This window comes from Vicugna pacos, chromosome X (genome assembly GCF_048564905.1).
Source record: "Vicugna pacos chromosome X, VicPac4, whole genome shotgun sequence".
In the NCBI taxonomy this organism is placed as follows: domain Eukaryota; kingdom Metazoa; phylum Chordata; class Mammalia; order Artiodactyla; family Camelidae; genus Vicugna; species Vicugna pacos.
This window is the reverse complement of record NC_133023.1, coordinates 38,810,671-38,952,450: the sequence shown is the minus strand read 5'-3', so window position 1 is coordinate 38,952,450 and position 141,780 is coordinate 38,810,671. Positions and strand designations below refer to the sequence as shown.

Genomic DNA, 141,780 nt, shown 5'->3' with positions numbered 1-141,780 from the left:
CATAACCCTCCCAGACATCAGACTATACTACAAAGCTAGAGTAATCAAAACAGCATGGCACAGGAACAAGAAAAAACATGTAGATCAATGGAACAGAATAGAAACCCCGGAAATAAACCCATGCAGCTATGGTAAATTAATCTATGACAAAGAAGGCAAGAATATACAATGTAGAAAAGACAGTTTCTTCAACAAGTGGTGCTGGGAAAACTGGACAGCTACACATAAAACAATGAGATTAGAACATCCCCTCACATTATATACAAAAATAAGTTCAATGTGGCTTAAATACCTAAAGCTAAGACCTGAAACCATAAAATTCTTACAAGTGAACATAGGCATAACACTCTTTGACATCAATCTTAGCAATATTTTCTCAGATCAGTCTCTTAAGGCAAAAGTAACAAAGGCGAAAATTAGAAAATGGGATCGAATTAAACTTAAAAGCTTTTGCACAGTAAAAGGAACTATCAATAAAACAAAAATACAACCTATGAAAGAGGAGAAAATATTTGCAAATGATGCAACCAACAAGGGGTTAATATCCCAAATATACAAACATCTCATACAACTCAGTATCAGAAAAACAAACAATCCAGCCCAAAAAATGGGCACTGAGGGAGGGTATAAATAGCTCAGTGGTAGAGCCCATGTTCAGCATACACAAGGTCCTGGGTTCAATCCCCAGTATTCTCATTTTAAAAAATGGGCATAAGACTTGAATACACATTTTTCCAAAGAATATATACAGATGGCTAACAGGCACATGAAAAGATGCTCAAGTCACTAATTATTAGAGAAATGCAAATCCAAACCACAATGAGGAATCACTTCACACCTGTCAGAGTGGCTATCATCAAAAAGTCAAGTAACAAGCTTTGAAGAGGATGTGGAGAAAAGGAAACTTTTGTACACTGTTTGTAGGAAGGTAAATTGGTACAGTCACTATGGAAAACAGTATGGAGGTTCTTTTAAAAACTAAAAATAGAACTATGATATGATCCAGTAATTCCACTCTGGGTATGTACCTGGAAAAAATGAAAACAATAATTCAAAAAGATACATGCACCCCAATATTCATGGCAGCAATATTTAAAATAGCCAAGATATGGAAATAATGTAAATGTCCATCAACAGATGACTGGAAAAAGAAGATGTGTGTATGTGTGTGTGTGTGTATATATATGTATATTTTCTAGGCCACAAAACAGGTTTTTCTAATTACCATAAAGTCTAAGTTAACTCATGTAGAAGCCAGAAGGACTATCTCATACCTCAATATGTGAAAAATTCTTCCATCACTTGTATTCATAGACTTTCTCCCCAATATGTATTACCCTAAGCATTCAAACTGAAGTCTTTTCTACATTGATTATACCCATAAGAATTTTCTCCAGTGCAATCTTCATGTGACTCCTAAGGGATGTAGGACAATTAGAGGCATTTTCAGGCTAACTTTCATAGTTTCTCCCCATTTCATATTCTCTTCTGCTTTTTAAAGTAAGAGTTTGTGCTGGAGGCTTTTCCACACTGATTTCACTCATAACATTTTGCTTTACATTTGTGAAGCCTTAACATTCATGAATTCCCATGTATGCTTTAATGGATATGTTCACGCCAAAGGTCTTTCCATGTTGAATACAACCAGAGGACTTCTCTTCAGTGTGAGTTTTCACATGCTTCCTAAGAGAAGGGAGATCCTTAATGGCTTTCCGAAAGTCATTGCATTCATAGACCTTCACTCAGTATTCTGTTGTGCTGAGTAAGTTTAATCCTCATGTTGAAAATTTCAAAAGAAATATTATATTCATTCAGTTTCTCCTCAGAATTCACTGTCTATTGTTGATTAAGAGATGTGTTATGACTGAAGAAATTCATCTATTCATTATCTTCATTGGAATTCTCCTCTTCTGTTATGGATATGGTGGATACTATACTTTTAAATGATTTCCTGTGCATGTACATGGTTCCTGCCCTAAGGTTTTTTTTCCAAGTTGAAAGGATGACTCTTGTGCAATAGGACTCTGTCATGCTCATTATTTTCATATGGAGATTTTATGATAATTGTTTAAGGCTTAATTATTTTATAAACACTCAATATCTGAGTCAAATTAATGGAAATATGTATGTATGAATTCCCACTGGAAAAAAACATGTTTTGAGCTAAATGTATAATATTCATAGTATCTTTTCTGAGACACCGCTTTCTCCTGAGTGAATTCCACTTGCCTAAATGATTTCCCAGCTCTTAGATGGTATATTAGGTTCCTGTTGCCTCTTTAACAAGTTACTACAAACCTAGTGGCTTAAAACAACACAATGTTTTAATCTCACAGTTTTGGAGGTCAGAGTCTGAATTCAGTTGCCCTGGACCAATGTCAAGGTGTTGGCAGGGCTGGTTCTTTCTGGAAGCTCTGAAGGAAGAATCTTTCCTTACCTTTTTCAGCTTGTAGTGGCCGCTGGATTATGGGTCCTTTCTCCATCTTCAAAGCTGATTCTGTCATCACATTCCTTCTCTTCTGCAGTCAAATCTCCCTCAGCTTCCCTTGTATAAGGACACTTGTGATTACATTTAGGGCCCACCTGGATAACCCAGCATGGTCTCCTCATCTTAACATCCTTAACTTCATCACATCTACAAAGTCTATTTTGCCCATATAAGCTAACATTCACAGGCTCCAGGGATTAGGGTCTGGATAGTTTGGGGTCCGTTATTCAGCCTACTACACATGGCTTTTCTAATTCAGGGCACTTTCAATATTTTCTTAATGTGAAAAACAAAGAAATATCCCTTGTGACTCTTACCATGCTCAGGTCATTGCATGGCTGTTCCCCAGATATATCCTACTGAAAGGTTGACCCTGGGTGTTTAAGTAAACTCTCAATCTGAAACAAACTTGACAGATATTTAAAATATGAAGAAAGAAATGCCAGAATAAAGGTTTAAAAAGTCAATATGAGGGTCAAAAGGTACAAACTTCCAGTTATAAAACAAACAAATAATGCAGATGTAATGTACTAAAAAAAAAAGTCAGTACAGTCAATAATAGATTTCTTCCAAATTCAAAATACGGACCCTTAGTTGGAAAAGAATGCAGTCACAAGCAAAGACGGACTTTGAGAACGTTGGCTGTACAACCATGTTGGCAATTACAGAAATAATCTGTAGACGTTTTTAAGTCATTTACTAACAATGATTCTATGGCAATTGAGACTGCTGTTGACAAAAAGAAGTTATTATCAGAAATTAGAAATTAAGAGACCATATTAAAATGTTAAATTTAAAGAAGATAAATAGGTCTTTCTCTGGGATTTGTCTGCTGGGTTTGCATGGTTGATGGCCTATTCATGGGAAAGAGTACATGGTATAGGATGATTATGCAGAGAATAAGACCTTCCATGAAATAGCTGCCAACATTTTCACCCTCAGGGGTTCTAAAATAGGCAAGTGTGACTGTGAGAGCAGCAAATGAGCATATCAAAGTTCTCATCAACCAAATAAAATCTTTCAAAAGGATCCCAAACTCAAAAACCCATTCTGTGCCTCCAATATACTGAGGATCTCTGATGTGAAACTCATGCCCAAGTATAGATACACATTTAAGGAACCCAAGCCTTTTTACCATGGAGGATTCAAAAAGTCAGTGAAAAGTACAGGTTTTTATTTTCTTCGGGAAATCATTAGACAACAAGCTTCAAGATGGAAGGATCATTTTTGTCTTCTGTGCTGGTGTTCTTCCAGTCACCAGCCCGCATCCTGGAACAGAATAGATGTTTAAGAAATATTTGCCCTATAAATGACTAAGGGAAGGAATAATGCCATTTGTGCATATTGTCACCAGGTTGCTGTAGTTCTTCAGCACAACATCTCTGTATAGGATCCTCTGAGGTCTAACAGATCCCCTTTCTCCCCAGGGGAAGTCCATAGCCAAATACCTGAAGGCTGCTGCTTCCAATAAAACCTCACAGATTCTGTCTCAGTGAGATGCCATCTGCTTTACTGTTCATAGGAGGATGAATGAGATGACAGCCCTGTGGTATGGAGACCACATTCACAGGAAATTTAGATGGGTTTTCTACCCTCAAGCTCAGTATCCACACTCAATCCCAAGGCAGTCTACCACATCCTGGTCTCATAACTCTAATAGCATCTCTAACACATGTCTTAGCTTATATTTCCAATACTAGACTCTGAGTTCTTCCAGACTGATTCCTCTCTTTCTCCAGCATTGAGCATAGTCCCAAGAACAATGTAGGCATGAGCAAAACACTCAATAAATGAAAAATTATTTCCCCAGTGAGATTAAGAGATCTCTTGAGGCAAAGAAATCTTCTCTCCTTCTGTAGTGTCCACCACAGCGCTCAGCAGAATGTGATGTCCAAGGGAGGTCAGCAAGCCCGGGTTAGGAGTTGAATGGGAACATTTCTGTGTAGTCCCTCCTATCCACAAGCAGCCCTGAGACCTGACAATACATGATCAGGAATCCAGGCAGTGATTGCTGCAGTCTGTTTTAGGAAACTTCTAGCCAGGCAAAGGAGAAATGTCTACCTGGTGTCTACTTTTTGGAAAAGGGTGAAATTCCTACTCACTTGTGACAAATCTGTCATCGACCCAGAAGCCACTATTTCCTACCCTTGGCTGTGGAGCCAAGACAGTAAAAGCTTCTCACCTTTCACAGTCACAAGCCTGAATGCTTCTACATACACTAATTTTGAGCTCCTCCTCTCTCCCGCCATATTCACACACTATTGTCATAAGAATTCATGGTAGTCATGTCTTACCCAGCATCAGAAAAGAAGATTCTGGATGGGGAGTGGAGGGGAATGGATGAAGGGAGTCAAAAGATACAAACTTCCAGTTGTATGATAAATAAATACTAGGGATGTAATATATACATGATTAATATAACTAACAATGATGTATGTTATATTTGAACGTTGTTAAGAGAGTGAATCCTGAGTTCTTATTTTAAGGAAATTTTTTTCTTTTTTTCTTTTATTTTGTATCTATATGAGATGACAGATAATGCACTAAACTTATTGGGGTAATCAGTTCATGATGCATGTAAGTCAAATCATTATGCTCTACACCTTAAACCTGCATGGTGATGTATGTCAATTATATGTCAATAAAATTGTAAGAAAATAAAAGAGGACTCTCGGCTTTGCTGCCCATGAGGAAGAGATTAACAGTTCTAGCTTGAGAACATAGCTGGCCGGGTCAACTTCATTCCCCCCTAATCCAGTGGAATCTGGTGTCCTGTTTCATCACCAACCATCAACCAATAGTAATGCGACATAAATCATTAGCTTTCTCATGGCAGTAGACCAGTCCACACATGTGAAAGTCTTTGAAAATGTAACATGCTCTACATTTTCTAATATATTCACATTAACTTTAAGTGCCAGTTTTTGAGGACTCCCTATATGCTGGAGAGCATCCTGAGAACTTCACCTGCATTTGTCCATTTAACTCTAATTCTGCCAAGTACATATTATTCCTCCCACTTAATGGCTGAGGAAACTTAGGCACAGAGATGATGATGAACCTAAGACTGACAGAGTTATTAACATGCCCAGTGGGAAAAAGGCTGAGTTAGGATTTGAATACCAGTCTGTCTGTTTCCAAAGCCTAAACTCTCCTAACCACTACATTTCTATGGAAAGAAATGTAAAAGTTTTGAAATTTTTGGGGATATTGTGATTCTTTACCATACCCACCCAGGAGATGATCATGCAAGGTTACTAATTCATGTGTTGTGTGTAGACCAGTAGCATGATCTGGGAACGTGTTAGAAATTAAGAATCTTGAGCCCCAACTCAGACCTCCTGAATAAAAATGAGCATTATCCTGAACCAGGTCCTCAGGGGTTTCAGGTGCATGGCTGAATTGGAGAAACACTAGGCTAGAACTCTGGCAGGTGCCATTAAGCACTAGCAAATGAAATGGTCCATTCATTCAGATATCCTGGAGCTCCTCCTGCTGGCAAAACACCTGCATTCAGGCCCCTACCTCTGGCTCACTCATTTATTAAATCCATTCAACTATTTATTCAAACCTTGCTACATGGAGGCACTGAGGAGTCATCAGTGAATGATCACAAACCACAGCACATATTGGAGAACTTACAATCTACTGGTTAAAAGCAGAAATCAAACTACTAATAAATTACATATTGGGTGGTGTTAAGTTCGGTTGGAAAAACAAAGCAAGCTGATGGAGTATGAGGTGCCAAAAACACGCACACATCCAAGAGTATTTGTATTGAGAAGCAGGACTGATTTTGAGCAAGATAAGTAAATAGTTATCTTTATGAGCAGATAAGACAAATAACTATTTCACAGAGCACTATAAATTAAGACCTGGCTTGCTCAAAAAAATGTTATTGAAACCTCAAAGCATTAGAAAGAACTCGAAATGTCATCGTTCTGCAAAACCTCTGATGTTGGTTTACTTCAACTTACCCTAACCAGGAGGTGTTGAAGTCAAACAGTTCTTGGCCCTCTTCTTCTGCAGAGGGCGGAACTTGGGTCTCCTCCCATGCTGGAAAGAGGCATGACAAAGAGGGTCTAAAGAGTGCTCATGCCAAAAATATGGTCTACTGTCATCCCCTCCCAAATCCACACTTCAGTGTAATCAAGAGAAAAATACCAAACACACCCAGACTGGGGGACATTCTACAGGATACTTGGCCAGTACTCCTCAAGACTGTCAAGGTCATGAAAAAACAAGGGGGGAATAAGAAGCTGTCATAGACTTGAGGAGACTGGGGAGACATGACAACTAAATACAATGTGGTCCTTGGATTGGATTCTAGAACAGAAAAAAGGACATTAATGGAAAAGACCGGTGAAATCCAAAAAAGATTGAAGTTTTACTTAATAGCAATGTGTCCCTGTTGGTTTCTCCATTTTTGATAAATAAACCATGGAAATGTAAAATCTCAATGATGGGAAAAATTGGAGAGGGGTATACAGAAACTCTTTATAATATCTTTGCAACTTTTCTGTAAATCTAAAATTATTCCAAATTAAAAAGTTTTTTTGTAAAGAAAACAACCTCAGTTCAAAGATTGGCAAAAGGTTGATACTTGTTGCAGCTGGGTGGTAAGTACAAGGCAACTCATTATACTGTTTTCTCCACTTTAATGTCTGTTTGAAAATATCCATAATAAAAATATTTTAAAGAAAAAAGATTTCATTCTGATTATTCGAAATATTCCATAAGGTAAACATGTAGCAAAACTAAGAAAAATCGAGAGAAAAGTCATCCCAAAAATAGAATGAAAAGGGAGAAATAACTACAAAAGTAACAGTTACTTTAAAAGGCTTACAGAATATTGTAAGCAATTACACATTAATTCAAAACCTAGTTAATGCTACCTGAATCTGCATATCAATCTTAGCAGTATCACAAAAGGCAGGATGACAGACATTGTCAATCAACAGAAATATACAGCAATAGAAAGTACAAAATACCATCTACGAAGCATGGCCAAAAAAAAAAATTGAACCTAAATCTAATGCAGCACCTAGATCTAGCTCACGTTTACAAGAAACAGTACCAAGAATGGAAAAAAATCAAAAGACATCACGATGGAAAAAAATCACGTTGTGGAACGTTGTTCAGGGCAAATGACTAGAATTCTCCACAAAGTCAATTTCATTAAAAAAGTGAGAGGACTGTTATGACTTGAGACATTAACAGCCAAATACAAGGTACGAACGTTCTTCTATATTCCTGCCTTCTTCTCCCTGGATTATTTTGAAGCGAATCCCAGGCATCTTATTATTTCTTCTTAAATATTTTCAATGTTACTTTCCCAAATAAGAATACCTTTGAAAATAATTACTGTAATACCATTACCACAATTCCAGATTAACAGCAAGTATCCAGTGTTCAAATTACCCCAATTACCTCATACATTCTTAATGAATTGTTTGGATCAGGATGCAAATAAGGCTCACAAATTATAATTGGTTGATATAGTTCTTAAATTTCTCAATCTATGTGCTCCTCGTCCACCACGTACCCTCCTTGCACACATTTGTAGATGAAAAGAGATAGTCTTAAAGGAGTTCCAAATGAATGTACTTGGAATGAATTTCCAAATGCACCCCAGGGTGTTCCTCTGCTCCATATATTTCTGGCAAATTGGTGGTTAGATCTAAAGTCTTATCTTGAATATATTGTGGGCTAAGTTCCAGACCACCACAATAAAGCGAATATTGCAATAAAGTGAATCACATGAATTTTTTTTGGTTTCCCACTGCATACAAAAGTTAAGTTTACACTATATTGTTAAGTATTAAGTGTGCAGTAGCATTAAGTCTAAAAAATGTACATACCTTAATTTTAAAATATTTTGTTGCTAAAAAATGCTAACCATCATCTGAGCCTTCAGCAAGTTGTAGTAGTAACATCGAATATCACTGATCACAGATCACCATAACAAATATAATAATGAAAAAGTTTGAAATATTATGAGAATTACCAAAATGTGACATAGAGACATGAAATGAGCAAATACTGTTGGAAAAGTGGTGTTGATAGACTTGCTCAATGCAGGGTTGCCACAAACCTTCAATTTGTAAAAACCGCAATTATCTACAAAATGCAATAAAGCAAATGCAATAAAGTGAGGAACACCTGTATTGATAAGATTCTGATTCAATTTTTTTTTGTCAAAAATACTTCAGAGGCGGTGTGACCAATGCTTCCATCGGGTTATCTTCCATCTTCCATGTCAGATTGTCTTTTTTTGTGATTTTAGGAGTAATTGGTGCTTGTTGCCTATTTACACTAATTCCAAATGGTTTCCAAAAGAATGATATTCTATCTCTATTACTCCTTCACTTATTATTAGAGCACTTTTATAAATAAAAACTTTCTTTCATCAATTATTTGGTTATCTTGCGTCAAAGGCCATGTAAGAAGAGCAGGAGAAATGTTTTATTCTTTCTCTTTATTTAAGCAGATTTCAAATTAATGAAGTGGTTTACTAGCGCCTCCAAATGTGACCTACGAGTTGTTTCTGTATCAATATGAGTTCTCAGATTTGAATATATTTAATGTGTTTCAGTCAGTTGCAGTTATCCCTACTGCTACTCAAATTGTCCCATCTTTCACCAGTGGAAGCCTTTTTGACTGATTTCTGAGTTCTTTTGACATGAATATAGCAGCTTTTGAAAGCATCCTTGCTAGCTGGAATGACAAGACGTGCTGATATCATTTTATACTTGTCTTTCCTAAAAATCAGTAATTTTGCAAAGGAGCTCTGACTGCTTTTAATGGGTAACGGTATGTATAGACTCCCATCCAGGAGATGGGGTTGCCCATTGCTACTGTGTCAGCCACTGCTTCTAAGTCTTTTCGGTGGACAGAGCTACGAAATAAGTATCATGAATCACATTGATACTTCTGATTCAAATTTGGGTATACAGATGTTTATACCTCTTATCAGTCTTATATCTGTATAGTGGGTTGAATGGTGACCTCCAAGGTATATGTCCACCTGGAACCTCAGAATGTGACCTTATTTGGAATAGGGTCTGTGAAGATATAATTAAGGATGATCTTGAGATAGGGTCATCCTGGATTAGAGTGGGCCCTAAATCCAATGACGGGTGTACTTAAAGAGACAGAAAAGGAGAAGACATACAGAGACAGGAGGGAGATGCCATGTGAAGTCTGAGGCAGAGATTGAAGTGGTATTTCTACAGGCCAAGGATTGCTGACAGTCAACAGAAGCGAGGAGAGAGGCACAGAAGAAAAAGAACCAACCCTGCTAGCATCTACATTTTGGACTTCTGGCCCTCAAGAACTGTGAACTTCTGGCCTTTAAACTGTTGTTTTAAGTCACCAAGCTTGTGGTAATTTATTAGCTAATACAATATATATCTTCATTCTTCCACTAACAACAGCACAAGCCTTGCAGACTAGCCCACAACAGACACACAGTCTCTAAATAACAATACCACCACTACTACCATTATCATGTATATACACACACATCTTCCTCCACTTTTGAAAAATGGTAGCATACTATATGCTTTTTTCCACCTTACTTTTACAATTAACAATATCTATTAGAGATCTCTCATAGTGGTTTATCTTCCTCGTTCCTTTATACAGCTGCATAGTATTCCAAACTGTGACTACCATAGCTTACTAAACTGTCCCCTATTAATAAATATTTGAATTGTTTCTAGCCTTCTGTTGTTAAAAATAGTGCTTCAGTGAATTGCCTTTTTATACTTTTACCAGTGTAACTTTGAAATAAATTGTAAGGGGTGAGATTGTTGGATCAAAGGGTAAATGCATATGAAATTTCATAAGATATCACCAAGTTCTTGTCCCTTAGAAGCTGTACCTGAGATATAGGAAAATACCCATTTCCCCACAGGCTCACCAACTGAGTGTGCTACCAAACTTGGATTTTGGGTAGATGATATCTTAGTATAGCTTATTTTGTTTTCAGAATTAAATTTTATTTCACGTTGATAGAAGTTGAAAAAAAGTTTTATGTTTTCCCATGTTACAGTAGAATATTTCATTGTAATGAGAGATTTCTTATCACAAATAAAATCTTCCCACTTTAAATCAACTGAAAGTTTATGTTCTCCAAGGTAAAGGAAAATAATTCCATAAATCAGGAGTTAGCAAATTATGGCCCATTGGCCAAATCTGGCATGCCATCTTATTCTGTAAATAAAGTTTTATTGGAACACAGCCACATCCATCTATTTGCATATTGTCTATAGCTTCTTTCATGCTACAATACAGAGTTGACTAATTGTGACAGAGGCTTTACTATCAATTAGAACACAGTTATAAAGAAACATTTATAATTTTGTTTGATTAGTAGGAATTTAGCAGACTAATTAATAATAATAGATCAGAAAGCATACATTTCTACCATGTATTAAACCTTGTGGTCTTTGCACTACATTTCCAGAATTCGAAATAACCCTTTTTGTATTATCCATTAACAAATTTCCTTCCAAAGGTTGTTTGGCAGTACTCTGAAATATTTTAATTTATAAAGTCAAGCGATCACTATTTTTATGTTTGTACAAAAACTAATTTTTAAAAATCATTTGACAAAGTCAATTTTTCAAATGAGTCTATTGGCAGGCTTTTTTTTAAAGCAATTTTTGATGGACTGCTAATTTTTTCACAGTGCTTAGTTTCAAATATAACTAACAAAAACAGAAACAAAAATAACTCAAAGAAATATTTGTATATAACCATTACAGATGAGAAAATAACAAAAAAGAAACAAATTTCAATTCAGTTGCAAAACCATAAATTGAGATAGTATCTGCAATTATGTCTATCAAGCCATTTTGAGAACTTAAATGTGTTGAATATTATAGAATATTTAAGGAAAATGACTTAAGATTCTAAAATTAGTCTTCTCTAAATTAAAAATATTCTAAGATGGATAAGAAAAATCTGAACCAGATACCTGTAATAACAATAACATTTACCTTCTTACAGAACTTGTTTTCATTCTATGATACTAGGAGAATCATTTTAGGCAAAATCATCTTAGAAACCATAATTTTTAATTAAAGTCTTTAAAATTTCAAAACATATTAAAATGTAACACTAAATATTCTTCCAGTTGGTTACAGAAAAATAAAACCACAAAATTATTCCTAATCTAAGGTAACTGCTTAAGAAATTAGTATAGAGGCCTAAAGTGGTATCTAGTTTCTTTATGTAATAAATATATATTAAACTCTGTTAGAGCAGGCAGATAGCTAGATATGAGCAGAGCAAGGGGGACACAGACCAAATGGCAGGAATTGGGCAGAAAGGAGGGGCACGGGCCAAATGCAGGAAACCACACATCATGTAAGCACCAGGGGTCCCCGGGCAGACACAGAAAAGCAGGAAGCTTTGGGCTGATAAGTGGTCACACCTTTTGGGGTGGTGAGTGGCCTGGAGACCTACAAAGAAAGGTGAGAAAAGGCAGGAATTTCCAGTGTCCGAATGTAACCTTTTGCTCATTATGCCCTCATTTCAAAAAAATTAGCCTTGCAGATTAGAAGTACCCATCATGCACTGATGCCATGACACTTCTGATCCAGACTAAATAAGGACAAAAATCCCTCCTCCCTTTGGGAATGTGGAGTTAGGATGACAATCAGAGAAGGGGAATACGACCCCAAACCCTTCCCTCCCCAATGAATATTCTGCTCATTCATTTTTACACCCTATGTAACTCACTTGCCAAAGAAACACAGGGCAGCCACTCACCTGAGCCTGTCCACTCTCCCCTTGAGAGTGTACTATCTATCCTTTAATCAGTTCTCACTTTACTTTTTTTTAACCACTACTTTTTGTCTCTGAATTCTTTCTGGGACCGGACAAGAATCTGGAACACTGGTTGCATCCACCGGTAACAACTCCATCTGACTGAGTATGTCAATGTATGAATTGCAGATGTCCAAGGCAAGGAGGCAATATTTTATCTGCTATGAGGGGTATTAAAAGAGAAACACAATTTTTTCCCTAAAAGTGAGAAAAGAATGTTAAATAGAAGTAACATGTGAAAAAAAAGACACATTAGTATCTGAAATAAAGGCACCATTAATAAGGAGAGTAATAATATCACTCATTTATTGATGCTTCAAACTATTATCTTCCATTGTTGGGAATAATGCAATATCTCTTCATTCTTTTGTGTCACAATCATCACATATATATGAATAAACATACAAAAATACAGACACTGCCCGGTGACTAAGCATTTTTGGAACAAATCAAGAGTCTAAGTCACAGCATGCATACGTCATTTGTATCAGAACTGTTAATTTATACCGGTACAAATTTTCATGAAGCATACTAACATTTTTAAATGATGTAATCAAAAATCTCGTTTAAAGAAGGGAGAGACTTCTAGAATGGCTAAGTGAGGAGCTTGGCAAATCCTCTCCCCAAAAAGCAATTATAAAAGTAGACAAAATTGTCAAAAAGCAACCAGCTAAAGACTCTGGAAATTGACCGAAGTTATCCAACAAATTGAAAAGTGCTGATTCAAGAAAATCTGCTGAACCTCAGTGAGAACGGTGGGAGTCTGTTAACTGGAGCTGTTCCTTCCCCCTCCAGCTCTGAGACACAAAAGTTTCACTGGGAAAGAACAGTCCCCACGACTAGCAGCTCTGCTACAGGAGGGGGCTGACTTTATTTGGAGCAGAGTGAGGAAAATTCCATGCCCAGGGGCGTTAGCAAAACCATCAGTGACCTCAGTGGCTAACAATCAGGAAAGGTCAACAATGTAGCCTGCTATTAACCAGTCAGTCGTAAATTTAAGAGGGAGATCTAGGGAATGACACAGACAAGACAGGCCTTGATAAGATCCTAGTTATCAAGTGATCTAGAAGAACTGTGCACATGAGCAAATCTTCATGCATATTCAGGAGAAACTGGAATGAGCCCTAGCAAGCTACTCTGCCCTGGTTGAACATAAAATACTGTGAATGCAGAAAGTAAAAACCAAGAGATACTTGGAAAGTAGCTGCACTTTTAATGCATCCCCTCAAGCTACACCCAGATCCATCAGCAAAGGGTAGCTGCCTTACTGCCTGGAGGTGTGTAACTATAATCTCTGACCAATCACTGATGTCAAGTAAGCTGTGCTGACCCAAGGACTACCCTAACAAGGTATATTCTCTACATTTTCTTAAATATAGAAAAACAATGTTTGTAAACACTGAGCAGAAATAAAACTGGCCAGACACTGTGAGGAAAAACCCTCCTTAGAATGAGTCCGAGCAAGTCACAAAACAAAAACACCCCCCACAGGATAGGGTGATCAGAATCGAGAGTTGTTACAATATATTACCTAATATATCCTGTTTTTCACACTGCCCACTCCTCAAGCCAAAAATAGGCAGATCTAAACAAGCAATTCTCCAAAGAAGAAATACAAATGATCAATAGGCACATGAAAAACTGCTCAATATCACTAATTGTCAGAGAAATGCAAATCAAAACTACAATGAGGTATCACCTCACACCAGCCAGAATAGTCATCATTCAAAAGTCCACAAATGACAGATGCTGGAGAGGCTGTGGAGAAAGGGGAACCCTCCTACACTGCTGGTGGGAATGCAGTTTGGTGCAGCCACTGTGGAAAACAGTATGGAGGTTCCTCAAAAGACTAGAAATAGACTTACCATAGGACCCAGGAATCCCACTCCTGGGCATATACCCAGAAGGAACCCTACTTCAAAAAGACACCTGCACCCCAGTGTTCACAGCAGCACTATTTACAATAGCCAAGACATGGAAACAGCCTAAATGTCCATCGACAGATGACTGGATAAAGAAGAAATGGTACATTTATACAATGGAATACTATTCAGCCATAAAAAACCAACAACATAACGCCATTTGCAGCAACATGGATGTCCCTGGAGAATGTCATTCTAAGTGAAGTAAGCCAGAAAGAGAAAGAAAAATATCATATGAGATCGCTTATATGTGGAATCTAAAAAAAAAAAGAACATAAATACAAAACAGAAACAGACTCACAGACATAGAATACAAACTTGTGGTTGCCAAGGAGGTGGGGGTGGGAAGGGACAGACTGGGAGTTTGAAATTTGTAGATACTGACAGGCATATGCAGAATAGATAAACAAGATTATACTGTATAGCACAGGGAAATACATACAAGATCTTGTGGTAGCTCACAGCGAAAAAGAACGTGACAATGAATATACGTATGTTCATGTATAACTGAAAAGTTGTTCTCTACACTGGACATTGACACAACATTGTAAACTGACTATAACTCAATAAAAAATGCAAAAAAGAGTTGTTACAATGTATTATCTAATATATCCTGTTTTCACACTGCCCCCCCCAAAAAAAACAAAAGACAACAAAAAATTATAAGACATGCAAGAAAAAAAGTATGATCTATACACAGGGGGAAAAAACATTCAATAGAAGCTGTCTATGAAGGCGTCCATATGTTGCACTTAGCATACAAAGACTTCAAAACAGCTATTATGAATATAAATAAATAAGAGAAACCATGAGAGAGAAACAATACTTTATATATGTGAGACAATAATATGGATGAGAGTGAATCTCTCATCAGAAAACATGGAGGCCAGAAGGAACTGGCCGTAACATTTTTCAAGCGATAAAGTAAAAGAAATGTCAGCTAAGAAGTCCTAACCAGCAAAAAATATCCTTTAGGAATAAAAGCGCAATCAAGCATTCTCAGCTGAAAAAAAAATCTAAGAGAATCTGTCACCTGTATACCTACCTTGAAAGTATGGCTAAAGGAAATCCTTGTAACAGAAAAGTAATGATAAAAGAAGGAATCTTGGAACAACGGAAAGGAAGTCAGGACATCTGAAGGAGTAAAAACAGGGGTAAGTGAAATGGACTTGACTTCTCGAGTTTTCCAAATCATATTTGACAGTGGAAGCAAAAATTGTAAGTTGTTTGATGTGGTTTTCAAAGTATGTAGAGGAAATACTTAATATTATGAAAGGAGGAGGATAAAGGGACTTAAATGGAGGTAAGGACTTTACATTTTACTCTCCAGGCAAAATAGGGGGGAAATGTGGTATATACACATAATGAAATATTATTCAGCCACAAAAAGGAATAAAGTACTAATAAATGTTACAACATGGATGAATGAACTTTGAAAACATTATGCTAAGTGAAAAGCCAGATATAAGAGGTCACATATTGTATGATTCCATTTATACAAAATGTCTAGAATACACACATCTATTAGAGACAGAAAATAGATTTGTGGTTGCTTAGGGCTGGAGAGGACGCAAGAGTGGGCACAGGAGTTCAATTAGGGGTAATGAAAATGTTTTAAAATTAGATTGTGGTGATGTTGCACAACTCTGTGAATATACTAAAAATCACTGAATTGTACACTTCAAATGTATGGGTTTTACGGTATGTGAATTATATTCCAATAAAGCTGTTTTTAAAAACTATCATAAACTTCAGATACACATTACTATATTTAAGATGGACAAAGAACAAGAACAGCACAGGAAACTATACTCAATTTCTTCTAATGAGCCATAATGGAAAAGAAACTGAAAAAATATATATGTATGTATGTAGATGTATAACTGAAATGCTTCGCTGTAACCTGAAACTAACACTGTAAACTGACTATGCTTTGAAATAAGAATAAAAAACAAAAAAAATTATAAACTTAAGTGTAAAACATTACACTACAAAACTTCTAGAATAAAACATAGGATAAAATCTTTGCGAGCTAGGCTTGTGAAGACATAACACCAAAAGCATGATCCAAAAAGAAAAATAATCAATAAACTGGACTTCAAAAATTAAAACCTTTTGCTCTGCAAAAGACCCCATTAAGAGGACAAAAAGACAAACTGAAAGAAAACATTTGCAAACCATATGTATGACAATGACAAAGGGTTTGTATCTATAGTATATAAAGAACTCTGAAAACTCAAAAGTTAAAAAAAATTCAATTAGAAAATAAGAAAAGGATGTGAAAAGACACTTCACCAGAGAGGATTGTGAATGACAAAATAGCAGAGGACAAGGTGTTCCACATCATGAACTAAGGCCACAATGAGCTATCACTAAACACCTGATAGAATGGCTTAAAATGTTTTAAATAGTGACAACACCAAATGCTAGAGAAGATGCAAAAGAACCAGGTCACTCATCCATTGCTGGTGAGACTATAAAATAATACAGCCACTCTGGAAAACAGTTTGTCAGTTTCTTAAAGAAATTAAACATACACTACCATGCAACCCAACAATTGCATTCCTGGACATTTATCCTAGAGATATGAGAATTAAATCCACACAAAAACCTGTACATGATTGTTGATAGCAGCCTTACTGGTAATAGCCGAAAGCTGGAAACAACCTAAATGTCCCTGAATACATGAATGGTTAAACAAACTGTGATACATCCACACCATGGGATACTACTCACAACGAAAGGAAGGAACTACTGATACCTACAACAACTTGGATGGATTTCCAGGGCATTACACGGAATGGGAAAAAAAAAAACGAGTCTCAAAAGGACACATACGGTATAATTCCATTCATAAAACATTCTCAAAATGACAAAATATAGAAAGGGAAAACAGATTAGTGGTTGCCAGGAGTTACAGATAATGGAGAGAAGGGTGGGTGCAACTATGAAAGGGTAGCATGAAGCAGATCATTACAGTGAGAAAATATTTCTGTATCCTGATTGTGGCAGAAGTTACTGAATCTGCACATGTAAAAAGACAGCATAGAACTGTATACACACATCATACTGACATCAGTTTCCTTTGTTTGATATTGTACTATAGTTATGTAAGACTCAACCATTGCAGGAAACTGGGTGAAAGTACACAGGACCTCTCTGTGCTATTTTTGGAAATTCCAGTGAATCTATAATTATTTCAAAATAAAAAACTTAATGAAGACAAAATACATTCCTAGAGAAACAAAGACAAGGAGAATTCTTTGTTGGGTGACCCGGCTTAACAAGAAACCATAAAAGAAGTTTTAAATTTTTATTTTTAAACTTTATCTATTATAGATTATCTATTGATGATTTTCATGAACATAACTGACCGCATTTTTTGCTATGGCTATAGGAAGATTAGAGACAAATTCACAGCTAAGTGCAGATGTAAATTTCGTACCTGCCTCCCAACCTTCTCTGATGCTAATCTTTTACTTCATATTTTCTGTGATTCTACCTTTAGTTTTCAATTTTGTGGAATGTGTTCTTATCAGGTTCCAAATATCCAGTGGAAAATAAAATAGGCAATGAATGAACAAATAAGCCATAACTCATCTGGGCCTCATTCGTTTCTTGCTCTTCTTAGGTAAAGGCAAAGACAGAGATCTCTGGTCATAGCTGGGGGAGGTTAGATGGTAGGAGGTTGGACGGGAGGAAGAGAAAATATACGTGGAGATATGAGAGCCTCATATCTCCCAGAAGCACCAGCCTGAAAATGTCTACCTGTAAGCTGGGTAAGAGGTCACCAGGGGAAGCCAGAGAGGGCCACGTGCTTCTAGCCCCAACCTATGAAGTAGTGACTGACGTGATGGTGTAGGGCTGGCAAACTTTCTATAAAGAGTAAGATAGTGAACACCTTAGGAATTTCAGGCCATGTGGTCTCTTTAGCAACTACTCAACTCTGCTGTTGTAGAGATGACAAATTGACATTATAATGGAGTAATCATAGTTCAGGCATACAAAAATGGAGTCGGGCAGCTTTTGAGGATCTGGTCTCAGGCGTATCCTGGCACTACTGAGAACATGAATTTTCTCCGAACTGTATAGAATTCAAGAACACCAGCAGCCGTTTTCAAAATGATTATCTGCTAGCAGCTGCTAGCTGCAACCTTGCAGTTTCAAAGTCCCCACCACCACCCCGAACCCTTGGCACGTATGTAAGCATTTTGAATCCCAATCAATGCTTGCTTAACAAACACCCTTACTTCTTGCCAGCTCCAATCCTAATTTTGACAATTTATGTAAACTCACTGGATTTTTTTCTTTTGCCTTTATAAAGCTCTTCCGTTTTGTAGTCCTGCAGAACACAATTCAAGTGCTTCTTGAGTCTGTGTCTCCCAGATTAGTCCTAACAAACTCAAAATGAATGCCTCTTTATTTCAACCAAGCCTCCATTCTTGGAATTCTTGGTTAACGTAGCATGAAACCAGTCACAGACGTTAAATTGTTGACAGAAGTAACCAATAAACAATCTATGATAGGAATAGGAATAGAAAAGAGCTTTACTTGAGACAAACTGAGGACTACAGCCCAGAAGACAGCCTCTCAGATCACTCTGAGGAACTGCTCCAGAGAAACATGGTTTTCAGCACAGTTTTCTATCTTGTCAGAACACAGAACATCAAACAAGTCAGGGATACTTTCCTTCAAAGTTTAAAAAAAAAAGATCAGCATGTACACAGAGAATCAGTATAGCCTTGGCACCTGGGAAGGGAGTCTTATCAAAGAGGACCAGCATTGATGGCCCAGGAAGGCAGGCATTTAATCTTTAACGTGGACATTCTTTACTTCTGGTCAATCTGCCCTTTTCTTTAATAATTAAAGCAGATGTACAGTGTATATTTGATTGGCCACAAACAGGCTGTTTTAGTTAGCATAAAATTCAAGTTGACTCATGTATAAGCCAGAATGACTTCCTTATACCTCAATATGTGAAAATTTTTCATCAAAGTAAACAAATGAGTGTGGCTGTTTAAACCTTTATTATTGAACACTGAAATTTGAATTTCACATAATTTCCCATATCACAAAATACTCTTCTTTTCACCTTTTTTGAAGTCTTTAAAAATGTAAACAGTATTCTTAACCTGCAGACAGTAGGAAAACATTAAGGGTCAGCAAACTGGGGGTGGGGAGTTCATAGTGTGCTGACCCCTGATGTAAAATTTAGATGTGGAAGTTTGCTATTGGGAGTAGGTGGTGTACAACTGTCACTTAATACTTGCTTTACAATGCAGTGACCTCTGTTAGATCAATAAATTCCACTTCTAGAAACTTGTCACAAGGAAACAATCATAATATAATAATCATGGTTGCATACAAAAAATTGAAAGCAAAGACTGTTATCCCTTCCTAGACATGTCAACAATTACTGTGTGGTGTGAAAAGAGAAAAAAGCAAATACAGTGAAATATTAACATTTGGTGAATCTAAGTGAAGACTGTATGGGTGTTCAGTTACTTTAAAAGACTTACTGAATATTCTAAACAATTACACCTTAATTCAAAACCTGGGTGATCGGTGCCAACTTTTCCGTAGGTTTGAAATGTAAAAATAAAGTTGGAAACTTTTTTTTTAACATTTTTTATTGATTTATAATCATTTTACAGTGTTGTGTCAAATTCCAGTGTTCAGCACAATTTTTCAGTCATTCATGGACATATACACACTCATTGTCACATTTTTTTCTCTGTGATTTATCATAACATTTTGTGTATATTTCCCTGTGCTATACAGTGTAATCTTGTTTATCTATTCTACAATTTTGAAATCCCAGTCTATCCCTTCCCACCCTCTACCCCCCCGCCCCCGGTAACCACAAGTCTGTATTCTCTGTCCATGAGTCTATTTCTGTCCTGTATTTTTGCTTTGTTTTTGGAAAACGTTTTTTAAAGTAAAAAATGTGGGGGTTTTGGTGAAATGTAAGTTAATAGACTTGCACAGACCCATATCCAGCTCATCAGAACTCTGTGTTCTCCATGTATAAAGGTAATAAATGTAACATCCCTTTTCACAGGAAAATGGTATAGATTAACTCGGTAATATGTGTCTAACCACCTAGTGTGTGTTTCAATTACACTAAACGTCATTTTAACTATATGTAACTTGAGAAAATTTACTTTTAAAATTCTTAATATTTCCTTTGCAATCATCTTGTTCTAAGGGCAAAGAAAAGCCTGGCTTGCTTAGGTATTAAGCATTTGAAACCAAACTTGCTTTTAGACAGTAAGCCCACAAATTATCTGGGAAGACTTCCCTGATAGGGATGGGTGCTCTAGGCCCTGCAGGCAGGAATAGCATTTGGGGAATCAAGCATTAGGGTTCTCCTTCAGGATCAAGCCCGGACTTGCTGGGTTAGATGCTGTCATTTGAAAACCTAACACGGGAAATAAATCCATTCAATAATTTGAGCACATAAAAATAAAGTAGTAAAAAGTTCACACATTTAAACAAAAACATAGGACCTATTTTCAACTACAAGATAACCTATCTTGGGCAGAGGACTTCAGCGACACTCCATTTGACGTCCCCATTTAATGAAGTGATTAGACATAGTGCGTTGTCCATCTCTGCTTGAACTCCAGTTATGGGTTTGGGGCCACAGAGCGGGAGTCATCAAAGGTGTATTTCAGAAAATTGGTCTCCGTTTAAAAACTTTTTTTAAATGTTCACATTCATTCCAATTTTCGGGAGTCAAACCGAAACCTCCCTGTGAAAAATTAAAATCCAGGGCGGTAGCTCGCAGGGATATACTTTCCTTTTTACAGACCAAACCCATAATCGATTTTTTTGCACATCTGCTTCCGAAGCTCTGACTTTTCAATGCTAAAAGCTTTACTCTCTGTCTACCTCCACCTGTGCGTCCCGCCTACCCCAGAACCCGCCAAATCCCATCAAACCCCACCCCCACCAGCCACGCACGGTCCCCATAGGCTCCTCGCGCGCTCCCGGTTCCCACCGACTGCAGCCTCCGGTAATTTCATCGGATTCGGTAAAACCCCGCCCTTCTCTTCTCTCCGGCGTTTTCTTCCGTTCAGGCCCGCCCCTCCCCACCTGGTTATTTGGTTGGCCAGCGCCCTCGTCGTACGTCATTTACCCGCGCCACCCGGAAGCCGCGGTTCTTACCAACCGTTCTTTTTGCCGGCGGCTCTCAGGTAACGGCCGCATTTGGGCGTCCCTGGGTGACGGAGTTCCAGAGTTGGGAGGGGCAGAAGGCGGAACCCCCAGCCTGAGCCGGATGATCCCACTCACAACGTTGAGAGGGTGCAGATGTACTGTGCTTGAGACCATACTGAGTGGTCAACGTGGTCTTTCCCTTCCCCATTCCTCAGGAGCCCATCATGGCGACGCCCCCTAAACGGCGGGCGGTGGAGGCCACGGGGGAGAAAGTGCTGCGCTACGAGGCTTTCATCTGCGACGTGCTGCAGCGGGACCTGAAGTGAGTGACAGAACAGGGGGCGGGGCGCGTGGAGCGGTCCACGTGGTGAGCGGGGCTTTCGAAGTCAGGGCGTAGCCTTCTGATTGGCGGGCGAGGCTTTCGAAGGCCAGCCCCGTGCGCCATTCGAGTAGGAAGGAGGGGCGATATCCGGGACGGGGGAGGGAGAAACATGGCGGTCTTAGTCCAGAATGTGTCCGCGCATGCGCGGCCTCGGATGGCGCTTAAAGGTTAAGATCTAGAGTGCCAAAGCCGGAGTTCTCAGGTTCGAATCCCGGCTTGGCTATTTCGCTTTCCGTGTGAACATGTACCCCGTTTCCACTTTCTGTGCCTCAGTTTCCTCATGTGTGAAATGGGGAAGTTAATTGAACCTTCATGCGCTGGCTTTGAGTTTTCAATGGGTTCAGTCCTTGTAAATGATTTAACTTGGATGCTAGAGGCTCAACGAGTATGAAAAATTATTATTACTATCATTATTAATCTGAGCATGAAGTACAGTGTTGAGGACTAGGATTATGAGCATCCTAAAAAGGATGGAGGATTTTTCTACGGTAAGAACGGGATATTCCGGCTGAAGGGAGGCATTGGGAATAGAGTGTAATAAGAAGACTAATAAATAATAGCTATAACATATATAGAGCTTCCTATTTGGCAGGCCCTATTCTAAGTACTTTATAGTTAACTCTCATTTAATCCTTCTCATGACTCTATGAGGTAATACTTGTCATCCCTATTTTATAGATGGGGAAATTGAGTTCCAAAGAGGTCACTCACTTGCCAAAGTCACACAGCTAGTAAAAAGGAAAGCCTGGATTCAAACCGAAGCAGTCTGACCCAGAGTCCAAATCTTGACTTCTGCACAAAAACACCTCTTAGGGCATGGTGACATGAGAGTCTCAGAGGGTCACGATATGAGGTATTCCAAGAGGGCCAGGGCTTCCTCTTGGTCACCATTTTACTCTTGTCCCATCATGTCCCATCAGAAAGGTGCTGGACCATCGTGACAAGGTATATGAGCAGCTGGCCAAATACCTTCAACTGAGAAATGTCATTGAGCGACTCCAGGTAAAGATGCCAGGGTTAGGTACCTTCTTTTTGTGGGCAAAGGGCGGGGGGAGAGGGAAATACCCCAGCCCCAAACCTGTCACCTGATTAAAAGTTGACCACTGACCCCTACCTCTTTTTCCCTGGCCCCACAGGAAACTAATCACTCGGAGTTATATATGCAGGTGGATTTGGGCTGTAACTTCTTCGTTGACACAGTGGTGTGAGTGTCTGCCTGCCCCTCTGAGCCCACAGGGTTCAGCTTCCTCCTTCATTCAACAAATATTTTTTGAGTATTTGCTACATACCAGACACTGCTAGGGGCTGGAGATGTGACAGTAAATACAAAATAGGACAAAATCCCTGCCCTCCCAGGGCTTTAATTTGGGGAAGGCGGGGGGGGGGGTGTGTGTAAAAAAAAGCCTTAAATAAACTGTGTGTGGTATGCTAAACAGTGATGAGGACTCCCCCACTTCCTCTAACCACTGTTTCCTCAGCCCAGACACTTCACGAATCTACGTGGCCCTTGGATATGGTTTTTTCCTGGAGTTGACACTGGCAGAAGCGCTCAAGTTCATTGATCGTAAGAGCAGTCTCCTCACAGAGTAAGTCCTTTCCATGAGGATAGTATCTAAAAACACCGCCATTTGCAACACCTTTCTTCCCCCCCCTGGCTGCCTGCCATGATACATACTTAGGGACCCACCTCCCCTCCCCCTCAGAGCTCGGACTGAGGAAAGTGGGGATGCAAAGCTCAGCCTCAGGTGTAGCACCTAACAAGCACTCAATAAATCGTCTCTGTATTGGTCACTCACACAAAACTTTATCGGGCATCTGCTGTAGGCTCTGTGCTTGGTGGTGAGGAAGCAGCAGTGAACAGGACAGAAGGGTTTCTTGAAGGGTTGCATTCTAGAAGGACTGTAACTGTTACACATCAGCACAATTTTGACCAGATCCTGGAGGTCTGTCTCAGAATCATTAACAATAAAACCAGTTACCTCTGACTTTACCTCCTGCTAATTTTCCTGCTCGTTCACTGTGCTCTGACCACGCTGACCTTCACAGGCTTCTTTAAACACCCTCAGGATGCTCCCACCTCAGGGCAATTGCGGTGGCTGTTCTCTTTGCCTACAGCACTCTTTCCCCAGGTACCTGCATGGCTTCCTTTCTCCTTATTCAAATTTAAGTCTTGATTAAATGTTACTTCCTCAACAAGGCTCTCGGTGACAACTTTAAAATTGCAACCCCTGACACCCCTGACTCCCCTCCCTTGTTCTGTTTTTTTATTTTTTTAACTCCGAGCACTTATGACCTCCTAATACTTACTGGGTAATTTCCTTACTGTGTAATGTTCATTGCCTCCTCCCACTAGGATATAAGCTTTGCAGAAGGAGGGATTTTGTCTATATCCCAAGTCACTAGAATAGCACGTAGCACATATTAGGCACTCTGCTGAGTGAATTGAAAACTGTTTGCTGGAAATCGATTAAAGTGGGGATTGAAGCAGATCTCTGGTAGTGGTGGTGAGGGAGGTACCATGGGGAGAAAAGATAGGCTCCGGTTGAGTTGAAGTTTCCATGTAGAGAGGGGGAATTGGGAGTGCCAGTGAGAGGTCGGAACTGTGGCTCAGGATGGCCTCCCAGAGGAACTGACACTTGGGTCACTTGGTTGAGCGAACAAGCTGTGGGGCTATCTGGGGAAGAGCATTCCTGACTAGGGGACCAGTGGGCCTGCCACATTAGAGGAACTGCCCTAGAATGGTGAGCATTCACTCAACCCAGATGGAGTGAATGAGGTGATGCCAAGTAGTGTACTTAGATTAACAACATTTCACGTGCGACTACCACTGATCTAAAGTTCCTTTGAGGTAATGTTTCTCTATTCCTACATTCATTTCTTCCAGAGTTGCCTCTCTTAGATTTCAATAATCCTCCCCTTTTCAAACCTTTTCAGGCTTTCAGTGTTCATAGACCCAAATGAGTCTCAGACCGGCCGAGATTTCTAAATCTCAGTGATTAGACCAGTTGGTGAACAGTTTGGTCAAGGGGCCTGCTCTCCTGGGCCAACGCAGTTCTGAACTGGTGGCTATTTAGACTGTCCATTTTTTTAGAACAAAGCTTTCCTTCTTATGTCACAGGATTCCTGTGCCTTTCAGATAGATTTTAATTGTTTGGGACTTGATGTCTGAACCCAAAATGAGGTATTTAAATTGTCACTGCCTGCCCCTTGTCTGGTCTTTTTGATTGATGAACCTTGTCTATTAGTGTGATGAAAAATGTGAATCTCTTATTCTTTTATTATAATTAGTAGGACTCCCTGGAAATTAAATCTTTCTAGGAGATGAGGATTTGAGTCTGTGTAGCTCACTCTCTTCTTTAAAATACTTGGTTTTTTGAGAAAAAAATACTTGTTTATTTGGGATACACTTTAAATAAACTAACTTTCCTTCAGGTTATTTTATGTAACCAAAACAGCGTATTAGTCCTTCACGTTCTTAGTCTATTTCTTTGTTTGGGGACGGGGGATCAGTTCTCTGTGTATATTCTTTCTCTTTACACAGAAAGGCATACCCATCCACACGCATAAACAGATATGATTATAGAACAAACAGAATAACCATATGACTAGTAACACTGTCTTACATATTAAATCAGTAGCAATAAATTAAACCTATCCTTTTTGTGTTGCACCTCGCATGCGGTGAACTTTTACATTTTTCTCCTTTTTTTAAGTATTGAACTCATAGTCTTTTAGAATAAGCTTGTACCATTAACTAACTTTGTTCTCTTTTTTAATGTTCAGATTGTCCCTTAGGCGCTGATCACATTCGTTCCTCTGTTCTTTGAGCTCTACCCCAGATATTCTTGAAAGCATTCTTGCTCTCTGGCAACAACACCCTGCTCCATTTATATCCTGCGCCATTTATTTTCTTTTGAGGACTTCAGGTTCCTGTGAGTCAAGCAGTCATTCACATATTCATTCAACATACATTGAGTGCCTACTATATACCACATACTGTTTTGGTTCCTGGGGATACAGCGGGGAATAGAGCCGACCAGATCTCGGCCCTTACGCAGCTTACATTCTAGTCAGGGGAGACAGACAATTAACAAGTAAATGACAGGTTGACAAAGCTACAGAGAACAGCACGGAATGGAGATAAACATTGCCGGGGATGGAGCCATTGCAATTTTGAACAGAATGCTTGGTTGGATGTGGAGTGTGAGAAACAGGGAGGAGTCCAGGGTTTTGGCTGAGCCACTAAACGGGTGAAATTGCCATTTTCTGAGATGGAGAAGACAGGAGGAGAGCAGACTTGGTTGCAGGGGAGGATCAGGAGTTCAGTCTAGGACCTGTTAACTGTGAGGTGCTCATTAAACACTGAAGCTGATTTTCTGAAGAAGTAGTTAAAACTCCCAAGGCTGGAGTTTGGGGGAGAGAGCTGGACTGAAAATATAAATTTGGGAGATAGTGATATATAAATGGGTTCATACTAGTTTTTTTTTCCAATTGAACATCCTGTGTTGTTGCCTTCTACTTTTCTTAACAGTATTCGATTTTCCTAAAACTGACTCCTACGTTGACAGATAGTTCAGAACAATAAAATCCACATTCTTTATCATGATATCAAGACCCTGCATGATCCAGCCCCTTCCTGCCTCTTGGACCTTATCTTGTGCCACTTTCCTTCCACCATTCACTTAACTTCTAACACTCTGGCCTCCTGACTGCTCCTCAAAAAGTTCTTTCCTGCCTCTTGGACTTTTTGTGGAAAAGGCCCTCCTACTCATTCTTCCTGCCTCAAAAAGGACTTCCTTGACCCTTTGTATCAACTAGGATTCTTTCGGGTGAGACCAGTCCTGGTTGGCTTGTTCATGTAACTCAACAGCCCAGGGCTGGAGTAATTTCAGGCAACTCCAGCTTCTCAGTTGCTTAGGCCTTGGTGTCTTCCTCAAGTCCTCTCACACCTGACATCCTCCTTTGGTAAATCATGTTGACCCTACCTTCAACTGTATCCCAAATCCAGTCATTTCTCATCACCTCAACTGCTGCCAGTGTGGCCTGAGTCTGCATCTCTTACCTGGACTAGTCCAACAGCCTCCTCACTGGACTTCCTCTTCCACACTAGCTGTCCTGATCCCTGGTCAGTTCTCCATACAGCAGCCACATGGATCCTCTTAAACCCTAGTCAGTTCACTCTGTTCTCTGATCACAATCCTCTCCTGACCCCCATCTCACTTGGAGTAAAAGCCAGAGTCTTCACCATGGCCTTGTAGGTTTCACAGCATCTGTCCCCCCCCCCCCCCGCAGACCTCTGTCTGTGGCCTCACCTCCCACAGTCCCCCTTCGCTTATTTTTCTCCAGCCACCGTGGCCTCTTTGCTGTGCCTCAAACATGCCACGTACACTCCCACCTCAGAGCCTCTGCATCTGCTACCCCTTGTGTCCTTAACACTCTTTCTCCATATATCTACACGATTCATTTCATTTTAAGTCTTGACTCAAAACGCTTCTCAGTAAAGCCATCCCTAAGCACTCTGATTGGAATTACAGACCATACTTCTGCACTTCTTATCCTCTTACCGCTTAATTTTTTCATCATACTTAAAACCATCTGACATACTCCATATTTTATTCCATCATGTGTCCCTCTTCATGAGAATTTGAGCTCCATGAGGCTGAGATTTTTGTTTGTTGTGTTTGCTGCTAACTCCCCAGTACCTGAAACAACCTGGCATAGAGCAGGCATTCAGTAAATGTCTTCGAATCAGTGCAGTCCAGATGGCGGCCAGGCATCTCTGCATAGGAGCAGGTCAGGTAGTAGGGTGTCTTACCACCTGCCCTGTGGAAGTCATCCAGGACGTCGGTAGTTCTTGAAGTGGTGAGGAAGCATCATCCTCATGATCAGAAGTGGGGCCCACTTCGCCCTTTCTTGTTTCTTTCCTCCAGGCTCAGCGACAGCCTCACCAAGGACTCCATGAATATCAAGGCCCATATCCACATGTTGCTTGAGGTGAGAGCAGCTCACCCCACTCCCAGACTCTACTTCCAATTGTTTAGGGTGGTAACCTGAGGAAGGGAGAGAGCCAGAGATGGGAAGGACCATCTTTCCCTCTAAACTGGAGTCAAACTGGAGCCAGGCTGGCTCTGAGGGAAGGGAGATCCCAGCAAACCTGGGGTGGGGTCTGGACCCAGTCTCTGTTCAATCTCTTCTGTTCTCTCTTTCAGGGGCTTAGAGAACTACAAGGCCTGCAGAATTTCCCAGAGCCTCACCATTGACCACGTCCTACCTCCCCTGACATTAAAGAGCCTGAATGTCTTTGAGTCACGTGACCCTTCTTTCCCCTCTTAACTCCTCCTGTTTGCTGAAGTGCCCGGTTTCTAAAGCACAAAGTTACTAAGAGGCCCAGAAATCCAGTCTGTGTGGAACCTTTAAAGCACCACTGAAGTCCCGCCTCCAGCCTGTTTCCTGGCAGAATTTGCCACTTGACTTTCTGCTCTGCCCACTCTACCGTCACCTGGGCAACCTGGGCCCCCACTGACCCTTCCTTCCATTTCTTTAACTGTACACTACTTTGAATTACCAAAGAGAATGGGCCGATTCAGGGTGGAGGTTTTGTTCCCCAAGGCAATCAGCCTTTCACTCCTGGCCCTAAGGTTTACCCCTCTCCCACACCCCAGTCGTCCCTCAGGTACCTTAAAGTACACCCACGCCCGTCTAGGCCAAACCTTGGCCTTGCCCCAGCTTCTAAATAGTTCCAGCTTCCACCAATGGGCACAGGGCTGGTCCCGCCCTCCCTGGTCCGGCCCCTATTCTAGGTTGAGTCCAGCTTCCGCCAAACGATGCAGAGCCAGGTTCCACCCCTTTATAACTGGCTGCAGCTCGACCCTGCCCTCGTAGGCATCCAGTTTCCGTCACTCAACACTCCTTCGCCTGTCTGGCAGCTGTCCGGCCCACCTACCTCTGCTCCGTTCTAAATTAGTCTTTTCTAGCCAATCACTACAGAGTTACACTGCCCGCCTACGCAGAACCCTGGCCAGACCACCTCCCTGCGGGCTGCTACGCCTGTGTACTTCTATACAAGTCCTGCTTCCGCTGAGCTGCGTGGAGAGCAGCACCGCCTGGTTGGTATTCTGGCAGCTGTCTGGGAGTCCCTCGCCCGCCAATCAGCACAAAGCAGGGTCTAACCACCCCTATCCTCGGAGGTTGGCTGTCTTCCATCAAGCCCATATAGGCCAATCAGTGCGAGGCAGGCGCCCCCAGAACCTTGTCAATCTATCTGTCTGTCTTGAGCCAATCAACGTGGAGCACCGGCGGGGCCGAGCACGTCCCCTCGGAACCTAGACGGCCGTCTGCGTTCCATCAGTCTCCCTCGGGCCAATCACAGCATAGCTCTGTGGGGCAGGGCCCGCCTCCCCAACCCTGGAAGACGCGCGGTCGAACCCTGGCGCTTTGGCCAATCAGCGAGCAGCGGAACGCTCGGCTCCTCCTTCACGGGCCCACGTGAGCGGTGGGGAAACGCAGGGGCGGCTTCTAGGTGCTGCCACCGCCACCGCCGCCGCCACCGCCACCGCCGCCTCGGAGCCCGGGCCTGGGGGGCGGTGGGGCCGCGCATGGAGCCCCCGCCCCCCGGAGCTGCTAACACCGCCGCTGCGCTACGCACAGGTGAGCCCGGGGCCTGGAGGGTGGAGGGCCCGGTCCGTGACCCCACGTATCCTTCCCGCCCCCGCGCGGGGGGATGTGGCTTGGCCCGTGGCCTGCTGGTGTTCAACTCCCCACCGCCACCACCACGGCTAGTGGACCTGCTTGTGGCATTGCCCCCTCTCTTGGTCCCTTGTAGTGGATCTGACTGTGGCCTAACCCCCCTTCCTGTTTTATAATGGATCGGTCTGCGTGCTAATATTTCTCCCCACCCCACCTTACAGTAGACTTGTCCGTGATCTTACCCCCTACCCCCGGTTACAGGGAACCAGTCTCTGACAATGTCCAACTCCTTGACAGTAGGTGCATCTGAGTGTTTGTATTTCTGTCCTCAACTTTCAGGGGCCCCGTCTGTGGCCTTGTTTTATCACCCCTCCTGTTCCTTGTAGTGAGTCAATCCGTGGCATTGTAACCTCCACCTTTACAGTGAGTTAATCTGTGAATTTGTATTCCTGCCTTCAATCCCCCAATGCTTCAGTCCATGGCTATGTCACACACACACACAAACACACATCATTTTACAGTGGATCAGTCTACATGCTTGTATTCACGTCCCCCTATTTATCAGATGATTGCCCTATTCTCCCTTTTTTGTAGACTGTCACTCCAGTCCTTGGGCTTCTCCCTTCCTTTTTTAATAGTGGATCAGTTTAGTGCTTTCTATCTCCCCATTTTCAGTAGCCTAGTCCGTGGCCTTGTCCCCTCTCCTTTTAAGCGGTCTGTGTGATGGCTTTTCTCCCCTCCACTATTGTGAAGTCAGTGTGCTTTTCTGCTCTCCTTGCCCCTAGTAAGTAAAATGAGCCTTTACACACACACCCCCATTCCCACCTTTGCAGTGGCTCTGTTCATTGGCCTTCCTGCTACCCATGTGCTGGCATTCACACCTCTCCAGTATCCTCTCCTATGAGATCAGTGCTTTCTAATCCCTCCAGGAGGGTCAGCCTGTGTGCTTTTATTTCCCCCCTCCTTTCCTTGTGGTGGATCAGTCTGTGGCCTTCCCTGCCCCCCTCCCTCCTCAGTAGTGGCTCAGCCTGTGTGCTTGTTGAACCCAGGTCTTTTTCACTCTGGAACACCCCCCCATACACACTGTTAACCACTAAGACATCCTGCCCCACTCCACTAAATGAACACATTAGTGGTAGTGACAGTGCCCTAGGAGCCAACACTTATTGAGCACCTACTGTGTACCAGGCAAGATGCTATATGTTGATGAGCTTATTTCATCCACACCGCAACCCTGTGAGCTAGGCACTGAGGAAAGTCTGGCATAGGGAGGTCGAATACCTTACTCAAAGGTGACCCAGGAAGTACCAGGTGAGGTTGCCCCTCAGAACCTAGGATAATTTTTGAGGCTTTCCTCTCTCACTTCATCCCACCCCACTTGAGGCCCCACTCCTTAAATACCAAATGAATTCCCATTGCCAAGCTTTTGTTTTTGCTGTTCCTTCTGCCAGCAGAACTGTCTTCATTCCACAGCACCCCTCCATCCCCCCTCATCTCAGCAGCCCTGTGACCTTAGTGATTTAACCACTTTCTCTCTGCACCGGTTTCCTCGTGTGTCAAATGGGGGAATCAGAGCTCAAATCACTCCAGTTTAAATAAAGAATACCTGCGAGTTCATAAAACAAGTAATCTCTCCGGCCTTACCTCCTACCCGCCCCCAACTCTGTTCCAGCCATGCTGACCTCCTCACTTACCTTAAATGCACCAGGTATGATCCAGCCTCAGGGCCTTTGCGTTGGCTATTTTTCTACCCAGAACACCCGCTTCTCTGCATGGTTCCTTTCAAATGTCAACCCGTCCCTGACCATCTGAACCTGCACACCCAGCAGGACTCAGCCCCTTCTCTGCTTTATTTGTGCCTCTGGCCTTTATCACCATCAGACCCACTGTGTCGCTTACCAGTTCATCGTGTTCATCATATAGATTCTCTTTGCCCATTAGAACGGGAGTCCCATGAGGGCTTACGGTTTTTGTCTGCTTATTCACTGCTGGGTCTCCAGCACCTAAAAATATACCTAGTACGTAGTAGATACTCAATAAGAATTTATCGCACAAATGAGTGGGAAAACATATAATTTCAGACAAATCAGGGCTCGGGGGCCAGTGGAGATGGAGAAGGCATGTGAGAGCTAGTTAAGAGAGGAGTTAGTCGGGACTGTTCATTCGACAAACACTGACTGAGCACCTTCCGAGTACCAGGCCTCCTTCTAGGTGCTGGGGCTACGGGAGGGAATAAAACAGGCAGAAATGCCTGCCTTTGTGGAGCAGACCTTTGCTAAGAATGGGGGGAGACAGACTATATAAATAAATCGAATTAGGTAGTATGTTAGTGCTGCAAGTGCTAAGAAGGAAAAGTGAAGTAGGGAAGGTGGGAATGCAGTATCGGGGTGGTTGAAATCTTAGGCACAGGGCAGGCCTCACTTAGAAGGTGACTCTTGAATTGAGGCCTGAAGAAAGTCAGGAAGGGAACTGTAAATGTCTAGAAGAGTGTACCAGGCAGAAGGAGCAGCTGGTGCAAAGGCCCTGAGGTGGGATTGTGCCTGGCATGCTCAAGGACCGTGAAGGAGGCCAGTGTGGCTGGAGCCTAGTGGAGGGAGGGGTAGGAGGCAAGGTCAGAAAGGTGGTGGAGGCCAGGTGGTGAGGCCATGCTGACACGTAAGGTTGGGGGGTGGTTAGGGGAGGGAGAAGGGTGTCACGCTAGCTAACAGTAACATTTGTTGAGTGTCTCCCATGCCCCAGAAATAACTTTTCTAAGTCCTTTACATATACTGACATTTAATCATCTCAAAAGCCTTTGAGAGCAGGTATATCCTGAGGATATTTTACTTCGTGAGTGAACTATATCCCCCATTTTCCAGATGCAGAAACAGACCCAGAGAGGTTGAGTAGCTTGCTCAAGGTCACACAGCTAGAATAGGACAGAGGAGTATGAGGCTGAAGACCCAGAGAGAAGAACAGATTTGCAGGAGCAGACAGGTTATTCGGCGCATTGGCTCACACAGAGGAAGAATGAATTCTGCCTGGGAGATGCCAGAACTTGACGATGTGTGTAATAGAGGGTTCACCGTGTGCAGGGAAGAGGGACGAGCACCCCTGGCAGGGAGAACAGCCTGTACATATCCTCAGCAGTGGGAACTGGATGGATTCAGGGCACACATGATGTAGCATGCCAAGCGTGGGCCCACCTCACAGCCTCTGTTAATGCTGTTCTCTCGGCTTGAAGCACCCTTCCCACAGATGTCAGCATGGCTTGTGACCTCTCCTCCTTCAGGTCTCTGCTCAGATGTCACCTCCTCAGGGAAGCCCTCCCTGCTCACCCTGTGTGAAATAGCATCCTTTCACCCTCTAGGAGCCTCCCCTTCTGCTTCTCCCTGTAGAGAGCTGGTGGTGTAAGGTGGCTCAGATCATTGTCTAGAGCCAATCTGCCTGGGTTTGAACCCTGGCTCTGCTGGCTTCCAGCTGTGTGACCTTAGGCGCATTGCTTAACTTCTCTGTGCTTCTGTTTCCTCGTCTAGAAAAGTGAGAGGGCAATAATAATGCCCACCCATAGTGGTGGTTTGAAGGAGTTAAATGACTAAAATGGTTTGCAGTCCACAGTAGTAAGGACGGTGTGACTGGTTCCTATTTTGTGAGTTAATATGACTCTTCGTAGCTTACACGTAGGTGTGTCACAGGCCTCTGAGACTGACCATCTCCAATATTGACCTCCTGATCTGCCCCCAAAAGCTGCTCTCCTGCAGTGCTCCCATCTCAGGTGGTAAGGCCAGGAACCTAGAATCACCTTTAGTGCCTCTCTCACCCCCCTCCACCTGCCCCATCCTATCTGTCAGCAAATCCCATTCGCTCTGTCTTCAGATTTTATCCAGAACTCAGCCACTTCTCACTAGTCCTGCTGCTAGCACCACCATCTCTTATGTGGACTATTACAGTAGTCTTTTCAGCCCCCCTCATCTCCTCACTGCAGACAGAGGGATCCCATTAAAATCCAAGTCACAGCCTGTCACCCCTCTGTTCACAGTCGCCTCATGGCTCCTGTCCCCCTGTCTCACTCAGAGTCAAAGCCCTTAAAGGGCTCAAAAAAGCCTCACTCAGTCTGGCTCCCATTGCCCCTCTGGAGAGCTTTTGGTGGGGGGGAAGGTGGTAATTAGGTCTATTTATTCATTTATTCTTTTTAGTGATGTACCAAGGATTGAACCTGGGACCTTGTGCAGGCTAAGCAGGCACTCTACCACTGAGCTACACCCTCCCCTTCCCCACTGCCCCCCTGTTCTCACCTCCTCCTCCTTTCCCCTCATTGCCTTCTCCCCAGCCAAGCCAGCCTCCTTTCTCTTCCTCTGACCTGCCAGGTTCTCTGGCCTCAGGGACTTTCACCCTGGCTCTTTCCTCTGCCTGGAGGTCTGCTCCCCCAGGTCATCACAGACCTGACATCTTCACCTCCCTTAAGCCTCTGCTCAAATATCACCTCCTCAGTGACTAACCACCCCCCCCCCCCGCTTTGACTACCCTTGCAAAAATAACTCCTTCCCTGCTTCATTTTTTTCCCCAGAGCTCTTATCACCATTGACATATTATCGTTCTCTTGTTTCTTGTCTGTCTTCCCCGCTAAACTGTAAATTCTGCCAGAGTAGGAATGTTTGTCTGTTTTATTCACTGCTGTATCCCCAGCACCTGGCCCACAGTAGGCCCTCAAAAGATGCTCGTTAAGTGAACGAAATACAGAGAAGTAAAGGCATATTACTGGAACTCTTATTAGGGGTCACATGGGAGATGTGACAATAAACAAAGTAGGAGACCCTGTGTACTGCTGAGGCTTGAAGCCAGCCGTCAGATTTCACCTTAACTGATAGATTCTGTTGCAGCTGAAAGAGGAACTGGTAAAAGTGCCTGTCGTTGCCACCAGGAGTCACGCTGGACTCTTTGTGCCTCTGAAACAAACAAGCGTTCCAAAAAACCCAGCAAGGTCTCTTATGACGGGACTCTTAATCTGGACACTTGGTGGCCTGGTGACTTACATAATTGCCTAAAACTGTGTCTGCTGAAGGCACTTCAAAACAGCTCAGACATAAGAGGTTCATATTGTATTTCATGACAGATTGAAGAATCAAGCTATAAATAATAGCGAGAGGTTCTCTGAAACCTTCCGATTTTGGAAAGTCTCATCCTTAACCCAAGACTCCCAGCCAGGTAAACAGTTGACTGATGAAAGCTCATTCCATGAGGAATAGGAAGCTCGTGTTTATTTCTATCTTGCACTCAGCAAAGAGGAGTTACGGAGGAGAGGGGGCACCAGGGAAGGTCCTGTTCTCTGCAGGACATGCTGAGGGCACAGTCAGTATGAGGGGCAGTTTAGTCTGATGGTTTAAAAGCTTAGACAACTAGAACTCGACTGCCTGGGTCCAAATCCTGGCCCTGCCACTCAGAGCTGTGTGGCCTGTAAATGTAAATGTCACGTAGACATTTTGTGCCTCCGCTTCCTCCTCTATAAATGAGAGATAATCAGAGTGCCTATTTCCCAAAGTTGTGATGAAAGCGAAATGAGTCAATACCTATCGAAATAGCAGTACAGGGCTGCGTGCCCTTATCTAAAACCCCTGGGGCCAGATGTGTTTCACAAAATTGTGAATTTCTCAGATTTTAGAAAGGTAAGAAGGGACTTACACAGGATGTTACATAACACCCTGTGTGAGCTCTGCCGTCAGCCACATTCAGATGTCTGCAGCCAGATGTATGAACAGTCACACTCAGTGAAGATCAATAAAGACCACAAAGAGCCTTATTTTGTTCCAAATCAGGTTTCAGAGTAGCAGATAAGGATTTAGGAACAAATCAGAAACTAGTATTTTGTAACAGCTTATCATACCCAAGGCATAGTGTATTTCATCTGTCCAATAACCCTATGAACTAGGTGGTAGTATTATTATCCCCATTTTACAGGTGGGAACATTGAGGCACAGCGAGGTTAAAGAACATGCCCGGGTTCGCACTGCTAATAAGCAGCAGAACCAGTATTCCAGCCCTGGCAGTCTGGCTCTAGATGATCGTCCAGGAGACCATGTTGCCTCTGATTGGTACACCGCACGTATTTAGCGCTCAATAAGTGTTAATTATTGCTGTTTTCAAGAAGGAGAACACAGAGAGACAGGAACAGCTCAGAGGAGTGCAGGGTAGGGAGACAGAGGAGAGCAGACACTGAGTTTCAGGAATTTTCATAGAGGCAAGGCCCTTTGTGGCTGGGATTTGAACGATGAAGATGATTTCCAGGCAGGGGAAGGGAACCTAACATGGAGTGAACAGCCTTTTCAAGGAGCTGGCAGGAGGAACCCCACCACCACCACCACCGGAAAAGTTGACATTTGATGTGGTAGAAAATGCAAATGAAAATGTTCAGGTGAGAGGCATCATACCGGCTTCCTATTCGCACGGTAACAAATTATCGCAAACTTTTTTTAACTGTTTAAAACAACAGAAATGATTATCTTTGAGTTCTGGAGGTCAGAAGGCCAGCACAGGTCTTACCAGGCTAAAATGCAGATGTCAGCAGGGCTGCATTCCTTTCTGGAAGCTCCAGGGATGATCCATTTCCTGCTTATTTAGGTTGCTGGCAGAATTCAGTTCCTCGGGGTTGTGGAATTAAGAGCCCGGTTTCCTTACTGGCTGTCTGCTGAGAGCCACTGCCAGCTTTAAGAGGCCACTGCATTCAGGGCTTAGAGCTCCCTTCTTCCATCTTCAAAGCCAGTAATGGCAGGTCAAGTCCCTCTCATGCTTTGAAGCCCTTCTGCCTCTTCTGCCATCACATGTCTCTGATCTACCTTTCTGCCTCCTTCTGCTTTTATGAAGAGTTCATTAAGAGACACAAACTGCTACGTATAAAATAAATAAGCAGCAAGGACACATTGCAATCCCCCCCAAAAAAAGTTCTTGTGATTAGATTGAGCTCACCTAAATAATCTCTCCAGCTTAAGATGCATGACTTTAAATTCATTTGCAAAGTTCCTTTTGCCAGGTAACAGAATATACTCACAGGTTCCAGAAATTAGGTTGTGGACATCTTGGATGCAGGGGGGCATTATTCTGCCTAACACAGTCTGCCCTCTGGCCCCCAGAGGTTCACACTTGTCTTACAGGCAGAATATATTCACACTATCCTAACATCTCCAAAAGTCTCATCCCATTGCAGGGGTCATCCAAAGCCAGACTGAGGAGCTTAGAATTTAGTCTGAGGGTGTTCAGGGAATGATGGTGGGAGCTGAGAACAGAGGTGGAGGCAAGAAAGGAATCCTCCTCCTGCCGACCTCTCCCCCTTCCTGTATCCACAGCCTCTCAGCTCCGAGCTGTCTGCCTTCCAGGTACCCCTGGGATGGCGTGAGCGCTCCCCCAGCGATGGACCCTTCTGTGACGCTGTGGCAGTTTCTGCTGCAGCTGCTGAGAGAGCAAGGCAACGGCCACATCATCTCCTGGACCTCACGGGATGGCGGTGAGTTCAAGCTGGTGGATGCCGAGGAGGTGGCCCGGCTGTGGGGGCTCCGTAAGAATAAGACCAACATGAACTATGACAAGCTCAGCCGGGCCTTGCGGTACTACTATGACAAGGTAAGGTGTCTGAGACCCGGGCTGGGAACCGCCTCCCTGCTCCACACACACACAGTTGTATCAGTTATTTTATCTTCTTGTCTTAATTGATACAGCTCTAGCTTTGAAAACAGTATTAAAATTTACCACCTCTTGCCCCATCCTCGGGTACTCTCAAACCAATGTTGGGACTCCCAGCCATTTAGCAGTTATATTTTATTTTCTTGTATTTTATTTTAGCTTTGGCTAAAACCTTCATAGCAGCATTAACGCTGACCCCTACTCACTCCACTCTCTGAGCGCCCCAGCGTCCTGCTGTCCCACCGTGCCCCGCACACCATTTCATTTTCTCGCCTCATTCCTCTGGCCAGAACTTTTGAAAGCACTATTAATAATGACTCTTCCTCGTCCTGGACCAGTCCTGGGCTCCCTGCAGTTATTTCATAATCTGCTCTTATCCCAGAATAAGAATTCCAGGATATCCTTGTTCTTAGAGTCAAAGCCTCTGTGACAGTGTTACGCTAACGTTTCCTTACCTGATCCTCCAGGACCCTGAACACTTTTATCAATTCTTTTCATCTCTTGTTCCATTAGCTAACATCTCTAAAACAACAGGTATAATGCCCCCTCCACACCACATCCTCTTCTATTCACAGAGCAACCCTGGTCCACTCCAACATTTATATCAATTATTTTATCGTATCTTCTTGTTCCTGGAGTTAAAATTGTACATTTTCCTCATCGTATCCTCTCAGACTCCCAAACCAGTGCAAGATACCCACCCCCATGTTTATACCAGTTATTTCATGTCCTTATTTCTTTACCTGAAACTCCCAAAACACTGTTTTTCTTCTTCCAGTTCTGTTGAGCTATAATTGGTGAACATTCATCATCTCGTAGAGATACAAAATAAAAGAAAAAGGAACAAAAAAATTCTTTCCTTGGGATGACAACTTAGGATTTCCTCTCTTAACAACTTTCATATGTAACATACAGCAGTGTTCGTTGTATTTCATGTTGTACATTACATCCCTAGTATTTATTTACTTCATAACTGGTAGTATGTACCTTTTGGCTGCCTGCATCCAGTCCCCCCACCTCCTCTCACCCCTCACTGAAACTTCTAAAACAATATTAATGAATATCCCTTTTCAGTCCTTTTCTGAGAAACACAAACCCACCCTGTGACATACGTGACCAGCATTTAGATGTCTCCAGGGTGCCCTAGTGCCCCCCCTCCCAGATGCCTCTTGTTCCCCAGAACAGCCCTGGACGTGTGCTGCACACCCTTAATCATTTATAGCACTTATTCCATTTTTATATTTTAATCTTTTAGCACAAACTGCCAAAACAGCATTAATAATGAGGCTGCCTCACTCTGTGCTCTGAGGCCACTGGAACATCCCTGAGACCCTCAGACCTATCCTGAAATACCCCAAACATGCTCTGTGACCCGCCCAAGCCAGCTTGAGACTCCCCCAATATTTATGCCATTATTTTAATGTTCTTGCTAGGTGCTCTCAGTTACTTCAGTTTCTAACTGCCTTAGCGTAAACCTCCACAGCAGTATTAAGAACGAGGCTCCACATCCTGTCCTCCCTGGTGACCTTGCCCTGTCCCACGTCTGTGTCACCAGCTTTAAATAATCCTCTAATAATTCATACTTATTAACAATTCATCCCTCCAGTCTTCTACATTCCTTTAGTCTCTTCCAATACTTAGAGCGATGACTTCATTTTCCTGTCTTATTGCATTAGCTAGACTCCAAAACTGGGTCCCAGCAGCCGCCCCCAAGGCCTGGCCCTGTGAGCCCACAGACACCCCTGGTTCCTGGAGCCAGGAGGAAAGCTTGCTCCCGCATCTACTGCCCTAGGCCGGCCCCAGTGTGGAGAGGAGCCAGTGGGTGTGGCTGTGTGGAGTGGGAGAATGGGACAGATGGGGATGAAGAGAGAGTGAAAGAGGGAGACGTGGAGGGGAGAACAGAGAAGAGGGAGAAGCTCGGGGAGAATACAGAGAGGAGGATCGGGGTGGGGAAGACGGGGAGAAAGTGGAGGAGAAGGGTGGAGCCCCCAAGTTGGGAGATGGGGTGAGATGTGAAACAAGCCGGGAGAAGGGAGCCTGTGGGAAGGCGGACACTGAGGTGGGACAGTGCATATGTAAGAGGACAGGAAAGGGGCACAGGGAAAGAAAGACACTGGGAGACACCCCTCTTCACCCCCTCAGCATCCACACCCTCCCTGGCCCTATCTTCTAAGACGCTTTATCCTGTTTCCCCCTTCTCAGAACATCATCCGCAAAGTGAGCGGCCAGAAGTTCGTCTACAAGTTTGTGTCCTACCCCGAGGTCGCGGGGTGCTCCACTGAGGACTGCCCACCCCAGCCTGAGGTGTCGCTCACCTCCACCGTGACAAATGTGGGCCCTGCAGCTGTCCACTCTCTCCCCGGGGACGCTGCTTCTGGGAAGCCAGGCCAACCCAAGGGTGCAGGAACAGCAGGCCCAGGCGGCTTGGCGCGCAGCAGCCGGAACGAGTACATGCGCTCAGGCCTCTATTCCACCTTCACAATCCAGTCCCTGCAGCCGCAGCCACCGCCACCATCTCATCCTCGGCCTGCCTCTGTGCTCCCCAACACCGCCCCTGCAGGAGCAGCAGTGCCCCCCTCAGGGAGCAGGAGCACCAGTCCAAGCCCCTTGGAGGCCTGCCTGGAGGCTGAGGAGGCCGGCCTGCCTCTGCAGGTAAGGACTGGCATATGGAAATTCAGTAGGAGGAGGGATGTCCAATTCCCAAATGGGGAGGGGGGCTGGGAGGAGAAGGGACATAAACGTCCTACTGAAGGAGATACTGTGGAAGGAGGGACCCAGAAGTCCCCTTGGAGAAAGGGATGGGGAGGAAAGCTATGCAAAACCTGGGAAGGAAGGGGGAAATCAAGTGCACTACAGTTAGCAGTGCACCCGACATGTAGTAGGTACCCTGAATGTATTTGGTTAATGCACTGGTTCTCACACAGTTAGCACTCACCAGAAATCACCTGGAGGGCTTTTGAAACCATAGATTTCTGGGGGCCACCCCTAGAGTTTCTGATTAGGGGATGGGCCTGAGAGTTTGCATTTTTAACTAGTTTCCAGATGAGGCACGTGCTTCTGATCCATAAAGCAGATGTTTGAGACCACGGCTTTCATGAGTGGGGGCAGTGTCCCCTGGAGTCCCGCCCCTAAAGACAGCCCTGCAGCCATCAGGTGTCTCACCCCAGGTCCCCTGTCCCCAGATAGAAGGACCTACTCCAGAAGAACCCCCACTTCCTTGGCAACGTCCACGTCCTGTTGGAGGACCTGCCTCCACTACCAAGTCCTGCTTTCCAAGGGAAATAATTGGCTTCACTTACCCTAGCAATCCTTACACACCCCCTCTGCACTCATTCCTCTCCCAGGTCATCCTGACCCCGCCCGAGGCCCCAAACCTTAAATCCGAAGAGCCAAATATGGAGCCTGGGTTGGGCCGGCCACTGCCCCCAGAAGTGAAAGTGGAAGAGCCTAAGGAAGAGTTAGAAGCTGCAGCCAGTAGGGAGGCGGGGTTTGTGCTGGAAGCCGTCAAGGCCGAGCCCTTTGAGCCCAAGGCCGAGCCCTTTGAGCCCAAGTCGGAGCCCGAAGTCCCTCCTGCAGAGGGCGTGCCAGCCCGGCTACCCGCGGTGGTTATGGAAACCGCTGCGCAGGTGGGTGGCCTTGCGGCTTCCACAGCTTCCAGCACGGAGATCGCCCAGCCTCAGAAGGGCCGGAAGCCCCGGGACCTGGAGCTTCCACTCAGCCCAAGCCTGCTGGGTGGGCCGGGACCCGAACGGACTCCAGGATCAGGAACTGGCTCGGGTCTGCAGGCGCCAGGCCCAGCGCTGACGCCTTCCCTGCTACCTACGCACACATTGGTGAGAGCCTGCAAAGGGGCGGGGCTGGCACCTGGGACGAATGGGATTGGCGCGGGGCGGGAGAGGGAGGAGTTAGACTAACTGCGATGGCCAATCCCGTTACCGCTGAGTGAGCGGGAGGGAGGGACCATCGAATGGGATTGGCTGTGCCAAAGGACGGGGCTTAATTGATGCAGGGCGAGCGAGTCAGCAATGCTGAAGGATCTGATGCCCAAAAGAAGGGCAGGTCTGGGGAGTTTTGTGGGCAGGAACTGAAGAGCCCTAGAGGCTTTCTGCAGGAACTGTTTCTGGGTTAGGAGCATGGCTTGAGGAACCTGAGTGGGGCTTTTTGGTCTGGGGTTTGCTTAGTGGGTTTCCTGTGAGGTATACAGGTGGAACATAAGAGTTGGAAGTTGACCCTGAGCTACTGGGATGGTGAGGTTTGAAAACAGCATGTGGATGGGGTCTTGGCACCGGAAGGTCTTGCCCACTGAGGCTGGGAGTAGGCCCTCAGGAGTTAGGAGGGGAGGAGACCTCTGTGTAAAGTTGGAGAGCTGTCAGGGGCATGGTCTTGGTCGTTACTGTGGTCTAGGCCTGTGCACTTTTGAGGAATGACCTTGGAAGTATGAGTGGGAAATCTGGTGGGGCTGGCACCGAGTTCCTCTGGCTTCCTCCCACCTGCCCTCTTGCTCACTTGCGCACTGACCACCCCTTTCCCACAGACCCCGGTGCTGCTGACGCCCAGCTCGCTACCCCCCAGCATTCACTTCTGGAGCACCCTGAGTCCCATTGCACCCCGTAGCCCTGCCAAGCTCTCCTTCCAGGTAGGATCAGCTCCCCGCATCTCGGAAAAGGTGAGAGACCCCAGCCTGGTCCCCATTCATGACCTCTCCATTTCTGTCCCCAGTTTCCGTCCAGTGGCAGCGCCCAGGTGCACATCCCTTCCATCAGCGTGGATGGCCTCTCAACCCCCGTGGTGCTCTCCCCAGGGCCCCAGAAGCCATGACTATCACCACCACCACCACCACCCCTTTCTGGGGTCACTCCATCCATGCCCTGAACTTCTCTCCAGCCAGCCGTCTCAAGGAGAAACATAGTTCAGCTGACAGACTCGTGCTCTGGTCGTGGTCGGGTGGGGATTCTTAGGAAGAAGGATCTCTCAATAGCCCTTCCACAAAAAAAAAAAAACAAAAAAAAACAAAACAAAAAAAAAACATACAACTTCTCTCTTCTTGGTCAGTCCCCCAGTGGCCGCCCTTACACGTCTCCTACTGCAAGTGGTGGGGGGCGGTTTATTTATTTATTTTTTGAAGGCCACTGGGAGGAGCTTGGCCCAACTGTTTTGGGGGGTTGGTGAGGGCATCTCCCCTGTCTCCACATTCTTTCCCCAAGATGAGACAATCGAGGTCTGGCTTGAGAAGGACCTTTCTTTATTTATTTCTCAGCCTGCCCTTGGGGAGCTGAGGGAGCCCTGTCTCCATGTTGGGGTGTGGGTAGAAGAGCTAGCTTGCTGTAGTTTATTATTCCCGGCCCTCCCCAAGGGTCCAGGAAGAATTTGTGCCATTTAATGGTTTGGGAGTCTTGGCCAAGGAAGACTCACACCCTTGGAAATAGGAATTTCCACCTCCCCAGCCTTTCTCTCAGACACCTTATCCTTTTCAACCATCTTCTTGGCCAGGGAGGAATACCCCTTTTCTTCTTCCCCTGAGAAGCCATTCCTGTGTCTGCCAAACTCCTGGGGTCCTGCCTGTTACCTCCCAATGGAGGGTTTTTTTGGGGGGAGAGGTCCCCGTCTGGGGGGCCCCTCCAGCCAGTACTCCAGGTCTCCCTGTCCCCCACCCCCTGCCATTTTGATAGTATAATCTATTTTTAAACAGGGCTTTTCAATAGGGGAGAGGGAGGCATCTCTTCCTATATCTGAGATGGGGTGGGTGGGAAGGAAGGGATTTGGAGGGGGGGATCATCCTGCCACCCCCAAGTGTTTATTTTTGATACCAAACATGTATTTTCAGCTCTCTCCCTCCCAGCCCCCCAATTTCCTGCGGGCGGGTACAAAGGACCCTTTAAGTGTCCCTGGAGTTGGGAGGGAGGAGTGAGGGACATAAAGCTTGTCCTATCTGAATTCCAGGCTGGAGAAGAGTGGGTTCAAAGGACTCCTGGGTTCACCTTCCGTCAGCATCGGCCCAGCCCGGGCCCGGGGACTGGGGGTTGGTGATTTGGGGGACGGTGCTACACCTGTCTCCACTGTTTGTTTTACTTCCCAAAAAAAATGAATTTTTTTTTCTAAGAGTCCCAGAGAATGGGGAATTATTCCTGTAAATATATATTTTTAAAGGTGATGCTGGAGGCTCCTAGCGTTTTTTTTTTCCCTGAAGCCATTGGGTACAAGGCACAGCTTCGTGTGCAAGGCAGTGAGGGTGTGAGGTTGATTGTGAGAGAGAGCAAGATGGCATGTGTCAGAAACAATAGTAGAGACTACAGATTGGTAAGCAGGGGTGTGAAAAAGAGAAAACCATGGAAAGCTGTGATGGTGTGTTTATGTTCTTGAAAACATGCATCTGTGTCGAGAGAGTGAAAGTTGTAACCACAAACTTGACACTGTCTATGTGAGACATTGCGGCTGGGTGGCAGAAAACCACCGTTAAGACTGAATGAGTGATGAAGGTACCGTACCAGAAACTGGTGACAGGTGCGTGAAATAGTGTTTATGAGAAGGAAGTGGGGACTGCACATCAGTCACTGTTTGACAGGCTGATGGTGAGCGAGACAGACTGAGGAACCAAAACAATGTTTGAGAGCCTGCATGGGCACAAAAGTGTGGCTGAGACTGTCAGGGACTGTGCGGAGGTGCGAAACGGCACCGTATGTAAGCAGATGACTCAGTGTTTGGGAGACGGGTTGTGTCCGAAATGGTTCACACGAGGCTGTCGTGTCAGCTAATATCATGGGAGCGTACATATGAGACATTGATTGTGTGAGAAAAAAAGGGCCAGGAGGCCAGATGGGTGCCTGAGACTGAAGATACCAGAATACGTGATTGGGTGTATGAAAACTGTTCACGCGAAGCTGACAAAGACTGTGAGAAACTGAGAAAAAGTGGCTGCAACTGGGAGAGTGTGAGAAGCTGTAATTGTGTGTGTGTGTATGTGTGTGTGTGTGTGTGTGTACCTGAGCCTAGTGGCAGACTGATGTGCAGTTACTGCTCCAGTCTGGTGCCCAGGTTCAGCATGAGAGAAAATAATGGTGAGATTGTCCGAAACTATGCGAGAGACCACATAACTCTGAGTGAGAGGCGAGGAGTGAAAAGAATGAAGTCAGCACCACGTGAGAGCAAACTGATGACCGAGCAGTGTGTGAGCGTGGGGGGTCTGGGAAACAGTTCATGAGAGGCTGCAAACTGGAGACTACATGGGGCTGAAAAACAGAAAATGAAACTTGAGCGAGTGAGACCCATAAAGACCATGCAATCAGCACATGCAGGAAACCAGCGAGGCTGTCATTGTGGTTGAGTATACGCGACACGCTGGCTGGATGCATCCAGTGATGTTGTGAACCCTTAAGATGGGCCGTGAGAGGCTGTGTGTATGTGAGACCAGTTGAGAGCCTGGTAGCGGTGGTGAATGAGTAACCACAGATGTCAAAGGCTGACCAAGGGCAAATGACTGTGACACTGAATGGGAGACTGAGACAGTGCCTGAGAAACCATGTGGGTATGTGTAAAACTCTTCAAGAGACCTTATCAAAGGCTGTAAATCCAGGACTGGGTAGGTTGGATGCTGTTTGAGAAGAAACACGAGACCAGGTGAGTGAGATGGCATCTGAGCCACTGCGGGATTGTGTGTGCGAGTGAAGCTCAGCCATTATCGGGGGCTGTGGGTGTGCAAGATGGGCTGGAGCATGAGGAGGTGGGAGAGTGAGTTTGTGTGTGTGCGCAAGAAACTTCCAGAGAGACCATCACTGACTATTTGTGTGTGAGAGAAATCGATGACCTGGGTGAGTGGGTGAAACATCTTACCGAAAGGTGTGACTGCATGTGTATGTGAAACACTGGTGCGAGCAAATGTGGTCCTGGCTGAACGAGACAGACTAGAATATGTGACTGTGCGTGTGAAACTGTTCGTAGGGGACTGTAGTAAGGCTGGGAATCAGTGATAGAAAATGACTCCCCGAGCGAGCGGCCGAGGGGATGTCTAAGAGGCCAAATGTTCGAGGATGTATGAGCTTGTGGGTAAGAGACCATAGTAGAGGCTGTAAATCCAGAACTGTGTGTGTAAGTATGCAAAAATAAAGAAGAAGAAAAAGATGACTGAGACTGAATGAGGCAGTGAATGAGAAATGGTGCATGGAATGTGCCAGCCCAAGGGAAGAGCTCTCTTCTATCAATCCCCTTCCTCCTCAGGCCCCGGGCTCTCTTCTCCCAGCTCTCCAAAATTTGAAATGCTGGAGTTCCCCGGAGATTGGCCAGGGGCTTCCCTTCCCTCTTCTCAGGAGCCGCGCCCTCTCCAGGTGATCTGGCCCAGTCCCAGTCCTGGAAACTACTGCTCCCTCCGTGAGGCCCACATTTTTACCTCCGATCCAATCTAGATTATTCCTCTTAGCACTTAGCAGAATCTCTGCAGCTTTGTTTATTGCATTTCTTTCTTCCTCCATTCAGCAGGCATTTATTGAGCACCTACTGTTTGCTGGTGCCGGTCCAGGCCCTGCAGACACAGCGGTTAACAACCTAGACACAAATCCCTGCATTTATGGAGCTGGTATTTCAGTGAGGACAACGGACAAGAAACGAATACATCATATCAGGTGGTGTTGCAATAATTACATGAGATAAGACTCAGTCTCTGTTTATATAAGAAATCTGTAGTCATTTTATTGCCCAAAATGTGTAGGAGAAGATGAAAGTGGCAACAATCCTCTTTCTGGGGAATCCTGTAAGTATGTATACAGTTTAGGAACAAAGGAAATATTGATTATAACATTCCCAGGGCAACAGGTGGCTAGATAAAGCAGCCAACCAGAATTACAGGTTTCTTGCGGGGAGTTTGTTCTCGTAGGATAACAGCACTGATGTCTGAAGTCTTCAAGTCTTAACAAGACCCCTTTGTTCAAAGCACGCTTTCAAAGACAGGCTTGTATTATCAGGAAGCAGTACATCTGTAACGGATACAAATGTCAACACACCTTGTCACCCATAAAACAAGACCAATATTCTTGTGAAAGTTCCATTTTAACACCTGACCAAATCAAATCAAATCCTTCTACCTTGTTTGAACTCGCAGAATGGTATTCCTCCATGGATGCAGGGGAGGTGAGACATTGCCTTCCTAACGTTCTGACTCCTTTATGTTAATTAAAAAGATTCCTGTTTTTAAAGCAGGCTCTGGAGTTTCACTCGTTAGGGTTGGTTGGTTGGTTGGTTTGTTTTTAGGGTTTATTTTTTAAAAAGAAAGACAATAGTTCTGTGGAGCGCTACCTACATGAAAAATGGGCTGGATGCAAATGAATTATTAACGGGAGAATAAGAATTATGTAGAATAGTTTTTCTACATACATACATTCAGGGACTAGAATGATGGCTCTTAAAGTGTGGTCCTCCACCAGGGTCACCTGGGACCTTGTTAGCAATTCACACTCTTGTGCCCCACCCCCGACCTACAGAATCCAGAACTGGAGTGGGGCCGGACAATCTGGATTTAACAAACTTCCAGATGATTCTGATGCACACTAAGGTTTGAGAGCCACTGGGCTAGAGGGTGATGGGTGCCCTACAAAAAAGGTATCTGCAGAGGGCTTCTGTGAGGGAGGTGACATTTACGGTCAGTCTCTTGGTCAGTCTCTTTTAGAGCATAAGCCCCTTAAGGGCCAGAATTTGGGAATGGCTTGTCTGCTTCCGTCCAATGCCCAGAACAGTGCCTGGCACCCAATAGTTGCTCAATAAATATTGAATTAATGTATCTAACAAAGATCTCCTGCCAAATGCCAGACACTGGGCTAAGGGCTTTTAAAAATCTGAACTCCCAGTCTTCGCAACAAGTTCTGTGATGTAGGCTGTTGGGGGAGGCTGGTGGTCGGGAGGGCTGGTATGTATGATCTTGGTGGAACATGGCCAAGCCAGTTCCCTCCAAGCCACTCCCTCCTCAGGCCCTGAAGGTGTCCCCAGCTGGCCCCCAGGGGCAGTGGATTCCCCCGCCCTCCCCCTGTTCAGTCCTTCTGAATTCTCCCCACACTCTCGCCACTTCCCCTTCTCACTTCCCTTGTGCTGACCTCCCATCCACATTCTAACCACAAAGAACCTCACTTTTAGGAAATAGGAGGTGGGTGGTGAAGTCAGGATGGAGGATGAAGCCATTACCTCGATGCTCGCTCCACCCCGTGAGGAGGGACACACCAAGTACCCCACGCTCATTTTGCTCTCATTCAACACCCCCAGGAGGTTGGCCCCGTCGTTGAGGGAGAGATCAGGCCTTTCAAAGGTGGAGAACCTGAGGCTCAAAGAGGTTCAAGTGATTCACTCAAGGTCACACAGCAAGGAAGTTCAGTCTTGCTTAAAACTTCCGGGCTCCATTTCCCCTCAAGTGAGAATTAGTTCGAGGAATGTTGATGGAGTGCCGAAAGCTGCGGGGCGGGGCGGGGCGCAGGGTGCTGGAGATACAGCCACAAACAAACCGGGACCAAGAGTGAGGCAGGAAGTAGGGAGGGGAGTGGGGAGGAGGAAGCTCAGGAGCAGAGATGACCGGGGAGGTGTCAGGAGCTGAAGAGACCCGCTCCCTCCCCGCTGCTGCCCTTCGCCCTCCCAGTTCCTCCTGCCCCTGGTTCCTCTTTCCCACCAAGTCCAGGAGCAGGTCAGCCCACATAAAGCCAGGCCTTCTCTGGCGGGGCTGCAGGGCTGCTGGGCACAACATGTCCACCCCAGTGCAGGCCCCTGGCTTACTGCTGCCGCCGCTGCTGCTGCTGCTGCTAACCCTGCCGGCCACAGGTGAGTGGGCAGTGGGGGGGCCAACTGGCCCCCCATGGGTTCCTGGGCCCCCCCCCACCTCCCTGACCATGCTTCCCCACCCCGTTACAGGTTCAGACCCCGTCCTCTGCTTCACCCAGTATGAGGAATCTTCGGGCAAGTGCAAGGGCCTCCTTGGGGGAGGTGTTAGCGCGGAAGACTGCTGTCTCAATGCTGACTATGCCTTCCAGGAGTCCAGCCACAGTTTCTGTATGGCATGCAGGTTAGGCGGGAACCTAGGGTTTGGGAGGAGGCAGAAAGGACTGTCCACCAGGGGACCCAGCACTGGGCTGTTTACTTCTCTGAGATTTCCAAGGGTAGCTCCGAGGCCCTGAACATGACCATAGCTCATAGAATTTCTCAGCCTCGGCTCTGCTGACACTTGGGGCCAGAAAATCCTTTGTCGTGGGGGGTGACCGGTACATTGCAGAATGTGTTGCCAGGAGCAGCTTGCAGCCACAAAAATGTCTCCAGATATCTCTGGACGTTCCCTGTGGGGGCTAAAAATCACGCCTGGTAGAGGACTGCCATGGTTTACACATAATAAGCACTTCCTGTCTACCAGAAGCATAGTAGGTGGGGCACAGCTCAGGTATTTCTGAAGGTAGCTCAAGTCCCCTAGTGGTGATAACAGCTCATATTGAGTGCTTAATGTATACAGACACATCGAGGGACGGGGAGAGTTTGGCGACTTCTGAGAGCAGCTCCAGGCCCCTCATTCTGATGACACTTCACACTCACCGAGCGCTTCTGGCACACCAGATGCCTTGTAGGGGTTGGGGGGAGCTGAGAGGAGCTCTCATCTCCCAACCGTGATGCCAGCTTACACGTATTGAGCCCTCTCTATATGCCAGACATATTTTCTAACTGCTTACTGTATCTCCCAGATACACCATGGGGATTTTTGAAGGCAGCTCTGGGTCTACTAGTCATGTCAACAGGTCACATGTGTTTAACATTATGCTGTGCAGGGAGCTGAGAGTAGATCTGGAGTATTTCTGGTGGGGTCTCTGGGCTCATGGGGTTAATGGTTCCTATTGATTAAGTACTTCCTGTTTGCCTGCTACCATGCGCAGCTGTGGCCTGGTGGGTTTCTGACCGCAGTTCTGGGCCCCTGGTCCTTTCATTTGCTTACTACATGCCTGGCACTGCCCTTGGGGTGCTTCGAAGGGTAATTCCAGGTTCCTGATCGTGAAGGTAAATGATATTTAAGTATTTACTGGGTGCCCACCTCTTCCCGTTCAATCCCCCAGTATCCCTAAGAGGTAAATACCCTCATGACTCCATTCCACATACATCCATTCCACACCCCGTCCTGTGCTGGCCCACACTCTGTGGTCCCATACACCATCCCTGCCAGAGCGCACCAGGATGGGACCTGTGTGCTCCTCTCTGCAGGTTCCCGCGTTGGTCACCGTGGTCCACGTGGACCCCTTGCTCTATGACCTGCACCGAGGGCTCCCAGCTGCGACACCGGCGCTGCATAGGCCAGGGTGGGCAGTGTCCTGACAAGGTGGAGCCCGGGACCCTCCAGTGGCAGCTACAGGCCTGTGAAGACCAGCCGTGCTGTCCTGGTGAGGAGGATCAGCAAGGCGGGCGAGCCCTGACAGTTAGCCAGCACTGGGAACAATCGGGGCAGAAGCCCTGAGGGTGGAACTGTGCCTAGTACTTGTGAGGCACCAAGGAGGAGGCCAGTGTGGCTGGAGGAGAGCGGTGGGAGGTGAGGTTGGCAGGGACTGATCCTTGTGGGCCATGGTGAGGATGCTGGCTTTTGGGCTTATTTTTTTATTATTATTATTGTAATATAGTTAATTTTCAATGTTGTGTTAGTTTTTGGTGTACAGCATAGTGATTCAGTTATACATACATACATATATATTCTTTTTCAGATTCTTTTTCATTATAGGTTATTACAAGGTATTGAATGTAGTTCCCTGTGCTATACAGTAGGACCTTGTTGTTTATCTATTTTATATATAGTAGTTTCTATCTGCTAATCCCAAACTCCTAATTTATCCCTCCCTCCACCTTTCCCCTTTGGTAAGTATCTGTTTGTTTTCTGTAAGTCTCTTTCTGTTTTGTAAATGAAATGCTACTCAGCCATAGGAAAGAATGAAATAAAGGGGAGGGTATACCTCAGTGGTAAAGTGCATGCCCAGCATGCACAAGGTCCTGGGTTCAAGCCCCAGTACCCCCATTAATAAACAAACAAACCAACCTAATAACTCCCCCACCAAAAAAAAAATGAAATAATGCCATTTGCAGCAACATGAATGGACCTAGAGGCAATCATACTTTATGAATTTAGACAGAGAAACACAAATATCCTATGATATCACTTATATATGGAATCTTAAAAAATGAGACAAAAGGATGTTGGCTTTTATTCTGAGTGATGTTGTGATGGCAGAGGAGAAACATGACCTGACTTGGGTTGCGACAGATCCCTCTTGCTGTCAAGAAGACAGACTGTATGTGGTGAGGAGTGAAGCAGAGGGACCAGTGTGAAGGTTCCTGCAATGGTCCAGATGTGCAATGCTGGTAGGCCAGGTGTGGCCACAGATGTGGTGACAGGATTAGCTGACGTGGGGTTCATGAGGAAGCTTGGATCCCTGAATGACACCACCACCTCCATCTTGTCCCCGTCTTTTCTCTCCCACAGAGATGGGTGGTTGGTCCAAATGGGGGTCCTGGACATCTTGCTCTGTCACCTGCTCCAGAGGGACCCGGACTCGTCATCGAGCATGTGATCAGCCTGTACCCAAGTGTGGGGGCGGCTGCCTAGGAGAGGCAAAGGAGTCAGAGGCCTGTGACACCAAACAGGTCTGCCCCAGTGAGTGAGGGCAACCACAGGGCACTGATGTGGGCCCCCAGGGTGGGTCTTGGGGCTACAGCAGGGACCTTCCAGGGTAGGAGGAGTGAAGCACGCATGCCCACACTTGGCATCTCTTTACCCCCACCCCTGTCACAGCACATGGGGCCTGGGCAGCTTGGGGCCCCTGGGGCCCCTGCTCAGGCACCTGCCACGGTGGACCCAAAGCACACACGGAGAAACGGAGCCGCACGTGTTCTGCACCTGAGCCTTCCAAGCAGCCTCCCGGGAACCCCTGCTCAGGGTCAGCCTACGAGCAGCGGGCCTGCACCGGCCTGCCACCCTGCCCAGGTACTCGGGGATGAGGCCTCTTGACTTAGGCACAGAAGCACTGCCGTTTCAGGGGACAGAGATCTTAGGCCATGTGACCAGGGAGCTCTTTGTTGGGAGCCAGTTGGCCTCAGGGGTCCAAGGGCTGAGGGAGTAGAGACTGAGGTGGCCTTTCTCTTCACTCCTCCTATTCCCCACCAACAGTGGCTGGTGGCTGGGGACCATGGAGCCCTGTGAGCCCCTGCCCTGTGACCTGTGGCCTGGGCCAGACCCGAGAACAACGGACATGTGATCACCCTGTACCCCAGCACGGGGGCCTCTTCTGTGTTGGTGATGCCACCAGGACCCACATCTGCAACACAGCCGTACCCTGCCCTGGTCAGCACCCCAAGATGAACCATTTCCATGCCTTAGCGCCCTACCCCGCCCCCCAGCCAATCTCCACTGCCCAGTTCCTGCTGTTAATGCCTTGTTCCTGCCTCTGATTCCTCCATTCCTGGCCATGATGCCTTGGTTCTACCTCTGATCCTCTTTTCCCACATCTGACCATTCCCACTCCCTCCCCCAGCCCCCATTCCTTCCTCCGATCCCCTTCGCTGGCTCCTTTCTTTGGTGCAAGCCCAGCTGCCCCTGTCTCGGCAGTGAACGGAGAGTGGGGGCCCTGGGGGGAGTGGAGCACCTGCGCCCGCCCAAGCATCAAACACATCAGCTGCCAGGAGATCCCAGGCCAGCAGATCCGCTCCAGGAGCTGCAGAGGCCGCAAATTTGATGGACTGCGGTGTGTCGGGCAACTGCAGGATATCCGGCACTGCTACAATATCCAGCGCTGCCCCTGTGAGTGCCCCCCCCCAGAGACTACACGGTGAGGGTGGGGCAGCCTGTGTGAGGATGGGGGCTTTCTGACTGTCTGCCGGAGACCCCATGTCCCTGTAGCCCCTCTCTCGCCACCCCATCCAGTCCTGTAATTCTGACTTGGGAATCGCTTCCCTTTTTGCAGGGAAAGGCTCGTGGTCAGAGTGGAGTACCTGGGGGCTGTGTATGCCCCCATGTGGACCCAACCCCGTCCGTACCCGCCAGCGCCTCTGCAAGGCTACGCTCCCGAAGTTCTCGTGAGTGAGGGGGCAGTGCGCCTGGGGAGGCGGGTCATGATATTGACAGGTCAGCTGTCAGGGTGGGAGAGCCGGCCACCCTCAACCTGGGTTTCCACCACTGGGTCTAAGGCGCCTGCTTTGCCAAAAGCCATCTCCCAGCTGCCCGAAGAGGGGAGAAACTAAAGAAGAAGCTGAGAAAGAGGATGTTGAGGGGAGAATTAGTAGCCTCCATGCCCTTGGGTCACTCATTCAGTCACTTAGCCATTCTCCCATTCACTCTGCCCTTCACATGTCGTTTGCTCTGCTCCCTCGGTCACCCAAGTTTTGATTGGTTCATTCAGTCCCTCTGTCCCTCATGCCTCCATTCACTTGTTCATTCCTTCAGTCCCTCATGCCTCCATGGGTACATGATGTGTCTTTCCGCATCTCCCTGCCCTAAGGCATTCTTTCTAAGGCCTTTTCAGCAACAGTGGCAGACACACAGAACCCAGATCCCATAGATTCCCCCAAGGGCTCCCGGTCGGCAGGGCCCCGACAGAAGGCATATGAGGAATGGTCAGTGTGTGGAAAAGGGACTGATGCCACCTCAGTCTGGGTCCAGGAAGCTGACTGGACCCCTCCCCTGGCAGGAAGGGGTCGGGAAAGTCTTTCCTATCAAAACTGTGTGAGCAGAGTCCTGGACACAGGTGATCAGGGGCCCGAAGTGTTTCCCAGTGGCCAGGGTGGCACAGGTGTTGGAAAGGGTTAAGACACTCACTCATCCCTTCCTTATTTCCACATACATCAAGCTGCTATATTAAGTGGCCTGTTCCCAACTCGTGGAAGGCCTGCCATCTGGTCTCCGGGTGTGGGTTTAGAGGGGGTCTGGAAGGTGAGTTAGGGTTTAAATGGAGGCACGAAGGACTTGGCAGGGTGAGGAAATGAATGGAGGGCATTGGGATGGGAGGGATTGGGAGAAATAACCCAGGCAAAGACTATTCTGGACATGGGACTTAGTCCAAATAAAGTGGAAGAGAGAGATAGATTGACTTGGGGACAGAGATTTGGGCCCAACAACAAGGCCTTGAACGCCAGGGCAAGGCATTTGGGTTTTTTCCAGTGGGCAATGGGGAGAGATATAAAAGGTTTGGGAGGGAAGAGAAAGTAGTTCATATCAACAGATAATAATTACCAGCATTTATTGAGCACTTACTGTGTACCAGACATGACTCAGCACTTTACCTGAATGAACTCATTTAGCCTCATTTAGCCCAGTGAGGTAGGTATTATTATTATTCTCGTTTTTCAGATGAGGGAAACTGAGGCACAAGGGAGATAAAGAAATTTCCCAATATCTCACAGCTGAAAAATAGCGTTGGGCATACCGTAGGCGCTCAATTAGAGTTTGTTGAATGCATTCTTGCCTTTCCTGAGCTTCTCCTCTCTATTCCCACCTAACTGCCCAGGCCCACTGTTACCATAGTCGAAGGTCAGGGTGAGAAGAACGTGACCTTCTGGGGGAAACCATCGGCACTGTGCGATGTGCTGCAGGGGCAGAAGGTGACGGTGGAAGAGAAACGTCCATGTCTGCACGTGCCTGCCTGCAGAGAACCCTGAAGATGAGAAGCTTTAACATCTCTCTTTTCCACTCTGACCCCCTGACCCCTGAGACGTCAATAAACCAGCCTTTTCCTCAGGAGTGGGACCATAGCATCTTCTAGGCCAGAGAGGACAACACGGGCAAAGTTGCAGTGGCCTGTGGTGGAAAACTAATTTCCACTGTGGCCACAGCATGACAGGAGTGAAGGCGAGCATCCTTCTCTGCTGTAGCCCTGACGTCTGCCCGCCTCTCTGCAGTGCCCCGGGGCACCCAGCACGTCTCTCTGCAGAGTTCCGAATTACGAATTATGGGCTTCCTGATTGGCTACCCGCCCTGGCAGGCACTTTCTGATTGGCCGGCGGGCTTGTTTTCCATCTCCCCGCCTCCTAAAGCTCCCTCCTGTCAGATTCCACGTCAATCGAGCCTTGAACCCCGGCAGAGGCGTGGCTGGGGGGTTGGCGCCCTACCGAGCGAACACCTGCACCCACCCACATCCAACAGCCCAGTTCCAACTCCGCAATTAGCGGCGGCAAATAGCTACGCGAGGCGCGGTGGAGGGGCGACAGAGGAAGTGCCTATGAGGTGCTCTGATCTGGGACAAGGGCAAAGAAAAGCTAGAGTCAGCATCTGCCCGGAGGAGCCCCCAAAACAAACCCAGAGACATTCCTTCAGCGGTTGTTCATTCATTCAACACTTATTAGCATCTACTGTATACTAGAGCTAAGTCTGGGCATCAGGTGGAGGAGGGCTTGTAAAAGGAGAGGACATCTAAGCGAGGGGATAAACTAGAATAGGTGATCTTTTTACTGAACATTTATTCAATGACGCCTACTCTAGACTAACAGTAGCGCTGGACATCATGGGGGATGGGGAAGAAGTCAGAGCGGTATGTGTCTCCACAGGGAAGGGAACAAACTGAGGCTGTGTGTGTCTGGTGGTGTTTTAATACTTTCCATAGCATGAATTCATTTAATCCACAACGAACATATGAGGTCAATATTATAATCCTCATTTTACCAAGGAGGAAACAAGCTCAGAAAGGTAGTGAGATGGACATTTCTGAAACACCATGTCAGGAGCAGAGTTTAGGACTTTGTGCTGTGAGTGCAGGGGCATCTCTCTGTGGGAGGATTCAGATGGGAGATCTGTAACACCCAGAGTTTGTCAGGGTGCTCACTTCTCTGGGTTGATTTTCCCTCGTGTAAAATGGGTCAATTGATGGGTTGGGGTGAAGACAAAGTCGATGACTGGTTATCTTGGGAGGAATGAGCCAAATCTAGGGGTTCTGGTTACTACTGTATGTGTGCATTACGAGGTACATATCTCTGTGTATGTGTGATATGCAGACCTATCAGTCTGTGCAAGAACTAAGGATGTATTGAATGTGTGTGGAATGCATGTAAAATAGCAACCGTGTGCACCATAACAATGTGTGAGTTATACGGGGTTATGTGTGCACACACATATGCACATTAAGGTGGTATGGATATGTACGTGTGAGTTATAAACATGGGTACAATATTGATTATGAACATATGTCAGGGGCGTGTTTCAGAGTCGTTACTCACCAATGCACAACAAAGAAGAGCATTCTTGGTGCCCCTTCTGTATGCTCATTCCTGCCGGAGAAGGTGAAGACAGTACAGAGGAACCTGACCTCTGCCTCCCGGGAGTTGAGATATTCCTGGAGGAGGGGGAAGGATCTTCATTCTTCTGTAAAATCATCTACAAAAAAAATTAATTTCTGGGAATTGAGCCACCTGGAGAAAGAGAATGACCCTGGGGGCCATGAGTCCTAGAAACCTGGGAATGGGGCCCCTGGGAAGAGGCAGTCTGGAGACAGATTCCTAAAGAGCCCGACTTCTCACTCCCAGAGGAACCAAAATGGTCTGTAGACCTGCAGCTGCTTCTGTCCCCCAGAGAGGGCACCATGGGTCCAGCACAGCTTGTTTGCTTCAGTTACCGAGCAAAAAAACTGGGGAGCACATACTTAAAAATGTTGGAAAATACCCAATTTGTGGGGAGTTCCCCATCTGGGGAGCACTGGGATGTGAAATGCCAGAGAGGGGGAAGGAATGACAAAGCAAAGGCCTGCAGATAGAACTGAAGCTGGCTGGAATGGAGGAGGGAGCAGAGATGGTGGACTGTGGGAGTCTAAGGGAAGAGGGGACTTCCCGGAGACCTTGGCCAAAGATGATCCTTGAGAGAGGGACTAGACATTCCTGGCAGAAGTCACAGCACTCCCTCACCCCCACCCCCTTGGTGTTGGGTCAGGTGATCATTTTTACAGACGAGGAAGCCAAGTTTCAGAGGTGTTGAGTCACTTTCCCAAAAGTATAGTGGAAGCCCAGTTTGAACCCAGGTATTCTGACTTCAGATCTCACACCATCATGACCTTGTTTAAACAAGCCAAGTATTTAATGAATGAAGGATGTACAAATGAGTAAGTGAATGATTCAGTTGAAAATCCTGCAGGCAGAAGAGTCTCCAAATCTGCCTACTTCTTGCCATATCTTCTTCCACCTCACTTAGTCCACCATCATCACTCACTATGGTCCACAAAGCCCTGCTCCATCTAGTCCCTGATGACCTTCCTGACCCCATCTCCTGCCACAATCCCCCTCACTCATTTTGTTCCAGCCACACTGACACCTCTTTCTGGCACATTCTTTAAAGAAAAAATATGGATCATAAAGTGAACATGACCCTTTGGGAATGAATTGGAGTTCTTGGATTCCTTCATTTGTAAAATGGAAATCATATTACCCAACGCATAGTATTGTTGTAGGGGTTGGGTACAATCAATCAACAAATGGTTATTTTTAAATGGATTGGTGTTTTCATTGTTGTAGGATTTAATAGGAGCTTCCACAGCCCACCTCTGTCCAGACCATAAGGATCATTAGCTCATGTGGCAAGCATCATTTGACACCTACTGTTTGCATACCCTAGGATGTATCCTGCCTCTGTCTGTGGAAAGTTGTTTGGTGCAGGGGAAGATAGCTATGAGCACTCACCATACCAGGTGGTTATCATGGTTTTTGATTGTGTCCAGATGATGGGGGAGTATAGACCTAGTGTGTATGTATAGGGCTGGGATGGGGAGATGAACACGCATCAGAGCTACAGCTTCAGAGAATGTGTCTGTGTGGAGATCTAGGTTTGTCCATGATTGTAGGTGTGTTTTGCCTGGATGTGCATGCTCATGTCAGTTTTCCTGGTTTCCGTGTGTGGGTGTGGTGTCTGTGTGCGTGTGTAGGTGTATGCACGTACGTGCATACATGCCTGCCCATGAGTGTTACCCTGGGCTTGAGTGTGTCTGTACAGATACCTAGATAGGTGTGTTCTCTGTACATGCCTCCATATATTTCCTTACTTTAGTGTGTGTCTATATGTATCTCCGCGTCTGTGTTATTCCTGTGTGCCTCCAGGCCCCCGCCACCCAGGGTAAGGGTGTGTACCCCTCCCAAGTGTCCACCTCCGCCTGTCTGATGCTGTCTACGCCACCCCCGCACCCGTCTCTCTGCCTAGTTGAGAGTGTATGAACGTGGGAAACCGATCCCCTCGCAGAGTACTGCGTGTGACCGTCCACCCCTTGCCGTGAAGAAGTTATTTCTCTACTTTTGAGTCTCTGATTGTGCCTCCATTCCCACCCCCCAAATGCGTCCTGTGTTGAATATCAACACCGGAAACGGAATATCTGCAGAGGGTCCTAAGTGTGGGTGCAAGTGCGTGTGAAGACCAGGATGAGGCGGGGTGGGGGGCTTGCCTGACGCACCCACCCCGCCCCCACTCCCCAAGTTGCGCATCCCCAATCGGAGGCGGGGGGAGGGGAAACAGGATGCGGCGTGGCGCGTGCGCACTGACGCCTTCAGCACCGCGGACAGCGCCTTCGCCCCCGCCTGCCGGCGCGCGCCACCGCCGCCCCAGCGCTGAGGGCGCGCTGACGTCACTCGCCGCTCCTCCGCAAACTCCCCTTCCCGGTCGCCTTTGGTCGCGTCCGCGCCGCCGCCGGCCCAGCCGGACTGCACCACGCTGGGTGCGAGATAGGGGGGCACGGGAGCGACCATCCGCGCTGCGGCGGCGGCGACTCAGCGCTACCTCAGTCTGCGGCGGGCAGCAGAAGAGTCGCGTCGTGCCTGAGAGCGCAGCTGTGCTCCTGGGCCCCGCGCGGTCCGCCCCCGCGGCTCCTGACCAGACTGCTCCTAGGACCCCCTGCCCCGCGCCGCAGCCATGAACTACCTGCGGCGCCGCCTGTCGGACAGCAATTTCATGGCCAATCTGCCAAATGGGTACATGACAGACCTGCAGCGCCCGCAGCCGCCCCCGCCGCCGCCTGCTGCCCCCAGTCCCGGAGCCACGCCCGGCCCCGCGACCGCCACTGCTGAGAGGGCCTCTTCGGCCGCCCCCGTGGCCTCTCCGGCTGCCCCAAGCCCGGGGTCCTCAGGGGGTGGTGGCTTCTTCTCTTCGCTGTCCAACGCGGTCAAGCAGACCACTGCGGCCGCGGCCGCCACCTTCAGCGAGCAGGTGGGCGGCGGCTCTGGGGGCGCAGGCCGTGGGGGCGCCGCCGCCAGGGTTCTGCTGGTAATCGACGAGCCCCACACCGACTGGTAAGCCACTGCCACGGACGTCTCCCCGCGGTCCTGGGTCCCCAGATCCTTCCATGATGAGCAATTATCGAGGGCCGCTTGTGTGCCCTATGCCTGGCCCCCTCGCCCAAACCCCTTTCCCTAAAATTATGCGGAGCGCTTCCTGTGTCCCCCGCCTTCGCCTCCCCCTGATCCCCACCCCCACCTCAGGACTTCTCGATCAATACTGGGAGCAGTTATCGGGCGCCTGCTGTGTGCCTCCTTCCCCAAAGCTTTAACTGCAATATATCCTGTGAGCATTCAAGAGCGTGTGCCCTGCGCTCCCCCAACCTGCGCCCCAAAGGCCTTGTCCTCTAACGGATTTTGTGAGCATTTATCAAGTACCTGTGGTGTGCCTCAGTGGGGAGCCCTTCCTTCCCCAAGGCCTTTGGCTTCCTTGAATTTTGTGAACATTCTTTGAGAGCTTGCTGTGTCTTGTCCCCCTGAATCCTTGCCCTTAGGATCTTGTGAGCATATATCCAGAATGTGCGATGTGCTGCACCCCAGCCCTCATCTCAAAAACCTTTTAAACTATTCAGTGAACATTGATTGAATGCCTGCTGTGTATCCCATACCAGCTTCTCCCCAAAAGCGTTGCCTTTAATGGATCCTATGAGCCTTTATTGCCCCAACTCCATCCCCCTCGCCAAGGTCCTATTTCTCCAAAGGAAGTAGGAAGCATTTATTAAGTGCCTGATGTATGCCCCGTGCCCAAGCCCCTTTCTTAAACATATCATTTTCCTCGAATGAGGTCCATGAGCATTTTAGAACCTTCTGTGCGTGTGACTCATCTTTAGATTCGCTGCTCCAAATCCTTTTCCTACACTAGATCTAGAAAGAATTTATTGAGTGCCTCCCTTATCCTCTATCTCGAGCTACTTCTTCAAAGACCTTTCCTTTGGTAGACCCACCTAGCATTTAGCAACTGCCTGATCTGAAGGTGTGAGCCTTCTCTAAAGGCTCTTTCCTCCAATGTATTCAGCAAGCACTTATTGAGTGCTAGCTGTTTACCCCACCCCAGACCTTTTACCCAATGCCTTTTCCTATAGTGGCTTCAGTCTCTATTGAGCATCTTCTGCATGACCCTTAGACCCTTAGACCCTCTCCATAAAGGCCTTTGCCTCCAATTAATACAGTGATCAGATATCTGCACTTGCTGTATGCACCATTTCAATCCCTCTTTCCAAAGACCTTTTTAAAAATCACTCCTGGAGCATTTGTGGAGCACCTGCCGTGTGCCTGATTCTGTGCCTTCTCCACAAAAGCCTTTCCTCCCAAGGATGGAGAATCAAACTTACATAAATCCTGTATCCCCATTCCCCTTCCCCCAAAGACTTTTCCTCCTGGATCCACCTCCTCCTTCCCCAAAGACCTTTTCTTTTAATGGATCCAGTGAGCATTTATTCATTGTCTGCCAGATGCTCGATTCTAATCGCCTTTCCCCAGAGGCCTTTTCCACCAATGGCTCCTGTAAGCCTTTATGGAATGCCTTCTGTGTGCTCTGTATTTGTACCTCCTCCCAAGGGTGCTTCTCTTCCAGTGGGTTCAGTAAGCCTGTAAGCAGTTTAAGAGCCTGTTGTGTGTAGGGAGTAGATTCCCCTTTACCCCTAGGAGAACCTGTGCAGATCATAAGGCCTCTCTCCAGGGTTCTTTCCTTCAGTAGCTCTAGAACCCAATTTAGAAGGGTTACCCCTTTCCTACTCCCTTCAGTATCCCTAGGATTCCCTGTCCGAATCTTAAGTCTATACCCCAGAGGGCCTTTCTTCTATTTAAGCTAGTAAACACTTATTGAGCACCTACTATATAAGAGCCATTCTCAACTGACCCCCTCTCCAAGCTTGGAAGTACCTGCCCTTGTCTCTAGAGCACTCTCTCCAGGGGTCTCCTTCAGCCTAAATTTACTGAGTACCAGCTCTTTACTGGTTAATTACCCCGCCCCTCAGGAGCCCTTACCCAGCAGCCTTTCTCTCTATTCAGAACCGTTTATTTGTTCTACAGATAGGTATTGCATACTTTCCATGTGTAAGAGTGTAGGAGGCATTTATTAAGCACTACTATATACTCAGAAGAACCCTCCTTCAGTTCCTTTCCTTTTTAATCCTAACCACTAGCTGGATTCTCCATACCTTCTCCTCCATTCAACCCCAACAGTCTTTTGATGAGCACTTATTGTACACTACTATGAACCCCATATTCAATGCCTCTTCTCCCCCTCCTATAGCCCTAATTCTCCCTTCAACAGTCACCATCCTGCCTTTCACACTACACAATCCTACAAGCTTATAACGGGTGTCTGCTGTATTCTGACTCAGTCACACACACACACATCCCCATTGAGTAGCCATCTTCCCAACTGCCCTTTTCCCACAATTAATCCAAAAAGCGTTTATCACTCTCTTACTGTGTTCTGTTCAAATGACCACATTCCCATCCCCGCAGCAGGCTCCTCCACTCTCTTCTCCCTCAATCCATAAAGCATTTATTGGACACATGTTATAATTCCTTCACCAACACCCACTCACACAGATGCCATCTTCCTGGCTAAATTTGCTCTATTGAAGTCAACAAAGCTTAATGAGGCCCCTGCTGTATCTTGGTAACTACCCTTCTTTAGACTTCCCTTCTCCACTCCGACCTTCCAGGCAGGTTCTTTGCTGCCTTTTCCTTCGTTCCCTCAAGCATTTATTAATTATTTACTGAATACTGAGAAGACCCTTCCCCTTTCTATAATCACAACTCCAGTGTTTTCCAGTTTTTCTTCTGATTTGTATAGCAAGCATTTTTTGAGCACCTGCTGAATTCTGTGAATGATTCTTCCCTTCCACTCTGGGCACCCCCAAAGCCCTCCTTTATCCCAGCAGCTGCTCCAGTCTTTTCTTCCAGTCAATCGAGCAAATATTTATTTAGTGTCTACTAGGGGTGGGGTGGGATGGACAAAGGGAGAGAGCCTGGGTACACCAGGTTCGGTGTGGGAAACAGAGACCTCGGCATCACCAACTTGCAGACATTCAGAACCACGCAAGCTTCGGGGATTTCAGCTTGGACGAAAGGAGGAGTTGTGCAATTTCTGCAATGGATAGTAGACCTAAGTACAGTCTGACACCTCTCCCATCAAACCTCACCACTCCCGTTCCTTCCTGGGTCTTGAGTCCTCTGTGGTGTAAAACTGCAAACTCAGAGTTGAGATCTATCATCACTTTTTACAGATGATTTAGTCCAGTGTTTTTCAAGCCATGGGTTACCTATCGGCTTGTCACCAGCATTTCATTTTCTTCATGAAATGAAAATAGAAATATGATCAATAATAATGACAGTAAATGAAAATAGAAAATAACAGAACATATTGCACATAGTGGAATTTTTTTTAGCGAAATGGTTACTCCAAAAAGAAATGTAATCAATAATGTGTACCATATATTATATATAACATATACTATCTAATACATTTGTTATATAATGGGTTTATAGTATATAATACATATATATGTGTATATTTTTCTTCATGAAATGTAATAAAATAGAATAGGAAATATCAGGCTCCACTGCACATACAAAGATAATTATTTACTGAAACTTTCATTCCAATATATGTAATATTTATATACATTCTAGATACATCACATAATATGTGGTATATGTTATATAAGACATCATATATTATAGTTTTTGTATAGCATATTATATGTGTCTTATATAATGCATATTACATATATAGGGTGTGTTGTTATGTAAATACTCATTTAGAGGGTTATATAAACTGTGTGTTTTATTGTGGCTTCTTTCCTTAGGCTTCCCTGGAAGCAGACCCTAAGACTTTTGAGATTTGCGTGCAGATTTATCGGCTAGGGCTCTTGGGAGCAGTACCTGTTGCAAGGGAGTAGTAAGGGAAGCAGGTTTGGCGGAGGGCAAGGTTGAGCTGTGATGCAGCCACCACAACAGCCTCAGCCAGTCATCCGGGGAGCTCTAGAGCTGGGATGACCCTCCAGACTTATCCTAATTGAGTTGGGGTGGCCAGGCTTCTGTACCCCTGTATCAGTCAGTCATCAGCCACAGGCTGCCTGCTGGGAAGAGGTATAATCTTGGGGAAGGTCAGTGCCTGCTTCAGAGGGCAATTCCCAGTGAGGAACAGTCCTGTGAGCTTTCAGCAGCAGGTGTTCCCAGAAGCTAGGGGACAGATGTGACAAGAAGGAAGGGCGTGAGGATCTGGGTGGAGCACACAATCTGCTTAGATTCACTTGCTTTTTGCATTCGAATTGGTCTTGTTTTCTGGGGGAAACTTGAAAGGGCACATTGAGTGGGACAGACTACAGCTTCCACTGCCACAGTTGATGAATGCATCATAAATAAACGCTATGCATCATCTCCTTCCTCTGTTTTGCGGTCTAGGTTCCCCTCACCCTCAGCTAGCACCTCTCTTGGTCTCAGTGGCTTCCCTGGTGAGTGACCTACTCCCTCATCCTTGAGGGAACCCTGAGCTCTTGGTCCCCATGCTCTCCTCAGGCCGTGGTTGCTCTACTTGTCCATTTGCCATCAAAGTTGAGCAAGGAGTACCAAAAGATGCACAAGAAGGTCACTTGGATGCCAGACATATTCCTCCCTGCCCCCATTGTCTAACAGCAGCCCTATCTCCTCCTGATGATCAAGGTCACATGCCCTGCCAAGACATGACCCCTCTTCATGTCCGTTGGCACGCAAAACCTGAAGTGTCCAGGTAGCAGTCCAAGCTTAGAATGCAATGGGATTCTTGCTGTGTTCCTGGGTAGCAGTGTTTCCCCCTTGGAGATCCAGGACCTCTAACCTTGCAGAGCCCTGCAGGAACAAGCAGCACACATTCCAAAGTGAATCACTGGGATTGGTGGTAAGCTGGGCCATCCCTCCTTTCACCTCTGAGGTCCCAGACCCATGTATTCCACCTATTAGGAACACAGCACAAACGACGGCTGTTGACTTAGGGTGGACACTGTGTTTTGGAGGATGGTGCCCCATTCTTGCACAGGTACCACCTCCACGCTGGGGGCTTAGCTGTGACTATACCAAGTTGTTCCATCACTTTGTCTGGCCAGCAGCTTCCGGGTGATGTGGTATATAATGTCATCAGTTGATTCCATGGTCATGGGCTTCCTTCTGCACCTCTTTTTTGTTTGTTTGTTTCTTTCTTTGGTGAGAGGTGATTAGATTGATTGATTTATTATTATTTTTTAATGGCGGAACTGGGGCTTGAACCGAGGACCTTTTGCACGCTAAGCAGGCACTCTACCATTGAGCTATATCCCTCCACAGTTTTGCACCTCTTTTGCTGTAGATTGTGTCCTTCAGTCTGATGCGATGTTAGGTGGGATCCCATACCAGTGGATCAGATATTGTGTAAGCCCTTGGACAGTGATGCCAGCTAAGGTGCTGCAGTCAGGAAAGGCAAGCACATATATAGAATATCCCAGTCAAAATGAATCATTACTCTTTCCAGAGTGGAAGGGGCCTAGCGTAGTCAGCTTGCCCCAAAGGGTCTGCCTGGTCTTCTTGAGGGCTGGTGCTGGGTCAGGAATTCAACATTAGCCTCTGTTGCTGGCAGGTCGGACATTCAGCAATGATGCTGTAGGCTCTATCTCTGTTATTCTTGCCACTTCATATGTGTGCCCATCTGCCAGCGCTGGGGTGGCTGATTCTGGAGGCTGGCTGACATCATCTGGCTGAGTCATCCTGTCTACCTGGTTGCTTAATGCCACTAACATGGTGGATGCTCTCTGGTGGGTGTTAACAGACAGTACAAAGATCTTCACTCTCTTTCATCTGCATTCCCATGGGTCCACCCACATTTCTGTGTCCCAGACCTGCTTTCCCTGATCTTCCAGTAGTTTTCCTTCAAGGCCTCTGACTAATCAGCCCAGCCATTTACCGTTGCCCATCAGTGAATGTTTCTCATCTCGGGCCACTTCTCTTTCCCCACAAAACAAATGACCGGGTGCACAGCCTAGAGCTCTGCTCATGGGGAGCTCTGCCACTGCCTTTCAAGGCCACTCCAAGTGGGACTATGGCTTAGCCATTATCTGTTTTTGGCTCCCACCTGCATACCAAGCCAACCCATTTTTGGACCAAACTTAGGCTTTTTCTTCCTTCATCCTCTGGTTATAAGGAGTCCCCTTAGTGAGCTGAGGGAGGCACAAGCACAACAGTGTGGATGACATGGGCATCTGGGTTACTTGCCCAGGCAGCTTGCTTGGTCCTGCCTGGGTTCGATCCTGGCTGCTGGGTCAGGCAGGACCCAACGCATAACGGGCACTAGGATCCATGGTCCCTTGGTGCCCTCTGGTCAAGCATTCTCTCTCTCCCTCCCTCCCTCCCTCCCTCCCTCTCTCTCTCTCTCTCTCTCTCTCTCTGCCCCATACCACACCAGGATTTGTTTCTCAAAAGCCGTGTAATTCTCTGCTGCAGATGGCATGGCCTCACTCCAGAGCCCCAGGGGCCTCCCACTCAGTTTTTCCATAAACTCCACACTGCATTTTTTTCTCCACTACTGCCACCTCTAGTGTCGCAGGCTCTGCCAGATCATATGCCCTGAATGGCAGGACTGCTTGCACTACAGCCTGGACCTGCTCAGGGCTGGCAGCCTTATGTGTCACCTGAAATATGGATCAGATCAGTAGTTCCAAGTGTGGAATATGCTCCCTCCAGAACCTGAAGAGGCCTTCTAGCCGTTGTGCTTTTATTCTTCATGGTGGGAGGTGCAAGATGCAAAGCTTTGCCCTATTATTTGGAGGGGCTGTCCTGGCATGCCTTGAACCACTGTGAATCCCTAAAAAGTGTATGAGTGTGGCAGGACCCTGAGTCTTCATAGGGTTTATCTCCCACCCTCTGGAGGGCATGTGTCTTATCAAGGCAAAGTGCTAACCATCTCTTGCTCATCTTGCCCAATCAATATGATGTAATTGATGTAGTAGTCCAATGTGATGTTCTCTGCGATGTCCAGATGGTCCATGTCCCCTTGGACTATCTGATGACATAGGGTGAGAAAGATAACATAGCCCTATTACAAGACCATCAACGTATATTGTCAGTCGCATGTGAGTGTGAAATGTTTCTGATCCTCTTTTTTGATCGGAAGAGAACAGAATGCATTCACTAAATCAGTGGCCATCTGCCGTACTTGAGATCTTTTCGTCTGCTCTGGCAATGACAGCATGTCCAGTACAGCAGCTTTAATCACTTGAAGCTTGGTTGAGCTTGAAGTAGTCTACAAACATTCTCCAGGATCCATCCAGCTTCTTCAGGGCCCAAACTGGTTAATTCAGTGGCGATATGGTGAGCCTAACAGTCCTGCATCTTTAGATCGTTCTGAAAGGCACTAATCTCCACCATCACTCCCAGGATAGACACCACATTGTCTTTGATTTACAGTTTTGATCTGGGGAAGGGGTATAGTTTCAGAGAATCCATTTGGGTTGCCCCACTTCAGTAGCTCTTATCCCACAGGCCAAAGAACTTAGTTAGAGGTTCTGAAAACCACAGATCTGTCCATTCCAGTTATGTATTTGTGAGCTGAGGAAGTGACCACTAGATGGACCTATGGATCCAGCAGCCCCACCGTGAGCAGGACCTAAGCCAGGACTTCATTTGTTATCTTACCTCAACCGTGCTTCGCAACATGACTCCTGGCCCTCTCACCGGCATATTCCTCGTGGATTTTGTAAGTTGGGTATATCCTCTGGGCTCTCCCATAGAATATGGTCAGCTGATGGGTTTTCCAGACTTAAGCAGCATGTCTACTCCAACACGTTTGCTTCTTTGAGTCCTTGGATCCTTTCCTTTTTTCCACGGTCTGCCATGGAAGTCTGGCATTTCTGCTTCACTTGGTGCAAGCATTGTTTTCCCCAAGCTTCCACAAGCCATCCACCCATGTATCAGCAACATTCCGTAGAGTCCTGGCCATGGTTTTAAGTTCTGTGTTCTGGGAACGAGCTCCAACTTCATGCTTTACTCCCTAAACCCGTGGTCCTTGGGATCCAGTCCCGCACATGCTTTCCCAGCCCCTGCTGATATGTATTAGCCAGATTCTTCAGCTTCCGTGGTGTGTATCATCCCTTCCCTTCCTTTGCAAGCTTAAAACATCTCCAGTCAGACTGTGATAAGATTTGACCCTGGTTATTGATCTGGTTGCCTAGAGGGGGAGGAGGGTTGATTCTGAAAGGGATACAAATTGTCTTCTAAGACACATGCATCATTCGAGGCCTCTGCATTATCCTCAAGCAGAGGGAAGGTCTATATTCTAACAAGGAAGAGGGAGCTACTTCTGAGGATCCAGTGGGTTCAGGTGAATCTTTAAGTTCAAGGTGTTCTATGTATCTTCCCAGGTATCCCCAGCCCAAGTCTCAGGGCCCTACTCCCGTCCTATTAGGACCCTGAGCATGGCATAGGAAATGTGCCAGGCCTGAGAATTCAACCTTCTCTGAAGTTCTGCTATACTTCCAATGAAGTCCTAAGCCCGGTCTTCTCGTCTGTCTGCTCTCTGGTTGCAGGAGATTGGGGTTTCCTTAAGTGCAGCCAAGAAGGTCCTCTGCCTCTTACATTTTGCTTTGAATTGGTGATTACTCACCCTGAGCATGTCATATCTTTCTGTAGCTAATCAATGGTGTTTAGCGAATAGTCCCCCAGGTCTGGTCACCATTTCCCTTGCACCTCTCAAGCACCAGGGATATTGCACAAGCTGGTACATGCCCATCCACCAGGATCTCTTTCCAGTCCACCATCAGGAGAAGTTTCTGCTGCTTCAGAACCCTCTGGGCCTGCACCATACTTCTCCCGCTCAGGAGAATCAACCCCACACTGCATCTTTTCCCACTGCAGACACCTCCAGTATCATCGGATTTGACAGGTCCTGTGGTTCAAGTGGCATCCTGCATGCACCACAGTCCAGACATGCTGCAGGGTGCTTAGTCTTGCTACCGCATGTCGGGGACTATCTGGGCTCCACCCTCACAAATGATGACTCCTTATTGCCTGCTGACTGCTGAGCGGGCCAGCTCCCAGGAAGGCAGTAGAGTCGTCTTGTAGTTTGACTTCTCTGGCCCACTGTTTTAGGTTGGGTTCTCTGAAAACCGATTTTTGAGGCAGAGATTTGCCTGCACAGGCTTATTGGCGAGTGCCTTGGGGATCAGCACCTGTAAGGCAGGCGAGGGGGGGGCAGAGGGAGAAGTTGATCCACAACATGGTGTGACCTTGGCCAAGGCAGTTCCCTGTGACGGAAGACAATTTCCAATGGGACACAGCTGTGATCGGTCAATGGCTGATATTTAGGATGCATTGGCCGTGAAGAGGAGATCTGAGCAGAGCACCCCAGTATCCACTACATTTATGGTCAAATAAGCTTTAAAAAATTAGTGATATAGTCTACACTCATCATCATTTTCTAAATGAAAAATGTACAAGTCTAAGAGATTCTCTTCCAGCACCTATGAAGGGACAGTGTCAGTCATGGAGTGGGAGGTGAGAGGGAAGGGAGAGAGGAGAAAATAGCTGTGCTCGGGGTCTTTGGGGTATGGCAGTGAAATCACTAGGGCCTGTTTGTGCTGTGTGTATATCAGAGACCCTGATTGTGTGCATGGAGGTGACCTCAGGAGTGGCTCCTCCCCTCAGCCCCCTTTTATGAGAAACCCGATTAGGGATGAGCTTCTGTCTGTGGAGAAGTCCATCAGCTAGGAATCTTGGGCCTGGGGGAGGAGCCCAGCTGGGGACAGGCCCAAGTACACTGACATAACAGTTCATGATGCTCCTGCCACTGTTCCTACCCTCTTCCCTCCTATGGCTTCCCCTCATCCTCAACTGCATTGCTCCCCACCCCCATCATTGCTAGCTCTGACTTCTCCAGAACCCCCGCCAGCCTGCACCCCTCCATCTGCTCCTCTTTTTCTGATGCAGCTGCCCACTCATGGCTGCTGGGTCCCTCTCAGCACACAGCCGCACATGGTGAATGTGGTCCTCCTTGGGAAAGGGCTGGAGAGCAGAGAGATGCTTCAGGCCATACAAGCAGACATAGGCACTGAGACATACCTGGGCGCACTTCATATCTACGTGTCCCCTAAGGTGCTTTGCCACTTACAAACCTCCATGCAATTTCAGAGTATGTTCCAGTTTACGAAGCACTCTTTGTTTTGCTCAGCTTTTCAAAAACATTTACAATAGCATTGTGACGAGCAGACCATACTTTGGGAAATGCCCGTTCTCTGTGTTTTAAGGACTTGTTTTATAGTTTGCAATGTCCTGTGGACCTTTACACACCTCCACAAGGATTACAACAGACTTCATTGTTCACAAAGAGCTGTTGGGTTTTTCAATGGATTTAAATAATTATAAATCACTTTGTAGTTTCTCTAGTGGTACCAAAGGGGTAAAGGGGTCACAGGACTGGCCTGGGTTTTGTCTTCCTGAGATGTGAGCTTTGATGGATGTGCTCTGCTTTTCCTCTCCAGGGCGAAATACTTCAAAGGGAAAAAGATCCATGGAGAAATTGACATTAAAGTAGAACAGGTAAGTTGGGGCAGGTGGACCTGGGGGTCAGCTGCCCAGACTGCGAGCTGAGTGGCCGTTTTTGTGTTATGTGAGTGAATCCCTGATTTTTTTTCCTTCCCAGGCTGAATTCTCTGATCTCAACCTCGTGGCTCACGCCAATGGTGGATTCTCTGTGGACATGGAAGTTCTTCGGAATGGGGTGAAGGTTGTGCGGTGAGTATAAGAAGGTTACCTTGGTGTTATGGGTGAGGCATAAGGGCTCCCTTAGAGTTGAGGGAGAGTCCTCCCCTCCCCTTCCATCCTTCTGTGAGCAAGAACTTAAACACATTACAATAGCCAAGATATGGAAACAACCTAAGTATCTATCAATGGATGAATGGATAAAGAAGAAGCCACACACACACACACACACACACACACTGGAATATTATTCAGCCACAAGAAAGGAAATCCTGCCATTTGTGACAACATGGATGGATCTTGAGGACATTATGCTAAGTGAGATAAAACAGACAGAGAAAGAGAAATACTGTATGATCTCACTTATATATTGAATCTAAAAGAGCCAAACTAATAGAAACAGAGAATAGAAAGGTGATTGTCAGTGGCTAGAGGGTGGAAGAATAGGGGAGATGTTTAGGATCACAAACTTGCAACTGGTAGATAAATAAGTCATAGAGATCTAGTCCACAGTGTGGTGCATATAGACAACAATATTATATCATAGTCAGCAAACCTGCTAAAAGACTGGATCTTAATTATTCCTACCATGAAAAAGAAATGATAATTATGTGACGTGATAGAGGTGCTAACTAACGCTACAGTGGCAGCCATAATATATAAATGTATCAAATCAACATGTTATATACACCTTAAACAATGTTCTATGTCAATTATATTCCAATTTTTTAAAAAGGAACTTAGGCACAGGCTGCAAGGAGATAGCTTCTCTTCTGAAGAAGAGCCAAGGATCCCAGCAGACCACAAGCCGAACTTTTCAGTTATTAATTTGACAAATATTTCTTGAGCATCTACTGCATGCCAGGTGCTGCTCTCGGCATTTTACGTTCAACAGTTATTTACTGAGCACCTATTGTGTGCCAGGAGTGTGCTACATGCTGAGGACCCAGCAGTGAACAAAATAGACCCCTAAAATGATGCCCCTAAAAAACGCCTCTGCTCTCATGAAGCTGACATTCTCCTGTGGGATACACACAATAAACAAATAAAGGAGAAAATGTAAAAGTGCTCAGGAAAAAAAATAGCAGCAAAGGGATGTAGGGATTGTTGAATGGTGAAGGGTCTGTGGTTTGGTTGGGGTAGACCAGTAGTGTGAGGGGCATTTGAAGAAAGACCTGAAGGAGTTGGAGGGGTGATGCATGCAAAAATCGAGGGAGGAAATGTTTCAGGCTGAGGCTGGAATTTATTCTGGGCAGCGTCCTCTGAGGACAGTAGTAGTCTGAGAGAGTGTGACCAGGAATGCTGTCAGAGCTGAATGGGTCAGCTGCAAGATGACCTTGGTGAGGAGAGAAACAAGTGGGAGAGGCTTAAGAGGGATCACCAGATGAGGAAAGGGTAGAAAGGGTGCATGTGGTAGAGGGAAGAGCTTGTGCATGTGGTTGAGATGAGGAACCACTGTGCCATCTCTAGGAGCTGTGGAGATTTAGAAACTTGATCTTTATTCTAAAGGTGGTGGGGAGCTTCTGGGGGAACCCTCAACACTCCCACCCTTGCCATCCCAGGTCTCTGAAGCCAGACTTCGTGCTGATCCGCCAGCATGCCTTCAGCATGGCGCGGAATGGAGACTACCGCAGTTTGGTCATTGGGCTGCAGTACGCAGGAATCCCCAGCGTTAACTCTTTGCATTCTGTCTACAATTTCTGTGACAAGCCTTGGGTGGTAAGTGACAGGAAGAATGCTAGTGGCAGAGGGAATAGCTCATGCATGCACGTGGGAGCTTGAAATCACTGTGATTTTTTTGGGAACTGAGGAAGTTTGGAAGCTTGGAGTCCCGGCTTGGAGACTCCCTCCAGGTGAAGGACTTGCTGACCCATCTCTCCTGGCTCTCACAGTTTGCCCAGATGGTTCGACTGCACAAGAAACTGGGGACAGAGGAATTCCCTCTAATTGACCAGACCTTCTACCCCAATCACAAAGAGATGGTGAGTCTGGGGAAAGTAGAGTGGGCAGGAGGGAAAAGCATCTTGCCTACTGCAATAGTATTACCATTGGATGTGTTACCAGTGATACTCTATCAGAGTGCAGCCAGCATGTGCATGTCAAGAGTGATGTTGCTTTGTAATAGGGTTTATTAATACTATGAATTTACTTACGTAGTTAGAAGCATGATTTAAATCATATCATGTGGCTTTTGTCTTTTATTCTATGAGTATAGTGTATTACATTGATTTTCATGCAAATTGAGCCACAACTTGCATTCCTGGGCCAGATCCCACTCAGTCTGATATGCAATCCTTTTTACATGCTGTGGGTTTCAGTTTGCTAATATTTTGTTGAGAATTGTGGTATCAATAATCATAAGGGATATTGGCCTGTAATTTTCTTATGATGTCTTTGGTTTTGGTATCATGGTAACAGTAGCCTCATAGAATGAGATGGGCAGTGTTCTCACCTCTTCTATTTTTGGGAAAGAGTTAACAAAAGACTCATGTTAATTTTATTTTCAATGTTTGTAGAATTCACCTGTGGAGGCATCTGGTCCTGGATATTTCTTTGTAGAAAGTTTTTTGATTTTCATTACTAATTCAATCTCTTCATGTATTATAGGTCTATTTAGATTTTCCATTTCTTCTTGAGTCAGTTTTGGGAGGCTTTTGAGGAATTTGTCCATCTCAACTAGGTTTTCTAATTTGTTGGCATAGAATTATTCATAATATTCTCTTATAATCCTTTTTATTTCTGTAAGGTTAGTAATTATGTCTCTTCTTTCATTCCTGATTTTAGTAATTAGTTTTGTCTTTTTAAAAATCTTAGTCTAAAGGTTTGTCAATTTTGTTGATCTTTTCAAAGAACCAACTTTTGGTTTCATTGATTTTCTCTACTGTTTGTCTATTCTCAACTTCATTTATTTCCATTCGAATCCTTATTACCTCTTTCCTTATGCTTGCCCTCATGTTTGTTTGTTTTTGGGTTTTGTCTAATTTCTTAAGATGATTAGGTTATTGATTTGATATCTTCTTTGTAAATACAGAGATTTACAACTATGAATTTCCCTATCAGAAGTTTTGGTATGTTGTGTCTTCATTTTCATTCATCTCAAAGTATCTTCTAATTTCCCTGGTGATTTCATGTTTGACCCATTGGTTATTTAGGAGTATATTGTTTACTTTCCACATATTTGTGAATTTGCCAAATTTCCTTCTGTTATTGGTTTCTAATTTCATTTAATTGTGGTCAGAGAACGTACTTTGTATGTTTCTGTCCTTTTACGTTTATTGAGATTTGTTTCGTGGCTTAACATATAATCTGTCTTAGAGAATATTCTGTGTACACTTGAGAAGAATGTGTATTCTGCTGTTTTAGGATGGAGTGTTCTATAGATATCTGTTAGATCTAGTTGGTTTATAGTGTTGTTCAGGTCTTCTCTTTCCTTGTTTATCCTCTATCTAGTTGCTTTATCCATTATTTAAAGTGAAGTATTAAAATCTCCAACTATTATTGTTGAATTGTCTATTTATCCCCTTCTGCTTGTTTTTTGTTTCATGTATTTGGGGCTCTATTGTTAAGGTGCATATTTGTTTATTGTTGTTACATCTTTTTGATGGATTGACCCTTTTATCGGTGTAAAATGTCCTTTTTTATCTTTTGTAACAATTTTTGTTTTAAAGTCTTTTATCTGATGCTAGTATAGCCATTCCAGCTCTCTTCTGGTTAATGTTTGCATGTTAAATCTTTTTCCATTCATTTACTTTCAACTTATTTGTGTCTTTGAATCTACAGTGTGTCTCCTGTGTGCAATATATAATTTGGTGATGGTTTTCATCTGTTCTGCCTATCTTTACCTTTTAATTGGTGTATTTAATTCATTTACATTTTATGTAATTACTGATAAAGTAGAATTTATTTTTGTAATTTTGCTATTTGTTTTCTCTATTTCTTACACCTTTTTTGTTCCTGTGTTCCTCCATTAATGCATACTTTTGTGTTAAATAGATATTTTCTAGTGTACAATTTAATTCTCTTGATGTTTCTTTTTCAATTTTTTTTTTAAAAAAAAAAACTTTTCTTAGTAGTTTCCCTGGGGGTTACAATTAACATTTTAATTTATACCACTGTCATTTGAATTAATACCAATTTAATTTCAATAGTACTAAAAAAAAGTTGCCTCTTTATAGCTTTATTCCCTCACCCCTCCTTTGTGCTGTTATTGTCACACAAATTACATCTTTACACATCGTATGCCCATGAATATAGACATAATTATTGCTTGATGCAATTGTCTTTTAAATCAGATAGTAGGAAAAAAGTGTTACAGACAAAAATGGACTCATACGGTCTTTTATATTTATCTATGTAGCTATCTTTACAGGTGTTCTTTCTTTCTTTATGTGGATTCGAGTTACTATTTAGTATCATTTCATTTCAGCCTGAAGGACTCTCCTAGTATTTCTTGTAGGAGAAGTATGCTAGTGACAGATTATCTTAGTTTTTGTTTATCTGTGAATGTCTTAACTTCTCCATTTTTGAAATATAGTTTTGAAGGATATAGAATTCTTAGTTAACAGTCTTTTGCTTTCAGCTTTGAATATGTTGTCCCACTGCCTTCTAGCCTCCAAGATTTCTGATGAGAAATCAGCTGTTCATCTTACTGAGGATCTTTTGTGTGTGATGAGTCACTTCCCTCTTACTACTTTCAAGATTCTCTCTTTGTCTTTGACTTTTATAAGTTTGTTTATGATGCATCTAGATTTAGATCTGTATGAGTTTATCCTACTTGAAGTTCAGTGAGCTTCTTGGATGTATAGACTAATCTTTTTCATCAAATTTGGGAGGTTTTAAGCCATTATTCTTTCAAATATTCTTTATTATACCTTTCTCTTTCCTCTCTCCTTTTGGGACTCCCAATATGTGTGTGTTGATATGCTGGACAGTATTTCACAGGCTTCCAAGGCTCTACTCATTTTGTTTATTTTTTTCTTTCTGTTCCTCATATTGGATAATCTCAGTTGATGTATCTTCAGATTCACTGATTCTTTCCTCTGCCAGTTCAGATCTACTATTGAGCCCCTCTAGTGAATTTTTTATTTCAGTTATTGTGTTTTCCAATTCCAGAATTTCTATTATTTTATAATTTCTCTTTATTGATCATTTCTATTTGTTAGAACACCATTATCATGCTCTCATTTAGTTGCTTAAACATGGTTTCCTTTAGTTCTTTGAAAATATTCTAACTAGCTGATATATAGTCTGTCTATTAATTCCAGTAGCTGGACTTCCTCAGAGGCAGTGTCTATTATTTTTCTGTGTTTGGGTCATACTCTGTTGTTTCTTTGCATGTCTTATAAGTTTTTGTTGAAAACTGAACATCATACATGATACAATGTGGCAACTATGGAAATAAAATTCCCCCTCCTTCCCAGGGTTTGCTTTTGTTGTTCATTTTTTAAGGGACTTTCCTGAACTAATTGTGTAAAGTCTGTATTCTTTGTCACATATGGTCATTGCAGTCTCTGCTCTATTAGCTTCTTGGTCAGCTGATGATTAGGTATTTCTTTAAACACTTGGATCTAGTAAGTCTCTCAGCCTTTGCTGATGGTCTCTGAGAGTGTGTTAGGGCATGCCTTCAATGTTCAGGCAGACTGTTTACAACTTTGCCTTAGCCTTCACTTCCTACTTGTGCAGAGCTTTGAGGTCAGCCAGAGATCCTAGGCATGCATCCAGCCTTCTGCATATTTATGGCTTCTAGATTATTGGGAATATGACAAAATGCTTCAAAGCTTCCTATGGATATCTTATTACCCAGATTTTTCTGTTAAGTTTTTTTGTGAACTTATTGTTTGTCTTACCTGTAATCACTGCCTCAAGCAGCTGCTGTGTTAAACAATTGCTACTGATTATTTTTGAAAAGTACCCCCAAGAGAAACTGTTCACACCAGGTGAACTCTGAGTCAGGCCAAATAGACAAGTCCTGTGAATGGAGTTTTCTAGGGAAGTGCCAAGAAGGTCAAATAAAGATAATTCTCTAGAAATGGGGGCTTTGGAGGAACTCCAGCATTAATCTGCTTCCTCCATTGGCTGCTAGGCTGCTAGTTTTCATCAAGATTGCAAGGCTGCTGATTTTCAAGTCTGCTGTGGAGATGGATAGAAGAGGGTGGGAACAGGAAAAGTTCGAATGCCACAAAACGTACTGGTCTTACTGAAATTCAGCCTTTTTCTTATATAAATGCTTCCTGAAGTATTGTAAACCTTTGATCAATTTCCAGAGTTCTGACAAAGTTGATTGTGACCATTTTTGCCAAAATTCTCACTGCTTTAGTGGAGGATAGGATTTTTATAGGCCCCTACTCTGGCATTTCCTCTGATGTCACCTCAAGACATACCTTGTTCTTTTCCAGTCTCAGTCCCGGGATAATGGTATTTCAAAGCCAGGATCTGGGAGGTAGATGTACCAATTGCTACTGGACTGTCCTTGCTTCTAGGTCTTCTCATTGTGCAGAGCTAGGACATTTCATTATATATATATATATATATATATATATATATATATGAAATATATTCATATGAAAGTTTATATATCCATATATATGAAATTATATGTAATGTGTTCATATTGATACTTTCAATTCTAATTCAGTACAACATAGGGTTCCTCCTAGCATTCCCCCATTCTATATTTATTTTTTTCTTCTTTAACATTGAGAACCCTAGCCTCTAGCATCAATCCTACAATACACAGAAAGTATTTTTAGAATTTCAATACCCTTACCCCTGTGAAAAACAAACCTAGTAAGGTATAGCTTCAGATTTGTTTGCCCTCTTTATGTCTTTAAATGATGATATACAGTCAAAGTACTATATTCAAAAGTTACTTAGTTTAGTTCATTTTGTCATTCAACATGGTTATGTTATTCATTTTATTTCATATATAATTTGTTTCCCTTTATATTAAATTTTAGTTCTTTTCCTATCTATACAACTTAATTTTATATATTTAAATGTAATATGTTAGCATGATTCCAAAAGTAAAAATATAAAAAGGCTTACACAGATAAATTTATGAACCTACGAAAAACAGATAATTTTCTAGGGAAACATAGTTTACCAAAATTGACCTCATTTGAGCTAAACAGACCAATTTCCATAAAGGAAAATAATTAAGGAAATACCCCATAAAAAATCATCAGGCCCAGATGGTTTCACAGGGGAATTCTACCAAGCTGTTAGAGACCAGTTAATCCCAATGCCACGTAAATTCTTCCAAAGAACAGAAAATGAAAGAGAAACTTCCATATTATTTTTCTGAAGCAACTAGAACATTTATTACACAAAAAAGAATAGCATAGGCCATTTTAAATCATGAGTATCAATGCAAAAACTAAATGGAATATTAGCAAACAAATCCAAAACTACATTAAGAAAATAACACAGCATAACCAAGTAAGTTTCCTTCTGGAAATGCAAGGATGGTTTGTTATAGATAATGTATTAATATAATACAACTTATTAATAGATCTGAGGAGAAAGTCACATGATCATTTCAATAGATATTTTTAAAGCCTTTAACAAAATTCAGCACCTATTCTGATAAAATCATTCAAAAGGAGAATTCAACTGATGCCTTCTTAACATGATCAAATTTGTATACCTCAATCCTAAAGTTATTGTCAACTTAATGGAATAACATTGAAAGCATTTCCACTAAGGTCAGGAACAAGGCACGGTGTCCACTCCTTTTCAACATTGTGTGTAGAGATATTAGACCAAAGCAATTAGACTAGGAAAAACAATTATAGATGTAAGAATGGGTAAAGAGGTTGTAAAAATGTCTCTATCTAATTTAAAAATGATATGATAGTATACTTGGAAATCCCTCAGAGAACCAATAACAAAGCTAATTCAAACAATAAAATAATTTAATAACATAGCAGAATATAAAATCAACATACAGAAATCAGTAGTTTTCATAAATACAAATAACCAGGTAGAAGAGAAAACCCTTTTTAAGGTAACTACAAAAAAGATGAAATACTTCAGGATGAATTTAACAAAGGGTGGGCAAACTTATATGAGGAAGAGTTTAAAACACTCTTGAAAGACTCAAAGTTAGACTTACACAAAAGGAAAGACTTTCGTTATTTGTGGATAGGATGAATTAACATCATAAAGATGTCAATTTCCCTTCTCAGGTCTTTATTTTCAATTTATAAATGTAATGTGGTCTCCCAAAATATACCTATAAGCTGTTATCTGGAGCTGGACAAGTTGATAGTAAAGTTCATGTGGAAAAGCAAACATTCAAGAAAAAGTCAGGAAAACCCTGAAAAGAAGAGCTATGAGGGGACTAGCCCTACCAGCCTACAAGGAATTTAATGTCTTTGCCAGCAAACACCTTATGAAGCTTTTCTAATTTAAACAATATGATGCTGACACATGAATAGATAGCCTAACAGACTAAAGGAAGAAAAAGTCCAAATATAGATCCATGTACATAAGGAAATTTAGTATATGATAAAAGTGGCAAGCGTTTTTGACATTTAAATTCTTCATCAGTCTGGAATTGATCTTTTTTTTTTTAGTACTCTTACAAACGTCTTTATTACATGTGTTCCTTAACACTTCTCGACACGTGTTACAGAATGGCCATCATCATATCCATTTACTTACATAACACTGTTTTCAACATAGCAATCAAGTAGCACTCTTTCAAATGTCTTTGAAATTAGTATGTTCCTTGAAATTGATTTTCATGTATGATGTGAGATAGGTATGGATCTAGTTTCATCTTTTCCCTTATGGAGAGCCCTTTTTTCCCATCGATCTGTCATATAATAAAATTCCATGGATATGTAGAGCAGGTTCAGGACTCTGTTCCAGTCCATCGGTCACTTTCTCTATGCCTTTTCCAATGCAGTACTATCTTAATAACTGTATTTTCTCATTAGTTCCTGATACCTAGTAGAGCAGACGCACCTCCTGGCTGTTCTGTAGCTGTGCAGAGGCTATTTTTGTCAGGGACAGAAAGACCAGGACTTCAGAGGCCAGGAAGAAGACAGAGATAGTGGTGGATAATGGCGGCGGGTAGTGACAGAAGCATTAGACTTCCCACAGGCCGGCTTACCTCCCCTATTTCCTCTTTTGTCCCTAGCGTCACAGTGCAGCATAGGGGTGGGCAGAAGCTAGGCCTGGATTTGTGGGGGCAGTCTTGCCCCACCCCATACTTTGAAGCTGGGATGGCAGAAACTTATCAGGACTCTGGCCCCACTACCCCAGCTACTCCTATCCAGGTTGCTGACCACCAAGAATCCTCAGAGATGCTCAGTTTAGTGTGTCTAAAGAGTCACCAGTCAGGGGCACGTGGGAAGACTTTGTGAAGCACAGTTTGACTTCCCGTCACCCTAGCTTACGTAGCCTGGTAATCTACTGACATCACTGTGATTGTACATACCAAAAGGGTGGGGTGCTGTGGGAAGAGGGACTTCCCTTCCCTTGATACCTGCACTCCAGGCGGTTGGTGGCTCAGCAAATATTTGCAGAGGGTTGACAATGTGACAAACAGGTGGAGTCCAGCCCCAAGGCCTCTCTGATCCAGTCCCTTCTCTGGGCGCAGGATTCATGGTCCCTGTGCTGGGAGGAATGAGAGGGTGCTTCAGGGTGAGAATCAACAGGGTAGGGATCCAGGGATCATGTGAAAGAGAGAGCGAGCAGGAGTGAGGGAGTAATTGAAGGAAGGAGCAAGGGAGATGTGTCAATAGGGTGCATTTTTTCTTTTCTTTCTTCCTTTCTTTTTTTAAAAGTATTATTTTTATTGAAGTAGAATTGATCTACACTATTATATTAGTTTAAGTCATATAACATAGTGATTCACAATTTTTATAGATTATATTCCATTTATAGTTACTGTAAAATATTGGCTATATTCCCTGTGCTGCACAATATATCCTTGTAGCTTTTGGAGAGGTTTCTTTTGAGGGGCCGATTTCACTGAGGTATAACAAGTTCAGAAGAGGGGATGTATCATAAGTGTATAGCTCACTGAATTTTCACAAAGTAGACACATGCCTGTCACCTGCCCCTAGATCAAGAAACAGAACACGAATGAGATGGGTCCCCACAGTTAGAAGTTGGTGGTCTTTGGGAGACTTGAGGGGGCCGTGGGAGGAGGCTGATGGGCTGAGATCGATTTGTGAAGCTGAAGGAGGTGGAGCGTCCCCAGCTCACTGAGGCTGAGTAGAAGTCTGGGTTCAAGGCCAGAGGCTATTGGATGTGAAGATTCAATAGCGGATATCAGGTCACCAGGGAAAACAACCAAGTTCATGGCTTTATGTTTTCCTTCCTTCCTTCCTTCCTTCCTTCCTTCCTTCCTTTTTCTTTCTTTCTTTTCTTTTCTTTCCTCTTTCTTTTTGGTTACTGGAGGTAGTGGGGATTGAACCTAGGACCTCATGCATGCTAAGCACATGCTCTACCACTGAGCTAGACGCCCCACCCTTTGTGTGCTTCTTGCCAGTGCTCAGGCAAACGGGAGTTCCTCCGGGGACAATGAGCAAGGTTGGAATTCAGGTATGCAGCTTTGCGAGGGTGGCAGGGAATCACCTGGAGGTGGCTGGGCAGAGCACTGCTCCACCCACTTCTCCTCATCACTTCTGCTCCCGGAAGAGAAGTGCCGCAAGGACTAAGGATGGGTGGAGGGGGTAGGCACGGAACAGTGAAAGGGAATAGCCAAAGGTGAGGAAACAAGGGGGACTGAAGAGCAGGGAAGAAAGAAGAGAGTGAGGAGAAGGAGCAGGAGCAGGGAGAGGGCTAAGAGCACATGGTGAAGGAGCAGGGGCAGGGAATCAAGAGAGAAAGTAGCGACCAGCAAATAGGAGCAGGGAGCAGAAAGAACAGGGAAGATCTGGAGCCATGGCATCCTTACCTATAGATATTCAGGACACCTTCTTGAGATGCTCTTCCCTGAGCCCTTCCAAGGCTACTCCACTCACTGCAGGTTCCCCATCCCTCAAAGAGCCCAGAGGGGACAGATGTCATGCCCTGATGGTCAGTGAAGTGAGACCGAATGTTCCTTGGCTGGGACAGATGGTGATCCCCAAGTGGTCAGTCCCAAAGATGCAGGACACTGTGGGTCGGGGATAGAATTTGCTGTGGTTGGCTAAAATCTTCCAGGGCTGGGACAGAAGAAGGCCTGAGGATAGAGTCCATGCAAGATGGAGACAGGCTGGCTGACCTGCAATGAGGATTTTTTAGAAAAAGCTTCTCCCCAGGGATGTCACCACAACTGTTTCTTAGCAGCTGTGTAGAGGGTATAACCATATTGCTCTTTATATGTGAGTACTTCCATGAACCAGACTTTCAGGACCCCTTTCAAAACCTTGTCTGTGAAGGGGAAAGGGGAGAGGGACACTGTAGCATTTATGGAGTGAGGGGCTGAGGTCTTAGTATCATATCAGTAGTTTTTGGGTCTCAAAGACTCACCACATTCCCTTAGCCAGAGCAAGGTTGGGTCTTGTATTTTGGTGGGGAGACGGGTATGGAGAAGAGGTGAGCAGAGTGTCTTGGTGATTTGAGCTCATGATGCATCATAGTCTCAGTGAGGATCAGCCCCAGGAATTCAGCCACAAGGACTAGGGAAGGGAGAAATGTGTCAGGAGATCCCTTGGGATTCAGACAGTCAAGATTTTCCCCATCCAAGACTCCTGGAAAAAAAAAAGTTTGCAGAGCAGCTCCTATCCAGGTTCTGCCACCTCAGGGGGCTCTATTCACCGGTCTGGAACCTCACTGGGAGCCCCTGTATTGGAGGCCTCTCTGAGGTCTGCCCACACTTACCTGTGTCTGAGCTACAATAAACAGTGTGGAGGTGTGGTTGGTAGTAGCCGAGGGCTGGCCCAAGGGTGGTCACAGACAGAGCCACAAGCAAAGCAGGGGCCAGCAGGCTTCACGGCAAGGGCCTGAGGGACACAGTGAGAGGTGGGGGAATGGAAGCATGACCTTTCCCCAACCCAGCTCACCCCCAATTGGGAGAGGATTCAGGGAACATTTAATTAACACTCCTGTTTTCCAGGGGCTTGGGATTCAGGGAGGCCCCTGGGGTTTGATGCAGGGAAAAGACACTGAGTCTGAGATCTCTGGTACCAATGACCCCACCTCCATCCGTCAGAGCTGTAGCTCTCCACGAAGGTTCAGCAGGAGACAAGCTCAGTGATGGATAAACAGTCAACAACAGGGAGGTGCAGCCTAGGCATTCCTGCCCACGTGAACCCTCTATTTTACTCTTTCAAGAGATTATACCTTCAGCCTCCTACTGGAGTGGGGATTGGTGGTTGGGGAGTGTCTGGGGTCCTAACAGCTTCTTATGCAGACTTTCAACTAGTCTTTTTTAAGCTCCATCTTCAACCCCATACCCAGAGCTCTGTGTCCTACTCATTTCCTTTGATGGGAGCTCTACAGTATAACTGGGGTTGGTCCTCAGATTTCACCATCACTAGCATAGAAGTTATCCAGGGCTGGAGAGTGGGATGTAGGTATCAGTGAGTGTTGATTAAAAAAAAAGAAGAAAGGGCTCTTCTTATAGAAATCTACTTCTTCATCTGTCATTGGGGGTTGTGGAGAGATATTTCAACATATAGAGTAATACACTGGGAGCTGTTCCAGTAGGGAGATTTTCCAAGTAGAGATATTTAAGGATAAGGAAATGTGTTAATGGGAGGTTGGGGGGGGAGTCAATCAATAAGAGTTATATGGATGGGTGGGGTTTTATGAATGGAAAGATTTTTAAATGGGCTTGTCAGTGAAGTAGCTAGCTATGGTGGGTATTTCAGAATGGGAAGATTTGACACTGGGAGCATTCTGATGGGCATGTCTGAATAGGGAGATGTGCCAGTGGGATGTATGAATGGAAAGATTTGTCAGTAGAGGTTGTCAATGAGAATTATGTCATAGAAAGATATCGATGAATAGAGAGATTTGTTAACTGAGTGGTCATAGGAGATATGCCAATGGATTGAGTAATTATGAAGAAAGAGATTTGTCACTGGGGTCCATCAGTGGGTGACAGATTGCTGCTGGGTATTTGTAAAGGGTAGATTTGTCATTGGAGGTCATCCATCAATGGAGCTATGTCAGTGGGATGTTTATGAATAAGGAGGTAGTTCAACAGAGGTATTTGTTAATGGGGTATTTGTGAAAGAGGGAATTTGTACCATGAAGAGAGGGGACTTTTCAAAGGAAGGATTTCCCAAGGGCTTAGAGATTTGTCGCCTGTAGTCTTGGCAGCGACAGCAGAGATTTATAAATGTGGTGATTTGTCTGGAGTGAAGACTTCCCAGAGAAGAACCTTGTCACTGCAGAGAGAGGTTGTCCTCAGAAATCTTTGAAAATGTTGGGATTTTTAAGTGGGGTGATTTGCACACTGGGAAGCAGTTACAAGCTTCATAATAATAAGAAAAAATGACAAATGAGCAGATTAAATACCTGTAACATCTTTGGGGGAGATTATCAAGATCAAGAGTTAAACTCAGGTTTCCAGGGTGCATCAAATGCTTACTATTGATATTATATATTATTTTCAGTGTTGTAAATTATCCTTCCTGACATTAAATATTTCCAGTATTGTAAGTAGTCATGATTGATAAGCATGATCACTACTAAAGTTATACATTGAATTACATTGATCATACTACTACTAGTAAGAACTCATATTTGTAAGTACTGTGTGCCTAGCGCTGTTCCAGACACGTTACATGTACGACTTCATTTAATGTTCACGTTGTCCCTATGAGCTGTGCATTCATTTTAATACCGATTTTACAGATGTGGAAACTGAGGCATAAACCTGTAATGTGGTTTCCCGCAGGACACAGAGCTAGTACATGGAAGGGGCAGGATTTGAATGCCGATGACCTGGTTCTATCTAGTCTTTATGCTCTTAACCACTAAGCTACACTGCCAGTCTAGAAATGAACTCAGTTAGGAATATTATACAGGAAGTTATTATTATGAAAGTTTCATGTGTTGTGACCCCCTAAAATACCCAAGGGGTGAAAATACCCATGAATCATCCTCCAACCCTAGCGCAGAGCTCAGAAGGATTCTGGGTAGGGACTGTGAGGCCCGCTTCTTAGGGAGAAGTACTGAGACCCAGGTGAGGGAAGGGCCAGCACCCAGACTACCCATTGAGCTGGACCCCACACTGCACACCCCATAGGGCCACCCCCCTGCAACACACATGCTTCCTCTCAGCCATCAGAGAATCTCTTCCAAGCAGAGAATCACATGCAGACACATGGAATGCTGGGGGAGGGGTGGGTAACCCTTACTCACCTGAACGGATTTTTTGAAGAGTCGTGGGGGATGTAGTGACCCCAGGACTACACATATCCCAGGTTGTGGCCTCGTATGCTGTTCTAGACTCTGTGGAAAAGGCTGCAGCAGGGCCTGGTGATCAGCCCTATCCGTGAGGCATTGATGTCCTGATCCAGGGAACCATCTGCAGGGGAGCAGGTCTGCGGGAGAATGGCCTCCACTCTGTGCTCCATCCTTCTACCACCGTTTTCTTTTTCTGTTTCTTTTTTTTAATTGAGGTATAGTCGATTTACAATGTTGTGTTGATTTCCGGTATATAGCATAGTGATTCATTTATATATACACATATAGATATTCCTTTTCATATCCTTTTTCATTACAGGCCATTACAAGATATTGACCATAGTTCCCTGTGCTCTACAGTAGGACCTGGTTGCTTATACCATTTTCTACTTCACCTTCCTCCCCAGGGTTAAAAGAGCTGAGACTCCAGGAAACAGGCCCTGGGATCAGGGAACAGTATAAGAGGGTAGGGAGCTGGTACTCAGGTGAACTTTCAGGAGCTGCCAAACTCTTACAGGCAGCTGAGCCAATAGCAGCAAGGCCACCAGGGCCCAGGTCCTTCCCTTACACTTGTCCCCGTCGGCAGAGGCTGCTATTTGCCCCTTTTGGTAGACAGGGTTCAGATCGTCCCAGGGCATAACCAAGGTGTCAGTGTTGACATGGAAATCGTTGGCAGATGAGCATTGGCTACTCAAAATCCACCCATCCCCAGGACATACCTTGGGCCCTGGGGGAACCTCCCAGGAGTGTAAAAGGAAAGGGGCCTCAGAGTATCCAGGGGACCACGTTTGGTGACCCAGAATGCCCTGGAGGAGACCTGGGTTCTTATTGGTGGCACCAGTGGGTAATCTGATGGGAGGGAACTTGGGGTCCTTTCCTTCAACAAAGAAGAGTCGGGGGAAGATATAGCTCAGTGGTGGAGCACATGCCTAGACTAGCATGCATGAGGTCCTGGGTTCAATCCCCAGTACTTCCATTAAATCAATCAATCAATCAATCAACCTAATTACCCTCCCCCCAAAAAACCAAATAAGATATATATATATATATATATATATATATAAAGCCTTTTCTCAAGAAGATTCAGGTCAACAGGACACTTGAGTGTTCCACTGAACGTTGGCACCAATCTGAAATTCCAGTTCCCAGGGGCCCCACCTGAGTCAAGACCTTTGGAGTATAAGGGGCAGGAGCCAGGGACTGGGAGGGGCCCTGGGGGGCCTGGGCCCAGCTATGGGAGCAGGAAGGCCTGAAGAAGGGAGTGTTTGGAGGGTCTCTCACTCAGGTTTTATAGGGGAACTTGAACCAGAAAGGTGGGGCTTGGGTCTAGAGGCCTCAGTTTTGGTGAACGGACAGTGTAGGGGGAGGTGTGGGGGACTCGGGGTGTGGGCTGACGTACCTGGTTGGCTCGGATTTGGAACCCTATCCACACTTCACTGCTGTCAGCCTCCTTCCAAGTTGGTCAAAGGAACGAGGCAAGGAGAGGTACGGAAGGGGAAAGAAGGGCAGAGCTTGGGGATTTCCAGATCACCCCTTCTCCCCATCCCTCCTTTCCCCCGAACAACCACTTCCAAGGAATCTCCTGCAGACCATGGATGGGGGGCCAAGGCTACCCCTTCTTCCAGAGTCCCTGGCTGGGTTACGTGGAGGGGGTGCTCTGGACCTCCAGGGGTCTCCCCTTTCACTCAAGTCAGCCTCACAATACAAAACCTAAGAGTTGGGAGTGTAACACCCACAAGTTTGGATGGGGCAAGACATCCCCACTGGATGACATCTGGACAGCGCCCCAGGTGAGGAGAGCTATTTACTGATCAATAGGGCATTTGTCAGTGAGCTTGTCAACTGGACGGATTGTAAACAGGAGAGCTTGCCAACGAGGTAGTGATTTGTCAGCAGTGGGATAACTTATGAACTAGAGCGCGCCCGATGCAAACAGGAATTGCAAATTCGTCTAGTAAAACGTTTTCAAGTACTGAGTAGCGAGATGATCCAGTAAGTTGTGGTTGATAATGCAGGTTCAATTACCATTACCAATGTCGCAGGTCACCAGCACCTATGCCAATGGAGAGGAATTATTACCGACGCCTCAAGTTTTATGTAAAATATCAAAAGCATTTTTTACCCCTCCCTTCCAGCATTGGCCCCAGGGTGCTCCCACAGGGTCATAAGGGTCATGGGTTTTTTCCCAGACATCACACGGGGACACTGCCTGCTGGGTGGGAGTTCTTTATTTCATCATCTTGGAAAAAGAAAGGTGGGAGTGGGGAAGGGGGTGAACACTGTGCAGGCTTCCGCTTCCGCTGGGGGCAGGATTCAGGCCATCCTGAGCCGCAAGGACTGCCAGGTGCACATCCCTGGCTCCTGTGGCAGGCAGGCAAGGTAGCGGCTCTGGAAGCCCTTGTCAGAGCCTGTGAGGAGCTGGTCGGTCCACAAGCAATGAGTGTCACTCTGCAGTTTGCAGGGGATGGATGAACAGGGAAACACCTGGAGGATGGGAGGGAGACACATCTCTGAGGACTTCGCCTCCTGCCCCGACCTCCCCTCCGAGAACTTTCCACTCCTCAGCTTTTCACGTTGAGCTGCTGGGGAGATCTGGTGTCACCCCACCCAGGTACAGACTCAAGAACAGTCCCTACCATGGGGTGGGGGGGGATAGTCATTGGGCTTGGTGAGGTGACAGTAATCCAGGGAAAGGATCAGTCTCCTTGAATGGTGGGGAGGGGACAGTTGGACAGGTCTCCTGGGGACCTGTCCCATAGGACAGGGAACTGCTGGCAGTAGCAGGGAACAGCTGGTAGGCAGGAAACTTAAGCATAAGAAGGAGCTGTGGGGTTCTGAGACAGTCACTGGCGTCAGAGGACACTCAAGGCCATCAGGGAACAGTCTTGGAACAGTCAGAGCGGCAGAGCAGTCACAAGGGGGAGTTAGAGGGACAGGAAGCAGCCAGAAAGTCCAGGGAACAGCAAATGCCCAGGTATCAGACACAGGGCACAGGAACAAGCAGAATGGGGGGGGGCGAGTCTCGGATTTGGAAGAACAGTAAGAGAAACCAGGGACATCCCTAAGTTTGGGAAGCAGCCATAGGGACAGGGAATAGCCAAAGGGAAAAAGAAACAAGCCATGATTTGGGGAACAGCCCTAGGACCGCTCTCCGGGTGGCAGGTAGGGCCCAGGCACTCACTGTGCATTCCTCACAGCCAGCAGCGTAGGTCTTGGTGAAGCCCCTGCGTTGAGCAGAGCTCAGACTGTTCCAGGGAGCCACGAAGCTGCAGGTGGTGATGTGCAGGTGCCCGTTCCACAGTTGTCCTGGGGGAGGGGGGATTAACAGGCAGCTTCTGATTGGCTGAGCCAGGGGCAGGGTAGTGCTCAATTGGTGTCCCAGGAGCACAGGTCCCACTGGACAAAACCCCAGCCCTCTGATAGGCTGAACTTCGGAAGGTCCTCATTTCAACGGGGAGCCTCGCCTCCCTTTCAGTTGCCAGGCAGCATCTGAGGGTTGGCGTGGCACAGGGCAATGGGGCGGGGCCTCACCAGCTATGAGAAATTCCTCGCTGCGGTTCTGGGACCTGTGGAAGTATCCGCAGACGCTCTCCATGGCGGGGGTGTAGATAAACCGGATGTCGGGGGCATCCCCCAAGGCATTGAACCCTTTGAACATCTGTCAATGGATGAAGGGAAGAGCCTTTTACTGACATAATCCTCCTACTGACACATTACTCCCTGGAGTCATACGGCATCCTGAGATTACAGCTAACTTCCTCGCCAAACCAGTGGCCAGAGGCTTTTATTTTGATGAGGAGGAAGACGTTAGGAATTGCTGGGGAAAGGGCCATAGGGGAATACCTTGGTCATCTTGATCTCATAACGCTGGTATAAGGCGGTCTGGTTGACTTCTGCAGTCCCCACGAACTTGGCCCTGATGACTGCAGGAGAGGAGGAGGAAAAACAACTCAAATGGACTGCCTGAGACAATAAAATAAAATAATCACAGGAATAATACTGGCAAAGCACACACTTAAATAGGGATCGCTGGAGGCCAGACAGCACATTAGCAATTTATACATTTGTTAATTGCCTCATCTGGATATTAAGAGCCTCCTTTTTGCCAGGCACTGCTTCAGGCCTTTTTCATCTATTCACCATGTGTTCGTTCACTCAACTATCTTGGAGCACCTGCTCTGTGCCAGGCACTGTTCTGGATGTTAGGGACCCAACGGTGAACAAAACACAGAAACCCCTTCCCATGTGGAACTCCCTTTCTAGCTAGGAGGAGACAGACTTAACACAGGCAAAATAAGTATATGGGAGGTTAGAAGGTATTAAGTGTGATGGGGAACTTGAGAGCTGGGTAAGGGGGATCAGGAGACCAGGGGACAGGGGTTCAAGTTTTGAACAGGATGGTCAGGAAAGGCCACCCTGAGAAGGTGACATTTAAGGCAGCCACCCATGTGGATACCTGGGGGTGGGGCAGAAGGTGTACCAGGCAGAGGAAGCAGTCAGTACAAAGGCCCTGTGGTAGGAGTAATCAAGACAGCATGAGGATGCCAGAGTGGCTGCAGCAGAGTCAGCGTGAGTGGAATTGTTCTAGCGGCAGGCACCATCGTGAACTGCAATGGACTGAGAGGGAGACAAAAGCATGGAATGTGTGGGCAGGGTGGGGACACTCACCGAGGTCAGAGCTGCAGAAGGCTGTCTGCGGGTGGGGTGGCACACAGGTACAGGCCCTGCTGGGGGCTGTCAGACACAGCAGCAACAGGATGCCGGAGGCCAGGGGCACAAAGGGGGCCATGGTGGACTCTGTGGGGGTGGGGAAAAGGGTTCAGAGGCAGGCCTCCCACCCTATTTCTACCCCCTTCCCCCAGCTGCTTACGGATTTTAAGGGGGTTGGGAATTTGAGAAGCCAGGGGGAGTTTAGGAGGTTAGGGGGTCGGAAGAGTTTAGGAGTTGTGGAGTTCCAGCGATTTAAGGGACTAGGGGAGTGGGGGAGTTATGGAGTTGTAGTGTTTGGGGAATAAGGGAGCTGGTGGAGTTCGAGGATTTAAGGGCGTTGAAGAAATTGGGAGGTCGAGGAGTTGGGGGTGGGGAATTTGCGGTTGGGAGGAGGTTGAGAGTTTGCGGGTTGTGCATATTGAGGGCTAGAGGAGGGGGGAGTTGAGGGATGTTGAGGAATTTGGAGGAGATTAGGGGTTTAGGGAGTTTGGGTGCTTAAGGGAATGGGGTGCCTGAGGGATTTGGGCACAGACGAAGCTTTGAGGTTTAGGGAGTTGGGGATTGGGGGAGTTTCAGAAGCTTTTGGGGTTCTGGGTGGGGGACTAGCGGGGGACAATGAGGGAATTTAGGGGAGTTGGCAGCTTGGGAAGCATCTGTGACCTCAGGGGCTCATAGGTTTGGGGGGAGCTGGGGAGAGATGTCAGGGGTTCCGAAGAGTCTGGAGTATCGGGATTAGGGGAGCAGCTCCAGTCCCCCGCCCTCCTCCCTTGGACCAGCCCAGGGTCCTGGTACCCGCCAGCCAAGCTGAGCAGCCGGGTATCTGTCAGGAAAGCTCCAGCCCAGTTCCTGGCCCTGCGGGCTGCCCAAGCCCCTGCCTACCTCTGGTGTAGCCTCTCAGGGTGCTGGGTCTGCGGTGATGGCGGCGGGGCCGAGCAGCGGAGGATAAATGTCCACGCGAGGGGCGGGGGTGGTAGCGGTGCGGAAACCACAGGCCTCCAGGCTTCCAGGATGCATTACTCATCCGCCCACCGTCGGTGGAGGCCAAGGGGCGGGCCGAGGGCTGCCGAAAAGGAGATGCGCCCTCCTCCCCCCCCCACCCCCCGGGCCTCGCCCTGACCACCCCCCTCCCCCTTCTCCACGTCAGGCACCAGTCCCTGCAGGCGGTCTCAATTGAGGGCGGACAGACAGGATTCCGCCCAGTGCAAAGCCTTAAAGTCTCCAAACTCTCCAAAGTCTATCCAATCACCCACATCCCCCAAACTCCCGATGGCTGAAGGCTGAATTCGTTCATTCCTTCAATAAACATTTCTTGTGCCCCTACTGCCCGGGGAGGCAGAGAGCAAACAAATCCAGTAGAAGCAGTGGAGAGAGAGAGGGCAGGTGAATGGAGGAGGGATACAAGATGGGGAAACTGAGGCACGGAGCGATTAAGTGATTCATCCAAGATCACAGTTAGTAAGTGGCAGAACTGGGATTTGAACTCAAGTGGTCTGGAACCAGAGCCTGGGTCTTAACCTCTCTCAAAAAAGAAAAGAAAAGAAGGAAAGAAAAGAAACCGCACAGGGGAAGAGTCAGCAGCATATACAGAGCACCAATCATGTCCCGGGCACTCGGCATCGTTTATCTCACTTAAAACTCACGATAAGCATCTGAGATGGGTACTAATATTATTACGACTTTACAGATAAGTAAATAGGAGACGTAGAGGAATTGAACTTTTCCAGGATGATAGGACATGGCTGGGATTTGAACCTAGGCTAACTGGCACCAAGATCTTAACCCAGGCGTGGCCCAGTCCTGGCAAGCGGGAAGCGGGGAAGGTGCCGGAGCATGGGGTGGGGGGAATTGAGTGGTGGTGAAAGAGGCCAATGAGTCAGTAGAAAATTAATCCCCTCCCATCCTGCCCTGCCCCTTCCCCACCAAGCCTCCCACGCCCCTGGTGGGGGGTGAGGTGAGGCAATCCCTGCCCACCAGTTTCCAGCTGCTGCCTGAATCTTCCCTGGGGTCCTGGGAAAGGGCTCTGAGGGCCGATGAACATCCTTTGAGAGTTCAGGGAAGACAGACCAATAATGATAGTGATGGATTCCGTCTCCATTACCCCCTTGCTTTTGAAGCTTGATTAACTCAGGGAGGTTAGCCCAACCACCACCGCAACAGAAACCACCACCAGCACTATGGAGTGCTTACTGGGCAGCGAGCACTGCTTGAAAATCTTAGTACTTTATCTGCCAGTCAATCCTGATTACCCCCTTGTTAATAATAGCTAACCTAGGAATTTCAGACCAATAAGACTAATAGTGCCCAACACTTTTAGAGGATGGAGGCTTCCTGCGTGCCAGATACTGTGCTAAGCATTTTTCCTGAAGTAACTAACGTGATCCTTATCTGTGAGTTCGAGACTATTCATGGTCTCTATCTAGAGAAGGAATCCGAGACACACAGTGACCTGTCCAGGAATGAGTGAAGAAATGCCCCTGTTCGGAGTGGGAGGGAACCAGATAAGGGGGGAGGGAAGGAAGCCAGGAATTTGGAGAAGCTGATTGTGAAAGTAGGGGAGTGAGAGTGAACGAGAAGGGAGGGGGCTGAGTAAGTCGGTGGCAGGCAAAGGGAGAAGTGAGGGCAGGGAAAGTCCTGCTGCAGCCCCCCGCCGACCCTGCTTCTGACGCCAGCTCTGTGACTCTGAACCCTGAGTCAGCGTGGAGTTTTGCCGATTGTCTACACGTGAGGGGTTGTGTGGATCTGGGTTAGTGTGCCGGTTTTGAAACTGGTGGGGGTTTTGTGGAGGGCTGTCCGGCTGTGTGGCCGTCTGGGGGCTGAATGGGTGTAGGGGGGCATGGGGTCCAGCTGGGTGTGCTGAGCGGACACCCACCTGACAATCGCCACAGCACACTGAGGGCTTGGGCCTGAGTGTGCCCTTTGTACAGATCAGGAAACTGAGGTCCAGAGAGGGTTAAGTGACCTGCCTGGGGTAGAACATGGCCTTAGGAAGAGGAGAGACCACGATTCAAACCCAGGTCTCTCCAGTGGATCCCAGAGCACAGAGCTCCCGGCATGCACACAGGTGCGGGCACACACATACACACGCGTACAGGGTTGTGTTCAGGCTCAGGTCCAGAGGAGACAAGGAGGGTTTATGAAAAGGGCCTAAAAACCTCAGGGAAGGGGGGTGTTTCCCTCTGTATGGTGTGCGTCTGCCTGTGCCTGAGCATTTTGGACAGCCTGGTGTGTTTTGCATTGCTTCTGGAGTTGTGTCTGCCCCTGTAAAGCAGGTCTGGGTTGCACGTGTCAATTGAGGATGTGCAGGCACCTTTGTGCCCGTGTGTGTGCCTGTGTTACGTCATGGGCCGTTTCTGTCTTGTTTCCCTGGACCTCTACCTAGAGGATCCCCATAAAAACTCGGCGCCTCTCCGTGCCTCATTGTGACGCCAAGTCATTTGGGAAACGAGGAAGGTGGTGAGGGGGGTGGGATGCCGAGGGAGGGTGAGGCCCACAGGTCAATCGGTCACCCTGACCCTGCGGGCTTCCTGTGCCTGTCGGGAACTGGGAACCACGGCCGCCCCAGCAGCCCCTCCGGGAAAGCCATCTCTCTGCCCTGTCGCCCCTGTCGGCACAGCCAAGGGAGGGCATAGCCCTGCATGTGCTTCTGTGCATGATGGGGCTGGGGTCGGCCAACCAGGTCCCCTCTACCCCGCCCAGGGTCAGGGGAGACTTGAAGTATCCCCATGCCTGAATGTGAGTGTGTGTGCACATATATAACCCAGGGTGTCATCTGTAGACTTAGGAAGGTGGTGGATGTCTCTGATTGTGTGTATGCCTCTCCATTTATATATATAGCAAGGCACATTGGGTGTGCGTGTCCCTGGATACACTTTGTGTGTGCCCAGGAATGTGGCGCGAGTCTCAGTGTTGTGGGTCTCAGTGGTTCTGTGAATACCTAGGAGCGTGTGTACCGCTGTATGTGGTGTGGGTCCTTCTGTTTGCTGTGCGCATGCTTGGAGTGCTGCATGTGTGTCTGTGAGTGTTGAACACGTGCCCAGCCCAGCTCTGTTGTGTGTGCCTGTCAGAGTTGTGTGTCCCTCTACATTTTGTGGCTGTGCCCCTGAGCGCTGCCTGTGTATTGCCTGGGTCACCCTTCATGTTGTGTGTCCCTCTGTTATGTGGATTTGGGTGAGAAGAGAAAGGGCTGGGTGTACGTCTGTGACCAAAAGTGTTGATTGCGTGTCTATGAGTGTTGAGTGTGTGCTGCCGGGCTGGCTGGCTAACTGGCTGCCTAAGTCTCTGTGCAGCCGGAGAGCGAGGCGCACTCCGGAGCCGGTGTTCGTGGTGGGTCTTTCCATCACCTGGGTCTCCGCATGCGTGGGAACCTCTGGGTTTGGCTGCGTAGATCTGAGTTCTGAGGGTGTGTGTGTCTCTGAGTTATGTATGTATGTGGAGGAGGCTTACACACAAGATCTGGCTGAGGGGGTCCAGTTGCTACATGCTCGCCACCACACCCCCACGCACACACATGCACACACTCACTTCTCTATCATCTACTCACTGTAAAAACAAACTTTCCCTTTTCCGGAAAAGTCCCCCACCCTTATCCCATGCCTCTGCCCAGGAAAGCAGAGGCGGGAAGTCTGGGGCTTGGGGGTGGTGGAGGGAGGGACACACAGGCAGGGCTCTGGGTGCGATGCTGGGCTCAGAGGTGCTGTGTGACCCCCAGTTGCTGACTGCCTGTCTCGGACCCACCTCCTCTGGGAAATGGCTCCCAGTGTGGCTCTGCTGGATGGGCTCCCCTCAGCCCCCCACCCCACCCCTGCTGGTTGGCCCTCCAGCCCTGACCATGCACTGCCTTTCTTCCCTACCAGCTCAGCAGCACAACTTACCCTGTGGTTGTGAAGATGGGGCACGCACACTCCGGGATGGGCAAGGTAAGTCCCCCGGTGGGGTTCGTATGTGTGTCTTTGTGAATGATGCGGGCTTCTGGCATCATGCCTTTGTAAGTTACAGACACACCTTGCTTTATTGCACTTTGCTTTATTACTCTTCAGATACTGCATTTTTTACAGATTGAAGCTTTGTGACAACCCTGCGTTATCAGATGATAGTTAGCATCTTTTAGCAATAAAGTATCTGGGGGGGGGATTAGGTTTATTTATTTATGTTAATATTATTTTTTAATGGAGGCACTGGGGATGGAACCCAGGACCTTGTGCATGCTAAGCATGTGCTCTACCACTGAGCTCTACCCACCTGCCCCTCAGCAATAATGTATTTTTAAATTAAGGTGTGTACATTGGGTTTTTCTTAGACATTTAGACATATTGCACACTTAACAGACTATGGTATAAACATAACTTCTATATGCCTGGGGGGAAAAAATTCTTGTGACTCAGGTTATTGCAATCTTTGCTATATCACGGTGGTTTGGAACTGAACCTACAATATCTCCAAGGTCTGCCTGTAGATGTGTGTTGTGTATTCAACGCACACCGGTAATTCTGTATGATTGTGTGTCCTGGGGTGTCTATTTGTCTTTTTCCTCACATTCTTAGATTTTGTTGGCCCAATCTTCTAGCCTGCATTCAGCCCGTTTTGTGTGTCTTCCTATTTTGTTAGTGTATCCAGCATTGTGTCTGTATATACACAGGCCTCTGTGTCGAACACACACTATGTCATCTTTTACGTTCAAGGGCCTCAGGGTCTTGTATGCTGTCCACCCATCTGATTTTTGTCTGTGTGTCCATAGAAAGCAGACTTGTAGTTTGTATGTTGGAGCATGTCCACACTTCTGTACACTTATATATTGTGTGTATAACTGCTTTTGGGTCTGGGTGCCCATATGCATATACTGTCTGTACACACAATTTTCCCATCGCTTTACTGAGATATAATTCACATACCATACAACTTACCCATTTAAAGTAAACAATCCTAAAAACTGTCTTTGGTGTGTTCACAGAGTTGTACACACTCAATTTGGTGTCTGTGTGCACGTGTAAACACCAGGAGACCCAGAATGAACGCATGCTTGAGTGCCTTGGGGGTGTCTACCGAAGTTCTGTGTACCCAGCTCACCTGTGTCATTTGTCCCAAGGCACCCCCTCCGACCCACTGCGCCCCCTCCTGAGCAGGCCCTGCTCCCCGGCCCCCTCCCACAGGTCAAGGTGGACAACCAGCACGACTTCCAGGACATCGCAAGTGTCGTGGCCCTGACCAAGACGTATGCCACGGCTGAGCCCTTCATTGACGCCAAATACGATGTGCGTGTCCAGAAGATTGGGCAGAACTACAAGGCCTACATGTGAGTGGAGAGATCACAGCCTGGCGAGGGGTCCCCTGCCCTGCCTTGGTGCAGCCCAGGCCCCCAGAGCCTCTCTCCTCTCCCCTGTTGTTCCCCAGGAGGACGTCGGTGTCAGGAAATTGGAAGACCAACACTGGGTCTGCGATGCTCGAGCAGATCGCCATGTCTGACAGGTGGGCGGCCTGAGCCCGGAGGTGGGGAGCGGGGTTTACTGCCCAGACTGGGCACTGACAGGCTTCCTCGCCTCGTGTCTTGGCAGGTACAAGCTGTGGGTGGACACGTGCTCAGAGATTTTTGGGGGACTGGACATCTGCGCAGTGGAAGCCTTGCATGGCAAGGACGGCAGGGATCACATCATTGAGGTGGGAGCGCCCAGGAACTGGTGGGGGCACAGAAGGAGGATTGGGTGCAGGGCAGCAACACTCTGTAAAGTGTGACGCACACCAGGGCCCAGACAGTCCTCGGCAAGTGGCAAAACGTTTAGTATACACTGTCAAGTGCCTTGTGAACTGGGACATCCTTGGCAAATGGCAAAATACTTAGTAAACTCTAAACTGTTCCGTGAACTTGGACGTCCTTAGTGAATAGCAAAACACTTGTTAAACTACAAGGTCCTTTGTGAACTGAGACATCTTGGTGAATGGCAAAGCACTTAGTAATCGTTAAACGGGTTCTGTGAACTGATAGGTCCCTGAACAACAGCTGAATGCTTTGTAAACTATAAAGAACTTTACAAAGAGTGGTAGTTGATACTAAAGCATTTTGTAAAGTACCTTAGGAAGGTACTGCTTGGTGAACAGCAAAGTGCTTTACAAAATTATATATTAAAAAAAGGAGCTCTGTAAACTGGGAAGTCCTTGTTATTAAAGCAAAGCCCTTTCAAAATTCTAAAGCTCTTTGTAACCAGCAGTGCCCCCGCTAAACAGTAAAGCAATTTGTAAACTGTAAAATATCTTGACAATTGGTAAACAGTAGTGCTTTATACAGGGTAGAGCATCTTGTAAACAGTGGTGCCCTTTGCAAAGCACTCTCTAAAATCTAAACACACCAGTCCTTTGTAAGGGGCAAGGAGCTTTGCAAACTGTAAAGTACCACGTTAACCACAATTTCTTTGTAAAGGACAAAGCACCTACCAAACTATAAAGCAGGGATTGGCAAATTTTTTCTGTCGAGGCGTGCGTATTTTAGGCTCTGTGGGCCAGTCTCTGTTGGAGCTACTGAATTCTGCAGAAGCAGCCACAGACAATATGTAAAAAAAGTAAATGTGGCTATGGTCCCATGAAACTTGGTTTATGGACAGTGACATTTAAATTTCATATAATTTTCATGTGTCACAGAGTCTTTTGATTTTCTGTCAACCATTAAAAAATGTAAAACCCATCCTTAGCTCGGGGGCCATATGGAAGCAGGCGTTGGGCCGAATGTGGCTGCTGGGTGCGCGTTTGCCCACCCTGATAGTACACCGGAAGCTGTAAGGTACTGTGTAACAGACAAGCCTTCCTCACGCTGCATCATCGGTGCCTCTCAAACTGAAGCTCCTTTCCCTGGGGCAGCTGCCAGTCATGCCTTTTCCCAGCTTAAAGCACTCAGTCATCACCCCGACCCCATGCACTTCCTGCTTCTCTCCTCACTGGATCCCTTCTCCTCCCCCAGGTGGTGGGCTCCTCCATGCCACTCATCGGTGACCACCAGGATGAAGACAAGCAGCTCATCGTAGAGCTCGTGGTCAACAAGATGGCCCAGGCCCTGCCCCGGCAGCGGCAGCGGGATGCCTCTCCCGGCCGGGGCGCCCACAGCCAGGTCAGGCCCCTGGCTCTGGCCCTTGGGGGCTAGTGGCGGGCAGGCCAGCCCTTGGTCATGCTGTATTACAGACAGAGCTGATAATCAGCAGGCTAAGGGCACTGCCGCAACACACACGGGTCACGGCAATTACCAACTATTTTTTAAATTGATAAATAGCTGCTACCCTGACTTCCCTGAGTGCCTCCAGAGCTCTCCCCTGGGAATGAGTCCCCCACCCCACAACCTGACACCCCCTCAGCTCAGCCACAAATGCGGCAACACCCAGCACACAGGGAACCCGTGTCATTCTGATTGGCTGATGCTCCACTGGCTGGTAACTATTTTTAACCTCTCCTGCTCCACTCCTCTGCCGCAGACTCCGTCCCCAGGGGCCCTGCCCTTGGGCCGCCAGACCTCCCAGCAGCCCACGGGGCCCCCAGCTCAGCAACGACCCCCGCCGCAGGGTAAGTGAGGGGCTGGCTTCCTGGTGCTCTCCCCTCCCAGCAGCACCCCTCCCCCAGCCTCTCACTTGCTTGCTCTCACGTGTGCACTTTCTCTCTGTCCCTCAGGCGGCCCTCCACAGCCGGGCCCAGGCCCCCAACGCCAGGGACCCCCGTTGCAGCAGCGCCCGACCCCACAGGGCCAGCAGCACCTTTCGGGCCTTGGACCCCCAGCTGGCAGCCCCCTGCCCCAGCGCCTACCAAGTCCCACATCAGCGCCCCAGCAGCCTGCGTCCCAGGCTCCGCCACTGACCCAGGGTCAAGGCCGCCAATCCCGGCCAGTGGCAGGAGGACCCGGGACACCTCCAGCAGCCCGCCCACCAGCCTCCCCATCTCCCCAGCGCCAGGCGGGCCCCCCACAGGCTACTCGTCAGACATCGGTCTCTGGTCAGGCTCCGCCAAAGGCCTCGGGGGCTCCACCGGGTGGTCAGCAGCGCCAGGGCCCACCCCAAAAACCTCCAGGCCCCGCTGGCCCCACACGCCAGGCCAGCCAGGCGGGTCCCATGCCCCGCACTGGGCCACCCACCACACAGCAGCCACGACCCAGTGGCCCGGGCCCCGCTGGACGTCCCACCAAGCCACAGCTGGCCCAGAAACCCAGCCAGGACGTGCCACCACCTGCCAGCGCCGCTGCCGGGGGACCCCCGCACCCCCAGCTCAAGTAAGGGGACCCCACAGCAGCCTTCATCTTGCTGCTCACAAAAATGGGCTCCTGCATCTGCACCAGGAGGGCAGCCCCAGCCCCCAGGCGCCTCAGACCCAGGTCCTATACCCGGGTCCTGAGAGCTCTCTCTCTCCAGTCTGGGCCGGACCCCTCCCCCAAACTATCACTCCTCTCAGTTCACAGAGGCTCCTGCCCTCCATCCCAGAGATTCAGGGCCAGAATCCCAGAGAAACTCTCATTTCAGTTCAGAGTTCTCCCAGTAGGGCCTGGGAAAGCCCCATCCCCCAGCCCCTCGTGGCCCACCCCAGGCGCCCTGCTGACCCTCCCTCAGTACTTTCCTGCCAAACTCATCCTCCTCCTGCCCCACCTGACTCCCCCGACCGAACCCCCAAACTCCTCCCGGCCCAATCCATAGTCCTCCTGTGTTATTTCTCTTCCCAGTCGTTCCCCAAACTCTATAGTCAACTAGGCTCCCTTCTGGTCCATCCCCAAATCTTTCTGGTCCACCTTAGTCTCCTCCCAGATCACACCATCCTCTCTGACTCTTCTGCTCCATTCCAGACCTCCTCAGCTCAAAAGTCCTCCCTGCCCCACCCAACTGCTTGCCTTTAGATTGCCTTGGTCCAAGTCCTGCTCCCCATTTCTGGACTCCTCACCCTTAGACCGGAAACCTCCCTGCCCATCATCACCGTTATATCGAACTCTTCCCAGTCTAGCCTAGAATTTGAAGAGAGGATTCAGCCCAGGACTCTTCCCATCAATTGCAGGCTTCTTCACCTTGGATCCTCCCAGCCTGGCCTGGGGCTCCCTACTCCTGAGAATCTGTCAGGGTCCAGGCCCGTGCTGGTGGGTGGGAGGGTCACAGGCACAGCCCCAGGACCAGAGGGGCAGGGCTGGGGCCGGGCCTGGGGTAACATTGTGTTTCTCTCCCCCTCCTCCCTTCCTCTCCCCCCTTCCTCCCACGCCTCCACCTTGTTTCTCTCTAGCAAATCCCAGTCTCTGACCAATGCCTTCAACCTTCCAGAGCCAGCCCCGCCCAGGCCCAGCCTTAGCCAGGACGAGGTGAAAGCTGAGACCATCCGCAGCCTGAGGAAGTCTTTCGCCAGCCTCTTCTCCGACTGACACCCCACCCTGAGAACCCCCAAATCCCTGGGCAACCCCTGTCTGGGCCTGACTCCATTTCTCACTTTTGGAATCTCATCCCTTGAGAAGCTCTCTCCTGGATCGCCAAGATCCCTCTTCTCACTCCTCAGAATGCCCACATCCCTGAGGGAACCTCACTCCTGGTCCTAAATCCAGTTCTCACATTTGGAATTCCTGAGTCCTTTTAAAAGCCCACTCCCGGTCACCTCAAGACGTACTTCTCCATTTTAGAACCTCCGAATTCCTGAAGACCTCCACTCCTGGTCCCCCCAGAGTGTGTTTTCCTTCCTGGGAGCTCCCAAACACCAGGCAACTCCTCCTGGGGCCCTGAAATCCCTGGAAAACCCCACTCCTGGTCCCAGATCTCTCAAGCACACCTTGTTCCCCATCCCTTAAGAAACTCCTACCTTTGAGACCCTTTCTATAGATCTCCCATCTCTGGAGATCCACCCCTTCCAATGCCACCACCCAGCCCCACAAGGACTTCCCTTCACCCCCCGACCACCCCCATTCAACACACTGGGAGCTCCTCCCGCTGCTAGGACCCCCTCAGTTCCCCAGGGACCCCTGCCCCACTTTCCTGCCTCTGACAGCTGTCTTTAAATATGCAAACTCCACCCATCCTCCCAGAATCCTTTGCACACAGAAGGCCAGTGGTCCCCCACTTCCCCACCTTTGCCGTGATGTCTGTGTCTGTGACTGACGTGGCCTCCTCTCGTGCCGTGCTTGGCATATGTGGTCCTCGTTCATCGTGCCGCCTGTGGTGATGCGTGCAGTGGCGCTGTTTGTGTGGTCCGCACCTCCCCCTGACCTCCACTCCTTGCCTGGACTCACCCTCACCCTCAGCGGCTCTGAACCCCATGAGAAGAGTCGGGAAGCAAAATAAACAAGCAAAGGCCCAGCAGAATTCTGTGCTTCTTGGTGAAGAAAGAAGGGAGTCCTTGAACGGTGGGGGAAACACAGGGGACCCCCAAATCCACATGGGGTGCTGGGGACCCCAAAATCCAGTGGAAGGCACATCAGGCACAAATTTCCAGAGAGGTTATGAGTGGAATCCCTGCCACAAATCCCAGCCATTGGAGATGGCGGAGCTCCTGAATTTAGAAGTATCCCCAAAGCCAAGAGGAAACCAAACTATGGAGGAGGCAGGGGTCTCCAGCTTTGGGGGTCCAATTCCAGAAGAACTGAAAAAGTACATAGGGAACCTCTCTTCTCCCAGGGCAGGGATGGGGGATCCTGAGGCAGTATCAGGGCAGAGACAGAACATTGATTGGTTGGTGGGCAGGGCTCCTTGGCGTGGCAGGCTGAGATTGGCTCCCTGGTGGCTGGGGGTGGGGCCTAAGGCACAAGGCGGGCTGCGCTGAGTAGGCAGGCAGGCAACTCATCAGCCTGGGTACGGTGCAAGGAGGGTTCGGAGGCACTCCGCTCAATCTTGGGGAGTGACCGCTGCAGCAGCTCAATCGTGGCCAGGATCTGGGGGCAGGGGTGGGTGAGGAGGGGTGTCCAGAGCCGCGTGGGCACCCCAGCACCCCCAAACCTCAGCCTAACGAGGAATCGCATACACACGTCTTACACCTTGGAGCCTTGCACACACACGGTTCACGTTCGCTCCTCAGAGGCTCCCTCCCCAGGGTGTCCAGACCTCCTCCCCAGCCCACCTGGGGGAAGAGAGGCCGCTCCTCCCGTTGGAACTTGAGGCAATCAGACAGCAGGCGCCGCATGGCCTTGGGGCAGTTGCTGGAGATTTTGCTGAGGTCCGGGGACAGATAGCCACGGCCCACCATAAAGATAATCTGTTGGGGCGGGGAGGAATGGGCTGATTGGGGCAGTCCGGGCTGGGAAGCCCAGGGAGTTAGGGGTCTTGAGGGACTTGGGGGCTCCTTTTTGGGTTATTCTGGGTATTGGGGCCCAGAGGATTGTGGGTATCTTGTGGCTCTAAGGATTCTGGGTCTCTGAGGACTTGGAAGGATTCTCTGCTTACAGAACAGAGGGATTTCAGCTTAGGGGAAGTCAAGAGTTGTAAGTGTCCAGGGCCCAGAGGGTTATGGGTCCACAGGTTTCTAAGGGGCTTAGGGACCTAGAAAGTACTGGGTCTGGGGGAAACATGAAATTCTGGGTCTGAAGGGGGCTAAAGGATTCTAGCCCTCAGGACTTTATATTTCTGTGGGGGTCTGGAGCCTGAAGTACTGGGGGTTCCAGATACCGAAGCCTGCTGGATACTGAAGGCCCAAATGGTTGTGGGCATCTGTGAGGATCCCAGAAGCACAGATGGAATGTTTCTGGGCTGCGGGGATTTGGAGCACCCAGGTTAGAGGGCCGTGCGTGTCTAGGGGTCCAGAGGGCTTCTGGGCATCTCCGGGTATGGGGGATTCAGGAGATTCTGGACTTTGAGGACCCAGATGATTGCGGATGTAGGGGAAGGAGGCAATTCTGGGTACAGGAGACCCAGGGGATTCTGGGAGTTCTCAGCCCAGAATATTTGCAGTTTCTAGGGGAATTGTGGCATTCTCAGTCTGTGCAAAGAAGGAGGTCTGGGGTTTGAAGGCTGATGGGATCCCTTGGCCTGGGAGACAGCGGGTAAGGTGTGGGGCTCACCTGGTCACGGCTGCCAATGTGGCTGTAAGGCAGTGAGCCAGTCATGAGTTCGTAGAGCACAACCCCATAGGCGTAGACATCCGACTGGAAGCTGTAGGGGTTTGGGTCCTGCATACGGATCACCTCAGCTGCCTTCAATAAGCCAGACCGAACAGGAGGAACATGGAGGTCAGCAAACAACTGGTCCATAGTCCCAGATCCCATCAGCCACACTGGGTATAACTCAGAGCCAGCCACACGAGGTGAAGCATGAGTGGTCCAGACCCCCACACCTGGCACTGGCATCCCTGTTCCCACTCAGCCTCCCACATCATAGCCCAGCAGCTTATGTCCCTACCTGCCCCCAGTCCAGCCTGGCCCAACTCACCATCCACAGCACCGAGCCCGAGGGCTGCTCCAAGGGCTGGGCCCCGCTCCACCGCGTCTTCACTGTGGCCAAGCCAAAGTCTCCGATCTTCACCGTGAGCCCCTCGTGTAGGAAGATGTCCACCAGGGTCAAGGACCAAAAGCCATGCTTCTCGCCCTGATTGACGCCTCCACACGAGTCATGCCTCTAACCCTGACCAGAAGACCCTCAATGTCACACGAACTAACCACAACCTTGATATGGGTGGGGAGCTTCAATTAATGCCCCCTACACTCAGCCCCCCATGACACCTGACTAGGAAGCTCCTCTGATGGTATCCATACCCGCCATGCCTGTGATTTGGACCAGAAACGCCCCATAATGTCCTCCCAAACTGCCACTCCTCAGACCCTAAACTGTGAGTTGCACTGAACAGCCCAACACACAAGAACAGCACCTGAACCAGCCCCAACTCTGACTCCTGACCAAGAGACCCCCATTAAAGGCCCCTCACCAGCCACAGCTCTGGCACCCGGCAAAGGGAACTGCCCCACGTGCCCCTCCCTGTTCACCCCCAGAGAGCCCCCCACAAGAGCCATTCCTCTAAGCCCTCGTCCTGTTAGGCACCCCCCACCCTACCCCAGCCCTCAGACAGGGACAGTGAGATACTGTTAGACTTGAGATCTCGGTGGATGATGTTCTTGGCATGGAGGTAGCTGTGGGGGTAGAAGAGGTGGCAAATTATCTGGGGGCTACTGCCTCTGCCCACCCCCAGGTCCCCCAGTCTCTCCCGAGTCCCTGGGCCAGGATGCTCACTCCATGCCCTGGGCCGTCTGCCGGGCCACATCAATGAGCTGGACCATGTCAAAGCGCGTGTCGGCCACATGCAGGTGGTGGTAGAGACTGGAGCCCTCGCACCACTGTGTGATGATGGCAAATCCCGGCCGGGTCATGAAGCCCATGAACAGCAAGATGTTGACGTGCCGCGTCTTCCTGCAGGCAGGGCGGGCGGTATCAGGGCAGGGAGGGCAGATAGCAACTTTCTGAGCATCGAGAACGGCGCTGTTCACTGCTGCCTTCTGTCAACATTGCTACCCTGTCTTCCAGGAGGCTCAGGGCCCGAGTATGGCCAGATTCAATGAATCTGTGAGATCTGTTTGCTGGGCTGTGATTCCATCCTGGGGGCTTATGTCCTGAGCTTCCTCATCCAGGTCTCCCAACAAAAGCAGGAGGGAGGGAGTACCACCCTCACCCACTACTGATTAGGGGCACACCACTGACCCTGACCTGAGCCTATGACCATTTCACGAGATGAGAAAGTGGAAAGCCAACCTTCTCCAGTGATATGTCAACATTATACTGATAAATGCTGGATAAAAATATCAGTGACGTGAGATTATATCCTGTTAATCATGAGAAGCTTAAAGGTAACAAGCCTGGGGGGTCTGGATGCAAATGAGATCTTATGTTCCAATCCAGGCTTCCCTGGGTACTCATGTGCCATCTCAGGGAAGACACATAACCTCTCTGTGCCTCATTTTCCTCAACTGAAAAACTGTGGTAATTATATGAGCTACCAGACAGGGATGTTGGGAGAAGTATGTGAGTAAATAACCTGTGAGGTGCATTGAACAGCCCAACACAACCAAGTGCCCTGAAAATGTCGCAGTCCTTGTTATTATCGCTATGGGGGACCTGGTCTACCTCACAGAGAAACTCAATCCTGCGTGAACAGAGCCACCCTCATTCAGAAGAAAACCTTCATCCCCTACATAAGTATTAACTACAGTTACAATGGTAACATAAATGCAAAAGTACATCCACGATGCTCCACAATTTTGCTCATGTCAGAGTGGAAAACAGAACGAGTGAGCGTTCTTCATAGCAGTCAAGTTCTGGTTTCAATACTAACACAATGCAAATTCACAGCCTGCTCAAGTCACTGCCATTTCCCAGAGGGGAGCAGAGACTAAGAGTTTTCTGACTGCGGCATCCATTGTGAGGATGAATATTAAAAATAGCACAAGGAATTCTGATAACATTAACTCTATATCATAATCACGCCCACTTGTCGGGGGGAAAAGCCCACACCGGCAATCCCAGGAGTGGGAGTAACTAGGGTGGCAAAAAGGAAGCCCCAGGGCTTAGCGCAAGTTAATGAATACAGTATTAATGATATGTTAGGTAGAGCAGGGTAGGGTGTAGCTCAGTGGTAGAGTACCTGCTTAGCATGCAGGAGGTCCTGAGTTCAATCCCCAGTACCTCCATTAAAAAATAAATAAACTTAATGACCTCCCCACCCCTAAAAAAGAACAATACAGAAATGCTTACTGAAAGAATTAACCAGAGCAATTAACAAAATAAAGAAATAAGCAGACCAACTACAACCATTAATCAAATAATGATTAAATTATGGTTCTGATTATAGTTAATCTGGCTCTTTAAAGTACTGTATTATTATAATTAATAACAAGAAGGCAACATGATAAACATATACTAACAGTGCAGTACAAGCTGAGAAGGCAGATGCCTTCCTGGTGATGCAGTTAACTCACATTATGCCATTATCGTAAGTACACTCAATAACATTCGCATTACTCTGTTAACCTAAGTACACAGGATAACACATGTGGTGGCAACACACGTGATGGCCTGTGGCCATACCCGTTTCACAGCAGGCCAATGAGAAGAGCCTCATTTTGGAGGCAGAGCCGTTAATTAATATCAATATTTACCCAAACAGAACTGATAACATCAACAGAGGACCTCTAGACATATCCGTTTCCCAGGGGGAAACAGACAGACAATTGACGATTCCGGTTATAACACGACACAGATACAGGTACTATGCAGGAGGTGCCCCCAGCATGGCCTTTCCTCAGAGAGGCCCCCAGGCCATGCCCGCCACCCCCCCCCGCCCCTGTCCACACCCGCGAGCCATCTCACCTGAGCACCTGCATCTCGTTCTTGAAGGCCTGGGCCTGCTCAGCTGTGGGTTGGGCCACCTTGAGCACCTTCACGGCCACATCACCATGCCACCGCCCGCGAAACACGGTGCCAAACGAGCCCGTCCCGATCCTCTTCAGCAGCTGCACCTCACTGGGTGGCACCTCCCAGTAATAGCCCGAGTCCCGGTACCCGAGATTCTTCTGTGGGCCACACGGGTGGCATCTCAGGGGCCTGTCCACATCCTTCATCGCTCAGCCTGTGGAGCCCCCACCAAAGGCGACCCGCCCCCACCCCTGTCCCAGAGCTTACCACTTTCTTCTTGTCGTCGGCCAAGGGTTTCCGTTCCCGCTGCTCTGAAGGGGACTTGGAATGTGGGGACTTCCTCCCCGAGGACACGCTGGCCGGGCCAGGGCTCCCCCGGGGAGCTCCATCGCCACCACCTCTATTACCAGCAGCTGCAGTTGTGGGGGGGATGTGAGTGGAGCCGGGTGGGGTGGGGTGGGGGGCTCAGGGCGGAGGCAGTGGGGGGCTCACCATCGGTGTTGAAACTCTGGGCAGTGAGCTGGAAGAAGAGAAGAGGGATGGGAGTCGGAGAGAGGAAGTGGACAACAGGAGGCAATCTCTCCTCTGCCTGGTGCTCCTGTGTCACCCCCACCCCGCCTCAACACCAACCTGGATGAGGCTGGAGTCCATGGGGGCTGTGGTGCTGACCATATGGACGTTGGGGGTGGACGTGGAGCGGATGCGCTGGAGGGGAGCGTTGGCCGGGGCAGGGAAGGGGAAGTGCTCGGGGTCGCGGTGCTGGGTGCAGGAGCTGGCGGGGGAAAGGCTGTGAAACCACCGTTGGCTGAATTAGAGAACCAGTAAAGCCGCCCCCTGCCCCTGTCCTACGTGTGCGTCTAGCTCACACACAGTAAACGTCCACTGTTATTACTGTTATTCACAGACCATTTACTGAGTACCTGCTGTGTGCCAGATACCATTCGAGACAGTGGAAATAAAACGGTGGCCAAACAGATAAAGGTTCTTGCCCTCACGGGGCTGGCGGCAGTAGGGAGAGAAATAAAAGACAAAGAATATTTACTATGTCCCATGGTGACAGGTGCAATAAAGCAACATAAGGAGACAGAAAGTGTCACTGGTGGTGTCAGGAAAGGCTTCCCTGAGCAGGTGACATCTGAGCAAAGACTTAAAGCAGGCAGAGCAAGCCATGCAGATAGCGGAAGAAGAGCAATATATAATATTGTATAATTATATGTACTATTCAAATATATTATGCATTATATAATGTACAGGATGGTATCTGTATTAAAATGGCAATGCTTTAAGTATATATAATAACATTATCTATGCTACACATGCACATATGTGTAATAGATGATACATATTATACATATGATGTCCCCAAAATATTCCTTAATGTTTCCTTCACTATCCCAAAATGCAATTCATAGGTAATTAACTCACATACACCCATAATTAAAAATACATAATGCCCTAACTTTACTATTTTATATATATACTGTTTTTATTTATATTACATAAAAATGTTTGATGTTTCACATTATATGAAAATAGTATAAACATAACACATTATACAATAGCATACGTACATATAGACATTATAAAATACATAGACACATAAAATGCATATTATATAAACTTATGACATATTAGAGCAATAATATACTTCAACATTGAAATGCTACAGTATAATCTTAACATAAAGGAGAAGTGAAAGGGAATTTATGACAAAATAATATGTATTTCAAAATGAAAAGGCTTGAGCATGGTTATACTGGAAGAATTAACAAGGTAGTTAGATACATATATAGGTGGGTAGATATTGTAATTAATAATAAGAACTTATTATCCTGTAGCAGATCTTGTCCTAAGCATTGGACATGTCTTAACTCATTTAATCCTCACCAGAACCCTATGTCGTAAAAGTATCATTATCCCCTCTTCACAGATGAGAAAACTAAGGCCCAGAAAGATTAGGCGGTTTGCCCAAGGCTCCACAGCTTCATGCCCTAAACTCACACTTGTAGGCGCTCAGTAAATGTTTGTCAAGTAAACAAATGAATAAAGTATGGCTTGTGGTCTACAGGGGCCTCCAGATCTTTTTCTCCTGACAGCAGCCCTTTAGCTAAGGCATCCCCTACCTGGGACCCTGAGGGGTTAGCGGCTCATTCAGGGGGCGGCTCGAGGGAGTCTCATGCTGTCTGGAGCCTCCGGACAAATCCTGGACACTGTGGTAGAACCTTGAGAGCATTAAGGGTATAAAGCAAGGGAAGGTGGGTCAGCTGTCTGCGAAAGCCTCGTGGCCGGGCCTCCATCCTCCCCATCCCCCCAGCCACCCCAGGCCGGGCTCACTGTTGGCGGTTGGTACTCATGTCGACACAGACTGTGGGGACCTTGGAGGAACAATGCTGGTGGAACTTGTATCCACAGGTTTGGCAGCGGAAGCCATGGAACAGAAACTTACGGCAGAAGTCACAAAATGCCAGGCTGAAGAATGTCTTCCGTACCTGCTGCCACAGAGCAGAGAAGGGTGAGGCCTGGTCAGGGACGCCCCCCCCGCCACACCCACGGTCTGCCCCCCGTCTCTACCCTCAACTCACAAAATTGTGCATGGTCAGCGGGACGTCTTCGAGGACCTCCACGATGAGCTCCTCGCCATCCAGGGGGGCAATGGCCGTGTCCCAGGCAGTGACTGTCTTTCGCCTGCAGAAGGCGTGGAAAGGAGTGAGTGGGAGGGTGGACAGGGGCCGTGGGGAGGAAGGAAACCCCTAAAAGTCCCATCAAGCCTGCCATTCATGGAGTAACAGATGACGTGTTTCATTCTCGTCAGGGCAACTCGGGGGACTAGTGCTCTCCTTGCCCCCATTTTACGGATGGGGAAACTGAGGCTCAGAGGGATGAAGTGACTTGTCCAAAGCCACGAGGGATGATGAGTGGCAGGACAGTGTGAAGAGTCCATGCTTTTAATCACGAGCCGAGGAGCAAATGAAACAGTGTAGAAACAACTAAATCTCAGAAGTACTGAGCAAGCCCCCAACAAAGCAGCTGGTGAGGCCCTGAAATAAATAAAAAGCACTGCGTGGATAAACAAGGTCCTATTGTATAACACAGGGAACTATATTCAATTCCTTGTAATGGCCTATAATGAAAAAGAATATGAAAAGGAGTATGTATATAACTGAATCACTATGCTGTACACCAGAAATTAACACAACATTGTAAACTGACTATACTTCAATTTTTAAAAAAGCAATGTGTGAATGGAATACAAAAGTTAAGAACCCGAGAACAGAGGAATAAATGGAAGGTCAGCAAGGCCCACACAGCAGACAGAGAATGAGGAAACCGAGGAAGGAGAGAGCTGACAAGTTGATAAAACAGTGAAAGGACAAACATGAATTCTGGGAGGAGGAGACAGAGTGTGGTGAAGACTTGGAGCCCAAGAAGTAGGTAAGTTGCTGACCTTCCAGGCCAACAAACGAACTAACAAAGTAATGAGACAAAAGTGGGATGGACTCACGGATTCACTGAAATAAGGGAAGATTATGAGAGACTCTACAGTAGAGTGGAATCGAATGACTCTAAGGAGGGGAGGGAAGGCTGGGCGCCCAGTTGGGGGCCGGGGTGCCACACTTACCCCTTGATGAGCCGGTAGACCACACAGCAATCCTGATTGAGACCCCGCACCTTGAGGGCCTTGTCTAGAGAGTCGTAAACACTCATGCCATCCCGGACAGTCACCTGTGTGTGTGTGTGTGCGCGCAGATATGAGGAGTCAGTGCCCGACGAAGTCCCCAGCCGCTCCCCTCGGCCCTCTGCAAAGGCCCCCTTCCAGCCCTTGTCACCCTTCTGATCCAAGACTTATAACCGGATCCACGCCCACCCCTCACCAGCTGTGCTCCCATCACACTCACCACCGTGCGTTGCTTGTTGGGCAGGTACACTTTGACGGTGCCCACTGCCCGGGACGGCTCGGCCCCGTTGGCAGGGGGGCCCCGCGATGGCTCCATGGAGCCTAGGACTTTGTCAAGACGGGCTGAGGTGGGGCTGGGCAGGTGCCATGGGGCTCCTAGAAGACAGAGGAGGAATTCAGAGGCCCAGTGATGATAGTCTGGAAGCAAAATGGCAGAGGACAAAAAACTCAGTCTCCGGGCTCCACGTCACCCCCTGTAGCCTAATTTCCACGCAGCCCAAGGGATCTACTTCCTCCTCTGCTCAGCCCCTCCTGTTGTTTGTCTCACACTTGAGTGACAAGGTCTCGGATTCACTACATAGGGCGGGGTGGGTGGGGGGTAGGACGGAATGAGAGGCAGCACACACTGTCCCAGAGGGCACAGGAGCACATAAGTCTCTGTGCTGGGGACTAACGGGGAAGTCGGCACGCACTGCACTGGGGCGTGTCAGGTACATAATGGACATGAACAGGCTGTCCTGGCTTTCTAAAGGAGAAGAGGGGTTATCAGATACTCTGGTGTAGGAGGAGTCACAGACAGGGTGATGGGGAACTAACAGAGGATCATCAGACACTGCCCACAGTCTGGGGGAAATGGAAATTGCACCAAACAATGTCCTTAAGGGCACTGTGGACATCCCTTAGCCCTGGGCTGTGATGATGGTAGGTTCAATGATACTGTGTTAGGTGGCAAGTGGGAGTCACCAGACGGTGATGAGGAGTTCATGGAGGCTCAGCAGACACTATGCTGAGGGGGAGATGTAACAGGGGTCACTAGAGACTGGGGAGAAGAGTGGATAACGGGTGTCACCAGACATTGTCATGGGGGAAAGGAGGATAATAATGCATCACCAGGCATGGCTGAGGGGAGATAAATGGGGTTAAAGTGGGGGTGGGACGGAGGGCGTTCCAAAATTCTCCCTCACAACTAATGAAGGGGTCGCAGACATAGTACTGGTAATAATGGAAGGAGGCTGGGGAGGGTTAAAGAGGAGCAATGGGGGAATCCTCAAACAGTCTCCTAGTGGGTTAGACATTGATCCAGAACAAGGAAAGCGAGGAGTGAGCGGCGTCTTCGCGTATTCCGGTTGGTGGTAAGGAAGGGTCATCAGATACCTTAGAGAAGTTAAGAGGGACTCCAGGCAGGACACACCACAACCCAAACCCCAGTCGACCCGGCCCCGCCCACCGAGAGCCTTCCAGCTCTGCGCAGGCGCGCTGCCACACGCGACGGGCGAAACCATCCCCCGCAGGCTTGCACCCCTATTCCAGTCTACCCGCCCCCCCGCTGTCGGCGATGGTCTCGCCCCGGGTCAAACCACTCCTCCGGTTCCGGGCGGGGGGCACCGGGGCCCAGGCGGAGCCATCCTGGACCTGAGCTTTCGGTCCCGGCTCCCTGCCGGTGTCCGGCGGTCGCTTCAGAAACCTAGCCCTGCCGGGCCCGCCCTCACCTGTCACGCCGCTACGGCCGCCGCCGCCTCCATCTTGGGCCTGTCTTCTTGTTTCCTCGCGGAGTCCGCCTCCACCGCCCCTCGGAGTTTAGCCATTGGCTCCACGGGACTCAGCCCTCCATCCTTATTGGATTAGATTCACGCCTGTCAAGGCAGGACCGGCGGAATGTGGGTCGTGTTCCGGATTAGGAGGGGCTGCTAGGGCAAATTCGCACGTCCTGACTCGCGCAGGCGCAGTCGGGAGGAGACCTGCGTGCGAGGGGCTTTAACCCCAATCGTGCCGTGATGGAATAAAGCAGGGCTTTTTTGGGGGGGGTGCACTTGGGTCTGACTTTAGAGGTTTCTGAATCTGGGCGGGGAGTCCTGAAGCGCCCTTTTTGCTCCAGTGACCCGGCGCCCTAAGTACCCATTTGATATTGTCCTATGTCTCAGTTTCACTGTCTCTGAAATGGGTTGGAATCAGACCAAATAGCTGCAACATTTTCCAATTCTAAGAGACTGTAGCCTTTGACAACAGGGGGTCTATAATGTGGCAGGGGCTGGGGGTCTGGCCCTGCTGTTTTGTGAGGCTTCCTTCAGGAATGGAGTTGATAAGGATTTTGAAAAACAAATCATAGATTTGTTGAAGGTGAAGAAGGGAGGGAAGTGTGGACCTGCACTAGGGCATAACGCAGGGAAGCGTGTGGACATTGTAGGGTAAACACAAAGTTTTTAAAAGTTGAATTTTCAGGGGGAGGGCATAGTTCAAGTGGTAGAGCGCATGCTTAGCATGTACAAGGTCCTGGGTTCAATCCCCAGTACCTCCTCTAAAAATATAAATAAACCTAATTACCTCCCAATGCCTCCACCCCCTCAAAAAAAGAAAATCCATTTTAAAAAAAGACGATAACCATTTTTTAAAAAGTTGAATTTTCCCTGGTTTCACACATGAGAGTCTCTCCATCCTCCCTTTTCTTAGAGTATTTCCTTTAGAAAACATGTGAATTCTTTCTCCGTCCCTACTAGAGGAATGTAATTCTTTTAAAAGGCCTCCAGCCAGTTTTACAACTCAGGAATGTTGTTCTTAAGGGCCTGGGAGCCATCTCTTTGAAATGTAAACATCAACGGAGATAGCACCCTATCTCCCAAGTCCCTAGGAATTCGACCTAGGCGGCTGGCTTCAAGTCATCACCTGCTTGTCAAAGAGATCTGTGTTTTATTTTTCCTTTGCCTAAAGGCAAATGGCTACCCCAATGACCAGGTGAATTTGAGATGAACTGTGTGTAGCAAATGGCGGTGTCAAGTTCTCTTGAGGCCAAGTTATCATCTGTCTTGAGAACATGTATGTCATGGGTTGTATCTGCCTGGCTATAAAAAAGGATGAAGTTTTTTTCTTTCTCCGAAATCTCTTAAGTGAATTGCTTGTGAGGCACATCACGGTCTGGTTTAATGCTTATTCGATAATAAAAGTATTTCATTCTTTTCTCCCTTTGTGGAGAAGATTCACTGGGTTGGCATGAGATTTTATTTTCAACTATTTCCCGAACAGAATGAACGGCCTGTTGTGTTTGAAATGACTACCTTCTCCCGTTAGAAGCCTCAGCATTCCTCTGCGATGAAATGAAACAGATCAGAGAAAGGGCATTAGGTGAGAGGGGTGCTCAAAATGCTTCAGCTTGTGTTTATTGAGGGCTTTCTCTGTCTATAAGGAGAGAGACAAAAGTTCAACTTACTAGGCTGCCATATAACCTTCATTTCCCATTGCCCCTCTTCCATGCGGGTCTTCACCATTCAACGGCTAAAGTTAAAAAGACTGGCAATACCATGTATTGATGAGAACGTGGAGCAACTGAAACTTTCATGCATTGCTGTTGGGAATATAAAATGTTTCATCCATTATGGAAACGGTTTGGCAGCTTCATATAAAGTTAAACATAGACATACTCCGCAATCCAGCAATCTTACCCCTAGGTATCTACTCCAAAAAATATGAAAACACATGCTCAATGGCGTGCTGGTAAATGTATACCCACCAGCTCTCTAGAGGAAAATAGCTCTAATTTGTAACGTTTGCCAACTATGGTGTAAATACTCCCATCCCGGCTTATTTCAAACTATGTACTAATATGACATCACTGAGCTAGAGTTGAGATTCTCAAAATCAGCTCCAGTGAGCCAGCCACACAGCACGCTACTGCAGTATGTCCACACAAAAACTTGTAGTCAAATGTTCATATTAGCTTTGTTCATAATAGCAAAACACTGGGAACATCCCAAGTGTCCAACAACAGAATTGACAAAGAATCACAACAATGGGACCATGGAATACTGCTTAGCAAATGAAAGGGAATAAACTGCTTCATATGTCTATGAAGGTCGCAGACATAAGGTTGAGTGAAAGAAGCCAGACACAAAAGAGAAATACTAGATTATTCCATTGGCATGAAATTCTAAGCCAGGAAATATAATCTGTAGTGAAGGAAATCAAATTCGTTGTCATCTTGGGGGAGAATGTCTGGGAAGGGCATGAAGGAACTTTTGGATGTGACTGGGCTGTTCAGTATGTATTTGTCAAAATTTACTGAACTCTATATTGAAAATGGACATATTTTATTGTATGTAAAATTTGATCTCTTATAAATTCTTATTAGAGGATTTTTTTATAAAGCTTCTCTGTTCTGAAATTGGATCCCTGGAGCAGGCACCCCTATCTTTCAGTGCAGGAGCCCTGGCGGCCACCTCAACACCACATGGGATCAGGAACAACTCCAGTTGCAGCTTGGTGAGGGGGCTCCAAAATGCTTACCAGGAGAAAGAATAATTTCGTGGGCAAAGGGAGTGTATTTTGAATTTCAGTTCAGTTTTTAATCATCACATTAAAATCATCAGAAGCAGCACGTATTAAAACAAAAATTAAAACCCGAACTAGCTAATGATGGTTTTCTGACACCCTCCTCGAAATTATCCACCTATAAGTTTGAAGGAATTTTAAGTTGATTGTTGTTTTTTGTTACTGTTGGTTTTAAATTTGAGAAACGTGTCTGAAAAACATTCAAAATCTTAAGTGTTCACCGACTGCTGTTTTAAGGCTACCCATATCATAGCTGAGCAAATTGAGGTTCAAGCTGCCTTTACGGAGAGACAGCGCAGAGAGAGTTCCAGGAATTCAAGTTTGGTAAAAACAAAACAAAACAAAACAAAACAGCAACAACAACAACAACAACAACAACAACAAAACTGTTGAACAAGGGTTCAAGCCAGGGGCACCCTAAGGAATCTTGGATCTACCCCAGCAGTCCTACGTGTCTGAGGCTTTGCTCCGAAACACTCCCATTTCTCAAGGCCACTACTCCCTCGCCCCTGCATCCTCCTGGAGAACGCCACCTCTGAGATCCCATCGCACTGCCTCCCTCTCAGCAACCCATTGCAGGAGAGAGAACCGCGTATACACATTTTGCACAGGGACAGATGAAGACTTGGCCGGGCGTCCCGACAGTCCTAAGTCAGCGCCCTCAACTATCAGCTCCTCTAGACCACCGCAGGGCTCTGCAAGCAGCCACTCTGAGCTCCCGACCCCTAACAGGCAGCGAGGACAGCCAATGGCAATGCAGTGTAGGGCGGGCTTTGGGATGCCGCGAATATTGATAGGCTGTTCCTCACCGCCCGGGTTTAGGAGTGAAAAGAGAGCTTTTCAGGCGAACTTTCAGACTCCAAGGAGCCACTATCAGACCAGTAGCTACGCACAGGAGGTGGGCTTTGGGCCTTCCTAGCCAATGGGAGGTGGTGCAGGCCTGAGACTTGCTGCAAACCAGCAACTTTTAAGTAAGTGGCAATGCAACTGTAACTATTCCATTTAAAGCGGAGTATGGAAGTTTCCACTTCTGAATAGTCCTTGAATACGTTTTTAATATACAACCCCGGGGTCAGAAGTGTGGGAAACTTACAAGTGAACCGGAACACTACTTGCAACATTAATTTTCCTTATTAAAAGTCTGTTCTAACAAAATGCATTGAGTGGTACTTTGAATTTTTCAAAATTCAAAATTTGGTAATTTGTGATCCAAATTGACGAAACACACTATTAAACCAACAGATTGTTTTAAATCAATTTTAAAGAGTTCTTTATATGCTATATATAATACTTCCATGTTTTCATAAAATCAGACATGCAGGTTTGTATATTTTCAATTTCCAACCCAAGGATCAGATGAGTTTAGGAAAAAAAAAAAGGACAGTTATTTCTCAGTAAAGCTGGGGTAAAAAAGAAAAAATAATCAAACCAAATAAAGTCTTGTAATTTTGTTATTAAATATTTACTCTGATGATGAAATCCTTTGGTGGGTATGTTTATTTCTTAGAAATAAAGCAAAACTCAAATATGAAAATATTTAATAGTTAAGCAAAGGGATCAATATGAACCTACAAACTGAGTAGTGGAGCCATCTTTGAGGTGCCATGAACAGTGACATACATCTCTGGCCCTCCCTGGTAGCTCCCTTGATAGGGATTGCAATTCAATATGGTCAGCAATTAATTTTATTTTTTAATTAATTAATTAAACAAACAAAAAGCAGTTTCCCCAAAGGAAGTGATTCTGAAATGTCTGCTTTTGGTTTTGATCAGAGATGCATTTGGTAAAAAATTTCTAAGATTAGCGTATTTATTCCAAGCACTTATACATTGACCCACAGGCCCATCATAGTGGAAAAAAAAAGTTTAATATCTGTTGGTTTACTTCATACATATTCAATAAATTTTTAATCAATTTATAAAACCATCATAAATGAGATTTCAGACAAATGTACCCCAAGTAAATTTTCATTATTTCTGGATAAATGACTCACATATGGTCTTTGCTATATCATTTTTTAAAATGGAGGAACTGGGGATTGAACCCAGGACCTCATGCATGCTAAGCATGCACTCTACCGCTGAGCTATACCCTCCCCCAATATATCATCCTTGACACATTATATGTATATTCAGTCCTTATTATATATAAAAATTCCTTGTAGTTTTTGTGCCACCCATGTAAATGTTGTGTACCATCATGTGGTATGAAAAATAAATTCTGTTGACACAACATTGTAAACTGACTATACTTCAATAAAATATATTTAAAATGATATACAATTTCTACAATTTGATATGCAAAAAATTAAAATTTTATTACTACCTTTAGAGATTTTCTGAAAAGCAAAACAAAAAAACCAATTCTGAAGTTACCCCAAATGCCTTAGGAGTTGACCATTTGTCTAGTTAGAGTGTGTGAGTTATCCCTATGTCCTGCTATGTAACTGTGTGACCTTGGACAAATTGTTTCCTCTCTCTATGTCTGTTTCTTTATCTTTAATATTTTCTTTAAAAGTACTTCCGTCATAGCGTTGTTCTAAGAGTCCGTGAACTAATCTACATCAAACTTTACACAGTGCCTAATGCCTAGTGGCTATGCAGTAATTGTTAGCTATTCCTGTTATCACTATCATCACCACTGATATTGTTAAAGTATCAAAGCAAAGATCTATGTCCCTTGGCAGAACCTGATGTACAATCCAAGTTCAAGGACGCTGGCAGGCTAACAAGAGATTAAACATCCCAAAGACTCCAATATGAAGGCTAGTTTCATTTCAGAAGGCTCAACCCCAGCATTGACAGATGTTTGAGCAATCCTGGGGGCCTGCAGGTACCCAGCTCAACTAGTGCTATGGCCTTGAGGAGCTCTGCTCCTTTCTTTCCCTTTTCCCAGATGCCCTGTAAAGTTTCCTGTTATCCTAATTTTCTGGGAGGGTTTTTTGTTAAATCAAAATGAGCATCAGATTTGGGGAAATTCTTTTCTGCATCTATTTAGATAACCATATTTTTTTTTACTTTGTCATTGTCATTATTGTGGTGAATCATAGTAATTGATTTTCAAATGTTAAACGAATCCTGCGTTTCTGGGGTAAATCCCAGTTGGTCGTAATGTATTATCATTTTAATATATTATGGAATTTGATTTGCCAAAATTTTGTTTAGAAATTTTGCATCTATATTACTGAGGGATATTGTTCTGTAGTTTTCTTTTCTGGTAATGTCTTTGACTTTGGTATGAGGATAATACTGGCCTCATAGGATGAGTTGGGAGGTACTGCCACCTCTGCAGTTTTTTGGAAAAGTTTGTGTAGAATTGTTATTATTTCCTCCTTAATATTTAGTAGATTCACCAGTGAAGCCATAGCTTGGATTTTGTTTGTTTGTTTGGCTTTATTTTTTGGAAAACGTTAACCCTTATAAGTTTATTGAAGCTTGTTTTGTGGCGCAAAAATATGGTCTATATTGGTCAATGTTCCATGTGCGCTTGAAAAGAATGTATTCTGCTGTTGTTGGGTAGATTAGTCTGTAAGTGTCAATCTGGTCAAGTTGGTTGGTTAGTAGTGTTGTTATAAACTGAATTGTGGTCCTCCAACATTCATATGTTGAATTCTAACCCCCAATGCGACTATATTTGGTGACAGGGCCTTTAAAGAGGTAATTAAAGTTCAATGAGATCAGAAGAGTAGGCCCTAATACAATAGGACTGGTGCCCTTGTAAGAAGAGGAAAAGACACCAGGAGCACACACACACACAGAAAAGGCCATGTGGGGACACAGGGAGAAGATGTCCATTTGCAGGCAAGGAGAGAGGCCTCAGAAGAAACCAAACCTGCCAACACTTTGATCTTGGACTTGACTTCCAGCCCCCAGAACTGTGAGAAAGTACACTTCTGTTGTTTAAGCCACCCAGTCTTTTCTGTTATGGCAGCTTGAAGAGAACAATACAGTGTTGTTCACATCTACTTATATCCCTGTTAATTTTCTGCCTACTTGTTCTATCAGCTTTTGAAAGAAGGGTATTAAAATTTCTCTTTCTTATTGCAGTTCAGTTTTTGCTTCATGTATCTTGATCCGCTGTTATTAGGTGCATGAATGTTTAGGACTGTTATGTTCTCTTGATTAATTAACTAATTTACCACTATGAGATGACTTTTTCTGTGATACATTCTTTGCTCTAGAATCTACATTGTGTGATATTGATATAGTCACTCTACTAGTGTTCACTAGTGTTAGCACAATGTATCTGTTCCTATTGTTTTACTTTTAGCCTATTTCTGTTTTTATATTTAAAGTGTGTTTCCTTTAGGAAGTATATAGTAGTGTCTTTCCTTTTTATCCAATCTGACAATCTGTGCCTTTTAATTTGGGTGTTTAGACCATTTAAGTTCAGTGTGATTATTGATATAGTTAGGTTTGAGTCTATCATCTTACTATTCATTTTCTGTTTGTCCCAACTGTTCTTTGTGCCCTTTTATCTCTTTTTCTACTGTCTTTTGGATTGAGTATTTTTATGATGATTCCATGTTAGCTCCTTTGTGGACTTACAAGTTATAATTCTTTGTTATTTAGTGGTTGCTTTAGGTTTCATAGTAAACATATTTAACTTATCATAGTCTACATTCAAGTAACAATATACCACTTCATATATGGTATAAGAACTTCACAATAATATACTTCCATCTCTGCCCTCCTGGGATTTATACTATGGTTGTAACTGCTGAGATATATACTATTGTCATGCATTATAATTTTACATATGTTATACACCCCATAATACGTTATTATCTTTGTTTAAACAGGCAATTATCTTTTAAGGAGATTTAAATATTGAATACTTGAATATTTAATATTTTGAATATTTACCTATGTAGTTACCACTTCCAATGTTCTTCATTCCTTTCTGTAGGTCCTGGTTATTTCCATATGGTATCATTTGCCTTCTGCCTGAAGGACATGCTTTAACACTTCTTGTTCTGCAGGTCTGGTAGTGATGAATTCTTTCAGCTTTTGTATATCTGAAAGCACTTTTATTTCTGTTATTTTTCAAATTAAGGTTTTTTTAAACTTTTAATCTTGAGATAATTGTAGATTCACACGTAGTTGTAGGAAATAACACAGAGCAGGCCGTGTATCCTCTTGCAAATTTCTCCCGATGGTAACATCTTGAAAAACTGTAGTTACTATCACAACCAGGAAATCTTCTCAACTCAAGGAGTCTACTGGGCTTTATCTCATTCTCAGGCCTGAAATATCTCATTGCTCAGCCTGAAAACTGTCTCAAGGCAGTAAGCTGAGCAAGCGCAGGGCTCGCCTTGTTTATTTCCCATCTCTCAGGGATCACTCTCCTTCATTGCCTAATATCCAGTGTCTTAAAAAACATTGTTTCATTTATATTGTCTGGGAGTTTTTTCTTCTTTCAGATGGGAAGTTATATCTGTTACCTGTTACTTAACCTTGGCTGGAAGCAGAAGTGTCTGCTCCTTTTCTTAAGGACTCCACACAATCCCCAAAACCAAGACCTTGAGTGCTTTTTCCAAAATAACAACATAACTCTGGCTAAACTCTCTTTAAACGCTGCTGTTTCCCTGAAACATTTTCTCCTTTTTTCACATTGGCAGGAGAAGTTTTGCTGCAGACAGCATCCTTCCTCTTGAGAAGGCCTGTCTGTTATTCCTGGGTTTAATTCTAGGTTAGCAGTTAAATGCTTGATATAGAAATAGTCTAGGTATACAATACGTCTCAGCACAATATTTCTCTCAATCAGCTGTTTTATGGGAAACATAAATACCTTCAGGCATAGAGAGAATATTCTCTGAGCCATCTGAAAAACTTTTACTAAGCTGTGGGATTCCATCCTTAGCTTTAATATTTAAAGAGATTTTACCAATATATTTACAGGGAACAAGTGCATCAAATGCATTCAGCTCGTTATTTATGGATGAGAATGAAGGCATCTTCACCATATGTTATGGAGTGAATGTTGTGTCCCCTCAAAATTCACGTGCTGAGGCCCTAACCCCCTGCAGTGCGGTTGTGTTTAGACATGTGGCCTCTAAGGAAGTAATTAAGGTTAAATGAGGATATCAGGGTGGGGCCCTGATCAGATGGGTAAGTGTCCATATAAGAAGAGACACCGAAGTGTGCTTATGAGCTTTCTCTCTCCATCTCCCTCTCTCCCCTCCTCTCTCTCTCTTTTCTCTCTTCCTCCTTCCCTCCCTTCTTCCCTCTCTCCTCCGCTTCACAACGAAGAGGTCTTGTGGGCTCGGGTTCCGGTTTCTCCGCGGGCGGAAGGGGCGGGCGAGCGAGTGGCCGCCGCTGCGGCCCGGGAGCCGGCGTGGAGAAGCTGCGGCGGGTCCTGAGCGGCCAGGACGACGAGGAGCAGGGCCTGACCGCGCAGGTCCTGGATGCCTCGTCCCTCAGCTTCAGCACCAGGCTGAAGTGGTTCGCCATCTGCTTCGTGAGCGGCATCTTCTTCTCCATCCTCGGAACTGGATTGCTGTGGCTTCCTGGTGGCATAAAGCTTTTTGCAGTGTTTTATACCTTTGGAAATATTGCTGCCTTAGCCAGTACGTGCTTTTTAATGGGGCCCATGAAGCAGCTGAAGAAAATGTTTGAAACAACACGATTGCTTGCAACGATTATTATGCTTCTGTGTTTTGTACTTACCCTGTGTGCTGCTCTCTGGTGGCACAAGAAGGGGCTGGCCTTACTATTCTGCATATTGCAGTTCCTGTCGATGACCTGGTATAGCCTGTCTTACATCCCGTACGCAAGGGATGCAGTAATTAAATGCTTTTCTTCACTCCTGAGTTGAAAACCAGAAACTCTGAAAAGACCATTTGAAAGTTGATGTTCTGTTTGTGGTGAAGTATACTTTTCCTGGTACAGTAGTCACTCAAAACAAGCGCACTGACCGGTTAAGACCATTTGTGTCCTGATAAAAACTACTTGCTGATTAAACTCTTAAATGCTTGTGACGTTAAACTCACTGTGTGTCTGCCATTAATGTGCTCTTCCAAAGATGACATTTTTAATCATTGCCATTTGTAAATGATTTTTAGCCAGTTTGTTTAATCTTTTCTAAGCAACATTTGAGATGTGAACATTTAAGGATAGACCTGTGCTGCAAGATAGATTCAGTTCTGGCGGTTTTAAAATGTCTACATTTTAAAAAAGTCTTTTTAAAATAAAAACTGTAAATGTGAAAGTTTTTACTTTAAGCTAAAAATTGTGTATTATATGTAATAAAAATAATATATAAATCTTTACAATTTTGAAATAAACCCACACTTGGAAAAACAGCAAAAAAAAAAAAAAGAAGAGGTCATGTGAGTACACAGTGAGATGGCAACTGCCTACAAGACAAGAGAAGAGGTCTCAGAATGAAATTTACTTTGCCAGCACCTTGATCTTAAACTTCCACCCTCCAGAATTGTGAGAAATAAATTTCTGCCGTTTAAGGCATCCAGTCTGTGGTATTTTGTTATGGCAACTCCTGAAGCTTAAATATACCATATTTCTCGTTCAAGGATAAGAATCTGGGAACATTTCTTTCCTCTAGATTACACAACAGTTTTGTCTCTGATTCATGTTCTCAACAACTAGATGAGCAAAGATGATGTTAGCTAAGGGCACGGAAGGAAAATATTTTAAATGTTTCTTATCTGTGTTCCCTTGGGAAATCACTAAAAAATAACAATTCTTGACATTCACAGATGCACACTCACTTGAAAATCCTTACAATTTTATAGATGATGTCTAATTCCAGTCTAAACATCATTCTATCTCATGGGCAGCCTTCTCCAATGCAGAAGGAAAAAGAGATGTCTAAAGGCATTAATGTAGAGTGAGGTGTCCAAAGTTGGGATCAGTCTAGGCAGAGGCTGGCAAAGATGAGACTGGAACAACTGAGGAGAATCAGACCCCCTTTCTTCCCTCTCTGCTTCTAAAGATGGCGAGGCCGAACTTGCCAGGGACACAATGAGGGGACCTAGACCTGCTTTTCCCACCAGGGCCTAGCCAAGCTCTCTAAACCTGTGTCCACTCCTTTATTCCTAATCTTGCTTCTAAAACAATGTAATTTGCATTGTAACAGAATAATTTTAATTGATGCTAAAAACACACAGTACCAAAACTTGTAAGAATGCCACAGAAGAGTGGGTTTCTTTTCATCTTTTCTTGTTAAAAGTTCAGGCTTCCATGAGAAATGGTACTCCCTAATTCTGAAGACAGGGATAAATTAGGAGTTTAGGATTAACAGATACACACTACTGTATACAAAATAGATAAACAAGGACCTACTGTAGAGCACAGGGAACTATATTCAGTATCTTGTAATAACCTATAATGGAAAAGAATCTGAAAAAATATGTCTATATATAGATATAGGGGTAAGTAAGGGGGTCTCTATACCACGGCTCATACAAAATAGACTGCCCGCAAATCGACCGGTGGTAAAGCACCCAGGAAGCAACTGGCTACAAAAGCCTCTCGCAAGAGTGCGCCCTCTGCTGGAGGGGTGAAGAAACCTCATCGTTACCGGCCTGGTACCGCGGCCCTCCGGAAATTTAGACGTTATCACAAGTCCACTGAACTGCTGATTCGCGAACTTCCCTTTCAGCGTCTGGTGCGGGAGATTGCTCAGGACGTCAGAACAGATCTGCGCTCCCAATGGGCAGCTATTGGTGCTTTGCAGGAGGCAAGTGAGACCTATCTGGTTGGCCTTTTTGAAGCCACCAACCTGTGTGCTATCCATGCCAAACGTGTAACAATTATGCCGTAAGGCATCCAGCTAGCACGCCGCATACGGAGAACGTGCTTCAGAATCCACTATGATGGGAAACATTTCATTCTTTAAAAAAAAAATCTCTTCCTGTTATTGGTAGTTTTTAACGTTAGATTTTTTTTTTCCCATTGGGTCAAAAGGTACCTAAGTATATGATTCCAAGTGGAGAAATAGGGGACAGAAATCAGGTATTGGCAGTTTTTCCATTTTCATTTGTGTGTGAATTTTTAATATAAATGCGGGGACATAAAGCATTAATGTAAGTCAAAATGTTTCAGTGAACAAGTTTCAGCAGTTCAACTTTATAACAATTATAAATAAACCTGTTAAATGTTTCTGGACAATGCCAGCATTTGGATTTTTTTAAAACAAGTAAATTTCTTATTGATGGCAACTAAATGGTGTTTGCAGCATTTTTATCATACAGTAGACTCCATCCATTCACTATACTTTTCTAACTGAGTTGTCCTACATGCAAGTACATGTTTTTAATGTTGTCTGTCTTCTGTGCTGTTCTTGTAAGTTTGCTATTAAAATAGATAAACAAGGTTATACTGTATAGCACAGGGAAATATATACAAGATCTTGTGATAGCTCACAGTGAAAAAGAATGTGACAATGAATATATGTATGTTCATGTATAATTGAAAAATTGTGCTCTACACTGGAATTGACGCAACATTGTAAAATGACTATAACTCAATTAAAAATGTTATAAAATAAAATAAAATACATTAAAAAATTAATAAATAAAAATTAAAAAGGAAAAAGATGCAAATATTTTAGTCTTATATCAAACATTTCTGTTCAGATTAATTCTTAAAATTTATGTCATGCTAAAGCATAAGAAACAAAAAAGGCTAAGATGGTAAAACCCATCCCATCCTCAATGTGAGGTTTTAATTCAGATAATATCCTTACATTTCTAGAGCACCACTTTTTTTCTTTCTTTCTCTCTCTCTCTCTCCTTTTTTAAAAATAATTAATTAGCAGATTTTCAGGTTTAATCCAAGAATCTGAATGTGTTAGTATTTGCACAAACTAATAGAAATCTAAGCTGAGTTAAAGGATTTTTTTTCCCATTTATGTCTTCAAAATGCACACGTTTCACAGTAGGCTGAGGCTTTGCAACTTGAGGTGTATTCTAGATATACAATATCAACTATATTATATACAGAAGTTTGTTGAAATCGTATACCTTAAAGCCAAAGACTCATCCACCGGATCAAGTAGTTGCAGCGTTTGTCATTTCCTTTAAAGCCTGACAGCATCGGCAGCAAGATGGGAAGGTGGTATCGCAGGCGAGGTTCTCTAACCAGCAGGCCCTGTGATGGAGTTTGGTGTGCAGACTGTTTTTTGGAAATGTTCTTGGTATCAGTGCATGTGGAGGGGAGGCAGAGAGGCCAGAATGGACAGGGGGACAAGTTGAGTTATTACATGCAATCCCTAGGATAGCTTTGGCTGAACACGCAGGAAAGCTCTAGAGACAGGCTGGCTCATCAGACATTTCCTGAGCTGGGCTGAGGGTAGCCAGGCCTTTATCCCCCCATATGGGTCAATGACTGGGCGTTGACCGCCCTAGGAGGGCATGGCCTTGTGCGAGGAGGCTCTCTGAGGCTGGAGCAACCCCTGAAGGGACTGATGGTTGAGGACTGCGCTCCCAGAGCTCCCGGAAGCTGGGGCCACACGTCTTTGCTTGAAGGGGGATCTAGGTACCACATCAGAGTGTCCACCATTGGTGGATTGTTTTTTTCCCCCTAGCTTTATTGAGGGATAACTGACAAATAAAAATTATATATACTTAAGAGGTACAAGGTGATGCTTCAACACACCTACACATTATAAAATGATTACCACAACCAAGCTGTTTAACATATACATCACCTCGCATAGTTGGCATTTTTTGTAGTGAGAACATTTAAGATTTACTCTCAGCGAATTTCAAGTATATAATATATTATTAACTATAGTCACCATGCTGTTCATTAGGTGCCCAGAATTTTTCATCTCATAACTGAAGGTGTGTATCTTTTTTTTTTCAATCGGAGGTACTAGGAATTGAACCCAGGACCTTGTGCATGCTAAGCATGTGCTTTACCACTGAGCTATACCCACCCCCTGAAGGTGTGTACCTTTTGACCAACATAGGTGGGTTGATTTTAATTGACACCTAGGACAATGAGTTGTTCTAACTGAGGATCTATCAAAGGCTTTATAGTTCTGCTTTTCGTATTCAGATCTGTAATGCCCTGCTAGTTTATGCTTAGTGGATAGTGTGAAATAGAGAACCAATTTCAGGCTTTTCCAAAGGGATACACAATTGGCCCCGAGCCATTTATTGAAAAGGCTTACCTTCCCCATTGCTCTGTAATAACACCTCGTTCATAGGTCAAGGGTCCGTGTTGGACATACTGCTGTACTTTCCATTCAACTTCATTTATTTGCTTATTCATCCCTGCACTATTACCACATTGCCCTAGTTTATATTCCTCTGGTGGAACAAGTCTTCCAAACTTGCATTTCTTCAAGAAGACCATCAACACAACCTAAGACCACCTAAAGCAAGAATGCAAATACAGGCCACATACCATATATATCAGTATTTAAAAGTTATATATCAAATTAAAAATTTAAATAAACATGTTGTCTCTTCCAATCTTTTGACAAAAAAAAACCCTTCATAATGACCAACTACAGGGTTATTCACACTTCAAAAAATTAGTTTTAAATTGACAGAATAACTGAGCATAGAGTTCCATATATCCATGGCCCCCACATCCTTCCTGCCGCTGGTACAAGTTTCCCCTATTACTAACATCTTGCATTAATGCGGTACATTTGTTACAAATAATAAATCAATATTGATACAATATTATTAATTAAAACTCATAGTTTACATTAGGATTCACTCTTTGTATTATTCAGTTTTATGGGTTTTGACAAATGCATGATATGTATCCAGCATTACAGTATCATATTTGATAATTTCGCCGCCCTCAAAATCTCCATGTTTTACCTATTTATCCCTTTCCTCCCTTACCCTGAACCCGGCGCAATCACTGATCTTTTATTGTCTCTGTAATAGTTTTGCCTTTTCCAAAATATCACATGCTGGGAATCATACAGTATGTAGCTTTTCAGACTGGCTTCTTTCACTTAGCAATATGTGCTTAAAATTCATCTATGTCTTTTCGTGGCTTAATAGCTCATTTCTTCTTATCACTGAATCATATTCTATTGTATGAATGTACCACGGTTTGTTTGCCTCTTCATCTATAGAAGGACAATTTGATTTCTTTTCGTTTTTGCCATGTGCTTTTTGGTATGGACGTAAGTTTTCAACTGAGTTGGGTAGTATGATAAGTCTATGTTTAACTTTGTAAGAAACTGCCAAACTGTTCTCCAAACTGGTGCCATTTTGCATTCTCACTAGCAATGAATGAGCATTCCTGTTGCTCTGCATCCTCCTCAGCATTTGATGTTGTCAGTTTGTGGATTTTAGCCATTCTAATAGGTATGTAGTTGCAGCTCATTTTTTTTTCTGTTTCTTTTTTTAAGTTTATTTTTGTTCTTTGTTATTTTAATTTGCAATTCCCTAATTACACATGATGTTGAATATCTTTTCATATGCTCATTTGTCATTTGTATATTTTCTTTGCTCTTTGTTCTGTTCATGTATTTTGCCCACTTTTAATTGGGGTGTTTGTTTTCTTATTGTTGAGGTTTAAGAGTTATTTGTTTATTTTAGATGCAAACCCTTTATCAGATATATGTTTTGTAAATATTTTCTCTGAGTCTGTGGCTTGTCTCTTTACTCCCTGAACAGTTTCTTTTGCAGAGCAAAAGTTTTTAATTTTAATGAAGCCCAACTTATCCATTTTTTTCTTTCATGGATTGTGCTTTTAGTATTAGATTTAAAAACTCATTGCCAAACCCAAGGTCAGTCAGGTCTTCTCCCATGTTATCTTCTAGAAGTTTTATAGTTCTGCATTTTACACTTAGGTCTAAGATCCATTTTGAGCTAATTTTTGTGAAAGGTGTAAGGACTGTGTCTAGATTCTTTTTTTTATATTGATGTTCAATTGTTCCAGCATCATCTGTGCAAAGACTATCCTTTCTCCATTGAATTGCCTTTGCTCCTATTTCAGAGATCAGTAGGCTGTATTTGTATGGGTTTGTTTTGGGGCTCTCTATTCTGTTCCATTCATCAATTTGTCTATGCTTTCACCAATACCAATGATCTAAATTAATGTAGCTTTATATTAGGTCTTAAAGTTTGGGAGTCGGTCTTCTGACTTTTGTTGTTCTTCAGTATTTTGTTGGCTATTCTGGGTGTTTTGCCTCTCCATATAAACTTTAGAATCAGTTTGTCAATATCCACAAAATAACTTGTGTGGATTTTGATTAGGTGTTGAATCTATAAATCAAGTTGGGGAGAATTGACATCTTAACAGTACTGAATCTTCCAATCCATGAATACCGAATATCTCTTCATCTATTTAGCCCTTCTTTGATTTTTTTTATCAGAGTTTTGTAGTTTTCCTTATATACATTCTGTACATATTTTGTTAGATTTATACCTAAGTATTTTTCTTGATGTTAATGTAAATGGTATTCTGTTTCTAATTTCAAATACCATTGTTCATTGCTGGTACATAGGAAAGCAATTGACTTTTACATATTAATTTTATATTCTGTGACCTTGTTTAATTGCTTATGAGTTCCAGGAGTTTTTGGTTGATTCTTTGGGATTTTCTATATAGACAATTATGTCATCTGTGAATAGAGAATTTATTTTTTCTTTCCCAATCAATATAACTTTTATTTCTTTTTCTTGTGTTATTGCATTAGTTAGGACTTCCAGTACAATGTTGAAAAGGAATGGTGAGAAGGAAAATCCTTGCCTTGTTCTTGATCTTAAAGGGAAAGTTCTAGTTTCTCAGTCTTAAGTATGATGTTGTCTGTAGTTTTTTTTTTTTTTTGTAGACCTTCTTTATCAAGTTGAGGAAGTTCCCCTCTGTTCCTATTTTGCTGAGAGCTTTTATCATGAATGGGTGTTGGGTTTCATCAAATGCTTTTTCTGCATCTAGTAATATGGTCATATGATTTTCCTCTTTAGTCTGCAGATATGATGAATAACATTAATTGATTTCCAAGTATTGATCCGGCTCTACATACCTGATATAAATCCTACTTGGTTGTGGTATATAGTTCTTTGCTGGATTCCGTTTGCTAATATTTTGTTGAAGATATTTGCATGTATGTTTATGAAAGACATTGCTCTACAGTTTTCCTTTATTGTAATGTATTGTAAATTTTTATCTGATTTGAGTATTAGGGTAGTGATGACTTTGCTGAATGAATTGGGAAGTATTCTCTCCATTTCTGTTTTCTGGAAGAGATTACAGAGAATTGGTATCATTTCTTCTTTAAATGTTTGGTAAAATTTGCCAGTGAAAACATCTGGGCCTGATGCTTTCTGTTTTGGAAGGTTATTACTTATTGATTCAATTTCTTTAGTAGAAAGACCTATTCAGATTATCCCTACTTAGTATGAGTTTTGGTAGATTGTACCTTTTAAGGCATTTGTCCATTTCATTTAAGTTTCAAATCTGTGGACATAGAGTAGTTCATAACATTCCTTTATTACCCTTTTAATGTTGATGGGGTTACTAGTGATGGTCCCTTTTTCATTTCTAATATTAGTAATTTGTATCTATTTTCTTTTTCTTCTTGGTTAGTCTGGCTATAGGTGTATCAATTTTATTGATCTTTCCAAAGAAACAAATTTTGGTTTTGTTGATTTTCTATGTTGCTTTACTGCTTTCAATCTCATTGAATTCTGCTCTAATTTTCATTATTCTTTTTCTCCTACTTGCTTTCTGATTGCTCTTCATTCTAGGTTTTTTCTAGGTTTTTAAGCTGAAAGCTTAAATTATTGATTTTAGGTATTTCTTCTTCTCTAATATATGTATTTAATGTTATAAATTTCCCTCTAAGCACTGCTTTTACTGCATCCCATAGATTTTGATAAGGTACATTTTCATTTTCATTTAATTCAAAGCATTTTAAAATGTCTCTTGAGAGTTCTTTTTTTTTTTGACCCACGTGTTATTTAGAAGTATGTTTTAAATCTCTAAATATTTTGAGATTTTTTTCTAGCTATCTCTCTGTTATTGGTTTCTGTTTTAACCCACTGTAGCCTGAGAGCATATTTTATATGATTTTTGTTCTTTTAAATTTGGTCACGTGTGCTTTGTGGTATTCTCTGAATTTCCTGGATTTGTGGTTTGGTTTATATCAATAAAATTTGGGAAATTCTCAGCCATTATTACCTCAAATATTTCTTCAGCTCCTTTTTTTCTCCTCCTGGTATTCCCAGTATATTTATGTTACATCTTTAATAATTTTCCTAGTTATTGGATATTCTGTTCTGTTCTTCTCATTCTTTTTTTTTTTCTTTCTGCATTTCAGTTTTGGAAGTTTCTACTGACATATCTTCAAGGTCCCTGATTCTTTCCTTGGTCCTGTCCAGTCTAATGATGAATCCATCAAAGGCATTCATTTCTGTCACAGTGTTTTTGATTTCCAACAGTTCATTTTGATTCTTTCTAGAGTTTCTCTCCGGTTATACTACCCATCTGTCCTTGCATGTTGTCCACTTTTCCATTAGAGTCTTTAGCATATTATCATAGTTATGTTAAATTCTTGGTCTGACCATTCCAAACCTATGCCATATCTGAGTCTAGTTCCATTGCTTGTTTGGTGTCTTCAGAACTTTTTTTTTTTTTTTTTTTTTGCTTTTTAGCACGCCTTGTAATCTTTTGTTAAAAGCTATACATGATACACTGGGTAATGGTAACCAAGGTGCATAGGCCTTTAGTGTGAGGTATTACGTTGATCTGGCTAGGAGCTAAGCTGTGTTTACAGTTTGTTGTAGCTTCAGGTTTCAGAGGCTTCAATTTCCTCTAATGTCCTTGTTTTATCTCCCCTGTTGTCTTTGGGTTTCCCTAGAAACTTCTTAAATGGAGACTAAGGTTTGCAGTTCTTTTAGCTTGATCTACTGTTATACAGGATCCCTGTTGATATGATGGCTCGATGTGGGAGGAGGAGAAACATTCTATACTCACATGATTAGGTCTCTATCCTTTAGTGACCCTGTGCCCCTGGCCTGTGACCTGCATAAGTGTTTCTCAGCTTCCCCTCCTTAGTTGAGATAAAAAGCCTGGCGGTAATTTCCCTTCCTCCAAGATGGACAAGGCTCTGGCAAAGTCTTTTCCCTTGTGGGGTAGTTCTTTGCTATGGGATTGATATTCTGGGAGAACACTCATGGGAGAATATTCTGGAATTATTTCTGAATGGTTACTTTTTCCCCTCCCGCAGCCAAACACTAAGGGGATTTTCCCCAGGCTTCATAGTGAGAACCTGATGGGGTATCTACATGTAAAAACCCATCTAAATATGGAGGCCCTCCTCCTTAGACTGGGCTCCCAAGAGCTTTTAATCCTTAAGCTGTCCACCCTCAGCCTCCAGCAATTCACTGAAGTCACCGTTTAGGCTTTCCTACTGTTTATTGGCTCCAGTGATTACTGCTTTAGGTAAACTGATCTGAATTCTCTGTATTTGTGGGTCTCTCCAGTTTTGGGGCTGGAAGTTTGTCCTGTGACTTCTGTTCTCTGATGGATCTAAGAAAAGTCATGGAATTTTGGTGTGATCAACTTTTTTCTTGTTGCGTGTACAAGAGAGACATCTTCCAGTTCTTTACAGGTTGGAGCAGCTGTAGTTTTAATATGACTGAAAGTCAGCAAAAAGTTATAGGTGACTAAATGTAATTATCATTGCCCATATGTGTTCTGTTGATCATAGCTGATACTTGGACAAATATTAAAATATGAATTCATATAAAATGTTTATGTTATTACATGTACAGTCCATATAGTTTATTTTCCTTCAATTTAGCAAAAATACTAAAATGAAGATTTCATGAAATTTTGTTTGTATTGACAATATAAACTGAAGGATTAAAAATAAAATCCAATTAAAATAAATGTACAAAATTTTATATATATTCCATCATAATATAATTTAAGGGAAATAGAAAAATAAAATGCCTTTTTTTTTACATTTAAAATTATTTGCTTCAAAAATACTCAATATGTTATGTGCCTGAAGATGTGTTACGAAGTTCAGTAGGAAGTTCAAAGCTTCCCTTTAAAGTATTTTGACCGATCGTCTTGAATTTGAATCAAACCAAGCTTTTAGATTACATGACTGTTTGCATTTGTCAAAACTCATAGAACTGTAAAGTTAAAAAGATGATGTTTACTGTATATAAATTATACCTCAATAAATATGGCTTTAAAAAGTACTCAATATTTGGCTGCCTTTTTGCTCCCTTATCTTTGGAGACGGCCCACACTCTGCCTATGGAGTGTGTACCTACTTTTACTCTAACCTGAGCACCCAACCCCCACACCTCATGGCCTTTTTCTTGCCTCTTGAAACAGCTTACACTCTATGCACTGTGTATCTCTCTAAATAAATCTACCTTTACTCAAAAAAAGTACTCAGTATTAACTGTTAAAGGGAAAATGTAAGTTATAATTGATAAATTATAAATTAAAAGCTTTAATGTGCATATAAATCTTATTTTCTAAATTTTATCCCCCATTAAAAGCAACCTGGGGAAAGGGAAACAGATGAAGTTGGAACATCTTGTTGCACAATTAAGTAAGGATGCGCTCAAACAATGATGGAGACATGTCAAAAGGACACAAAAGCCAGCTCTCAGGGGCTCCCACTGGTCAAATATGGGCTTATTGGAGCATTAAAATAGATGTTCATAGTAAAAGATTATAACCACTTTAATAAACTAAGAATCCATAAATTCGTATGGACAATAAGTATACACACACATCTCTACACACACACACACACACACACACAAACAAACAAATAAATACATGTACATCCGTTTGGGCTGCTAAAACAAAATACCATAGACTGAGTGGCTTAGAAACAACAGAAATTTATCTCTCACAGTCCAGGAGACTGGAAGTCAAAGATTAGGGAGCCAGCATGGTTGGGCTCCCGTGAAATTCTTCTTCTGGGTTACGGACTGTCAACTTCTCTCTGTGTCTTCCCTCGGTGGAAGGGAAGAGGGCGGTCTCTGGGGGTCTCTTTTATTCCATGCACGAGGGCAGAGCCCTCATGACCTAATCACCTCCCAGAGACCCCACCTCCTAATACCATCGCGGTGGGTTAACGTTAGGTTTTCAACATACGAATTTGGGGGGATACAAACATTCAATCTAAACGAGGTGCCTTACATTAGAAAACAATTATTAAATGTAGATAGAGTAATAGAGTTATGATAGAGTTAGAAAATCATTATTTTCAACCATTCTTGATTTAGGCAAGAATAAATGAATACTAAATGGGAGGGAAGGAGTTTGAATCTACAAAACATCCTATTCATCATCAAAGTTTCTCCCTACAAGATACTTATTAATTAGGGAGAGAGAAACAGTAACTTTACAATAGAGAAACCTAGCAACCATCACCTTACCTACGTGATCCTAGCTAATATCAGAACAAATCTATTGTTCCAGATTAAAAGTGACTAAGAAACATGTGACAATTAAGTGCAACGTGTGATTCTGGATTGTATCTTGGACCAGGAAAATAACTGCTTTAAAAAGCATTATTAGGAAATTTGGCAAAGTTTGAATAAGGACTGTAGATTAGATAATATTTATATATGTTAAATGTCCTGAATTTGATAACTGAATTGGGATTTTGTAAGAGAATGCCCTTGTTAGTAGCAGATACACTCTGAGATATTTGATAAAATTTTAATATGTATATTGATTCATATTATATTGAAAACAAACATAAGATTTCAAGGCAAGTTATTATTACAGGCATAACTACATCAATTTCCTGTTGCCCTAGATCTTCGCTCTTCTGGGGCAACGCAGTAAGAGCCAGATGGACAGACCTGCAACACGGGAGTTGGTCTACAAGAGAGGAGCACCAAAATTAGGAATCTTGGAGCTTACATAAGAATAGGACAGCTGCCCACCCACTTCCCTTCTGAGAGAGAAGGAGAACCATGGCACCAGAGTCCAAGTCTTTCAGAATCCTGTGGAATGTAAACAATTGGCTCTGGGTTTCATCTCACTTTGAAAGGTAAACACATACCTTTGGGATGGTTAATTTCTCCCTCTGGTCTCCTACTATCTAATCACCCTTTAGCTTTCAATGCTTGTCTTTTAGCCAAAATTTCTTTGCTCAGAAAACCGTAATTATGCAGAAACATGAAAATATTTTCTTATAGTCCAACAGTATTCAAGGGTAAATGGAAATCATGCCTGAAATATTATATACATACATATATATATATATATATATATATATATATATATATATATATACACACACACCCGTATAATTGACACACACATATATATGGATAGAAAAAGAGAAGGATAAGGCAAATGAGGCAAAAAGTTAACAAATGAGGAATCTGGATGAAGGATACACAGGCATTCTTTCTGCTATTCTTGCAAGTTTTCTGTTCAGTTTGAAATCATTGCAAAATAAACATTGAAAAATGTAAAAGAGAAAACAAACTTATGGTTACCAAAGGGGAAAGGGAGAGGAGGAGAGATAAATCAGGAGTATGCGTTTCACAGGTATAAACTACTACACATAAAATAGATAAGCAACAAGGATTTGCTGTATAGCACAGGGGAATTCAATATCTATATTCAATATCTCATAATAACCTCTAACGGAAAATAATCCGATACATATATATGCAACTGAATTCATTTTGCTGTACATCTGAAACTAACACAATGTTGTAAATCAATTATACTTCCATTTTTAAAAAGTAAAATAAAATGTGGTGGGTAAGGGAAGAAAGACCCCATCCTGGAATTAGAGAATGCTTACAAACCTAGGTATTCTATATGTACAGTCCACTTCTACATATGTGGGACTTACATGTCAACAGGTTTGGCTCAAGGGTTTCCTGACCTTTCCTTTCTGGTGCCCAAAGTTCAGCAGATGACCTGGTGTTGTCTGCAAGGAGTTTGATGAGGGCACCAATCGAAGGACACCGAGGAAGCCAATGCCCAGAGGGCAGAAGCCAGAAGACAGTTGCAGTGGTGGGGGAGATGAGGTCTCCCTGGAGAATAGCTGGAGGGTGAAATCTAAAAAATAAAACAAACAAATGAATTAGCAAAACAGAAACAAACTCACAGATACAGAGAACAAACTAGTGGTTACCAGTAGGGAAATGGAAGGGGGGAGGGTCAAGATAGGCGTAAGAGATTAAGAGATACAAACTATTACGTACAAAATAAATAAGCAACAAGGATATATTATACAGCATAGGGAAATATAGCCATTATTTTGTAATAACTTTAAATGGAGTATAATATATAAAAATATTGAATCACTATGTTGTACACCTGAAACTAATATTGTAAATCAACTATACTTCAACATAAAAAAAAAAGAATAACAGACTCACAGACATAATAAACAAACTTATGGTTACCGGGCGGGAAAGGGGATGGGGAGAGATAAATTGGGAGTTCGAGATTGGCAAATACTAACTACTATATATAAAATAGATAAACAACAAATTTCTTCTATATAATACAGGGAACAATATTTGATATCTTGTAGTAACCTATAATGAAAAAGAATATGAAAATGAATATATGTATGTATTGTGCTGTACACCAGAAATTGACACATTGTAAACTGACTATACTTCAATTAAAGAAAAAAACAGAAACAAAAAACCAAATAGATCTTTTAAAAAAAGAGTTGGAAAACTAAAGAATAAAGGGGGTTTAGCCAAGTGACTGCTGGATTTGGGAAGATTAGAGACCCTACCTAGAGGGGATAAAATAGTAAGAGTTCTAGTTTCCTGATAAGAAAGACCTTGTCATCTAGATTAGGCAGGCAATCCTTTTTTGTGTGTTTAGCGGGGGAGAGTTCAGGTGTGAAAAGTGCCTGAAACATAAAAGAAATCTAAATATTTGTGTAATAAATGAGCAAATGATCTTTTAATTCAAAATATATGTTAATGACAGAAAGTCATCAGACAGGGTTCCCCCCCTCACTGCCCCCTGCCCTGAAATTGAGATAAAAACAACAGCACATCATAGTGCAGTTTTTAAACTTCGTTTCTGGAAAAGAGACTCATGCCTTCTTCATGTAAGTGGGTTCCACTGAAAGGATAAAAAGAACCAATTAGATAAAGGCTAAATGAATCCTTTTCATGCTGGTTATTTTATACTGTTCTAAAAATTCTCTTAATAAAGATTTTCAAAAGTTGCTCCAAATGTTTTGAATCTTTTTGATAAGCATTATTTACTTCCTGTCTCTTTATTCTTCTATATTTTCTCTTTTTAAAAATGGAATATTCAAAACAAAAGGACTACACAAACTGTAAAATCTGGGAAATAAAAGAATGTAGCAAAATCAGCCATAAACTCGTCATTAATTACCATTGTTGACCATGATGATGTATTTCTTTTTAATGCATTTTTCTCGAGTGTTTATGTTCTATGTCTGTATATCTTTCAAGTACATTTTAAATGAGAATAGGAATCTTAGGGGAATAAAAGCTGCAATATAAAATACTTGCATGGTAATTCACATAACTGGGATGGTTTCCCAAGCTGCTAGTTATTCTTAGAAACCATTTCTTCTGCCTCCTTGATTAAAAGGAAGTGCAGACACCATCTGTTGTTCGCTGAACAGCTGTAACTGGAACCTGATAGCCCTGTGGGTGGAGTGTGGGAGGTAGGAGCCCTCATTCCTGATTTCCTAACTGGTGTCTGCAATGTCTTCTGTGTATGCCTGATAGAGGCTCAGAACACAGGGCCCTCTGCTGGGCTGTGTGCAAAATCCCATCCAGGGAACTTTCTGGAAGGAAACAAGCCAGGGAAAATGTAAGGAAAAAATTTTGAGAACCAGAGAGAACAACTCAGTATACATTTGATTTTGTATACAATTCAGAAACTGCTCGAAAGATAACAATATTTAGATCATGAAATTAGAAAACTCATTTTTCTTCTTCCTTTTTCTTTCTTTCTTTTTTTTTTATTCCCTTAATGGAGGCACCGGGGACCTTGTACATGCCAAGTGTGTGCTCTACCACTGAGCTATGCTCCCCCCAGCTCCCTTTTTGTTAGCAATACCTGAGATGTATTGATGAGTTACGTTTAAAGTTAATTACCAAAAATGGTGCATTTTTATTATCACTCTGAAAAGCAGAACTATGTAATTTTCAACATCCATAACTTTATTTTCTTCAGAATCTTAATTGCTTTTCTTAAAAAAAAAATTAAGCTTCATATCCACCTGTGGGTGGTGCAAAAAAATATGCTCCATGACTCAGCGGTTTTCTTTTCAGAATTACTTATCTCCAGCCACTTGTTGGAGCAGAGGATGTGGCAAAGGCATTGGATTAGGTGCTTTGAAACCCTTTGATAAGAATCTCTAGGCATTATAAGTGTTAGTTTAGGCTTACTCTTTGCTCCTCCTATAACCTAGTTAGTTAAGATATTAACAAAAAAGAACACAAAAGAGAATACGATAGATTTCCATATAACGAGATACTTAAACATTCATTAAAACAAAGGCACTGACTTGGAAAGATGCCTTTATTTTATTGCCAAGTGAATAAAAATAAGTTGCAGAGCAATATGCATTCACTGATTTCATTTTTTGTTAAAAAATTATGTTGGTATAAGAATAGCAAAATGTTCAGAAGCACACACAACAATTATATTTTTAGGAGTCTTAATTTATCAGTGTTTTTTTTTCCTTCTGTGACATCTGAGTTGCCAATTATAAAAATATTTGCCCTTGTTTTAATTTAACACTTTCATGGTTTTCTTTTTCCTTTGGTTTTCTTTTCTTTTCTTTTCTTTTCTTCCTTTCTTTCTTTTCTAACATTTAAAGTTTCAATCCAGATGGAATTTCCTTTTTTGTATAAGAAGACAGATATCTAGTTTTAATTTTTTCCCCAAATAACTACTAGATACTCTAGAAATATTGGAAAATTATGTTAATTTGTCAGGAAAGAGGTATATAGGGAAAATGGTAAAAACTTTTAATGAAAGAAAAAATTCAGCATCCTTTAAAAATTTGCAGTTTTATAAGCAGTGAGTTACAGAGAAAGAAAATGCCATAGAACAGGTAATTAAAATAATCACTACCAGAAATAGAACCATATCAGGACACTGCTTGAACAGAGAAAAGCCACAGCACCTGGAAATCATGATATATGCTATTTTGACATCAAAAATCTCCAAGTTGGTAGGGAACAAAAATGCTTTCATTGCCTTCATCTTAAATTTATAAGAGAAGAATTGCTTGAAACAATTAATAGTATGGGCAGAGAAAATGAATAGACAGTTTTCCAAAGAAGACATGCAAATGGCTAGCAGGTACATGATAGGGTGAAGTCAGGGTATACAGGAGTTTTTTGTTGGGAAAAAGAACCAACATGTAGCCGAACATCAAAAGATTACTACCAACCACAAAAACAGAGAACATAATGATTTAGCACTTTTCTATATATGGGAAGATGCAAGAGTCTGGGCTTACTGAAATCATTTCTTAGATACGCATCTCAACTATCTAGGGCCAGTATCTTGTTTTTCTCCATCCTGAATTCCCCCACCCGCCGCCAGTGCACCAACAGTGGTGGCTGCAGTGCATGGCTGATGGCTTGATGACAGGCAACATTTGTTGTTTACTGGAATGGCAGGCAATATTCTTTGTTTACTAAAATTTCAGGCAACATATTTTATGTTCACACAATTGTATCTCAATAAAGCTGTAAAATAAATAAATAAATAAATAAATAATATCGCTGGACAGGTTTGAATCACCACGACGATTAAACTGGGAGGAGGGTATAGCTCAGTGGTAGAGCGCATGCTTAGCATGCATGAAGTCCTGGGTTCAATCGTGGCACTTCCATCAAAAAGATAATAATAAAAATAAATAAAATTTATTTTAAAAAAGAATATTTCTTTCATTCTAAAAAAAGATTAAACTATTCTCAGACACTTTAGCTACATCTACTCGTATGATATTGAGTATACTAATTACAAATCATGTTTATATAATCCTTAATCCTTTTCTCATTAAGTAGGTTTCACAGTATTGGAAAATCTCCAGTATTGGATTAATAATCTAATGACTACCACCCCTGGTTCCTTATGAGGTTTTATTCATGAGGCTGAGCATCTTTTATATGATTATTTGCTTCTTTTGTCAATTGCCTGCTTAAATGTCTTATTTATTTTTCTGTGTAGTTGTCCATCTTTTTTCTTAATGATATTTTATATTCTGGATACTCATCCTCTGTCTATTATATATATAAAGAATATCCTTTTCTGGTCTGTGGCTTTTCTTTTCACTTTTGATGGTGTGCCTAGGTGAATAGATTTTGTTTTGCTTTATTTTAATATTTGCATTTGAAACTATCTCAAGCATACAAAAAAGTTCCAAGTACAGTAAACAACCATTTTTCTGAACTGCTTGAAAATATATTGCTAATCTGATGCTCCATCATCCCTGAATACTTCAGTGTTTTCTGCAAAGACCTTCTCCTCCATAACCATAGGACAACCAGCAAAATCAGGAAATTAACATTCTTACCATCTAATCCTCAGACCCCATTCAAGTTTCACCTATTGTCCCAACAGTATTCATTGTAGCAAAAGAATCCAATGTAGGATTATGTTTAGCATTTAGTTTTCATGTCTCTAGTATTCTTCAATCAGTGCCTCAGTCTTTCTTTGTCTTTCATAACCTTTTGAAGATTACAGGGCAGTTATTTTGTAGAACACCCCTCAATTTGGATTTGTCTAATGTTTCCTCATGATTAAATTCAGGTAATATTTCTTTGTCAGGGATAGCACAGAAGTGATGTTGTGTCCTGAGTACATCCAATCAAATGGGACATAATGTAGATTTGTCCTGTAACCAACAATATTCACTGTGATCACTTGATTAAGGTGGGTCTCCCAGGCTTCTCTACTATAAAGTTACTCTTTTCCCCTTTGTAATTAATATGTAATTTATGGAGAGGCACTTTGAGATCATGTAAATATACTGTTCCTCATCAAATTTTCAATTTATTCATTTATTTATATCAGTATGGATTCATGATTCCCTATTTTATTCTATGAGTTACAATATGCTTTTTTCGTCTACTTTTATTTAAAAATTTTTATTATACAAATTAGGATAAAGATGGAGAAAAAGGAAGTAATTAAAAAACCCAGCAAGTCTGAATATTCATTCAAATGATTACATATAATAGATGGTAATTACCCCCAGAGCATAAATAGTGACATTCTTATGAGTTAAATATTCACGTGATATGATTTTACAATATTATTTTAAGATGTCAACCTAGTATTTCTCCAACACCCTGGTGAATCAAAGTGTATCCTTCCTAGAATAGAAATAATAACAAACCCTTGAGTGCTAACTATGCGTCAGTTGCTGTGCGAAGTGATTTGTACATATTTATTCATCCACACTTTACAGTGAGGAAACTGAGGCAGAGGAAGGAAGTAACTTCGCCAGTACTCTAGGACTAGTATGCGGCAAAGCCAAGATTCTAGCCCAGGCAGTGTGGCTCTCACCACCACGTGCTTGCTTGTTCTTTTCTGCCTCCAGAAAATTCCCTCCTTTTTTGCCTTATTTTCACTGCCCTCTGGCTACTATTTTGTAGCCATGATCCAAACCAGAGACACATAGCCATCATCTGTGAGCTGTGCATTTTTAAAAATGAAACTTAGAGATCATTGTAGATTCATATACAATTGTAAGAAATAATACAGAGGGATCCTCTATACCCTTTATTCAGTTTCCTCTAATGGTAACACCTTCCAAAATGACAGTACAATATCACAACCAGGGAATGAACAGTGATGCAATCCACAGGATCTCTCCTGTTACCCTTTTACAACCACATCCACTATGCTTTCATCCTGCATCCCTTCCTCCATGACCCTAAACTCCTGACATTAATTTGTTCTCTATCTCTATCATTTTGTCATTTCAAGATAGTTACATAAGTGGAATCATACAGTATATGATTTTAGGGTTTGGCTTTTTTTCACTCAGCCCAGTTCCCTGGAGATTCATTCAAGTGGTTGTGTGTATCAACACTTTGGTCCTTTTTATTGCTGAGTAGTATTCCAGAGTATGGATATACCACAGTTTGTTTTCCATTTACCTGTTGAAGGACACCTTGAGTTGTTTCCAGGTTTTCACTATTGCTGATAAAGCTGCTATGAACATTCATGTACAGGTTTTTGTATGAACATAAGTTTTCATTTCTCTGGGATAAATGTCCAAGAGTACAAATTTTTGGGTCATATGGCAATTGCACGTTTAGTTTATAAGAAACTGCCAAACTGTTTTTCAGTATGTATGAGTAATGCAGTTTCTCCACATACTTGCCAGCATGTGGTATTATAATTTTGTATTTAGCCATTCTGACAGATGTATAATGACAGCTCATTGTGGTTATAATTTTCACTTCCTTAATGGTTAATGATGTTGCATATATTCTCATGTGGTTATTTGCCACTGCATATCCTGTTCAGCAAAACGTTTCTTCATATTTTTGCCCATTTTCTAAAGGGATTGTTTGTTTCTTTAATGTTGAATTTTAAGAGTTCTTTAGATATTCTAGCATATTACTGGACCATGTGTTTTAATCCACTCTGCCAATTGCTTTTAATTGATGAACTTAGACCATTTATATGAGGTAATTATTGATATATTAGAGTTTAAGTCTGCTATTTTAATATTTGTTTTCTGCTTGTTTCCTGTTTCTCATTCTCTTTTCTTACCTTCCTATGGGCTACTGGAGCATGTTTTAGGACTCCATCTTGATTTATTTATAGTGTTTTGAGTATATTGATTTGTATAGATGTCTTTGAGTACTCCTCTTTCTGTAGGTTTCTTAGTGGTTGCTCTAGGTAACCAGTAGATATGCAACTTACCTATTGGTATCAATGTTTACCACTTTGAATAAAGTGCAGAAACCTTACTTCCTTTACCCTCCCCAGTTTAAAAATATAATTGTCTTAAATATTCCCTCTCTATATATTGGAGATCATATCAGATATTATCTACAAGAAACTCACTTCAGATACAATGGCATAAGTAGATTGAAAATAAAAAGATGGGAAAAGATATACCATGCAAACATTAATTTAAAAAAAAAGCAGGAGTGCTTATATTCATATCAGATAAAGTAGACTTCAGAGTAACAAAAAAAAAACTCTTCCTAGAAACAAAGAGGGACATTGCATAATGATAAAAAGATCAACCTACGAGAAAGACATAACAATCCTAAATGTGCACATACCAAACAAAAGAGCCCCAAATACATGAAACAAACAAACATAAAAGATAGGGCTGAAAGGAGAAATAGACAAATGCACTAAAAATAACTTCAACACCCCACTCTTATCAATTGATAGAACTACTATACAAAAAAAATCAGCAGTGGAAGAAGTGAAAAAATAATGAACCAAAAGGAGGATGATTATATATATATATATATATATATATATATATATATATATATATATTCTTTTCAAGGGTCCATAATACATTCATCAATATAGCCCATACCCTCGACCATTTTTTAAGAACCTGAAGAAATTTAAACTAATTTGAATTATACAGAGTATATCCTCTAGGCATAATGGAAACAGACTAGAAATTAATAAAAGAATGAAAAAATTTCCACACTTGGAAATTAAATAACATACTCCTAGACAATCCTTGGGTCAAAAAGGAATTCTCAAAGGAAATTAAAAAAAAACATAGAACTGAATGAAAAGGAAAATACAACATATTAAAAGATATGAAATGCAGCTAAATCTGTGGTGAGAAGGAAATTTATAGCACTAAATGCTTGCCTTAAGAAAAAGAGAAAAAGTCTCAAATCACTAATCTAAGTTTCTATCTCAAGACTGAAAAAAAGAAGAGTGAAATATATCCAAACGGTAGGAAGAAAATGATGATGGTAAGAACAGAAATCAGTGACATTGAAAACAGGAAAAACAACAGAAAAATCAATGAAACAAAAAGCTCTGAAAAAATCAGTAAAATGGATAAACCTCTGGCAGGTGTGACAAAAGTAAAAGAAAACACAAATGACCAATATGGGGAATGAAAAGGAGTATCACTCAGTTCCTATAGACATTAAAAGGATAATAAGAAAATATCATGAACTTTCCTCTCATAGATTCTATAATTTAGAAGAAACTGACCAATTCCTTGAAAACCACAAACTACAAAAGCTTATCCAAGATGAAATAATCTTGAGTGGTTTCATAGCCATTAAGGAAATTGAATTTGAAATTTAAAGTTCCCTAAAAAGAAATCTTGAAGTTTGTATGGAGAAATCTATCAAACATTTAAACATACCAATTTTACTCAACCTGTTCCAAAAATAGAAGAGGAGGAAGCACTTCCCAGGCTCATTTTATGAGGCCAGTATTACCCTGTACCAAAAGAAGACAATGACAGTTATCCATTCCAAGCTCCTACTGATCACCACACGACAAGCCAATAAATTGAGAGATAAGATGTTGGGGTAAGGAATAGTGACTTTATTCGGAAAGCCAGCAGACGGAGAAAATGGTGAACTAGTGAGCCAAAGACCAGCTTCTCTGAGTTACAGTTCAACTCCTTTTATACTAAAAGGCGAGGCATTAAAGTTCTGGTTCTGGTCAGACTCCAAGGGAAGATGTTAATTTCTTCCTCCTGCAGTCATTCACAGGTGAGCCTGGTCCTAAGGTTTCCTACGAGCTAAACAAAGGCATCTTAGATTAACGCTCATTACCTGGGAGGCAGGGTTCCCAGAGATGGGCCATTATGTATATTAAGCTTATAGGCAACATCCCTTTAGTGATTAACTTGTAGAAAAAGCAACAGAATACAAAGGTTCAAGTAAAAGAAACAGATCCAACAGGGAGTCAAATTTGTTCTTCCCTATTACAACAGCACAAAAAATAAAATTCCAGACCAGTGTCCCCTCAAGAGCATAGACAGAAAACCCTAACAAAATATTAGCAAACCAAATGCAGCAACATGTGAAAGTATGAGTATGCAAATTTGGTTCAACATTTGAAAATCAATTTATCCCATCATATCAGCAGAAGAAAAACCATACGATCATATCAATTGACACAGAAAAAGCAACTGACCAAATGAGAGCGAGGGATTACCTCAGGCTGATAAAGAGCGTCTACAAGAAACCTACAGCTAAC

At 44.7% G+C, this 141,780-nt stretch overlaps 7 protein-coding genes and 1 pseudogene across 11 annotated transcripts; 6 read left to right on the top strand and 2 right to left on the bottom strand.

Annotated features, from left to right (window-relative positions):
* The first annotated feature begins 21,352 nt into the window (after positions 1 to 21,352).
* UXT (ubiquitously expressed prefoldin like chaperone) lies at positions 21,353 to 28,095 on the top strand. Its single transcript, XM_006213420.4, has 7 exons — positions 21,353 to 21,446; positions 21,624 to 21,730; positions 22,711 to 22,792; positions 22,927 to 22,994; positions 23,269 to 23,376; positions 27,721 to 27,784; positions 28,000 to 28,095. Exons 2-7 carry the CDS (start codon positions 21,633 to 21,635, stop codon positions 28,048 to 28,050), a joined length of 471 nt encoding a protein of 156 aa, XP_006213482.1. The 5' UTR covers positions 21,353 to 21,446; positions 21,624 to 21,632; the 3' UTR covers positions 28,051 to 28,095.
* Positions 28,096 to 29,272: 1,177 nt separating this feature from the next.
* ELK1 (ETS transcription factor ELK1) lies at positions 29,273 to 43,277 on the top strand. Of its 2 annotated transcripts, none has more exons than XM_072956248.1 (6): positions 29,273 to 29,437; positions 36,823 to 37,066; positions 39,329 to 39,778; positions 40,471 to 40,959; positions 41,661 to 41,762; positions 41,846 to 43,277. In XM_072956248.1, exons 2-6 carry the CDS (start codon positions 36,857 to 36,859, stop codon positions 41,942 to 41,944), a joined length of 1,350 nt encoding a protein of 449 aa, XP_072812349.1. In that variant the 5' UTR covers positions 29,273 to 29,437; positions 36,823 to 36,856; the 3' UTR covers positions 41,945 to 43,277. The 2 variants fall into 2 exon arrangements, with proteins under 2 accessions (XP_072812349.1, XP_072812350.1); XM_072956249.1 differs by having other exon boundaries at positions 36,793 to 37,066.
* Positions 43,278 to 47,406: 4,129 nt separating this feature from the next.
* CFP (complement factor properdin) lies at positions 47,407 to 53,837 on the top strand. The gene is made up of 9 exons (XM_006213424.4): positions 47,407 to 47,911; positions 48,002 to 48,152; positions 49,328 to 49,503; positions 50,592 to 50,762; positions 50,901 to 51,092; positions 51,276 to 51,449; positions 51,714 to 51,905; positions 52,069 to 52,180; positions 53,608 to 53,837. The coding sequence occupies exons 1-9, from the start codon at positions 47,665 to 47,667 to the stop codon at positions 53,756 to 53,758; spliced, it is 1,566 nt and encodes a 521-aa protein (XP_006213486.2). The 5' UTR covers positions 47,407 to 47,664; the 3' UTR covers positions 53,759 to 53,837.
* A 3,908-nt stretch (positions 53,838 to 57,745) lies between these two features.
* Positions 57,746 to 99,399, top strand: SYN1 (synapsin I). Of its 2 annotated transcripts, none has more exons than XM_072956229.1 (13): positions 57,746 to 58,351; positions 68,830 to 68,887; positions 68,991 to 69,082; positions 70,612 to 70,768; positions 70,942 to 71,031; positions 92,971 to 93,033; positions 94,264 to 94,406; positions 94,505 to 94,579; positions 94,666 to 94,768; positions 96,060 to 96,206; positions 96,565 to 96,652; positions 96,758 to 97,349; positions 98,377 to 99,399. In XM_072956229.1, the coding sequence occupies exons 1-13, from the start codon at positions 57,975 to 57,977 to the stop codon at positions 98,402 to 98,404; spliced, it is 2,013 nt and encodes a 670-aa protein (XP_072812330.1). In that variant the 5' UTR covers positions 57,746 to 57,974; the 3' UTR covers positions 98,405 to 99,399. The 2 variants fall into 2 exon arrangements, with proteins under 2 accessions (XP_072812330.1, XP_015102742.3); XM_015247256.3 differs by having other exon boundaries at positions 98,339 to 99,399.
* TIMP1 (TIMP metallopeptidase inhibitor 1) lies at positions 85,618 to 89,171 on the bottom strand. Its single transcript, XM_006213425.4, has 6 exons — positions 88,997 to 89,171; positions 88,076 to 88,204; positions 87,251 to 87,330; positions 86,939 to 87,065; positions 86,589 to 86,713; positions 85,618 to 85,891 (listed from the first exon to the last, which is right to left on the bottom strand). Exons 1-6 carry the CDS (start codon positions 89,136 to 89,138, stop codon positions 85,721 to 85,723), a joined length of 774 nt encoding a protein of 257 aa, XP_006213487.1. The 5' UTR covers positions 89,139 to 89,171; the 3' UTR covers positions 85,618 to 85,720.
* On the bottom strand, positions 99,393 to 109,929 carry ARAF (A-Raf proto-oncogene, serine/threonine kinase). 3 transcript variants are annotated; one of them, XM_031672421.2, is made up of 16 exons: positions 109,813 to 109,929; positions 108,324 to 108,520; positions 108,047 to 108,150; positions 107,010 to 107,112; positions 106,762 to 106,916; positions 106,551 to 106,649; positions 105,058 to 105,214; positions 104,920 to 104,947; positions 104,695 to 104,840; positions 104,383 to 104,585; positions 102,253 to 102,429; positions 102,106 to 102,152; positions 101,458 to 101,576; positions 101,091 to 101,222; positions 100,154 to 100,288; positions 99,393 to 99,968 (listed from the first exon to the last, which is right to left on the bottom strand). In XM_031672421.2, exons 2-16 carry the CDS (start codon positions 108,417 to 108,419, stop codon positions 99,834 to 99,836), a joined length of 1,836 nt encoding a protein of 611 aa, XP_031528281.1. In that variant the 5' UTR covers positions 108,420 to 108,520; positions 109,813 to 109,929; the 3' UTR covers positions 99,393 to 99,833. The 3 variants fall into 3 exon arrangements, with proteins under 3 accessions (XP_031528281.1, XP_006213489.2, XP_015102740.1); XM_006213427.4 differs by having other exon boundaries at positions 108,324 to 108,478; positions 109,813 to 109,917; XM_015247254.3 differs by having other exon boundaries at positions 105,058 to 105,199; positions 108,324 to 108,478; positions 109,813 to 109,917.
* LOC102545595 (vesicle transport protein SFT2A) lies at positions 109,659 to 119,632 on the top strand. The gene is given in 3 exon segments (XM_031672464.2): positions 109,659 to 109,718; positions 118,894 to 118,967; positions 118,969 to 119,632. Coding segments are annotated over 3 exon segments (624 nt in total). The 3' UTR covers positions 119,459 to 119,632.
* A 1,440-nt stretch (positions 119,633 to 121,072) lies between these two features.
* LOC102545339 (histone H3.3A-like) lies at positions 121,073 to 121,529 on the top strand (annotated as a pseudogene).
* Positions 121,530 to 141,780: the final 20,251 nt, after the last annotated feature.

Excerpts from the sequence above, each read along its gene's own strand:
- ELK1 (XM_072956248.1), top strand. The coding sequence starts at position 36,857 with ATGGACCCTTCTGTGACGCTGTGGCAGTTTCTGCTGCAGCTGCTGAGA. Across the intron at positions 37,067-39,328 it reads TGCGGTACTACTATGACAAG|AACATCATCCGCAAAGTGAG; the intron begins GTAAGGTGTCTG and ends CCCCCTTCTCAG. Across the intron at positions 40,960-41,660 it reads TGCTACCTACGCACACATTG|ACCCCGGTGCTGCTGACGCC; the intron begins GTGAGAGCCTGC and ends CCTTTCCCACAG.
- UXT (XM_006213420.4), top strand. The coding sequence starts at position 21,633 with ATGGCGACGCCCCCTAAACGGCGGGCGGTGGAGGCCACGGGGGAGAAA. Across the intron at positions 21,731-22,710 it reads GTGCTGCAGCGGGACCTGAA|AAAGGTGCTGGACCATCGTG; the intron begins GTGAGTGACAGA and ends ATGTCCCATCAG. Across the intron at positions 23,377-27,720 it reads AAGAGCAGTCTCCTCACAGA|GCTCAGCGACAGCCTCACCA; the intron begins GTAAGTCCTTTC and ends TCTTTCCTCCAG.
- CFP (XM_006213424.4), top strand. The coding sequence starts at position 47,665 with ATGACCGGGGAGGTGTCAGGAGCTGAAGAGACCCGCTCCCTCCCCGCT. Across the intron at positions 49,504-50,591 it reads AGACCAGCCGTGCTGTCCTG|AGATGGGTGGTTGGTCCAAA; the intron begins GTGAGGAGGATC and ends TCTCTCCCACAG. Across the intron at positions 50,763-50,900 it reads CACCAAACAGGTCTGCCCCA|CACATGGGGCCTGGGCAGCT; the intron begins GTGAGTGAGGGC and ends CCCCTGTCACAG.
- ARAF (XM_031672421.2), bottom strand. The coding sequence starts at position 108,419 with ATGGAGCCATCGCGGGGCCCCCCTGCCAACGGGGCCGAGCCGTCCCGG. Across the intron at positions 104,841-104,919 it reads CCAGAGTTTCAACACCGATG|CTGCTGGTAATAGAGGTGGT; the intron begins GTGAGCCCCCCA and ends CCACAACTGCAG. Across the intron at positions 100,289-101,090 it reads ACATTGGCAGCCGTGACCAG|ATTATCTTTATGGTGGGCCG; the intron begins GTGAGCCCCACA and ends CCGCCCCAACAG.
- TIMP1 (XM_006213425.4), bottom strand. The coding sequence starts at position 89,138 with ATGAGTAATGCATCCTGGAAGCCTGGAGGCCTGTGGTTTCCGCACCGC. Across the intron at positions 87,331-88,075 it reads CTTCTGCAGCTCTGACCTCG|TCATCAGGGCCAAGTTCGTG; the intron begins GTGAGTGTCCCC and ends CCTCTCCTGCAG. Across the intron at positions 85,892-86,588 it reads CTGGCTGTGAGGAATGCACA|GTGTTTCCCTGTTCATCCAT; the intron begins GTGAGTGCCTGG and ends CCCATCCTCCAG.
- SYN1 (XM_015247256.3), top strand. The coding sequence starts at position 57,975 with ATGAACTACCTGCGGCGCCGCCTGTCGGACAGCAATTTCATGGCCAAT. Across the intron at positions 68,888-68,990 it reads TTGACATTAAAGTAGAACAG|GCTGAATTCTCTGATCTCAA; the intron begins GTAAGTTGGGGC and ends TTTCCTTCCCAG. Across the intron at positions 97,350-98,338 it reads CCCCCGCACCCCCAGCTCAA|CAAATCCCAGTCTCTGACCA; the intron begins GTAAGGGGACCC and ends GTTTCTCTCTAG.